This window comes from Sciurus carolinensis, chromosome 4, assembly GCF_902686445.1.
Source record: "Sciurus carolinensis chromosome 4, mSciCar1.2, whole genome shotgun sequence".
NCBI classification, from domain to species: Eukaryota; Metazoa; Chordata; class Mammalia; order Rodentia; family Sciuridae; genus Sciurus; species Sciurus carolinensis.
This window is the reverse complement of record NC_062216.1, coordinates 113,258,200-113,368,417: the sequence shown is the minus strand read 5'-3', so window position 1 is coordinate 113,368,417 and position 110,218 is coordinate 113,258,200. Positions and strand designations below refer to the sequence as shown.

Genomic DNA, 110,218 nt, shown 5'->3' with positions numbered 1-110,218 from the left:
CAATTTTTAATGACTACTAATAATTGAAATTCCCACTGGCTCCATTCTTCTTCCACCCCTCATTCTGAGGCCTATGGCCTCCTTCCTTTCTGCTGAAATTCAGCCCCTTTTCAGCTTCTCTCCTCTTTCCCCTTGTCATATCAGGCTTGGGCACAATGCCAAAGGCATGTCACTTCTTGCCCTGTATCTCACTACATCTCAAGGTTTGGTGGTTTGAGGAGAGAAGTAGAAGTCCGAGGCCTTGCCCCCACAGTGCTTTTTTTTTTTTTCACCTGGATTTTTTTTTTTATTGGTGCATTATACTTGTACATGTTGATGGGATTAACTGTCACATTTTCATACATGCACACAATATAACAATATAATTTGACCAATATCACTTACTCCCCAGCACTTGCACCCTCCCACCCCACCTCCAGCCCTTTGATTCCTTTCCTCTAAGGATCTCCCTTTGATTTTCATGAGATCCACCCCCACCTTTTTTTTCCTTTTTCTTCTCTAGCTTCTGTATATGAGAGAATATATAAGACCCTTAACCTTACGGTCTTGACTTAATTTCACTTAACATGAGAGACTCTAGTTCCATCCATTTTCCTGCAAATGCCATAATTTCATTTTTATTTATGGCTGGATAAAACTCCATTGTGTATATATTCCACATTTTCTGTGTCCCATTCATCCATTGATGGACACCTAGGCTGGTTCTGTTGTGAATTGTGAATTGTGCTGCTACTGTGAATTTTGCTGCTATAAACATGGGTATGTAGGTATCACTGTAGTAAGGTTCTTCAGAGTAAATATCAAAAAATAGCATAGCTGGGCTGGGGTTGTAGCTCAGTGGTAAAACACTTGCCTGGCATGTGTGAGACACTGGGTTCAATCCTTGGCATCACATAAAAATAAAACAAACAAATAAAGGCATACTGTCCATCTACAACAACAACAACGAAATAAAAAAAAATAGCATAACTGAGTTATATATTGTTTCCATACCTAGTCTGTCTTTCTTTCTTTCTTTCTTTCTTTTTTTTTCTTGGTACTGAGGATTGAACCCAGGGGTACTTAACCATTGAGTCACATTCCCAGCCCTTTTTTGTATTTTATTAATAGGGTCTTGCTGAGTTACTTAGAGCCTTGCTAAGTTGCTGAGGCTGGCTTTGAACTCCTGATCCTCTTGCCTCAGCCTCTGGAGCCACCCAGCCCATGCCTAGTCTTTTGAGGAGCCTTCAGTTGATTTCCATCAATAGTGTAGAAATGTTCCCTTTTCTCACATCCTCTCCAGCATTTATTATTATTATTATTTAATTAATTATTATTATTATTATTTTGGTACCAGGGATTGAACCCAGTGGGGCTTAGCCATGGAGCCACATTTCTAGCCTTTTTTATTTTGAGAGGGTCTTGCTAAGTTGCTTAGGGCCTCACTAAGTTGCTGAGGCTGACTTTGAATTCACGATCCTCCTGTCTCAGCCTCCCAAGCCACTGGGATTACAAGCATGCACCACCACACCCAGCCCTTATTATTTGTATTCTTTTTTTTATTAAAAATTTTTTTTTCATACATGGGTATATGGTAATGTCTGTCTCAATCTACCATCCTTCCCATCCCCACCTGCCCCACCCCTCCAAAAATTCCCCTCTGTACAATCCAAAGTTCCTTCATTTTTCCCTACCCTACTATGGATCAGCATCCACTTATCAGAGAAAACATTGGGCATTTGGTTTTTTGGGACTGACTTCTTTCACTTAGCATGATATTCTCCAGTTTCATCTATTTACCTGCAAATACCATACTTTCATTCTTCTTTAAAACTGAGTAGTATTCCATTGTGTATATGTACCACATTTTCTTCATCCATTCATCTGTTGAAGGGCATCTAGGTTGATTCCATAGTTTAGCTATTGTGAGTTGAGCTGCTATAAACATTGATGTGACTGCATCACTGTAGTATGCTGATTTTAAGTCTTTTGGGTATAAACTGAGGAGTGGGATAGCTGGGTCAAATGGTGGTTCCATTCCAAGTTTTCTTAGGAATCTCCATTCTGTTTTCCAAAGTGGTTGTACCAATCTGCAGTCCCACCAACAATGTATGAGTGTACCTTTTTCCCCACGTTCTCACCAACATTATTGTTGCTTGTATTTTTATAATTTCCATTCTGATTGGGGTGAGATGAAATCGTAGAGTCATTTTGATTTTCATTTCTCTAAATCTTAGTTTTCATTTTCATTTCATTTCTCTAGAGATGTTGAACATTTTTTTATATATTTGTTGATTGATTGTATATCTTCTGTGAAGTGTCTGTTCAGTTCCTTGCCCATTTATTAATTGGGTTTTTTTTTTTTTTTGGTGTTAAGTTTTTTTTTTTTTTTTTTTTTTTTTTTTTTTTTTTTTGCGGTGCTGGGGATCAAACCCAGGGCCTTGTGCTTGCAAGGCAAGCACGCTACCAACTGAGCTATCTCCCCAGCCCTTTTTTTTTTTTTTTTTTTTAACTTCTTTATATATCCTAGAGATTAATGCTTTATCTGAGGGGCATGTGGTAAAGATTTTCTCTCAGTTTGTAGGCTCTCTCTTCACATTATTGATTGCTTCTTTTGCTGAGAAGAAACTTTTTAATTTGAGTTCATCCCAATTATTCTTATATATATGTGTGTATATTTTAGTTGCAGATGGACACAATACCTTTATTTTATTTATATATTTTTATGTAGTGCTGAGGATCAAACTCAGTGCCTCACACATGCTAGGCCAGTGCTCTACCACTGAGTCACAACCCCAGCTCCCCCATTTATTCTTTCCAATTTCTATAGATTTCCAGAAAACAAGAAGTCAGGTCTTTCTTTTTTTTCATCTATCTTTATTACCTCTTGTTTTGTTTTTGTTCATTTGTTTTTTGAGATGGTAGACTTATTATATTGCCCAGGATAACCTTGAACTCCTGAGCTCACACAATTCTCCTGCTTTGTCCTCCAGAATTAGCTGGAGAGACTGGGAAGTTAGCTCAGTTGTGGAGTGCTTGCCTCATATGTGTGAGGTCCTGAGTTTAATCCCTACCACTACAAAAACAAAAAAAGCTGGAAGTACATGATGGGTCACTGCATCCATCTTATTTTTATTATCACTTACAATTCCTCTGTGTACGTTTGCTGGGATCGAATCCAGGGTCTCTCATGCACTAAGCACACACTCCATTGCTGAGCTATACAGTCTTTCACAAGTCTTTTTTTTTTTTTTCTTTTTTTCTTTTTTGGTACTGGGCAGTGAATCCAGGGGTGCTTACTTAATCACTGAGTCACATCCCCAGTCCTTTTTTGTATTATATTTAGAGACAGGGTCTTACTGACTTGCATAGGGCCTTGCTAAGTTGCTGAGGGTGGCTTTGAACTCACCAACCTCCTGAGCTGCTGCCATTACAGGTGGTGTGTGTCACCACACCTGGATGTCTTTCACAACTCTTAAAAGAAGCTCATAGCAGGTTTTCACTAAATGTGTGTTAATTTATAGAGAGAATCCAGATTATGCCATCATCCCATCTGGAAAGCTAGGTTTATTCTCTCTCTCTTTTTTTTTTTTTCCCTTCTGGAACTGGAGATTGAACTCAGAGGTGCTATACCACAGAGCTACATCTCAGCCCTTTTTACTTTTTATTTTGAGACAGGGTCTACCTATGTTGGTGAGGCTGGCCTCAAATTTGTGATCATGCTACCTAAGCCTCCCTAGTAGCTAGGATTACAAGCATGTGCCACCATGCCCAGCAAAGTTTATTTTTGTTGATGGTGAAGCAGGTGGTGTGCATCCATGTTCTTCAGAGTATATCTGCCTTACTCTTCCCTGCCCACCTTCTCCTTCCCCCACCTCATCTCCTGTACATCTCCTCCTCATCTTCCAAATTTCTTTCCTTTTTCCTTCCTTTCTTACTTTTTTGGCATGCAATTGAGCCCAGCAGCTCTTCACTGAGATACATCCCCAGCGTGCCCCTCCTTTTTTTTGGTGCCAGGGATTGAACTCAGGGGCATTTGACCACTGAGCCACATCCCCAGCCCTATTTTATATTTTATTGAGAGATAGCGTCTCACTAAGTTGCTTAGGACCTTGCTTTTGCTGAGATTGGCTTTGAACTGGTAATCTTCCTGCTTCAGCCTCCTGAGCCACTGGGATTACAGGTACCCACCACTAAGCACGACTCCCCAGCCCTTTTTTATTTTTGTATTTTGAGGCAGGATCTTGCTAAGTTCCTGAGGCTGTCCTCAAACTTATGATCTTCCAGCTTCAGACTCCCTAGTTGCTAGGTGTGCCTCCATACCTGTCTTCATCCTTCAAATTTTTATGCAGTGATAACTTTCTCTGGGTAGTCTCCTGAAGACTGAACTGGGTGTTGCTCCCTTGGCATTCAACATTTATAACTGTCATGTGGCAGGAGGTGAATTTTACTTATTTATTTTTATATATTGAATTTTTATGTGTCATCTTGTTAGCATTCTGTGAACCTAGGGAGGGGGGATTGGAATAGGAAAGACAGGAGAATGAATTAGGCATAACTTTCCTATGTTCATATATGAATACATGACCAGTGAAACTCCACATCATGTACAACCACAAGAATTCCTGGGTCCTAATTAAAATGTTGTATTCCATGTATGTATAATATGTCAAAATACACTCTACTGTCATGTATACATAAATAAATAAATAAATAAATAAATAAATAAATAAATAAATAAAGCCTAAGGAAGATTGCCCAACTAGCAAGTGGCAGAACATGAATTCGCACACTAGTCTATCTGACTTCCCAGGTGGTGTGCTTAACTGTCTCCCAGTGTCATACAAGCGTAATTGTTTACCAGGCTCTATTCCACAAAATTGCACTCTTCTGTTAAGTATAGTATGTTTCTAGCACATCCCTAGCTCCCAGTAGATGTGCAGGAAATTCTTTGGAAGGCAAGCAGGTAGGTGGAGCAGGAAATACACAGGCACTGCTGAATTCTGGCCTGAGAGTCAGGATACCTTTGGACCTCTGATAAATACTTTACCTTCTCTAGGCCAAGATTGTGGGAAGGCTAGAATCAGTACCATAACACAGAGACTTTACCTCACCCCAACCCTCTCCTCAGTCCTGACAGTTCTGCCATTGCCTAATGCAGAAAGGTGCCACTCTGGCACTAAGTCAGGCACCCCAGGGTCTTGAGTAGCTCACTGCTTCCACCTGCTGGTACTGAGAAGCATTGCTCATTCTTCTTCCTCCAAGTGGTGGATGTAGGGAATCTCTCTTTTGGAAACAGCTAGAAACTCTTTGCATACTGTCCTTACCCTGGAGGGTTTTCTTTCTATGGAATTCCTTCTCCTTCTTAGCAGACCCTGACATTCCTGCTATTTCAACACAGTGAGCTGAGTTGAGTGTAGATCATCAAAGATCCTAAATTCTTAAAAAACTGAAGGGGTGAGGGGGGTACCTAGCTCAGTGGTTAAAGCATTTGCACTGAATGTGGGAGGTCCGAGGTTCAATCCCCAACACCACAAAAAAAGAAAAGTTGTGGCACACACCTCTACCACAAGGGCTCTGGGGCAGAAACAATACTGTGAGCCAGTTGTGATGGCACATGCCTGTAATCCCAGATTCATTCAGGATCCTGAGATAGGAGGATCCCAAATTCAAAGTTGACCTGAGCAATTTAGGGAGAAACTGTCTTAAAATTAAAGAGTTTAGGAATGTAGCTCAGTGGTAGAGCACTTGCCTAGCATGTGGAAGCCCTGGTTCAATGCCCAGTGCTGGGGGGAAAAAAAAAATCAAAGTTTGTTTTAGTTTTTACTGAAAGTGAAGGGTTGGCTGGCTGTTGTCAGGATGCTGGGGAACCCATCTCTTCCTTATCATAGCTTTCCGGAGTGCCTAATGCTTGTGCCCCTACCTCTCTGCATCTTTAGTTTTCCTCTTAGCAAATCAGAATAGTTCTCCTTCTCACTCTAAGAAAACTTATTTCAGCTCCAAAGAAGGATCTCAAAATCGTAATCTCTATCATTTGTTGAATCCATTTTTTCAAATAGGTGTTAATAAGTGTAGCTATCTTTGCTGGACATGGTGGTACACACTTGAAATCCCCACTACCTTGGAGACTCAGACAGGAGGATTGCACGTTCCAGGCCAGCATAGGCAATTTAGTGAGAACTGGTCTCACAATTTACAAAAAAGGAAGGAAGGAAGGAAGGAAGGAAGAAAGAAAGAAAAAAGTAAAGAAAAGAAAAGTATAGGTGACCCTTTACTTCCCAGTGCCTTCATTTCTTCATTAGAAAATGAAGGAATTATGCTACATCTACTTAAGAACCACTGACCTTGGTGACTTCTAAGATCCCTTTTTGATTTACCTCAGGTTTACCTCAGGAATGCTAGAATGAGTCTTTAATAATGGACTTCACTAATAAAAAGCAGATTAATATGTTAAACAAGAAAATTCACAGCATCTAGTCAATAGATAATATGAAGACATTTAGTAAATTCAAGATAACTATTCTTGCTGAGTGTGGTAGTGCCCACCTGCACTTTGGTACTTAGATCCCCAGTACCCAAAAAAAAAAAAAAAAGAAAAAAGAAAAAAGAAAAGAAAAATGACTTTTTTATTTTTATTTTTTATTATTTATTTATTTATTTTTTTATTTCACCCAAGGAGCTAGTCAGTAAATGATATTGACTACTAAATGAATTAATAGGCTTTTATAGTGGAGCTAGAGCAAAACATTGCTGGCTAAAAGGAAGATGGAAGATGAAGGTAATACCAAATAAAGGACTTTTGGATAATTAGAAAGGTAAACCATTAAGCAGGTTAGTAAGGAGGGCTTGAGGTATCACTTCTCCAGGTGAGCTTGAGAAAGAACTGAGGGAAGAACACAATGATGTTTGAGCAACTGATTAGCTTTGATTCTTCTTATGATATTCCATATTCCCTCATCCCTGTATGGTGACCTGGTAGCCCAGATTTTTGGAACTTTCCAATTTCAAATATTTTCCTTAAGCCAGTGAGTGAGATGTTCCAGAAAAGACTGTGAATCTCCGTTATTGATTTTTCCCTAGATTTGCCCCATACTGTATCCATGAAAAAATCTGTACCCTTCCCAGCAAAAGACAAACGTGGGGTATAAAAATGAGGCTCCTGTACTAGAAAGGTGATAAGGGTTAAGAATGGGCTATGCTGGGTACACAATCCCAACCCTCTTCTCAATCACCATGTCTGAGCTAGAAGAGGTCAGGGGGAGCAGTGGGGAGGGGTGAGCTGTCATCAGTTCGGCCACAAGTCCCCATGTTCCCTGGCTCTCTGCCTCCCATGTTAGCTTGGTATTCTCATTCCTCCTCCAGGGTCCCAGAACTCCCTGCAGCTGCGTATTCTTGCTCTGTCTTTGTCCCTTGGTTGCCATGAGTGAATCCACTGGATACCTTATGCATACTTCTCCAAGAATTTGGAAGCAACTAGAAAGTGCTTTGAGTGTAGCACCCAAAGAGAAGCATCCTATACTTCCTTTACCCTGTTGCCTAGGATCCTGGAGAGAGGAGTCAGACCTGACAGTCAATCAGAAAAGGAACAGGGCAGTTGGTGTTGTGTGGTAGGGCACATTAGATGAAGTCTGTCCCTTCAGTTAAGGCCTCCTTAACAGAGGAAAGCCTGTCCTCTCTAAGGTCTCCTTTCTGTCCTACCCCAGTATTCTTGAATTCCTAAGGTTCCTTATCTAGGAAGGAAAGGCCAGAGCCCAAGGAGACTTTGAAGGGGGTAAGGTGTTGAGTGGTCAGAGTGTGATCATATCTATGAATATGATGACTCTGTCTCTCTTAAGAGACAAAGTCCTGGTCCTTGTGCTTCCTGTGTCCCCAAGAATGCCCATGGTTGTGTGACTGGCACGTGGTGTGTGCCTGTGTCAGCCTTTGTGTGACAGGGCAGGGGCTCCCTGTGGTGTGCATAAGTGTTGGGAGGGGGTGATGATGAGGGCCTGGCTCCCTCTCCTCCTCCCCCATCCTTGCTCCCATCTGGCCTTGATCAGTCTGTCCCTGGGGAGGGAGCCGCGGTTTCGGATACAGGAAAATGTTCCAGGAAGCGGCCACTGTGCTGAGCCTTGCTCCGGCTCCCCCAGCGGAAATTGTTCCAGGAGGGAGGGGGGAAGGGAGTGTTGAGATAGGATTAGGGGAGGAGGTGGGGTGGCTCTTGGCTCCCCCTCATCGCGGAATAAAGATGCATAAATTGATGGGAAGCTCAGGTCAGCCAGGAGCCTGGATGCTGCTAACTAAATCATTTAATGCAGGAGAACTGAGAGCCAGAAAAAGAGGGTTCCCTCCCTTATCCTCTTCTCTCTGTCTCTGTCTCTTTTCCAGACTGGCCTTGAACTCCTTTCGTGAGCTCAAGGGATCCTCCTGCCTCAGCCTCCCCAATGCTGGGGGCTACAGGCATGCCACCATATCACATTCTATCTTGTTCTTTTTTTGGTGAAGTTTAAAGATTGTGATCTGGGTGGTCCTTGAGTATTCCTTTTCTAGCTCTATTATGTACTCAAGCTAGGGACCAGGACACCTGGGTCTTGTCTGAAAGTGGTGTGGCTTGGGGGAGAACGACATTGGATTCAGACCCTTCTCCCCACTGAGGGGGCTTTGAAGCTTGGATCCAGGACTGGGAGGGCTGCCTAATTGGGATAATGGAGGTTAATGGGGCGCCTGGAGGGGGTGGCCATGCTCCTAGATCAAAGAGGCCAGCTCTTCCCAACCACCACAGCTGGAGGTCACAGCTGGAGGGGGAGGGGCAGGGGCTTGGGGCCAGCCAGCAGGGGGTGCTCTGGCCCGGGAATGCCGTCCTCTACGTCTCTGACCTCTTCTCCGCTTGGAGGTGCTTTTGACTAGAGAGCGCTTTTGGATAACGTGGGATAAAAGAACCGAGGAGCCCTGAGATTCAGACTCTGTGTGGGGTGATGGGGCAGAATAGGAACACAAGAGGCTGGCAACCTGAGGTCAAAAGAATGTCAGCACCTTCGGAACCTCGGGAACTGCAGAGCCCAAAGGCAGAAGCCTTAGATCCAGTCTTCAGAAAGCCAGGGCTGGGGAGGCAGGATCCTATCCTGGGTTCAGGTTCGTTAAGAAAGGATCGAGCTAGGCAGCTGGGGGCGCTGGCTGGGCGGAGGGAAAGGGGCACCGGAGCTCCCCCGCCGCCGCTTCCCCCTCCCCCCGGGTTGGCGCTCCCTCTCGGGCTCTAATCGGCGCGGCGGCCGCAGCGGGCAGAGTCAGCGCCGCCAGTCTCCGGGACGCGACTCCCAGCAATTGTGGTCGGGACCGCAGATATGCAGCTGCCTCCTGCCCGGGCGCCTGGCCCGGCCGGCCCCGCCCACGCCCCGCCCCCGGCCGGCCGGCCCCTGCGCTTGCCAGCTTCGCTGGGACACTGAGGCACTTAGGAGAGGTGGAGTCCCCGGTACTGGTCAGCACAACATCTGCAGCAAGAGGCCTCCGGCATCCCTCCACCTCGGGACCGGTCCATCTGAGGGCACCTATCTCGGAAACACTGTTGCTAGGGTCCCGTTTTTGCTTTATGCTCTTTGCCTCAAATCTCCACGCTGAAAAAGTCAAATAGTGCTTTGAGATCCAGAGGGGCATCCGACTGAGGATGTGTGGGGAGTAGATGGTAGCGGTGGTGTTCAAGTCCCAGGGACTTACTTATTAACCTAGGCAGTGGAAAAAGGAAGGGTGGGGATGGGTAGCCCAGGAAGGTTCCTTAGGAACTTTCCGGAGAGTTCCACGTGGGGGAGGAGAAGAGAAGGCAGTGGGAAAGGCCCGAATGGGTAACAAAGGGAAAGGGAAATATTTGGGGAGGGATTAGAGCAGAGTGCAGGGGGGTCCTCCTGGGAGACTGGGGGCCAGATCCTCAGATAATACACTTGCCCTCCACCTTGTTGACCAGATCAGTGACTGTCAAGCGCCATTCTCAGAATCAAATAGTTACCTCTAAAATGTCTACATGCAGACTCACCTCTCACATCTAGTCAGGCAACAAATCCTGTCTACATTTCTCCCTAAATTTTACCCCTCCATTTACTTCTCCTCATTCTCTGTTGCTGCAAGGCACATCTCACCTCTTGCTTGCATTGCTTCAACAGATTGGTCTCCTTGCCTCCAATTTTGTCCTCCTCCAAACCATGACAATACTAATGTTTCACCATTTATGAAACAATTACTAAATGGCAGATCTTGTGTTAAGAGTTCCACACACACCAGCTGCCCACAGTTGCACACACCTTTAATCCCAGCTACTGGGGAGGCTGAGGCAGGAGGATTGTAAGTTTGAGGACAGCCAGGGCAACTTTGTGAGGCCCTGTCTTAAGATTAAATAAATAAATAGATAAATAAATAAATAGGCCTGGGAATGTAGCTCAGTGGTAGAAACCCCCTGGGTTCAGTCCCTAGTACCAAAAACAAACAAAAAACTACACATTATTTCTAATCTTTGTAACAATACTGGGAGGTTACTGTGTTACATTTCCCCTTTCTATAGTACTACAGTGGAGGAATCATTTTAGGCATCAAAGGTTAACCAGCCTTGCAAGTTTACTAAATGCCAATTTATCCAGAACTGCCTGAATGTAAGCCCCTATTTCATTCTTTCATTCTCCTTTCTGCAGCCCGGTGATCTTTCTTTTTCTTTTTTTCTCCCCCCCCCCCCCGCCCCTTTGGTAAAAGAAAAAAATGAAACCAAACCAAGGTCACTTAACTACTGAGTCACATCCCCAAACCTTTTTTTTTTTTTTTTTTTTTTTTTTAATTTTAACACAGGGACTTGCTAAGTTGCTTAGGGCCTTGCTAAATTGCTGAGGCTGGCTTTGAACTCTCAATCCTCCTGCCTCAGCCTCCCTAGCCGCTGGGATTACAAGCATACACCACTGTACCCAGTGCCTAGCTCATCTTTCTAATATAAAGCGTTCCCATATGTTGCCCTTAGGATCAAGTTCAGACCACTTACATAGCTAATTAGACCTCCATCACCCTCCATTCTGTGCTGTAATCACACTCACTTATTAGCACCTCAAAAGTATTGTTAATCCCTCATACCTCTGGGACATTGCATATACTCTTCCCTCAGTCTATAACAGTCTTTACCTTGCTAATTCTTATTTGTCTTTCAGTTTCTTTATGTAGTTGACTACCCCTTTTTCCAGGAGATCTTCCTTGAATCTCCCAACACTATCTTAGATTCACACTGACTCTCATTAACACCAAGTACTTACTCTATCTAGACACTTCTCCCTCTTTTATGTTAGTTGCTAGTTAGTGAGGCAAAGGGCTGGATTTAGCTTGGTCATGGTTGCATGCTGCAGCCTAGCCCCAGGTACTTGACACAAAGTGAGTGCTTTCTGATCATTTTTTGAATGAAGGATGTTCTATAGATCATTTCACATCTCAAAATTCTTTGCTTCTAAGAATTGGAGCAGATCAGAGAGAGCTAGGAGAGATATGTATTTAAGGTTTTTTTGGAGGGGGAAGGATACTGGGTACTGAACCTAGGGAAGCTCTACTACTGACCTACATCCCCAACTCTTTTATTTTTATTTTGAGACATGATCTTGCAAAATTGCCCAGGCTGGCCTCCAACTTGCCACCCTCTTGTCTCTGCCTCTGCCTCCTGAGTCACTGAGATGACAGACATGTACAACTATACCTGACTGTATTTAGGATTTTTTTTTTTTTTTTTTTTTTTTTTGAGAAATTGAACCTCCATGGGCACTTAACCACTGAGCCACACCCCCAGCCCTTTTTATTTTTTAATTTATTTAAAAAATTTTTTTAGTTGTAGATGGACACAATACCTTTATTGTATTTATTTATTTTTAATATTGTGCTGAGGATCCAATACAGTATCTCACATGTACTAGGCAAGCACTCTACACTGAGCTACAACCAAGCCCCTTATTTTTTTATTTTGAGGCAGGATCTTGCTAAGTTGCTTAGGGCCTTGCTAAATTGCTGAGGCTGGCTTTGAATTTGTGATCCTCCTGAGGTGCTGGGATTACAGGCGTGCACCATTACACCTAGCTGTATTTAGGATTTTGAAAGACCATTCCCTTGGGTTGTTCATTCCCATTCCTAGGGCTAGAAGGTGTGATGAGGACTCCAACACCCCATGTTCTGTCTGTTTAAAGAGCCTAATGTATTTCAATATCAGATTCCAGGGTATCTTTTTAACAAAGGGACATTTCCTAGAGATGACCAGGATCTTGTTTTATTTTATTTTTTATGGTGAGGATTGAACCCAGGGCTTTGCACATGCTAGGCAAATGCTCTAACACTGAGCTAGTCTTTTTTTTTTTTTTTTTTGATACAGGGTCTTATGTTTTTCCTGTCTCACCCTTCCAAGTAACTGGGATTACAGGTATGCACCACTGTGCTCAGCTAACCAGTCTTAATTCAGTGCTGACCCATGTGAGCCACTCAGTCAGGGCAGATTCCCTTGTTCATGGATTAGACCACAATCTTCCTCTTCCTTCCAGGGTCCTTTCTGTCCCCAGCTGTCCTTGTTTCTTTTGCTTCCTTTCATAGCACTTCTCTTTCTGATTCTGATCTGCCTCCCCTGAGACTATTGTATCATCTCAGGGCTCAAATGTCAACCAAGGCTGAGTACAGTGTTGCAGGCCTGTAATCCCAGCAGCTCTGGAGGCTGAGGCAGGAGGGTCGCCAGTTCAAAGCCAGTCTCAGCAAAAGCGAGGTGCTAAGCAACTCAGTGAGATCCTGTCTCTAAATAAAATACAAAATAGGGCTGGGGATGTGGCTCAGTGGTTGAGTGCCCTTGAGTTCAATCCCTGGTACCAAAAAAAAAAAAAAAAAAGTCAACCAAGGACACTGAGGTTCAGGTAAGAGAGGAGCCATCAGGAGTCTTGCCTTGCAACCCTGGTGCTGGAAGAGGGGATGGCAAGATTTAGAGGGAGTGAGGGAGGGAGGTTGAGATATGCCTATTCATTCAAATGTGTATCCATATTTGTGAGGGTGGGGAACTCCCTTTCTAAGCTGTCATGTCTGGCAATTGTCAGCCTCCTCTTCTCTGAGTCCTCAGTTGTGCCTTTTACAAATTTGCCTGAGCTTAAGCTGAGAATACTGGGTCAGGAGCACTGAGTAGTCTCCATTTTCCCCCCACCTTGGGGATATAACTTAGGGGTGCTTTACCACTGAGCTGTACTCCTAGTTCTTTTTATTTTTTGAGACAGGGTCTCACTAGGTTGCTGAGGTTCTAAGTTGCCCAGAATGGCCTTGAATTTGTGATTCTCCTGCCTCAGGCTTTCAAGTTGCTGGCATTACAGGTCTGTGTCACCACACAGTCTCCATATCTTTGAGTCCATGAGTGGATCTTCCCTGGACCAAACAAGTTTCCCTGGTCACTAGGCCCATTGCTCTTGGAGAACCTTACCAGATCAGCAACTGCTCTCAGGTACCTTGTCTGTATCCCCATCACCTCTGTTTTCTCTTGTGTCTCCCCTTATGTTTCTGTTTCCCTGCACTCAGACTTCTTTCTCATCCCTCTATGTTCTCTGTCACTGGAGTCATCACTGGAGATGAGGGCTGGGCCTGGGTGCATGGGGGGGTAGTGGCCAGACCCAGGGCCCGGGACATGAGTGCAACTTTCCAAGCTTCTCTTCCAGGCCCCTGTGGTTGGGGAGCTCCACAGAGGGAGAGATGAGTCAGCAGGGCTGCAGAACCAGCCTGGGTGGGGGTGGCATGCTGGGGTTCCCCAGGGCCAAGGAGTTCGCTGGGGCCATCTGGGTCTCTGAACTCTGGTAGATGTGGGGAGTAAAGGTACCCAAAGGAACACAGAAGATTCCTATACTAGTAGGAGACAGAGGCAGCGATTCATAGGACTGGCAGTGGTTCCCCCATCACCCTCATCCCCAGGTTCTTGTAGGGAGAGGGGTTCCTAAATTAGGAGTTCATAGGACTGGGTATGATGGCACATGCCTCTAATCCCAGCTACTCAGGAGGCTGAGGCAGGAGGATCACAAGATGGAGTCTAACCTCAGTAACTTAGCAAGACCCTGTCTCAAAATAAAAAGGGCTTGGAATGAAGCACATCTGATTCCCCAGAACCACAAATGAAACAAAACAAAACATCTCAAAAAACAGTCCTCAGGGATTTCTCAAACTATAAAGTTATGGGATAGGCCTGTGTGTATGCAAGTGACATTTTTTTCTGTGGGTAGAGCTGTGTGTATTGATAAGAGTCTGTGTGGGTTCATGAAGCATATTATGTAACCATGAGTTTGTATGTGCTTGTACATACAATGGTGTGTACATTTTTATAACTAAGGGTTAAAGTGCTTGGGGTAGATATTATGTGTATAGCATATATATGTTCTAGAGTGTGTCAATGTGGGTGTCTGCATAGTTCATATACGTGAATGAGTTATATGTTACCCAGTATGTGTGCAAGTGTGAGCATCTGAATGCATGTCACCACTCTGGAGGGAAGCTCCCTCCTTCTTCACTCACTGTCCTCTGTCCACTCTTCTTGATTGAGCTCCTTTTGAGGTCCCTAATCCAAGGAGACCCATCCTTTCCCTTGATGCTTTATAAGTTTGTCTACCCTAGAGAGACTCACCAGTGAATAGTGAGCAGAACCCTTGAAAAAGAGATTGACACATACTCTAATACATACCCGATGAGTGACACATTCAGACAGCAGTGGATGAGGAAGGAGGGAGCTTCCCTCCAGGGTAGTGGGTAGAGGTCTCCCACTCTCCCAAGGTTTTGCTCTCTCTCTACCCCCACTGACCTTTCCAAAAAGATCCAAAATCATTAGCGAGAGCTAAAGTAGGTTCCAGATTCAACCCCTGTAGTCTAGAAAGCCCACCCTGATTCTCCCAGGGGAGGGAGAGAAGGGAGTAGTCCCTGCGGTTCAACCCAGTCCTGGCATTGGGAGATCAGAAAGGTACTATCCCACCCCTTCCTTCAGGGGCGTCCATCGCTGGGAGCTCAGTGTCTGGGTGGCCATGGGCGGAGGCTGAGGGGCCCCCAGGGTGGTGGGGGGTGGTGGATAGAAACCAGATGCCTGGGGGGTTTATACTGGAAGGACCAGAGCCGCAGCCTCTACCCGCCCCTGCCACATGGCGCCTCTGCCTGGGCTGCCCCACCCCCGGGAGGCTGGGCTGAGGGAGGCCTGAGAGGGTGGAAGTGGGTCCTTGGTAAGGGATTCCAGTTGCTGCCCCTAGCCCCTATGCACTGGGGAGAGGGGTGGGGAACAGGACCCAGGAATACCAGGACCTCAGCGGGGCTGTAGGACTATGTTTAAAAACGGGTGTGGAAGAAGTCAGAAGCCAGGGCCTAAGGGAAGCGGGACTGAGGGCTATGGGGTCTTAAGCAGTCTCTCTGCCAGTCTGGTGCAGAGCTTTGATGGGGGCCATGGCTCTGAGTTCAGGGGCTATCCTATTGAGGCTGAAACATTAGGGGGCTCTGCTTCACATTCCCCAGGACCCTGCTCCTTCTTTTTCCTTCCCTAGCACTCTTTGGACTTGAACACTTCTGCCATTTCCAGGTAGGATTAGGGGTTGTTAAAGCCCACAAGGGGGGTAAAGAAGGTTATTCTTCTCCCCATCTCCTCCCCAGTCCTGTCCTTCATTTCATCTTTTCATCCTTCTTCTTTTTTCCCTTTCAGTCTTCTTCTTCTCCAATCTACTTTGAGCACCAACATCCGCCTCACACCTGCTGTCTCTTCTTTAGAATATCAACTTTTCTCCCCTGCCTCAGTTTCCTGCCTGATCTAACTGGTCTGGAGCTCTTCTGTTGGCAATATGGAAATTGCTCTAATGACTGCCTTTCTTCTCCCCACTTCTGAATTAGGGACCCCACAACCCCACAAATACAACTGGCACCTCAAGCTCAGGCTTCCCCCACGGTCCCCACCCTGCAACCAAGGGGAGACAGCAAGGTCACAGGGACACCCCACCACGGGCACTTCCTCTAGGGCAGACGGGTGGGGTGGCCCATGTAATCATCGGACACAATTATGTTCTATTTATACTCCCTCCCCGCCCCCCCACCTGCTGGCTACTTAACCCTCCACCTCCTCTGGACCTGGCCATGCCTCTGGCTATTTCCTCTGTCCATATATATGTGTGTGTGTGTGTATATATATATATATATATATATATATATATATATATATTTTTAGTTGTAGGTGGACACAAAACTTTTATTTTATTTTTATGTGGTGCTGAGGATCAAACCCAGGGCCTCACACGAGTTAGGTGAGCGTGCCACCACTGAACCACAACCCCAGCCCCTCTTATGCCTTTTGATGTCTCTTCTGATTCTTGGGCTATTTCACTTGCTCATATGTCTCTTGGTCCTTCTCTGTTTCTCCTTTTGCTTCATTACCTTTGTCTGATAGCCACCTGGTTCCTAACCCTTTCCCATAAAGTTGGGCTCACCCTTTTCTGGGGAACCCTTTCTTGGGGGAAATAACATCTTGTGGCTGGAATCCAGAACTCCTGGGTCCTACTCTGAACTTGGTTTCTGTTTGCCACTTAAGCTGCTGAGTACCCTCCCTGAACCTCCATCTGCTCCTTTCACTTCCCAGCTTTTTCCTTGGAAAGCTGGGAATGCAAAGGAAGTAAGGAAGTTGGTGCTCAGAAAGAGGATGTCAGGGCTATTGGGGAGGAAGGAAAGTGGGGGAAAGACAGGGCTGGGAGTGGACCCAGAGGTGAGTTGGAGAAAAAATTTATGAAACAATCCCAGCAGGGTCCCTCTGTGGGACAGATGCTGGTTATACCACTTGGTGGCCTAGTCTTCTCTCTCCCATAAACTTATCCCAGAACCCAACTGTCAGTTAATAGGTCTCTCAGGTTCCCCTTTCCCAATTTGGTTCACCTTCCCTCTCTACTTTCCATGTGTGTGTGAGAGTGTATGTGTGTGTGTTGGTACTGGGGCTTGAACTCAGGGATGCTTTACCACTGAGCTATATCCCCAGGCCTTTTTATCTTTTCATTTTGAGACTGGGTCTCACTAAATTGCTGAGGTTGGCCTTGAACTTGGGATCCTCTGCCTCAGTTTCCAGAGTTGCTGGGATTATAGGTGTGTACACTATGCCCAGTTTTCTTCTACCCCATTTCAATGGGAAGTCAGAGTTAGAAAGTCCTGATTAAGCTTTAACTTCAATACTTTTTGTTGCTGAGGGAATTGGTGCAAGGCAATGAGTAGCAGAACCAGGTGCTCCCTCCCAGGGAAGTATGATCGCTTATGACAAGAACTATCTATCAAAGGATGGAAATTAGACTCCTGGTGAAGAAGGGCTCAAGAATGGTAACTGGGTAACTGGCAAGGAATGATAGAGGCTAGGGCACTTTTTTAGGGGTGGGTTAACCCAAAGGAGCTAAGCGTAGGCATGTATGATATGAGTTGACCCAGTGACCTCTGCCCTGATCCTCATTCCTACCTGCCTTAAACTTTCTCACAGTCAGATTCCAGGTTCTGCCATATAAACCAAGGTGAGCCTAAGTATCACTTCCTAGGAGTGAAACTGAGGCACTGGAAGGAGGAAGACAATGGAATCCTTAAGCATGTGCTCAGCCCTTCCCTACTCCACACTTCTTCATTTGACTCTGCAACCTTCCTCAGTGACCCTAAACGTTTGGGCAGCAGAAGCCTCCACCCCCGGCACATCTTCCCTCCTGGCCCACACAAAACACACACACACACACACACACACACACACACACACACACATACACACACACACACACACACACACACAGCTCTCCTGAGCTAGTGGTGGGTGAATGGGGAGGTAAGCATCTCTGTGGTGAGCTCAAGTGTGTGTGGCGTATGTGCCCCCAACATGTCCCCATTTTCATTTGTATGTGAGTTTGTCTGTGTTCATTCATGACAGTGACTGTACTTGTGTGGGGAGTGCTGCATGTGTACATGTGGTGTGCATGCATCATCGCGTGTTTGTCCATGAGTGTGTATGTCAGTGTGTTCCAGTCTCTGTGAGTGTCGTCCCCAGTCCCCCATCCCCCCCCTTGGATCTCTAATTAGTGGTTTGGGGTTTGTTCCTTTTCCCTCCTGTTCCTTCCCTCAGCAGCGGCGGGCGGCAGCAGCCTCGGCAGCAGCAGTAGCAGCAGCAGCAGAAGCCGCCGTCGCCGCTGAGCAACAGCAAGGACTCTGGAGTCAGAGTAGGATTGTAAGATCAGAGCCCAGTGGGAAAAGGAGTGGAGCTGGCCTGGGAGAGGAGTGGATCCCTCCCAGCACCCTCAGGCCACCCGCTGCCTGCACTCTCCCTGCCAGACCTACTTCGAGGAGAGACTTGGGACAGCCAGCCCCAGGTTCCCCCAGGTACATGATGCTAAAAGCTCTGGGAGGGCTGCCCACGGATGCTTATGGGGTTGCCGGGGTGTATAGGTCGTGGGTCCACCATCCTTTCACCCTTTCCCCAGGGCACCCCCAAGGAGGCCCTGACAACTTGTCCATGTTCCTATTCCCCCTTCCTGCTTCCCACCCCTTCCCTGGGTGCCCCTTTTCTCTTCTCCCTCCCAGATCCCTTCTTTGGGGAGCTCAGCAAATGGAGCAGGAAATTTGGACCCTCTGCCTCCCTCTCTCGCCCTCCTCATTGGATCCGGAGCCTTCTCCGCTGGGAAAGCTGTAATTAGAGGGTGGATCCCTACAGACAGAGAGCAGCCCCCCCACCCCCCACCCCCCAGTCCCTTCTAACTTTAGATCTCTTCTCTCCCATTCTCCCATTCTCCCTCCCTCTCCCCTCTCCCTCTCTCCGGCTCGGCTCTCTCCATCTGCCTGGCTCCTTGGGACCCGTTCCCCAGCCTCAGGATGGCGTCCTCCCTGCTTGAGGTAACTGTCCCCTCCTCCCCGCTAGGAAACCAACCACAACCCTAAAGTCCTAATCCCTGCCCACCCCACACCCTCAACTCACATAGACAGTAGCTGTGGTGCTTGTCACTTCCAGGGTCCTTCTGATGAGAAGAGAGGAGTGGGCTCCATGGAGGGGCCAGCAGGGGGCAGGAGAAAAGGCGGGGAGGATAGGGCCAGGGGTCAAAGGACAGTCAGAGAAGGGTAAGAGAGGATTAGGTCAGAAGGCATGGACCCCTAAGGTCAATAAGCCACTAACTGAGGAGTGGAAAAGCAATGATAATAGGAGGGAGAAGAGAGGGGTGGAAACAGATACAAATGGATACCAGCAGATGGGAGAGAGGGAAGGCAGAGAGGACTGGTTGAGTGGGCATGGAGTAGCAATAGTTCTTTGGGGGCTCTGGTGCCCTAGGACTCCTGGCCTATGCAGGATCTTGTCTGGTCTGTGTGGGGGAGGGGCTGGGCCTGTGAGCAGTGTGTGAAGGAGAGGAGGTAGGCTGAAAGGAGAGGAGGAGGGCAGCCCTGCGAGGGGGGTGTATGGGGGGGGGACTGACCAGGGGAACTGAGCCCAGGCCTGAGAAGGAACCAAGGAGGAGGGACAGGGTCTGAGGCCGCCTGCCCGGCTCACAAATATTTAGCTTTCAGCCAAAGACAAACTCAGCTCTATTTTGGGAGTGGGAGGCTCCAGGGCGGACTGGGCCACTTCCCCTCCAGGCTGGGACCCCGGTATCCCTTGCCTGTGGTGTTGGGGATGGATGGAACTAGGGTACTGTGGAGGTTTGGGTCTTGAGAAATCACTGACTTTTCCAGGGTTTCTGGGGGACCCAAAGCACAGAATCGGAGGACTCTCAACTGCTCAGAACCTGAGTTCTCTGGCTTCTGGCTCTCTGACTCTGTTTCTCTGTCACCATCTCTTTCCTGCTTTCTGGGTCTCTCTGCAGGAATTTGGGGCTAAAGAGCCCACTTGAAAGTCAATTCCTTTCAATAGCCTTGAAACTTCCCTATTCTTGGGGCCTACAAAAACTCTAATCTCTGTTTCTGGTGCCCTAACTCAGATCCCAGGGTGAGGAGCCAAACAGGAAGTCAACTCATTCAACCTGAAGGAGAGGTGTGTGTGAGATGGAACAGCTGTCCTTTGACACTTGTGTCTATTGGCTGCATGGAAGTGTTAGAGTGCAGTCAAGTGTGACTTCACACAGCTGGATTTGTGAGAGTACAGGTGTGTGTGTGGGTGGGTGTGTGTGCATGGGCAAGCCTCCTGGGCATCTGGGTGCTGTCAGTTCAAGTGAGGATTGGTATCTGTGTAAGGCAGGAAACAGTGAGTTTGTGGCAGAGTTTGAGGGAATGTCATGCATGCCAATGAGGCAGTTACCATGCTTCTTACTATTCTGTATCCACTGTGGGGTCCGAAGGTGCTGTTCTCTACCCTTAGGCAATGGGGGCATATTATCTTCCTGCCACCTCACCAGTAGACTCTATATCAAGCCACCATTACAACATTAGGAAGAATAAGGTACATGAAATCCTGAGTCCAGTCAGGGCAGGGGTAGTGTCAGTGGGCATAGGCATCATGCCAGTGTTGCCAGCGTGGCACTGGTGCGTGGGGGAAGGGCAGCCCAGAAGCTTGCTGGATAGACACAGGATTGGGGGTGCATGTGGAAAGAGGAGGAGTCTGTTGTGGAAGTTAGGCTTTCAAGTCCCCTCATTCCCTGTAAGCTGAAAATGCCCTCAACACAAAGGCACTCCAGTCTCTCCATCTCTTTCACCTAGTTTTTGGGTACCTGGACCTTCGATCTCTTCCCCATCTCTCTGGGAATCTTTTTGCCTGGTAGTGGGAAGAACCTGGGGTTCAGAAAGGGAAGCAGCTGCTGTGTGATTGGAGGTTCACCTGGATCAAGTGAAATGCAGGGGAATCTCTCGGGGAGGGAGAAACATGGGGCGGGGAGGTGGGAATGCAGAATTGGGCCATGGGCTGGGGATAGAGCTCAGTGGTATAGTACTTGCTTAACAGGCCCTAATATTGATCATCAGCACCCTACACACCATCACCTTCTGCCAAAAAAAAAAAAAAAAAAAAAAAAAAAAAAGAAAGAAAGAAAGAAAGAAAGAAAAGAAAAAAAAAAGAAGAAGAAGAAAGGAAAAGAAAAAGAATTGGGAAGCCAGGAGAACTAAGAAACTTGGAAAAAGGCTGAGAAAGTTAAAAACTAGGAATGGGGACATTGGGTGCTCAGAACCTGAGGCCAGCCAGCTGTTAGATGCGTAGTAGACTTTTCCACTGGGTGGTGGGGCTGGGCACTTCGCTGAAAGCTCCTTGGAAGGAGGGGGTCCTCTTGCCCACTCCATGTCTGAGTGAGAGAGCTGGGACAGCTTCTATCTTGTTCTTTCTCCAAAGACTCCCTGCTTCAGTACTTTAAAAGTGTGGATTTTTGGGGGGCGGGGGCATCGCTGTTTCTTTTTTTTTTAGGATGCTGGGTTCCGGGTGGTGGGTGGAAGACATCAGTAGGTTGAGAATCCTGGGTTCTGGAAGGCAAGACATTTGATCAGGTATGAGGCATACGCTGGAGCTCTTCAGGGGAACCTTCTCCCCTAGTTTTCAGGACAGGCCAATCATCCAGAGAAGGAAACTGAGGTTATGGTGAAACTCAGCCACGTGCACAGCTTTTGGCCCCCCAGGAGAGTCTGGCGGCTCTGGTGCCTTGCCTTTCTTTCCCTGCTCTCAGGGGCCCCAGGGCCTCTGCTCCCCAGGACTGGGGTCTCCTGTTGGCCTGGGGCCGGCTGCCTCCTTTCACCCCTCCTTCCCTCCCCACAGTTGGGTGGGGTCCCTGGGTTTGGCTGAGGCCCCTGTGGCCACAGTGTGAGGGCCGGGCGGGGGACGGCGTCGGCGTTTTTAAAAATAAACCGACCGCAGGGAAACCATCGGAGCCGGAGCTGGGCCGGGCTGGGCAGAGGGGGAGGGGGCGGTCAGGGGGGAGAAGGAGGGAGGAGTGGCCTGGTCTGGGGGTTTTCTGGGGCCCAGCACCATGGTAGTTTTCTCTTAGGTAGGAAGTCCCCTGCCTCACCCTCCAACCTCCCGCCTTTCTTCTTCCCCATGTGTCTTTTCCTCTGTTTTCCTTAACTTTTCTAGTCCAGGCTCATTTCCACCACCTCTCTTTCTTTGTTTATTCTGCTTTCCTCTCTCTCCCTCCTTTTTGTCTTTTCACCTTTCTGCTTTTTCAGGTCCCTGCCCATTTCTGCCTCTTAATTCTGGTTCCACCTCTTGTCCCCTGTCCTCTGGTGCTTTTATCGTACTTCCTTATCATTTGTAGTGGTCCTTTGAACCCTGTGTCTAGGTCTCTGGTCTCTCCTAACTTCAAGTTCCCACCTCTCCTGCCAATGGTGCAAGAGTCAGATCCTGCCTTAACTCACCCCTCTGGGGTATCAGAGACTCCAGGGAAGCCCCTGACTGGAAAACAAACCTGTTGGTGGCTCAAATTTGGGATCCCACAGAGTCAGTTGGTTGGCAGGGGGAACAGCTGGTTTGTACTTGGGGAGTAATGCAGGAATCATAAGTGTCCACTCCACTCACTGCAACCTTGAGACACCAGACCTCTCTAGTATCAGTATCACACACACTTACCACATGCTTGGAGCTGCTAGGTAGATCTGAAAATCCTGAATTCTTTTTCTTTCTTTCTTTCTTTTAACAGTACTGGGAATTGAACTTATGCATGCTAGGCAAGCATTCTACCACTGAAGTATATCTGCAGCCCCTTTGGGGTTCTTTTCTTAGCTTTACTAGAAAGATACCAGGTAATTAGCTTTTGAAAATCTCAATCAGGGAACTCTACAGGGCCAACTTTTTTTTTGAGGGGGGGGCACTGGGGATTGAACTCAAGGTCACTCAACCACTGAGCCACATTCCCAGGCCTATTTTGTATTTTATTTAGAGACAGGGTCTCACTGAGTTGCTTAGTGCCTCACCGTTGCTGAGATTGGCTTTGAACTCCAGATCCTCGTGACTCAGCCTCTGGAACCACTGGGATTACAGACATGTACCACTGTGTGCCACTGTGCCTGGCTTTATATATATAGTTGTAGATGGACACAATACCCTTATTTTATTTTCACGTGGTGCTGAGGATTGAACCCAGTTCTTCATGTGTGCTAGATGAGCGTGCTGTACCATTGAGTCACAACCCCAGCCCCCAGGGTTAGCTTTTGAATGCAGCTTTTTTGTCAGAGTCTTAGTAACAGAAACAAGTGTATTTTAGCCAGCGATGTTGGAGGGCATCTCCTTCTGGGAGGTCCTAAGTCTGACCTAGGGAGGGTTACCATGAGTTCCTGGGGTGGTCTTGAGGGTGGTGTGACTTGGTAGCAGCAACCTGGTGGGCATTAAGGATATATCTCTGCATTTCCGAAGACCCCCATGTTCTACATGCATGTCTTCCTTCACTCACTAGGCTGGAAAGGTGAAGAGAAACCAGTGACATAGGCTACATGTTGGGGGACACTGAGGCATGGAGGGGTGTGGCTGTGAGCCAGTATCTTAGCCACTCCAATTCCCTCCCTGAGGACTCTGGGCTCTTCCACCCACCCAAAGGTACCAGCTGGTACCACGAAGCAGGAGGTGCCCACTGCCTTCTTGAAAGACATTCTTGCCTCAGCCACAGTCCTGGCTTGGCGGCAGCCCTATTGCCTCTCAATGTCCCAGTGTCTCTGCTGTTGCTTCCTCTTGTTCCCCAGTTCCAGAGTGCCTGCCAAGAGATTCCTTACCAGGGACATTCGGACTGGAGACCTCAGGGAGATCAGGTCACTGGCTAAGTGAAGAGCTGAAGCAGAGGCAGGAAGTGGAATAAGGGGTGAAGCCAGGAAAATCTAGAATGGGCGCAGATATGATTTCCTAAGACTTCTTTTTTACCTTTTTATTTTTTTAAAACAAGGTCTTGTTATGTTGTCCTAAGTCAAGGCGGTCTTGAACTCAGGGACTCAAGGGTTCTCCTGTCTCAGCCTTTCAAGTAGCTGGCACATATAGGTGTTGGACATTGTGGTTTGCTCCATAGTGCTCTTTGAGTTGTATCTTTTTCTGAGTCCCTGACTGTGATTTCTTTCTGTTCTAAACCTACTTTCCAGGGTTGGGACCCTAATTCTCACCTTACTCAGCCGCTGCCTCCACTTCCTCCTCCTCTTCTTCTTTTTGGTACTAGGGATTGAATCCAAGGATACTTTGCCACTGAGCTACATTCTCAGCTCTTTTTATTTTTTTTTTATTTTGAGACAGGGTCTCATAAGTTGCTGAGGCTGGCCTTGGACTTTTTATCCTTCTGCCTCAGCCTCCTAAGTCACTGGAATTACAGGAATGTGCCACCATGCCCAGCATTAGTTGCTGCTTCTATCCCAACTCTTCTCAGTTAGTCTCCTGTTCCTCACAGGCCTTTGCACACCCTTAACAACTCCACAGGGGCTCTGCTTCCTGCCTGTTAGGCTGGGGTGTCAGGCTGAAGTCTTGGGCCTCCATTTTTCTTCCATGACTCCATTTACTTCTGCCTGGATGCCAGGCCTCAATGGCACACCTCTCTTCCCTCTAATCAATCCCCTATCCTCTTCAACTCTTCCCTGACCCCTCTGCTCTGTTCTTCATGTCTCTAGATCTCAGTCCCAGAATTTTGCCCTTTGTTCTGCCTTCTCCTCTCTCCCTAAGCAGTGCTTCCTTCTTTCCACAGGAGGAAGCTCACTATGGCTCCAGTCCCTTGGCCATGTTGACAGCTGCATGCAGCAAATTTGGTGGTTCCAGCCCTCTGCGAGACTCAACAACATTGGGCAAAGCAGGCACGAAGAAGCCATACTCTGACCTTTCAGCCCCCAAAACCATGGGGGATGCCTACCCAGCCCCCTTTTCAAGTACCAATGGGCTCCTCTCACCTGCAGGCAGTCCTCCAGCGCCCACCTCTGGCTATGCCAATGACTACCCACCTTTTTCCCATTCATTCCCTGGGCCCACAGGCACCCAGGACCCTGGGCTACTAATGCCCAAGGGGCACAGTTCTTCTGACTGCCTGCCCAGTGTCTACACCTCTCTGGATATGGCACACCCCTACGGCTCTTGGTACAAGGCGGGCATCCACGCAGGCATTTCTCCAGGCCCAGGCAACACTCCTGCTCCTTGGTGGGACATGCACCCCGGGGGCAACTGGCTAGGTGGTGGGCAGGGCCAGGGTGATGGGCTGCAAGGGACACTGCCCACAGGCCCTGCTCAGCCTCCACTGAACCCCCAGCTACCTACCTACCCATCTGACTTTGCCCCCCTTAATCCAGCCCCCTACCCAGCACCCCACCTCCTGCAACCAGGGCCCCAGCACGTCCTGCCCCAAGATGTCTATAAGCCCAAGGCTGTTGGCAATAGTGGGCAGCTGGAGGGGAGTGGTGGAGCCAAACCAACCCGGGGTGCAGGCACCGGGGGCAGTGGAGGATATGGGGGTAGTGGGGCAGGGCGCTCCTCCTGTGACTGCCCCAACTGTCAGGAGCTAGAGCGGCTAGGGGCAGCAGCAGCTGGGCTGCGGAAGAAGCCCATCCACAGCTGCCACATTCCTGGCTGTGGCAAAGTGTATGGCAAGGCCTCACACCTGAAGGCGCACCTGCGCTGGCACACAGGAGAGAGGCCTTTTGTCTGCAACTGGCTCTTCTGTGGCAAGAGGTTCACCCGTTCCGATGAGCTGGAGCGCCATGTGCGCACTCACACAAGGGAGAAGAAGTTCACCTGCCTGCTCTGCTCTAAGCGCTTTACCAGAAGTGACCACCTGAGCAAACACCAGCGCACCCACGGAGAGCCAGGCCCGGGCCCCCCTGCCAGTGGCCCCAAGGAGCTGGGGGAGGGCCGCAGCGTGGGAGAAGAAGAGACCAGTCAGACCTCCCGACCTTCAGCCTCGCCAGCACCCCCAGAGAAAGCCCCTGGAGGCAGCCCCGAGCAGAGCAACCTGCTGGAGATCTGAGCTGGGTGGAGGGTCTCCAGTGCCGGGGCCACCTTGCCAGCCTCTGTTGGCTCTGTGGACCACTGTTTGTCTTTCTTTTCCTTGCATGTTGTCATTTGAGGCTTTACCTTGGCCATTCTGGGTCTGGCTATCTCCTTGCACACCTGTTCAGCTCACCTCCTTCCTTTGCCATGAGCCTGGCTTTCGGCCAAACTCTCATCTCAGGCCCTCACCTTGTGCCCGATTCCTGTGCTCTTGGTTCCTAAGTTCTCCTCCAGCCCTTGCTCACAGCTTCTCTCTCCTTGGGCTTTTGCCACACTAACTCACTTTCTTTCCATTTGGCTCCCAACACTATTTTCCCTCTTACTAACCCCTTTCTACTTCCCAAGCTTATTTACTGCTATCACTCAGCTTCCAGGCTTGTATTCCCAACTTACTCCACGGCTTTCCATTCTGCAGAGCTTTTTTCCTTTTCACAAATGCGATGATGATGTTGATGATGATGATAATTTATTGCCCCCTGGTGGCCTCTTCCTTAGGGACCCCAGTTTATAGGGGGCTTGGGGTTAGTGATGTGGCCGGGAGCAGGGTGCCAAGAGGGGGGCAGACCAGTGGGGATCTGATCCCAAAGACAGGGTAACCCCTGGGTCAGGGAGGCTGCCCCCAGGCCTGTATATTTAACCCCATGCACCAGGAGTAATGAATAGTAGTAATAATAATTCTATTTATGTAAGTTATGATGACGGGTCCGGTAGAATGAGCTGGGGAGGGAAGGGGATCCACTTCTGCTAAGGAAATTCTAGCCAAATGTATCTCTGTATAGACAAAGTGGTAGTGGAGGTCTTGTTAATAGAATTTCTATCATCAGGGTCTCAGTGGGGTTTCTCTTTCAAATGGAATCTTAAACAAATTGGGTTGGTTAGCTAGATCTCTGTTAAAGAGTTGATGTATCTCTCAATTAGGAGATCCCTAGTATTCCCAGCCCCAGTCAGAAGCTGTGAAACCTCAAGTCCTATGGAGGGGAGAAGGACTGGAATGTATCCCAGCTCCCCCAGAGCAGGTTCTTCCACTGCCCCTCCTCTTAGACACCATGATCTCATCAGGCTAATTCCCTGTAGTCATGGTTATAGAGAGCTTACAGCTGCCATCTTAAACATGCTCTTTGGGGAAGCCCACCTAACAGGAGGACATTGATTTGGAGGTGTTTCTCCTGAACAATGGGTGGGGGAGTCTTTCTCTGGGATCAGACTTAAATAAATCAAGTATTTATTGAGTGCCTATCCTCTGCAAGGCACTGTGCTAGGCCTGGTGCCTAGAAGCCATGAGAAAGAATTCATAGAGCTTAGGAGGAAAGAGGTCCCCAAACTGATTTTGGGGTGCATTCACAGGCCCCCAACCTGGGACTTCCAACTCCACCTCCAATGACTTTTAAAGCCGCTTAGTGCCTTTGAATACTTTTCCTGAGACTTTGGATCCTCCTTTTCTGTACCCTGTTCCCTTAAGTCCCCAGGTTAAAGGGTAAAGCTGCTGGAACTTGGGGAGAGGGTAACATTGTGGAAGGCAAAGAATCATCCCCTTGTGGAGTCTTTTTTTTTTTTTTTTTTTTAATTTAATAAAATTTCGATTTGGAATTGTGTCCTGGTGAAAAAAGGGGAAGAGAAGGGCGAAGGGTAGGACACAGTTTTTCCTTAGCAAAGTCAGGGACTGTATGCGCGATATTCAATCATGCACATTTGCATTTTATGTTCGCAGTAACACACTTTGTCTGCCATGCACTCCAAGCGGAGTTGTTTTCAACCGCCCGGTAACTGTCCGCAGAGTGGGGAAGGCGGAGGTGGTTTCTTCCAGGGCCCTATTCTCACACTATGCCACCGACCTTGGACAGAGCGGTGACCCGGCCCGGGGACCCCAGTCGCAAAGCGGACTAGCACGCCGCCCCAGCCTCGCCAAGCTGAGGCTCCCGGCGGGCGGACCCCGCTGGCACGTAACCCGCCCCCTGCCCTGAGCCTGCAATCAGTCGTGCCCGCCACGGAGTTAGCGGAGAAACAAAAGCCACTCTGTGGCGGCCATCCCCAAGCCACAATAGGGCTTTGTGCGGCCCCCGCCCCCCAGAGCGTCCCCACTGGGCGCTCCCCCAGGCCGGGGCCTGCCTCCCGCCTGCGCCCTCCAACGGACTGACCACCCTGCCGGGTCCCGAGCCGCGCAGGAACCGGTGGGAGGGAGTCGGCTGTCCTAGGCGGCGAGCAGGGCGGGCTCGGGTTACGAGCCCCCTCCCCAGCCTGCCGCCGTTCCTGCCCCCGCCCAGGTGCGAAATCTCCTGCCCTCTGGCGGGGCGCGCAGCTTCAAAGTCGCTTTGAAGAAATCCGAGTTCCGAGGATTTCTTTAGTGGGCTGGGGGCTGTGGCGGAAGCGAGATCCGGGAGAGGAGGCTGGAGAGGATGAGGGGCGGGGGGCGCCTCGGAGCTGGTCTGAGCGAGCGGTCCGGAGCGGACCCCCAAGTCCCCACCCCCACCTCGGGAAGGCAGGCTCCTCAGGACCCCCCAGGGTCTGGCCCTCTCGCCTCCCGGTCTCCGCCTGTCCGGTGCCAGCTCCTGCCCGCCGCAGCCTCGCGGTCCTCCCCTCCCCGGCCCCTCGGCTCCTTTCATCTTCCCTAGACTCCGCTTGGGGTTTTGCTGGTTTCTGGGAGATAAAAACCGCCTCAAATAGCGGCGGCGCACTGCCAGGACAAACAGGGCCGGGCGGGCCATGTGCGCCTGGTTACCGGCCCCGGCTCCGGGCGCCCGGCTCCGGCGAGCCAAGCTCCAGGCAACCCAGGCTCCGGCGATGCCTCCCAAAGTGGGGGGCCCCATTTAGAAGTCTCGGGCAGCAGCTTCCGCGCTGCCTCGGTTTCCCGCCCAGATCGTTGGGAGGAGCGGCGGAGACCGCCCGCTAAGCCCTTAGAGAACTGGGGCGGCGGGTCACAGTCGCTGTGTCGCCGGGCCGTCGCGCCCCCTGGTGAAGATAGTAAGGGAGGACGCTAGACCCGGACTTTGACCTCCCTAGAACGCACAAATTGTGAAAAAAATTCAACAAATGTAAAATAAGCATTATACTGGAGGGGACGGTACTTGGACCAGACCCGGGCAGTGTCGGGGGGCAAAATATCACTGCTCCTTACCCCACTTCACATTGCAGGATAAGAGGCAGACATCTAACCGGTAATTATGACATAACCCGTTGGTCTTCATCGAAGGGTGGTGGAAATTGCAAGCGGGAGTAATTTCTTGGGGGTGTCTGGGGATAAATGGTGTTATGATCCAGATTCAAAAGAAACTTTGCCGGCAGGTCCTCAGCGCTCTCCACTAGTCTGTCAGCGTCATTGACTCCCTCTTTTCCTTCTAGCTGACTTGAAGAGAGATTTTCCAACCAGGCTCTCCAAGGGTACATATCCCCATTTTGTTCCTGATGTGCTTTAAATTCAGGGATTGAACCCAGGGATGCTTAAACACCGAGGCACATCCCCTGCCCGATTTTTATATTTTATCTAGAGACAGGGTCTCACTGAGTTGCTAAGGCTGGCTTTGAACTCATGATCCTCCGGCCTCAGGTCAGCCTACCCAACTGCTGCTGGGACCGCTGGAATTGCAGGCATGCGCCACCTTGCCCGGCTAGCCCTTTTGTTTTGTTTTCTATTTTGAGACAGGGTGTCCTAAGTTGCTTAAGGCCTCGCTAAATTTCTGAGGCTGGCTTCAAACTTGTGATCCTCCTGCCTCCGCCTCCCAAGCGACTGGGATTACAGGCCTGCGACCACGGCACCAGCACGCTTTAAGCTTTATGTGACTCCTCAGGTGATAGTGAACAAACCTAGATGTGCCTGGCGGTACATGCCTGTTATCTCAACTACTTGGAGGCTCAGACAAGAGGATCCCAAGTCAAGGCCAGCCTGGACAATTTAGAAAACCCTTGTCTCAAAATCAAATCAATAAACACATAAATAAATAAATAAACAAATAAATAAATAAATAAATAAATTCATTAACTAAGAAAAGATGGGGTGGGGGTGTAGCTCTGTGGTAATTCCCAGTACCCTCTCCATTTTTTTCCCCTTAATTTTTTTTTTTTTTTTTTTTTTTTTTTTTTTTTTCAGTGCTAGGGATTGAACCCAGGGCCTTGTGCTTACAAGGTAAGCACTCTACCAACTAAGCTACATCCCCATCCCTTTCCCCTTAATTTTAAAACAGGATCTTCCCAAATTACCTATGATGGTCTCAGATTTGTGATACTCCTACTTTAGCCTCCCAGTCCCTGGGATTACATGCATCTCAGAATAAAATTTCAAAAAGGGTTGAGAATGTAGTTCACTGGTAGAGTGCCTGTAGGTTCTGGGAAAGGTTTAGAATCTGGCCACTTAAAATGTGGTCTGTAAAGTATCACTTGGGGGTTTTGTGAACTACAACCTCTGAGTGCCACCCCAGAACCCATGATTTTAAAGAATTCCCAGGTGATTTCTATGTTCCTTAACATTTGAGAAGTACCAGTCATGCTTCATATATAGTGCGTGTCTGTAATCCCAGCTACTCAGGAAGCTGAAGCAAGATCGAAAATTCAAGTCCAGCCTGCGCAATTAAGCAAGACCCTGCCTTAAAAATAAATAAATAAATAAATAAAATAAATGGGCTGGGAATATAGGATATAGGTCAGTGGTAGATTGCCCCTGGGTTTAATCCCCAGTACCACAAAAAGGAAAATAAAACAAAACATTTGAGAAGTACTAGATTAGAGGTGAGTCACCTGCCTTTTCTCAGGTGAGGTGCCTTTTCAGGAACCTTCTGAAGCCTTTTTTTTTTTTTTTAATTGGAAAGAACTCTTTTGGAGAGAATTTTTCAGGTAGAAAGAAGAGAAGACACAGAATCCAAGAACGAAAGAACTAGAATGTCTCCTTGGTTCTTTAATGAGACTGACAGCTCTTGAGTGTGGGGACTAGGCTTCAAAGCAATTTGAATTTCTTTTTATCCCCCCACTCCAATATTGGGGATTGAGCCCAGGGATATTTTACCACTGAGCTAAATCCCTGACCCTTTAATTTTATTTTAAAAAATATTATTATGGATTTTGATACATCCCTGACTCTTTTAATTTCCTATTTTGAGACAAGATCTCACTAAAAGTTTGCCCAGGCTGGCCTCAAACTTGAAATCCTTCTGCCTCGGCCTCCTGAATAGCTGGAATTAAAGGCAAATGCCACCATATATGGCTACATCTCTGCATTTCTTAATATTTATTTTAGAGGATGGGGGTGTAGCTAAGTGATAGAGTTTGCACTTAGCCAGTGTTAGACCCTGAGTTCCATTCCCAGCACAGGGGTGGGGGGTTTGGGGAGGGTGTTAAATGAATGAATAAATGCCCAGGGTCACTAGCTGATGGCAGAGTTATGGCTAATAACCTGACATTTGTCTACCACTTTACAACTTACTAAATAGCTTTATTTCCATTGTGAAATAATTAGGACATGTAGAAACTGAGGCTCAAAAAATTCAATGATTCTATCAAAATCTACAAATGCATTCTACTGTCATGCACAACAAAGTAGAACATATAAAATATGCAATGACTTTTTCTGTCACTCAGCTGCAAGGTGAGGAGCTCCCATTCTACTTTAGAGTCCAGTTCTAGTTCCAGTTTTTTGAATTAGAATAAACTCAATCTCATTTTAATTTTTTTTAGTGCTGTGGTTGGAACCCTGCTTTTGGCACATGTTAGGCAAGTACTTTACTACTGATCTACACCTCTAGTCCCTCAATTTCATTTTATTTTTCATCTTTTTTTTTGGGGGGGGGTACTTGGGAGTGAACCCAGGGGTGCTCTACCACTGAGATTCAGCTTCAGCGTTTTGTTTTCTGTTTTGAGACATGGTCTCCCTAAATTGCAGAGTTTGCCCTTGAATTTGCTCTCCTGCCCCTGCCTCAGTCTCCCAAGTTGCTGGGATTACAGTCCTGCACCACCACAACCAACTGGCTCACCTTTTTTTTTTTTTTTTTTTTTTTGGTACTCTTGGTTGAACTCAGGGTGCTTTGCCACTGGGCTATATCACCGGCCCTTTTATTTTTGGTACCAGGGATTGAACCCAGGGGTGCTTAACCACTAAGCCACATCCCCAGCGCCATTTATTTTCATTTTGAGACAGGGTCTCACTAAATTTCTTAGGGCTTTGCTAAATTGCTAAGGCCGGCTTTGAATTTGCAATCCTCCTGCCTCAGCCTCCCGAGTCGCGGGGATTACAGGCATGCACTACCGTGCCTGGCTTCACTTTCATTCTTAAATCCGAGTGCCTGGTTTGTGTACATCTAGGTTCAATCTCTCTGTGGTTCACTTTTCTCTTGGTGGTATAAAAGCGCACCTCTTGAGGCTGTAAGGATTGTAAAAGTGCTTATGGTAATTTTTGTTATCCAGGTGTCCCCACCTACTTAACCCTCTGGATCCTGGGTTCCAGTGAGCACAGCACTGGGGGGCACAGCACTGTGCCTATCTCCTGAGGTCTTCCCTGACTTTTCTTCCATCTGGAGACTTTCCCTGATCTCTCTAGCCAGTTGCCTGTGACATGGTCTGTATTTGTGTCTGGACGATCCACAGGCCTGGGAGGGTTTAATTAGGTACTTCCCTGTACATGGCTTATTTTGGGCTTTCTCAGCGCTGAGTGAGTGGGTGGGAGACTTGGGGAATTCGGAGATGGAAAAAAACAGTAGACTAACGGGAAACAAAAAAATAACAAAACCACTTGGGTCCTTGAAGGTTCGCCCTACGAACTATGTGCGCGCTGCCACCCCTCCGGCCGCCAGGAGGCGCGCGAGAAAGCTCCGGAAGTCTGGCTGAGACCGCTAACTGGGCCTTCTCTATGTTACTCTTCACTACACTTCCGTTGAGCTTCGCGTCGTGGTTTGTCCTGTGCGACTATCCGTCCACATACGAATCTAACCCGGGAACTGACTCGGAGGACCGCGGTCTGTGCAGTTACTTGTCCAGAGCTTCCCTACTCTTGACGTCCTCCAGACTGGCAAGATGTGCTCCCTGGGATTGTTTCCCCCGCCGCCGCCTCGGGGTCAAGTCACCCAATATGAGCACAATAACGAGCTGGTGACAGGCAATGACTATGAGAGCCCGCCTTCCGACTTCCGGGGCCAGGTAGCCTAGGCGTAGAGGGACCTGACCCACAGGCTTGGGGGCGGAGCAGGGAGAAGTTGGGGACCCGAGGGCTTGTGGCGGGGGATCGGGTCAGGAAACAGCCTGGTCGCACCGGAGAGTTGTAGGACGGCAGTGTATTTTAGAGCTCATATTGGCTTATAAGAGATGCCAAGGAGTTGTGGGTGGCGTTAGAGGGGTTGGGGAAAAAGAGGATGGATCTAGGACGTGTGAGGGTGCAGAACTATTTTAAAAAAAATAGAGGATAGTGTCTGGGAGAACTGGGAAAGCTTACTCCGGAACTTTTTTTTTTTTTTTTTTTAAGCGGAGTTCCTTGGAAGGAAAAGAAAGGGAAACTGATGTTTATCGAGTGTTTGTTAAGTAAGACGGAGGTTTTGAGTCAGGTATTTTCTAAAATGAACCCTGTGAAAAAGTCTTATAGTTTTACAGATAAGGGAGCTAAGATTTGCTTCTCTCTCACAAATATTTACTTTGTGCAAATGGGAAGCAGATCTCTGGAGGCTCTCGTGCTTAGCTCAGCCATGGGTTGGAGATGACAGGGAGTTCAGCAAAGATCTGGGGAAGAGTCTGACTCACTGTCAAACCCCTCACTTCCGGGCTATAGTGGATCGATCTTCCTATCCTACAACCGAACAAGGAGCTACTAAAGACCCCTGGGAGGCTGGACCAAGGCACAAGAGCTGCCTTCATCCATCACCGGGAACAAGTGTGGAAGAGGTGTATCAACATTTGGTGAGGCATGGCAATGGGTTACTTGGACCATGGTCTAAAGATCCTGGAGAAACTGAGGTTACTACTCCTTTTCCTTGAGCTCCTCTTCAAAAGGCAGTTTTATTTAGACTCTCCATGAGAGCTGTCTATCAAAAAAAAATTTTTTTTGAGGGGGGTACTGGGGAATGAACCCAGGAGTGCTTTACCACTGAGCTACACCCTTAGCCCTTTTTATTTTCAATTTTTTAAGATGTTGATAGACCTTTATTTTATTCATTTATTTATATGTAGTGCTGAGAATCAAACCCAGGGCCTCACACATGCTAGGCAAGCCCTCTACCATTGAGCCACAACCGCAGCCCCTTTATTCTCAATTTCGAGACAGTGTCTTGGTAAGTTGCTGAGGCTGATCTCACACTTGTGATGCTCCTGGTTCAGCCTCCTGCCTCAGCTTCTGGAGTCACTTGGACTACAGGCATGTGCCACTGTGCCTGGTTTGTATATCAAATCATATCAAATTATTGGTCATTAATTGTGAAACACAAGGTTGTGTGACAGTGGTTCCATTTCACCTCTGTTGACTTGCTTTGCTTTATGGTTTATGTGAACCTGCTCTCTTCTTCCCCCTCATGTTATTGTCACTTTTGAGCTTTTATCTGAAGCTCAGCAAGGTTAGATATAAGGTTGTATTGATTCATTTTATACATAGGTCATTCATTTTGCATATGTAGGAGTGGAGCCACACAACCTGGGTTCAGTTTCTGACTGTGCTGTTGTTTAGCTGTGTGGCCTTGGGCAAGTTACTTCATTACTCTGTTCTTCATTTTCCTAATTTATGAAATGGAACTTGTCTTACCAAGGTTGTAGTGGTGATTAAATAAGTTAACAGATGTAAAGTACTTACAGAACAAGGCCTAATACATATTAATCCCTTTAAGGATTAGCTGTCATCATCATCATCATCGTTACTATTATCATCTGCAGGGAAAAATCCTAGAAATTAAGTTGCTGGGTTCCAGAGTTATAGTCATTTATTTATTTTGTAAGCTATTATCTACTGAATAGTCCTCTATCAAAATTGTATACAGGGCTGGGGAAATAACGCAGCTGGTAGAGTGCTTGCCTCACAAGCACAAGGCCTTGAGTTCGATCCCCAGTACCGCAAAAAAAAAAAAAAAAAAAAAAAAAAAAATGTATACATGTGTGGTTCTGGGAACAGCATATGAGTGCCTGATTCCCTACCTATGTGTTATTAAACTGTGATATTTGGTATTGCAGTTTAATTTGCATGTCTCTTTGTGTAAGTGAAGTTGAACATCAATTCACTGAGCCATTTGCTCCCAGGCTCTTTTTTGGCTTCTGCCTCTCTGGTTTTGCTTCTCATTCTTTTTTGTTTTCTTCACTTCCTGATGTCCCTTAAATGTTGATGTTGGACTGGGGATATAGCTCAGTTGGTAGAGTGCTTGCCTTGCAAGCACAAGGCCCTGGGTTCAATCCCCAGCACCGCCAAAAAAACCAAACAAACAAACAAAAAACACAAAAAATGTTGATGTTCCTGGGACTGGACTTCAAATTGATGAGCACAGCTGGGTGTTCACTTGTTTGCCAAATAGTCCCATTTAGATACTCCATAGATGTTGCATGTTTAAATTCAGGGTCTCCATTTTGCTCTTCAATCATGCTTCTTCCCTGGGGTTTTTATTTCAAGGAATGACCATATTACTTATTTAGGAGCAGAAGATTTGAAGATAGTTTCTGGGGTAAATAGACAGTTGAATCCTTATTCTTCCAATTCCCACTTATGTCACCTTGATCATTTGTCTCCCCCATCCCTTATAGTGGGATTGAACCCAGGGTCTCTCTACCACTGAGCTAGATCCCCAGCCCTTTTTGTTTTGAGTCAAGGTCTCCTAAATTGTTGAGGATGGCCTTGAACTTACGATCTTCTAGCCTCAGCCTCTCGAATGGCTGGGATTATAGGCATGTGTTGTTGTCTGCCACCTTGATCATATTAGTCTCTTTTACTAATTTTTTTGCTTGTCTAAAAGTTCAGTATTTACAATACCTATTTTGTAGGGTTCTGATAATGGCCAAAGGAGATCACATGAAGCACATTATAAATATATTAACTGTTGTAATTACTGCTTGGTATTGCTGTTGAGTTATCTTTCCCTTACTATGCCTAATGATTTCTCAGATTTTCTGTATTCTATTTTCTAAGTCTGTCAAATCTGTCCCCTTTTCTGCATCCCTACTGGTTCAGGCCACTTCATCTTTGTTTTGGAAAAGTCCTGAAGTAGCTTCATAAGAGATTCCTTTTTCTCCATTCTGGTTCCTTCTAATATCTTTCCACACTAATCTTTCTGAAATTGCTAATGGATCAGTTTATTCCTTAGCTTCAGACCCCTCCAGGGGTTCTCTTTCACTGTATGAGAGCAAATCCAGACTTCTTGACTTGCTTAGAAAGCCCCAAAGATCCCTGAACTTTAGCTGCCTCATCTGTATATGGGAAAAATACTATTTAGAAGATTAGTGTGATAGGTAAATGAAAGGACAAAACAAAGCACCTGGTACGTAGTTGGCACTCAATATGAGTGCCCTTCCTTTTTTTTTTAATATTATTTTTGTACTTGTAGATGGACACAATACCTTTATTTTATTTATTTTTATGTGGTACTGAGGATTGAACCCAGGGCCTCACACATGCCAGGCAAATTCTCTACCACTGAGCCACAAACCAGCCCCGGCCCTTCCTTTTAATACATGTTTAGTGAATGAACGAAACTCATGGAGGGGTCTTGGGATCAGAGTAATCTGATTCATGGTTTCCTTTCTCATCAGGCGTGATGTGGGCCTTTTTGGGGTGCTGAATGAAATTGCAAACTCAGAGGAAGAAGGTAAGTGTCCCTCCAGCTTCCTCTAGTTTTGTGGTTGGTATCTCCAATCAGCCTATCTCCTCATATTCTTCTTTTTTTTAAAGTTTTTTTTTTTTAAATTTTTTTGATAAAGTCAAGTTATTAATTTTATTAATTTTCCTTTTATGAATCATGTTTTTTTCTTTTTTAATTTTGTCCATTTTAGATATAGTTGACTGTAGAGTATATTTTGACATATTATACATACATGGAGTATAACTTATTCTAATTAGGTCCCATTCTTGTGGTTGAACATGATGTGAATCATGCCTTTTTTTTTTTGGGGGGGGGGGTGCTGGGGATCGAACCCAGGGCCTTGTGCTTGCAAGGCAAGCACTCTACCGACTGAGCTATCTCCCCAGCCCTCATATTCTTCTTGAACTCACCCCAGTACCCATTTGCCCAGCCTTTTTCCTGTTAGCCCCATTTTTCCTGTCATCTTTTCTCCTTACTACTACCCACATAACCCAGAATAGGTGTTCAGAGGGAGGTGTCTGGAGTACTGGGTAGATGGACCTGGGGTGTGCTTGTCCTTGCTTGTTCTCACCTAAGAGAGTACAGCCTAGTAAGTGCCCTGTGAATGTGTTATCAGAGTTGTTTCTCAACCCCACAGTTTTTGAATGGGTGAAGACTGCATCCAGCTGTGCCCTGGCACTCTGTCGATGGGCCTCCTCCCTCCATGGGTCCCTGTTCCCTCACCTGTCTGTAAGTTTGACTTCCTTCTGGCCCTCCCTGGGCACCATTCCTTCACCACCCCTTTCCTATTCTTTGGGTGGGATCACTTCAGAGGGAAGAAGCGGTTCATTTACCCTGTGGGATGACTCCTTTTGTCCCAGTCTCCTTTCGTCTCTCTGCTTTGTTCTTACAGCTCAGGAGTGAAGATTTGATTGCTGAATTTGCCCAGGTCACAAATTGGTGAGTACACAAGCTCTGGGCCCTTGTGAGAGGAGGTGCTGAACCTTGGAACTTCTTTTGGAGATAGGGAAGTCAAGGTGGAGACTCCTTCCATTCTTCTTGTGACTTCACCACATTTTTACTCTTTCTTCCTCCAAAAGAGGGAATAAAAAAAAAGTAAAGAACAACCATCTCTTCACATGGAAGGGAATCTGAGCTGCTGGGCTGGGGTGTGGGAAGAACAGATTTCAACTGTTCTCACTTCTACCCAGGTCCAACTGCTGCTTGAGGGTCTTTGCATGGCACCCTCACACCAACAAGTTTGCAGTGGCCCTGCAGGATGACACCATTCGTGTGTATAATGCCAACAGGTATATGTAGGTGTATGAGACTAGCTCTGACTTGTCACTCTCCCCTTCTTTCCAGCCTTGGTCCCAGGGGAGTCCTGCAGTTTTTGAGCCTGGTCCACAGGGTTCCTTCCAGAACTGGGTTCCAGGATGTTTCATAACTAGATGTGCCCTTTTTCTAGACCTAACTTTTATCTTATCCCTCTGTCCCACAATATCCCTAATACTTCTGGGTCCTGGATGGATTAGCTTTCCTCTGTGATTTTCCCTCCTAAACTGCACTCAGGTCTCCTGAGTATTAATGTCCCTGCTTTGATTCAATCCCCTACTTCTTCACTTCAGCACTATAATTCCCTCCCTGAAGCATCGACTACAACGAAATGTGGCAGCTCTGGCCTGGAAGCCCCTCAGTGCCTCTGTCTTGGCTGTGGCCTGTCAGAGCTGTATTCTCATATGGACTCTGGACCCCACTTCCTTGTCTACCCGGTGAGTCCTGGCAGCCTGCTTTGGCAATCTGTCTTAATTTGGCCATCCCAGGGCTGGTGGGTGGTGAGTTTTAGAAGTTCTTTGTCCTCAAAGTACTTCTCTGGGGTTTGATAGAAGAAGCAGATTTAAGGTCAGGGTATGCTAGGATTCTGTAATCTAGAGTAAGGGACAGAACTAGGGGTTCTGAGATTATATGAGAAGAATATATATATGGGTCATGGAATGGAAAGACCATCTCTTCCAAAGTACTGTTCAGATACATGTTTAAAGGAAAGTGGAAGAGAATGAGTACTGATAAGTATAGAAACCAGTCACATTTGGAACTAGAATCCTCATGAAAACTAACTAAAAATAAAACCAAAAAAATTTTTTTAAATAGTTTTTAATTGTCAATGCATCTTTTATTTCTTTTACTTATATGTGGCACTAAGTATCAAACCCAGGGCCTCACACATGCCAGGCAAGCAGTACCACTGACCACAACTCCAGCTCCCAAAAGCTTTTTTTTTTTTAAATTATGATTAAAGAAAAAAACCTTTGACCAGGTTAATTAATAAAAGAAAATCAAAGTACGCTATTTTCAAAATTGGTGTATACCTGTAGTCTCGGCTATTGAATAGGCTGAGGTGGGAGTCCAGAAGTTTGAAATTAGCTTGGGCAATATAACAAGACAAGACCCTGTCAAAAAAAAAAAAAAAAAAAAAAAAAAAAAAAGAGCGAACTGAGCAATATGGTGCATTCCTGTAATCCCAGCAACTTGGGAGTCTGAGGCAGGAGGATTGCAAGTTTAAAGTCAGCCTTAGCAATTCAGTGAGGCCCTGTCTCAAAATAGAATGGTCTGACTGGGGATGTAATTCAGTGGTTAAGCACCCCTGGGTTCATTTCCCAATACCAAATAAACAAATAAATAGACAAACAAAGAGGGAGAAAAAACAGATATGGAAGAAAAAATTTATGAAAATGTCTTGTACCTATTAAGACCAACATTGGAAAAATATAAGTGTTTTATTTCTAATAAAATATGTTACCAAAGTTAATTGTAGAAGAAAAGGATGAAATTTACCACTAAAAAAGATGCTATACTGAGATGGTTTTATGAAAGTTATATCGAATTGTCCCAAGAATAGATAATCTCTGTTATTTGAACTATTCTACATCAAAGAAAATTTTGGAAAATTTGATTGTATATGTGCATGTGGTACTGGGGATTGAACTCAGGGTACTTTACCATTGAGCTATGCACTTGGCCATTTAAAAAGTCTTTTTTATTTTGAGACAGCATCTCGCTAATTTGCTGAGGGTCTCACTAAATTGCTGAGGCTGGCCTGGAACTTGGAATCCTCCTGCCTGAGCCTCTAGAAACACTGGGATTACAGGCATGTACCAACAGTGTACCACCAGTGTACCACTGGTTCCAGTTTCATTGATAACATCTTATGTTATTATGTTACATTTGTCAAAACTAAGAAATTGGGACTGGGGTTGTGGCTCAGTGGTAGAACATTTGCCTTGCATGCATGGGGCACTGGGTTCAATCCTCAGCACCACATAAATAAATAAAGGTATTGTGTCCATCTACAACTAGAAAAAAAAATAAAACAAAAAAACCCTAAGAAACTTGTGTGTATTTATGAATATGTAACAAATCCCATCAGTGTATACAGCTATAATGCACCAATAAAAAATGTGGGAAGGAAAAAAAATCCCAGGCAACTGATATATGTACATTTTTTTTTTTTTTTTTTTTTTTTTTGTGGTGCTGGGGATCAAACCCACGGCCTTGTGCTTACAAGGCAAGCACGCTACTGACTGAGCTATCTCCCCAGCCCCTGTACATTGTTATTAACCAAAGTCCAGACATTATTTGATTCACCAGTTTTTCTGTTAATGCCATCTTTCTAATAAAGTTGCAGGATCCAGCCTATTTTTTTTTTAAAGTTCATCATATCTCAAGCACATCCAGTTTGCTGGTTTTTTTTTTTCCTTTTTATGTGGTGCTAAGGATCAAACCCAGTGCCTCACACGTGCTAGGCAAACAGTCTACCATTGAGTCACAACTCCAGCCCCCTGACTAATTTTTTTGAAACTAATGTGATTCTATTACCTACCTGACAACAGGTTGGATTTTTTTTTTTTTTTCTTTCAATGCTGGGTTTTGAACCCAGAGCCTTGCACATACTAGGCAAATGTTCTACCTCTGAGCTACATCCCCAGCCCACAACCTGACAATTGGTAATACAAGAGAGGTTGACACTTTTTTTTTTGGTACTGGGAATTGAACCCAGGGATACTTAACCATTGAGCTACATCCCAACCCTTTTTTTTTTTTTTTTGGTGGTGGTTCTGGGGATTGAACCCAGGGCCTTGTGCATACGAGGCAGGCACTCTATCAACTGAGCTATATCCCCAGCCCCCAACCCTTTTTTAAAAGGGTTTTATTTTTAGAGACAGGGTCTCTCTGAGTTGCTTAGTGTCTTGCTAAGTTTCTGAGGTTGGCTTTGAATTCGTGATCAAGAGAGAAATTTTTTTTTTTTTTTTTTTTTTGCAGTGCTGGGGATTGAACCCAGGGCCTTGGCAAGCACTCTACCAACTGAGCTATATCCCCAGCCCCGAGAGAAAATGTTTTAACATAATTTTTTGTTTGTTTGTTTTTTGTTTTTGTACTGGGAATTGAACCCAGAGGTGCTTTACCACTGAGCTACATCCCCAGTCCTTTTTATTTTTGAAAATTTTATTTTTACTATTTATTTATTTACTTTTATTTTTTGCAGTGCTGGTGATTGAATCCAGCACTTGCACATTCCAGGTAAGTGCTATACCATTGAGCTACATCCCTAGTCCTTATTTTTTATTTTGAGAAAGGGTCTTACTAAGTTGCTGAGGTTGGCTTCAAAGTTGAGATCCTTCTGCCTCAACCTCCTTCCATAATTATTGGGATTACTGGTGTATGCCCCTGTGCCTGGCATATTTAGTATACTTCCAATTAGAATTCTGCTGGATCTTTGTTTTTGTGAACTGGACAAAATGATAATTAGAGTTCTTAAAGAATAAATGTGAAAGGATTACCATGAAATTTTCAAAAAGTTAAAATAGTGAGGGCGACTCGCCATACCAGGTATTAAAGAGAAAGTTATTGGCATATAGAAAAACAAGGACTGGGAGTATAGCTCAGTGGTAGAGCACTTGCCTAGCATGCATGAAACTCTGGATTCAATCCCCAGTGCTCAAGAAGAAGAATAGATTGATGTAACAGAATAACATATAACATTCAGGAACAAATTTTAGGATATATGGAAATTTAATGCATGATAAAGTTGGCTTTTCATTGCAATAAAATTTTAAGATTTTAAAAAATGACCTGAACTGGCCACGGTGGCGCATGCCCGTAATCCCAGTGACTTGGAAGGCTGAGGCAGGAGGCTTTGCCCAGGGTAGGCTACTTAGTGAGACCCTGTCTCAATATTTTAAAAAAAGGGCTGGGATATGACTGAGTGTTAGATTGCCCCTGGGTTCAATCCCCAGTACCAATCAATCAGTTAATTAAAATACAATTAAGGGTTGAAGTTATAGCTCAGTGGTAGAGCACTTGCCTACCACGTATGAAGCACTGGGCTTGATCCTCAGCACCACATAAAAATAAATAAAGATCCATGGACAACTAAAAAATGTTTTTAAAACATATAATTAAGACGTTTATCCGGGTATGGTGGCACCCGCCTGTAATCCCAGTGGCTCAGGAGGCTGAGGCAGGAGGATCATGAGTTCAAAGCCAGCCTCAGCAATTTAGCAAGGCGCTAAGCAACTCAGTGAGACCCTGCCTCTAAATAAAGTACAAAATAGGACTGGGGATGTGGCTCAGTGATCCTGGTACCAAAAAAAAAAAAAAAAGGAAGTTTAACCCTGTCACAAATGCTTGCATGGCATGTGATTGCACTCAGGAGATTGAGGCAAGAGGATCTTGAGTTCAAGTCTAATCTGGGCAAAAAAAATTTTTTTTTTTTTTTCCTAATAATGCTGGGGATTGAACCCAGGGCCTCATGCATGCTAGGCAAATGTGCCACCATTGAGCTACATCCCCAGCCCTAACCTGGACAGTTTAGCAAGACTCAATCTCAAGAAAGAAAAGAAAAGAAAAAATAAGAATTTTTGATCATATCCAGTTCTAGCAAGACTAGGAAAATAGATACTCTTGTGTACAATTGGTGATAGCATATGTTGTATTACAAACTTTTCAGAAAATAATTGTTGGCATAATTATTTTTTAAAAGTTGTAACCTTTTTTTAATCCCCTGAATTCCAGTTTAATACTCAATTCTACACAAATGACATGAATACAAGAGATGTGGATGTAGAAAAAAATTTTTTTGTGGTACTGGTGATGGAACCCAGGCATGCTCTATCACTGAGTTACTACCCCTTCCCTTTTTATTTTTTATTTTGAGACAGGGTCTCACTAAGTTGCTGAGGCTGGCCTTGAATTTGCAATCCTCCTTGTCTCAGTCTCCCAAGTAGCTGAGATTACAGGTTTGCACCACTGCTGTAGGCTGGACTGAGAAAATATTTTATAGCATTGTTTATAATAATAAAAAGTTCCAAACAATGAAATGTCCATTTGTAGAAACACATCTAAACAAATTATAGTTGATGTATAAAGCAGAACCACTGCAAATAATGAGATAAAGCTCTATAAACTGATTAGAAAAGATAACTCTGAAATATTTATTTTTTTGTATTGGGGATTGAACTTGGGTTCTTTCACCACTGAGCTAAGTCCCCAGCAGCCCCCCCACCCCTTTTTTTTTTTCCAATTTCAAGACAGGGTGTTGTTAATTTGCTGAGGCTGGCCTTGAACTTGCAATCCTTCAGTGGTAAAATCCCAGCCTCCTGAATCGCTGGGATAATAGGCATGTGCCACTGTGCCTGGCTGTTGTGCCTTATTTTACGTCTTTGGTACAAGGAATTGAACCTACAGGGGCTTTACTACTGAGCCATATCCCCAGCCCTTTTTACTTTTGAGATATGTTCCTGCAAAGTGACTTAGGGCCAGACTAAATTGCTTAGGCTGGCCTCGAATTTGCAGTCCTCCTATAGCAGCCTCCCAAGCTGCTGGGATTATAAGTGTGCACTATCACACCCAGCTATGACTTATTTTAAAGTTGAAAATAATTGTACAGGGGCTGGGGAGATAGCTCAGTCGGTAGAGTGCTTGTCTCGCAAGCACAAGGCCCTGGGTTTGATCCCCAGCACCCAAAAAAAAAAAAAAAAAAGAAAATAATTGTACATCAGTGGACTATGACCTCATTGGGATTAAAGGTGGAAAGGGTGGTATTCAGGTAGTAGCCTGTACCTGTCAGGTTGAGTACATGGCTCTGGAAATACAAAGATGAATGATGGAAATCACGCCTGTAATCCCAGCAGCTAGGGAGACTAAGGCAAGAGAATTGCAAGTTTGAAGCTATCCTCAGCAACTTCGTGACACTATCTCAAATGAAAAATAAAAAAGAGCTGGGTATGTGGTTGAGTGATAGAGAGTCCTTGGGTTTAATTCATAGTACCAAAAAAAAAAAAAAAAAAAAAAAGGACAGCAGGTGCCCTCAGTTATTTTCCAGCAGAAATAATCATGGTGCACAGAGGTGGGAGACATCCTGGCAAGGATAGGCAGAAAGGCAGTTTGGGATCTTTGGAGATTGGGAGGTAATTCTAAGAGAAGTGTTGGGACCTTGAGATAATGTCATCAATGATCCTAACCCTGGGCTGGATGGCCTGTGGGGATAGGGCTGTCTTTTAGTGGGGAGCATGCCACTCCCTAGGGTAGCTCTATCTGACTTTAAGGTCAGAAGTTGTCTCCTGGAGGTTGGGAGTGAAAGCTTACTTCTTTTCACCCTGGCCTTGACATTGTGCATCACCTGTACTGGTGATGATTTCCTTCCTTCCTTTGCCTTTTTTTCCCTTTAACTTTCATGATGCTTTGTCCTTTTCCCAGCCTAGATTTGAGCTCAGAGGTTCTATTGAAATTGGTAGGTGTTAGAAAAATCAAGGAAATGGAATCATGGGACTTTCTTCCTATCTTCTGACTCCATACCTTCTGTTTTGGCAGGCCTTCTTCTGGATGTGCCCAGGTATTGTCTCATCCTGGACACACACCTGTCACCAGCTTGGCCTGGGCCCCCAGTGGGGGGCGTCTGCTCTCAGCCTCTCCTGTGGATGCTGCAATCCTGGTGAGTTGGCTCCTATTCTCCACCCAACCCCTGCTTTTTTTTTTTTTATCAGACTGAGGATGGAACCTAGGGCCTTACATATGCTAGGCAAATGCTGTACCACTGAGCCAAATCCCCAGCCTTTTACCGCTCATGCCATCTCAGCCTCCCTTCTGACTTGAGGCAAAAGGGTTCTTTTCCTGGTGTTGGAAAATATCATGTGGGAAGGAGTAGGGTCCTAGTCCAGTCTTCAACTTAGCCATGGAAGCAGCTTTACCACTGGCACCCCTCAGATCTAAAACTGCTTTCCATGTTCTCATGTTTAACAGTCCCTTTCCTGCTTCTTCCCCTTTCTGTTTTTTTGTACATTTAAGAGGCAGTCCACTGTAAGCTGATGGGGTACTTGAGTTTCTTTTGTCTCACTCTCCTGCTCCCTGACCTAGGTATGGGATGTTTCAACAGAGATCTGTGTTCCACTTCCATGGTTTCGAGGAGGTGGAGTTACCAACTTGTTGTGGTCCCCAGATGGCAGCAAAGTCCTGGCTACCACTCCTTCAGCTGTCTTTCGGTATGAGGCGGAAGGGAAGGGGAAGGGCAAGGACCTAGAGAAAGACACTTGGTACTTGGAATCTGACCCTGGGACTGCCAGAGGGAAGTTGGTCCAGGTGTTGGAACCTGGAGGCCCTAAGCTATAATTTATCTCTCTCTGGTTCAGAGTCTGGGAGGCCCAGATGTGGACTTGTGAGAGATGGCCCACTCTGTCAGGGCGCTGTCAGGTAAGGGGACTGTGATTCACAGAAGCTAGGGAGGTGGGATGTCCAGTAGGCCCCAGATTCCCCAAGCCTGGCTCCCTACTTCCACTACTTCTTTCCTTCCTGCATCACTCTATAGATCTCCCTTCCCCTGCCTTTTGCCTCCTGATCCTAGACTGGCTGCTGGAGCCCAGATGGAAAACGACTGCTGTTCACTGTACTGGGGGAACCACTGATTTACTCCTTGTTATTCCCAGAACGCTGTGGTGAGTCAGGGTAACACTTCAGAATACAGACTATCTGGGACAATCAGAGGGAGGAAGTAACCTGTAGAATGGTAGTGTGAGGGATAAAGGGAAGTATAGAAGCTTAGACTTCAGAAGTATTAATGAGCTGACTGGGGACCAATGGGAGGGGTGTTTTTTGTACTTCTCAGAACCTTTCCCATTGTCCACAGGTGAGGGAAAGGGGTGTGTTGGAGGTGCAAAGTCAGCAACAATTGTGGCAGATTTGTCTGAAACAACCATACAGACACCAGATGGTGAGGAGAGGTGAGCTGAGTGTGGGAGGAAGGTGGCAGGGGCCACACTGAACACTCCTAACTTCCTGTCCTGGCCTGTAGGCTTGGGGGAGAGGCTCACTCCATGGTCTGGGACCCCAGCGGGGAGCGTCTGGCTGTGCTTATGAAAGGTGAGAGGCCAGGAGGTAGGGCTTTGCTCAGGTCACAAAGTTTTCCCCACAAATCAAGTGTCTCCAAGCCTGGAGTTCTCTGCCCCTGCCCTGGAACTGAACTCCACTGTCTACTTAAGAGTTCCCCCTATCCATGGACCCACTTCTTTTTTTGTGGTCCTGGGAAACAAACCCAGCACCTCACACATGCTAGGCAAGCTCTGCTACTGAACTATACTCCAACAATGGACCCATTTCTTCTAGGAAACCCACGGGTACAGGATGGGAAACCAGTCATCCTCCTTTTTCGTACTCGAAATAGCCCTGTGTTTGAGCTGCTTCCCTGGTAAGTGCTTTAGGTCTGGGTTCCTGGCCACTTTCCCACACTAAACCCACATTCCACTATAGACACTTCCCCCGGTTGCCTCTCACCTGTTCCTCTACTTCCCCTAGTGGCATTATCCAGGGTGAGCCAGGAGCCCAGGCCCAGCTCATCACTTTCCATCCTTCCTTCAACAAAGGGGCCCTGCTAAGTGTGGTGAGTGGGTCAGGCTGCTGGGATTTTGGGGATTGGGATAGAGAGCTATGTGGCTCTGCCCTGAGGCTGCCTTGGGACCTAGGCCCTAATATTTTTTTCCTTACTCTTGCAGTGCTGGTCCACAGGCCGGATTGCCCATATCCCTCTGTACTTTGTCAATGCCCAGTTTCCACGTTTTAGTCCGGTGCTTGGCCGGACCCAAGAGCCCCCAGTTGGTGGAGGCTCTATTCATGATCTGCCACTATTTACAGAGACATCCCCAACCTCTGCCCCTTGGGACCCTCTCCCAGGGCCACCACCTCTTCAGCCCCACTCTCCTCATCCCCACCTCTAATTAAAATAGTTTGTTTTCCACTCAATTATCAGACTTTTTTTCTGGGGAATTGCAGTGGCACATACTTGGGGCAGGAGGCATGGATTTAGGAATAAAGTCCTGCTTTGTTGCTTTTTAGCTACTACTTATGAATTGTCACTACTTAACCCTAGGAACTGGATGGTTTTTCAAATGATTTGAAAAAGCAAAACTGAGAAGTCAGCATTGAGGAAAACATCTAGTATAAGGACTTGCACATATTAGATGTTTTGCTTTTGCTAGGTCTGAGCAAGTTCCCAGGATAGTGTAGGGTAATAATGAATCAAGGACTGAGTCAATAAGAGAAGCCGTTTTATTGGACTAGGGGATTTGAGGCAAGCATAGGTTTTAGGTGCTGGGCCAGAGTGGCACGGGCCATGCTCAAGGCACCCTCTCGAGTGCGGTGCCCACCAATGAAGCCACTGGCATGGACGAAGATGCAGCCAGGAATCCCACTGACCTGGTCTAGGGTGTCATCCCGAAGACCTCGCCATGGCTCTGGCAGGGGCAACCTACAAATGAGGAGAAAAGAGGAAGTCTGTGGGAGCAAACAGAAGCCTGAGGAACTGGGAGGGGAGAAGATCAGAAGCCAAGGCTGGCAACCTTCTCTAAGAGGGCTAAAATAGGCCTGAAGGCATGCAGGGTGGTTCCCTCACCGGCTTTGGAATGAGTGGGGCTCCTTCGGCACACACTGGACTCGCCACTGTCCAGCCTGGTCAGTGTAGATAACAAACATTATGGCCACAGGGGGAGACAGCCCAGATTCCAGGTGGTAGAGATGTTCCTTCCAGGGGCATCCACCTTTTGCCAGTTCCACTATCTCCCCACTTGGGTCCACCTGAAAGGGAAGTAAGGCTAGAAGATTTAGATAAAAGCAGGAGTCCCAGATGAGTAGCAGCCTGCTAGCCATCACTGATCCCCAGGGCAAAATGGCTTCTCCTAGGCCTGTACCTGGAATCGCTGGGCCAGGGCTTCTTCCACCAAGGCCCGGGCTGGCAGCCAGCTGTGTTGGTAGAAGTCAAGTCTCTGTAAAAACTCCTCTCGAACCAGATCCATTGCACGCTTGAACCCTGCCTGGGGAATGGTGGGAACTGGAACCATGGTGCTGGCCCAAACTTTACTTTGCTTGGGCTTAAGAGAAGCAAATGTTCTAATTTCCTCTGAGGTTTTTATACATCTCAGAGTCTTTCCCAGGGTCCCTCTTTACCTCGGTGTCTTGGTTAGGCTGGTTCCAGGTGGGATTAAGTCGAGAAACCCGGGCACTCAGAGTAGTGGTCAGTGCATATCGAGGCTCCCCCTCCTCCCACTGGGAGATCCCATTGTCCACTGCGTCCACCTCCTCCACGAAGTTCTCATACATCTATGGCAGCAGCATGGGAAATGCTCTTCAGGATACCTACCATTTGTGCAAAGTCATGTAGGTTTTAAAGTATGTCCATATACACTATTTCACTTAGTCCTCACAATACCCCTGTGAGGATGAAGGGGGAACAAGGCTTAGAGGCTTGCCCAAAGGTCAGAGAGCTAATAATGCTGGGACTGGGGTTCAGATCACTTGATGTCTAATCCAGGGCCTGCTCACTGTACCAAGCCCAAGCCATGGCCAGCATGTGTGGGGAGGGCACTGCTGGCTTTTGAATGAGAAGGATCCAGTTTCTAAAGGGGACTGTGGAAGTATATTCCTATGGCTGATGGAGGGTAGAGCTCCAGGTGGGCTGAGCAGTCTACTCAGTGGCACAGTTAATGAGTTACAAGAGGGTCTGTAAGCACAAGCTGAGTAGGGAAGAATGACACCTAGACTAGACACCAAGAGCCAGGATGTGAGGTTGGGTGCCAGGTAATCCCACAATGTGCCACGTGACAGCAGCAGTTGCAACCATTTCCTGAGTATGAAGAGATAGTGTGAGACAAAGTTTGGGCGCAGGATCCATGTGATTTTCATACAAAATAGGCCTCATCATACCTGTGGCAAGTACAAAAAAGTGCTAGAATAGTTAACTCCCCTAGGCTCAGCACCTCTTGGCATGGACCCCAACTTAATGCTTGGTTTAAACACAGGTTTGGCCCAGCACAGTGCATGACTGTAATCCAAGCCACTTGGGAGCTGAGGCAGCAGGATCACAAGTTTGAGGCCAGCCCCCACAACTTACTGAGGCCTTAAGCAATGTAGCAAGACCCTGTCTGAAAATAAAAAATAAAAGGGGCTGGGGATATATTTCAGTGGTAAAGCTACACCTCTTGGGTTCAAATACCATTACAAAAATAAACAGATAGATAAATAAGTAAATCACCAAACCAAAAATGCAAAACAAAACATTTAAATTAGTAAACTGCTTAGAAACTGCTCAGCAGCATTGGTAATTAAAATTGACCCTGGCAGGGATGGGGATATAGCTCAGTTAGTAGAGTGCTTGCCTTGCAAGCACAAGGCCCTGGGTTCAATTCCCAGCACTGCAAAGGGGAAAAAAAAAAAAAAAAAGTCCCTGTCAGTCTAAAAAGTTGGTACCTGCTGGATATAGCGCATGCCTGAAATCCCAGCAATTCAGGAGGCTGAGACGGGAGGACTGTCAAGTTTAAAGCCAGCCTCTGCAACTCTGCAAAACCCCGTCTCAAAAAATAAAAAGGCATAAGGATGTGATTCAGTGATTAAGTACCACTGGGTTCAATCTCTGGTACCGGAGGGAGGGAGGTAGGGAGGTAGGGAGGGATGGAGGGAGGGATGGAGGGAGAGATGGAGGGATGTAGGGAGAGAGGGATAAAATAAAAAGTTGGTATCCCCCCAAACTCAATCTGTTCATATTTCTTCACCTTTGGGGCATATTAACAATGTCAGGGGGTAAACTGGCAAGCTAAACCTAAAAAATGAACAGCCTGCCTGCAAACAGGGCTGAATGAATCTGAGATTTGACTTGCGAAATTCACAGGAACAGAGTCAAGTAGGTGTCAATATGGTTTGACCTGATGTACCAGCGTCATAAACTCTATTCCTTCCCCAAGAGCAGAAAGCTGCCTTCAGGGGACACTGGTGGAACCTGAAGATATTTTCATAATTAGTCGCTTCCTGACTCCCATGTCACAGTTGAGTTAGAGTGGTCCAGGTAATCCCAAGACATGTCCTCCTCAAACATTGGGGCAGGGAAAACAGCCTGATGCTTCCAAATACAAGCAACCTCCTCTGTGTACTCAGATTCTGAATAATTTTTTTTTGTGTATCAGGACTGGGAAATGCAGCTTTGTGGTACTAGGTATGATGGCATACACCTTTAGTCCTAGCTACTTGGGAAGGGTTTTGAGCCCAGAAATTCAAGGCTGGCCTGGGCAACATAGTGAAGTAAGACTGAAAAACAAACACCAAAGCCTTTTCCATGTAATATGTCACCTACTTCCCACAGACACCCCAGAATGCAGATGGAGAGAGATTATCCCTTTGTGAGATGAGACGGATGAGGGTGGGGTGGGGTGGGTGGTAGATAGTCCAGGGACCCTGATCTGAGTGAGGCCCAGCCCTCAGTATACATAGTGCCATTCCCAGCAGACCTGCTAGAGATGCATATGTGGGGCATCTCTGTCCTCAGATTCCCCACCTTGTCATAGAGGGTGCCCACCACGCTGTCTTCTTCACTAGTGCCCAGCAACTGGGCCAGCAGCTTGTGCCCGAAGTGCAGATAGATGAGCCCAGCACTGCTCAGCTTGGTCTGCCATGGCTTCCCAGGGCACAGTGAGCTCATGGTATCTGTGAAAGACCTGAAGAGTATAGAGAGGTAGGGCTGAGGTGAAGAAGCCAGCCCCAGTTAACCCTGTATGTGAGTGTGCATGTGCACAAGTGTTGCACCTGTGCAGATGTGGGAAGGTGGAGGATACTGCAGGAGCTGGGAGGAGAAAGCCCAGTTGGGAAGGGTTTGGCTTTTCCTCAGGGATTAACATGAACCTCAGCTTAGTCTCCATTCATGCACTCACAGATCAATGACTAAAACTCAATGCTTACTATATCCCGGTTTTGTGTTTTAGACATTCAAGAAAAAATATCTTTGCATTTCAAATTTATCTGCTGCAAGTGGACAAACACAAGCAACCAAACAAGTACAATTGTCCCTCAGTATTTATGCAAGACTGGCTCCAGGACACCCTATGGATATCAAATTCCACTGATGCTCAAGTACCTTATGTAACTAAACATATTGTCCTGTATACCTTAAATCACCTCTAGCTACCTATAATACCCAACACAATGTAAATGCCATGTAAATAGCTGTTCTGTATTGTTTAGGGAATAAGGACAAAAGATTCTATACTTGTTTGATAGTTTTTTTTTTTTTGTCTTGGTACTGGGGATTTAACCCAGGGGCTCTTTACTACTGAGCTACATCCTCAGCCCTTATTTTTTTGAGACAGGGTCTTGCTGAATTACTTAGGCTGTCCTCAAACCTGCAATCCTCTTGCCTCAGTCTTCTGAGTATCTGGGATTAAAGGCATGCACCACACCATGCCCAGCTACAGAGGTAATCAAAAAAGTTTTTTTTTGACCCATGGCTGGTTGACTCCTGGATGTGGAAGCCAGAGAATGAAGGGCCAACTGTACTTTTAGCTACTTTATAACAAGGAAAAGGAGGAAGGGGATGAGTAAAGGGTTCAGCAAAAAGACTTTACGTCAGTCCTGAAAGATGAATTAGTGGGTATTCACAGACAGATAAGGGATGAAGAAGAAAAGGCATTCAGGAAAACAGAACATATAACAGTAGCTAAGAGACATGTCTCTTAATGAAACTGCAAGAAAGGCAGCCTCAAATGTGAGGAGTAAGGGACAAAAGATAAAGATGTCCATAAAGGGTCCAACTATGGTAAGCCTTGTAAGTCATGCTTCAGAGTTTGGACTTATCTGTAGGTACAGGGGAGCCCTCAGAGGCATTTTAAGCAGGCAGGTGCATGTTAGAAAGAGCACTGCCCGCCAAGCAGAGTGCTGCATGCCTATAATCCCAATGACTCAGAAGGCCAAGGCAGGAGGACTGCCTGGACAACTTAACAAGACTGTTTCAAAAATTTTTTAAAAAGTCTAGGACCAGGCATGGTGGCTCATGACTATAATCCTGGCTAAGGCAGGAGGATTCTGAGTTCAAAGCCAGCCTCAGCAACTGAGTGAGGCCTTGTCTCAAAATAAAAAATAGTGGCTCAGTGGTTAAGCACCCCCTAGGTTCAATCCCTGGTATCAAAGCAAAACAAAATAAATAAAAAAAAGGAAGAGGGTCTAGGGATTTGGCTCAGTTGTAGAGTGCCCTGGGTTCATCTCAGGTACAGGAAGAAGAAAAAAAATCATTGTACCAGATGGCATGGAGACCAGACGTAGAGATAGATTATCTGAAGTGAACCAAGTGAATAAGAAAGGCAGAAATATAAACATCATTGGAACAGACAGTAGGGAAGAGATATAGGAAAGTAGAAACTATAGTCATGATTTCATTTCTTTTCTTTCTCTTTTCTTTTTTTTTTTGGGTACTACTGGGTAATGGACTCAGGGGTGCTTCACCACTAAACTACATCCCTAGCTCTTAAAAAAATATATTTCTTTTTGTACTGGGGATTAAATCCAAGAACTTTTTACCACTGAGTCACAGCCCCAGTCCTTTTTTATTTTTAATTTATTTTGAGACAAGGTCTTACTAAGTTGCTTAGGGCCTCACTGAAGGCCCTTACTGCTGAAGCTGATCTTGAACTAGGTGATCCTCCTGACTCAGCCTGCCAAATCACTGGGATTACAGGTGTGTGCCACTGCACCTGGCTACAGCCATGATTTCTACAACAGGAATATATGTACTTAGGGATTTAACCCAGGGCTCTGTGCATGCTAATTTCATGCTCTACCACTGAGCTATATCCCTAAATCTGTATGATTTATAAAGACTAGTCCATCTCACAATCACCTAGGGAATTCTTTTTTTTGGTATTGGGGACTGAACCAGTATTCAACCACTGAGCCACATCCCACACCCTTTTTTAATATTTTACTTAGAGACACGGTATTGTTAAGTTGCTAAGGGCCTCACTAAGTTGCTGACTCTGAACTTGCAGTCCTCCTGCCTCAGCCTCCCGAGCTGCTGGGATTATAGGCATGTGCTATCGTACCCAGCTGGGAGCTCACTTTTGTTTAATGACTTTTATTATCAAAAACTGAGTAAATACAAAAGAATATAAAATATTCACAAGATATAAAAGTAAACAATACAATAACCTCCAGATAAAGTTCAAAAGGAAACAAAACGAAATACAAAAATGAAATAGGCATGTGCTAAACTATTAAGAACAAAGGTATGATGAACACACAAAATTTATGATATTACTTCTGGCAGAAAGGGGAAAAGAGGATAGGGTAGAAGCATATAAATACAGATGTGGAGGTAATGTTAATGCTCTAGTTCTTAGGTTGGGAGACTGGTTCATGGGTGTTCATTCTATGTTGGATACTGTGAAAAGCAGCCAGGTGCAGTGGCATATGCTTATAATTTCAGATATTCAGGAGGCTGAGGCAGAAGGATCACAAGTTAGAGGCCAGTCTGTGAAACTTAGTGAGACCCCATCTCAAAATTAAAAAAATTAAAAAGGGCTGGGTATGCAGTGGTAGAGCACCCTGGATTTAATCCTCAGTACCATATACACACATACCCACAAAAAACTATTTGATATATAAAAGGATATAACTTTCACAATATCTATGTTGCTAAGTTTTCTTTTGTCTTTGTTTTTATATTACTAAGGATTGAACCCAAAGGTGCTGAACTACATCCCCAGATCGTTTATTTTTTATTGTGAGACAGGGTCTCACTAAATTGTTCAGGCTGGCCTCAAACTTGCTAGGATTACAGGTGTGTACCACTGCACCCAGCCAGAAATATATCATTTAAAAAATGTCTGTAAGCAAAACTTTTTAAAACAAAGTGTTCAATAATGCCAAGTATCAGAAAATGTAAGATCCTGTGCCAGCACCTGAGTTTGGTACTGAGGTCATTGGTGCCCTTTCACTAAGAAGTTTCAGTGGGTAGATAAAACTTGGCTGGAGGGGAAAAGGTAGAGCCAGCCTGTGGCACATGCCTCTAATTGCTGGCTCAGGAGGCTGAGGCAGGAGGATCACAAATTCAAAGTCAGCCCCTACAACTTAGTGATTCCCTGTCTCAAAATAAAAAGGGTGGGGCTGGGTTTGTGGCTCAGTGGTAGAGCTCTTGCCTAGCATGCGTGAAGTTCTCAAAGAGTTCGATTCTCAGCACCACATATAAATAAGTGAATAAAATAAAGGTCCATCAACAACTAAAAAACCAACAAAATACAAATATATAAATAGTTTAAAAAACAGATTAAAAAAAGGGCTGGGGATGTGGCTCAATGGTTAAGTGCCCCTAGGTTCAATTCTGATACCAAAAAAAAAAAAAAAAAAAATTGGTGGAGCCAGGGTCAGCTATTCTTTTTTTTTTTTTTTTTTTTTTAATATTTTTATTAATTGTTGAGGAACATTTATTTATTTGTATGCGGTACTGAGAATCAAACCCAGTGCCTCACACATGCGAGGCGAGCACTCTACCACTGAGTCATAATTCAGCCCCAGGGTCAACTATTCTTTGAAGAGTAGCTAAGAAGTGAGGATGAGGGATTTCTTTCTGACATCTTTTATAAAAACAATATGCACACAAACACATAAACGAGAGAAAAACAAGTCTTAAAACATCTTAGAGGTGGAGCGCTTGCCTAGCATGCTCAAGGACTAGGTTCCATCCCCAGCACCCAAACATCTTTATAATCCCTCAGCAATAACTACTTTTATAATTTAATGTCATTGGGAGAGTGTTTTGTTTTTCTTCATTTGTTTGTTTTCAAGATGGAAGATGCTTGAGCAGAGTTTTTACTTTGGTGAAGGAAAAATAGAAATGCTGGTGGCAGAACTGTGATGTGAAGTCCCAAATGAGAAAGTTACAGATTGGAAAAGGGGCAGAGAATTAACTTCCCAAAAGAAGGGAACGATGTTTCCTCAACTGAGAGGAGAAGTTGAGGATGTCTGGAGGTCAGAAACTGAGGAAATGCATGCAGGAAGAGCATGCATACACCTCCTTCGAGAGGAAGTGCAGACACTCACTGAGATGTGATAGGGGTTTGAGGTGAGGGGAAAGGACTGGAATGGTACTGTGGATAATGGGTTACCCTTGAGCAAGAGGATTTTCCAGTGGAAGAGTATAAGTGAAATAAAGACTACACATATTTGAACTGTTGTCAACTGCCCAAATCAAATAGGCCCAGCAGTCTGAGGTGGGGCAGCGAGGGCACATGACAGATTAATCCCAGATAGGGTATCAGCTAGGTTGATGACAGGGCCAGTGACGGTGGAGAAAAGCCCGATTAAGCCAAGTAAGGCGAGTTAGGAGGGCTGGAGGGAGTTATGAGGAGCCAAGGGAGGTCCAAGGCCAGAGAGATGGGTAAAAGGCAGGCAGAAAACAGGAGGGATAGAAGGTTGCAGTTCCAGTGGGCCTTAGAAGTTTGATTCCAGTGGTGAAGGTGTTCTCTTCTGTAACAGTGGAAGTTAGGGTGGTTAGCAGTGGAAGGCTGAACTGGAGCACAGGGGAAAGTTGAAGTAAATTAGGACTGAGGATGTAGATCAGCAGTAAAGCGCTCACCTTGCATGAGCAATGTCCGGTGTTCCACTCCTATCACCGCCAAAAGATAAAATAAAAAGAGTTAAAGTAATGCTATCTGGGGACTCACCTCTGGTGATGGTCATATCGGTGTCTCTGAGGGTCGTACTCGCCACCCACATCCACCACGATGTCACACGAAGCCAATTTCTCGGGGTCCCGGGTCCGCACAATCTCTGCATCCTGCAAGGGACACAGAGGCTATCAGGACGCGGTTGTGCCGGTAGGAGATGAATGCTGAGTTTCCAGGGAATCAGGCTTAGGGCAAAGCTCTGGCTGTTTGAGCCACTAGGGGGAACCCGTCAATCCGCAGGCAGTTCTAGGATCAGTTTTCTCGGACCATACCCGGTACTCTGGCAGCAAGCGAAGTAACGCGCAAGCCAGCGCTTCGTCGCAGTGGAAGGTGCCGTTGTGTGTCCCGATTCGGGGTGGTGCCATGTCGCCGCGGGATCTTTTGGGGGGCGGGACGGACTCTGGGCTTAGCATGTACTGCCGGTTTTGGAGGGTCGATCGCGGCAGTAAGAGAGTTAAAAAACACCGTAGGAAGCGGCTTCTCATGCAGCTCCCCAGCCCCTGGTGGGAGTCAGAAGTGCTGACCCGGAAGGGGAAGGGCCCACGTAGCACCACTTCCGCTTGCGTGCTGTTCCTACGGCAACCGGCCAGCAAGGAGCATGCTATTCAGCAGTTTCTTGCGGCACTTCATCACCCTTCGTTATCAGGCTCTGGGCAATGGCTCACACTCTTGATCACCCTCTCCCATCTCATCACCAGGCCCTTGCTTAATGCAAGAACAGACCAACACTCTACCCAGCTGGCACATTTATTAGCATTAAACACAAGATTCTTTCCCTCCCGGGACACCGGAGGTCACTCCCACAAAGTCCCAATCCCCTGAAGCAGGGTCCCTCTGCTCCATTTCTGCAACATACTCTCAGGCCTTGGCTGTAGCCTGAGCTGCCCCTAGGGCTGTGAGCTGCTGAATCTTCTGGCTCATCATTTCCATGACAGCTATGAGGAAAAAAGGAAGAGTCACATCCTTATCAGGTGCTAAAGAAAAGAAACAGGTGAACAACCAACTACAGTTGTTTCGTGCTGGGGACTGACCCAGAGGGGCTTATCATTAAGCTACATCCCCAGCCCTTTTTATTTATTTATTTTTGAGACAGGGTCTCATAAACTTGCTTAGGACCTCACTAAATTGCTGAGGCTGGCCTCACACTTGCCATCTTCCTGCCTCAGTCTCCCAAATCATGAGGATTACAGGCACATGCCACTGTGCCTGGCTCAGTTTGTTGATTAAACTTTTAATAAGCAATCTACTGTTAGGGACACACACTAACATGAATTTAGAGTCTACCATATGTCAGTCAATATGCTAAAAGTTGAGACATATAAATGAACACAGTATAGTATTAAATTAGTCAGACATAGCCAGAAAACTGTAATATGGAAAAGACTTTAAAGGACTGGGAGCATAGCTCAGTGGTAGAGCACAGGCCTAGATGGGTAGGGCCCTGGGTTTGACCCCACCACTGCAAAAAAAATAAATAAATAAATAAAATAAAATTGTTTTTGCCTTTAGAACAGTGGTCCTCAATTCTGCCTAACATAATCACCTAGTGAGCTTTTAAAAAAACATTGACCCGGGGCTGGGGAGATAGCTCAGTCGGTAGTGTGCTTGCAAGCACAAGGCCCTGGGTTCAATCCCCAGCACCCCCCAAAAACAAAACAAAACACTGACCCCCTGGGACAACTATGCCTGCCTCTACCTTCAGGTTGATTTAGTAGTTGATCTGGAGTGGGCCCAGGCTGTTTTTTTTTTTTTTTTTTTGGTACTAGTGATTGAACCCAGGGGTGCTTAACCACTGCGTCACATCCCCATCCCTATTTTTATTTTTTGAGACAGGATCTTACTAAGTTGCCCAGGTTGGCCTCAAACTTGCGATCCTCCTGCCTCAGCCTCCTGAGAAGCTGGGATTACAGGCATGTGCCACCATGCCCAGCTCTCCAAGTACTTTTACTATGCAGGAAGAAAAGGTCAAGAGGTGCTCTAGGCAGCACTCACCTTGTTTCATGGCATGCTTCTCCTGCAGAGCTGGCTGGATCTTCTCCATCTGCTTTGTGAGGAAGTCTATCTTCCTCTTGAAGAAATCCTTGGCATCCTCAGCTGTCTATAAGATCAGAGGTGAAGGGGTAAAAGGAGACCCCATCCTACACTGTAGATTTTCCCTTAAACTCCCCTTCTCTGTTCAGAGGGATATCCACATGCTTCCCACAACTCACCTTCTCCACATAGTAGCCAGTTCCCACATCAATGAGCACATGTTCCACATCATGTAGCTTCCCAGGGACATACATCTGAGAAGCCAGGATTAAGGGTAAAACTAGCCCAGCATGAGCCATTATTCCCTGTTAACCAGTATGATAGCCCTAAGACCCTCCTTTTCTAAAAAACTATAAAGCATGAAGATTGCTGAAAGTCTTAAGAGTTATACTTGTAACTTCAAAGAGGGAGAGACAGATTGGTTCTTATGCAGAAAATTATATATGCTGGGACACTCTCTTGTGTTGAGCCCATGTTGCACTCTGCAAGCAGTTCTTACAATTCTTCCCATTAACCTCTCCACAAAGACCAAGTACAATGTTTTCCTACTGCTCTAGAGTAGTACAAGTGAAAGACCAGCTTCACTTCTCTCAATACCCTCAACCATGAAGTAGCTAACTCCTGATGGATTTAACCTCTATTACTTAACCATTCCCCACTATACTGCTATTCCCGTGTGGTTTTTTTGTTTTATTTTTCAGTACTGGAGATCTAACCCAGGACCTTTTCCATGTGAAGCAAATGCTCTATTACTAAGCTACAACTCCAGTACTTTAAAATTTTTTGAGACAGGGTCTCCCTAAATTGCCCAGGATGGCCCATGAGCTTATGATCCTCCTGCTGTAGCTTCTAGAATAGCTGGAATTACAATTATGTGCCACTGGTCTGGGCCTGTACTTCCTTTTAACCTGTCAGTACTCCGAACACAGATTGTAGGTGACCTACTGCCATAACTTGCTCACTCAAAACACATGGCCACAATCCAGGTTTCTGAAAGTATTTTAGGAATGCAGGACAATAAAGTTGAAACTGACAATTAGTAAACAGGGCCAACTTCTGTTTCTACATCTTTCCATTCTTCTATTGCTCTAAGTTATTAGCAGAAATATTAATGCGCATATTAGATTATCCTCATACAACAAAATATATCCTTATACAACAAAGGGAAATATCACTTCAACTCTTCATACTCTTTGGTACTCACATTAGCCTGATGTTCATCTAAGTTTAGATAAGAGCTATGAAGTGTGTATAGTAAGTTATTTTCAAAATCATGGGGTAATTATAATCTAAACTACCCCCACCCCCATGAGAGAGGGAAGACAGATTTCCTATGCAAAGGATACAGAACTCGTCAGTGGAACGAGTAATTCTTTCCCTGTGAAAGCAATGAAGATAAACACCTGGGAGAAAGTTGGCAGCTCCAACAGGGCACAGCGCCCACAGTTCGTGTGAAAGAACGGAAAAGGGGCCACAAGAGAAAAATGCCCTGTACATTTCAATTCTCCGCAGACAACATGCAATGGGCTTGTGGAAGGGTAATGGATTTTTTTCTCTAAGAAAAACTGGATTAGAAAGTGGGTCTAGAGGAGCGGACTCACCACGTTCCCCGGTTGCCCTCACCCGCCTACCCCATACCCTCGTTGCTCTTGTTCAGCACGTTCAGACAGTCCTTGGCTTCCACATATTTAGTCTGTACCACCTTGAGCTGGGCAATGGACGTGGACAAGAACTCCACTTCCTATAAAGGACGGGAAAGAGGGTCAGTGTGGCGGGTGGGGGAAGAGGGGCAGCCAGTGAGGGGGCGGGTCCTGGGACCTGATAGGGCTTTCGCCTGGGAAAGGAAGCCTCCTAAACTGGGAAGGAGTGGGGGGCCAGCGAGTACGCGGGCAGCGGGCATGTGAAGCAGGAGAAAGGTGACTTTGGGGCCCGTCCCCACCTGGTCCAGCTGGTTCTTGAGCATTTCTAGCTGTGGCAGATTCAGCTCCGTGATGTTAATTGACTGCGCCATGTTGAAAAGGAGGACTACCAACGAGGAAGCCGGCTGGGCGAACAACCTTCTAGCCGTCCTCTGAGCCTCTCTATGGCTGCGCCAGAGGCCTCTCTGCGCCAGACATCTCTATGACCCTCGGTCTGGTAAGGGAGGGAGTGAGTGCTGGAACCTCAATGAGGTTGGGTGTAGGCCTATTCTTTCCACAAAATATCCAAAGCCTAGCGCAGTAAAGTTGTAGCAGACAGTACTGCCATTAAGGAAGTTAAAAAAAAAATTAAATATTATATTTAGAGACAGTATCGCAGTAAGTTGCATGGAAAGATTACAGGTATGTGCCACTGTGCCTGGCATGGAACTTAAAAATCTTGAAAGAACTCAGGACACAGCTGAATGTGATGCTGTAGGCCCATAATCCCAGCTACCCCAGAAGCTGAGGCAGGAGGATCACAAGTTAGAGGCCAGTCTCAGCAATTTATCAAGACCCTGTCTCAAAAATTTAAACAGGGATGGAGATCTAGCTCTGTGTAGAGCTGGGTTCTCAATTCCTAGTAGAACACAAAACCACAATATTGCAAAGTAGTGTGTGCTACTCCAACATGGTTGGTACAAGCCTAGTGACTGCTGGGCCAGGAAGAAGCCTGTGAAGTTTGAAGTTCTTTGGATTTTGAGTAGCATCATCATTGTGAAAACAGTACTTGGGCAAATGAAGCAGAAGAAAGTTTGAGGTGGAGGGAATACTGAGGAGGCACCATAGTCAATCGACAGGTAGAGCATTAGATTTATTAATAAAACATGTTACTATATGCTGTGAGGGATACATGAATGTGTAAAATGTGTTTTCCAGAAATTTAACAATTTAAATGGGAGACAAAAGCCACATAAGTCATAGAACACCCCCAGAGTCTGTTGCTAAAGTACTGGTACGACAAGTGTAGCAGCTACAGAGAGGAGCCCCCCCTAACATCACATATGAGGAAGGCAGAGCAACTGAAGCATTGAAGAGACTCTCAACAGGCCTGTATCACTGTCTTTCCAAAATTCACTTCCAGCATTTTCCAGCTGAGGTGCAGACAGGCCCAGCTTTGTTCTGTGGCTTTGATTTTCTTCCCAAGGCTCTCAAATTTGAACTCAAGTCAGTGCTGCATTGCATACCCATTATTCCTGCTGCTTAGGAAGCTGAGGCTGGGGATCACAAATTCAAGCCACACTTGGGCAATTTAGCAAAACCTCATTTGGGAATGTAGCTCAGTGGTAGAGTGCTTGCCTAGCATGCAGGGAGGCACTGGGTTTAATGCTCAGTACCACAAAAAACAAAACCCCTGAACTCCTATATGTTATTTCTGTCTAGTTATGGTACCTACCACACAGTGGAAGGGAACCTAGTCTTTAGATGTTCTCAGACACACTATACGAAATGGGGTTTAAATGAAATATCTTTATTAAATTAAAAGGAGATATTTTACATAAAACACTGGGGAAAATCACTAAGGGTTACATTTAAGTTTGGAGGTAGAACAATCACATGGCTTCTACCAAGGTGTTACCGCAGGAAGACAGGCAAGCCGTAGGTTACAGGTGCAGCTCCAATGAGATACTTGAGTCGCGGAGCCTGGCGGGCCTGGTTGACATAGTAGAGAAGGGGAGCTCCTGGGCCTGCTCCAAGCCAGCCCTGTAGCAGAGCCTCCGTGTAGCGGTCAATGTCACGGTCAGTCACATCCCAGAGATTACCCAGAAATAAGGGGCTGGGAAAAGAGAATAATACAAAGTAAGGGTTCTATAACAGAGTGCACTGGGAAGTATGATTGATGGTGGTGGATGGAGAGGATTGAGCCAATGAAGAACTTCCTTGGTCCATCATTCTAGAAGGATAGAAGAGGGTTAAAACATGCCAGGCAACTAGGATGGTGGGCAAGTAGGGCACAAAACAAGAGTGATTCAGATGTGGGTAAGAACCTGGGTGGGGGCAGGAGTCTTAATGCCCTGGGACAGGTTTCACCCCTGGAGCCTCACCAGCCAGCCATGATGTACTTGAGCACAATGCCAGCTCCTTCCAGGTTTCCATGCACAGCCAGGGCTGCACTGCTGCAGCCAAACAGCAGAGCCACTGCCCGGCAGTTCAGCCGCAGGACGGCCTGCCCATCAAGGAAACGGGCACCAGCCCCATGCCCTGCATAGCTAAGGCAGAAAGGAAGTGAGGTAAGTACTGATCTACAGGCCTCTGTCTATGGTTCCAGAGGCTGTAAAGTGCCAGAGCAACCCGTGATGATACCATCCATGGACTCCCCCCTCCATGCTCTAAGCACTCACATATATAAGTCATGCTCTGTCAGGGCTGCCTGCACTTGTTCGGGGCTTGGCACTTCCCCAACCACCCCTCTCCAGCCAGCTTCGCTGCAAGGAATAAATAGGAGTAAGAATAGAGAACTACACAGCAGGGGTCATGTGGCAAAGAGGGAGAGGAAACAGTAGAGAGAAGGTGGGCTGCAACCACGGAAAAGGCACATTGTCCCTGTATTTTATCTCTACCATTCCCCATACCCCCTTATGCCTTCACCCCTGACCTGCTAAAGTTGGCTCGGAATTGCTCCTCTGTGCTTGACAGGTTATTGTGAGGGTTCAGGATGTAAAAGGTGCTTTGAGGATCCACCCCATGGCTCAGCACTGATGAAGCCCCAGCCTGGAGAAGATACTGGTGATTAGGACTCTGGTTTCCCCAGAAGGCCCAACCTCCAGCATACTTCAAGTCCCTCTTCCTGTCTGACCCATTTCTAAGACCCTCTTCTATCTTCCCAGGTCCCTTCCAATCATCCCCAGACCCCCACCCACCAAACCCTACCTCTTTGATGATGGAGTAGCTGAGCAGAAAACGGAAGGAGGGCAGCCGGGTTACAGGCAGTACACGGAGGCTGGGCATGCTTTCCCACGGCAGCTTCTGTAGGTCCTGGACAAAAAGCACTCTGAGGTTACTCCCTTGAGCCAGATATAAGCAGGAGCCTGGGGTTAGCTGGTAACCATTACCCACTAGACACTACCCCTCTGTCCTGCTCCTTACCTTGTCTAGCACCAAGACAAGGTGCCTATTTCTTGGTGCCATCTGGCCCTGTAAACGCCCTACTGCCTCACTTAGGAGCTCCTGGGCTCGTTCTGGCTTGGTGGGGCACAGCCCAAAGGCAAGGGCTTGAACATCCTGGGCAGTGAGGATACTGGCACCACTGAGAATGACCTGTATGGGAAGAGCAGTTAGCAGGTACCTTATCTTCCAACCGCCTTCACTCACTGTGACTGGTGTGAAAGAACCAAATACCCTGGCTTCCCTCTCCCTGCTGCCTGAACTCACTTTCAGCAGAGTGGGGTCAGGATATTTCCAGCCACATTCCTTCAGTAACTCTTGTAGGCGGGAGGCCTCCTGGGCAGGGCCAGGCTCCTCACTAGATGGCAGCAGCAGCCCCCTCCAGCAACCCAACACGTGCTTCTCCAAGGAAGTGATGAGATCCTAGGAGAGGGACAGAGACTTCAGAGAGGAAGTCAGATTTTTTTTCCCATATGCATCAACATCCTGGAGGTGAGGAAAGGGTTTTTCTAATGTGTTTGTCTCATCCTTAAACTTCACTGTCATATGCCCTTCAAGTCTGGAGCTCTTATTTAAAGCCCTCTCCAAGTGACATAATTTTTATTGAAGCCTACACTTTCAGAAAGAACTTGAAGAAGTTCAGCATTGACCTAGAACCTCTGCCAGGGAAGGCACTGGCACCCCCTGGGTGGTTTCTGAGGCAGGCCTGAGTGCCACCCCCTGCCAGCACACACCTCCATCCTGCGGTCCAGTGCCAGCCGCCCTGTCCACCACGCTCGCTTGTCAGTACAGCTGCTATTCTCTTTCTGGTCCTTTTGAATGGCATCAAACTCTCTCAGGGCCAAACTCAGCGGGAACTGTAGGTGATGGGGTTGAAAGATCTTGGCTTACCCAGGGATCACCACTTCTCTATCCCCCCACCACAGGATGTGCACAGCTTGAACAGAGGTCACTGGGAACCCTACCTTGTTCTGAGCAGTAGGGATCTGCACAGTGACTGGGGGATTGTCCTTTTCCAGTCGGGTCAGCAGGAGGGTGTTACCTACATTTCCAGGCTGGAGAGTAGCCAGGGCCAACACACAGACAGTCACCCCTGACACACAGGACACACCCAGAATCATGTCAGTGGTTATGAAAATTCCTGTCCCTATCTTCTGTATGCAGTGTCCCTTCTTGCTCTGATCCCATCTCTCAAGACAATTTTTTTTTTCTTTTTTTCTTTTTTTGCGGTACTGGGGATCGAACTCAGGGCCTTAGTGCTTGTGAGGCAAGCACTCTACCAGCTGAGCTATCTCCCCAGCCCTCTCAAGACAATTTTGAAGAAGTCTTCCCTGATCACTGGATGTTCAGGTGCTCTTTCCTGCCCTAACTAACAGTTCCCTAACAGACAGAGACAGGGAACTTGTACTTCTTTGTGTCCCCCACAGCAAAGTCCCTGCAAAGAGTGAGGCACTCAAATCACCTGTCCACGTGTTTTATGTAAGTGTAGGAAGACCCCAGACAACTGAACTCATATCTGAATAAAGACACTGAATTTTCTGGTAAATTAAAGTTAAGGTTAAAAATAAAGCAAAACAACAGACTTCCTGATTTAGGGGATGTCTGTTTGATGAGAGCAACAAATGGCTAACAGATAAAAGCTATGACATAAAGAGTACAAATCTACAGAAACTAATTCTTTAAGCTCCTCCACCCAACTCAGTAAGATGTGGAAGAGAACAGAACAGTTCTCCTGCCACCATACCACTGGGGATCAGAGTCAGGAGCTCCTGGAAACTCTCCTTCTCAGGCTTGGGGAAGTGATGAGATTCTGAAGTCCTGAAGGAAAAGAGGCGCTGGATGTAGGCCAGGGGCACATCTCCAGGTCTTTCCTGGAGGCTCAGCCCCTGCAGCTGGTCTGCCAGTTCTAGTGATCCATGGTGTTTCTGGGCCTTGCTGTAGACAACACAAGTAGGATAAGCCCCTCTCCTTCAAAGTCTGGGCCCTCCCTGCAGTTTGCCCAGCATGAACCTCAGTGATGGTGAGCACTCACCTGAGCTGTCTGTGGAGGTGGGTGAGCAGCTGGTGGCGGCAGGTGATGGATACAGACTCGGCAACGAGGAAAGCAGTAGCATAGGGATCCCGGTGGCCCAGGCACAAGGCTAGGAAGCGGCAGAGGTGAGCATAGAGGCCACTAGGAGGGCAGTGACTGACCCCACGGAAAGCAACACTCAGTGAGTCACAGATGGAATCCAAGGTTGAAAGACCTAGAGGAAGGTTGAGACCCTTGTTAAAGATGAATTCCCTATTTCAGAAAGAGAAACTTCCAAGAAGGGGTCCTTATCTCATCTCCCACATGGAAAAGAGCAGCTATCATTTACGAAGGGTGATATACCAAGTGGGGCACTGTGCAATGAGCAGGCATCAACTCATTCAGTCCTCCCTGAGACCCATTTGACAATAAAGGAAATAAATACTCAGAGAGATTAAGTTACCACACAGAATACTAAGATTCAACCAGGTTCATAAACCACTGGATTCAGGTGGGGATCCAAAGCCAGAACCACAGACAGAATAGAAAGACATAGGGAACAAGGGACCAAGAAGCTCAGCTCTCTCCAAGTAACCAAACTTGAGTGGTCAATATACTCACCAATGGCTACAGGTGCTGAAGTGTGCTGGAGCCAAGGACCGAAGTCCCTGTTGGTCCCCTTATCTGGGCCTGGGATGGGCAACTCCTCCTTGTTAGAATCCCTTCTTAACACCTCACATTCTCCTATGGCTGCATCAGGGCCAGGAGCTGGTGCCTTCCCACCTGGAAAGAAAGCATGACTTTTTTATGGAATCCTCCTCCTGCCATCCTCTTTGCACCCCTGAGAGCCAACAAAATAATTTTCTTCCTGGATTCCATGGGACATCCCAGGTACATCTCCCCTACCACTGCCCCCCCACCTCCCCCCAAAAAAAACCCAAACCCACACACATTCTACCTTTCATGCCTTGTCATCCTACCTGAGGCTGCATCTTCCCCATCTGAGCCCCTAAGAATCTCAAAGCTCATTTCCATCCTGTTGTCATCCAGCTCCTCCTCAGGGATGGTCCTCATAACCTCAGGACCCTGCCTAGCCTGGCCATAACAGGCCATGTGGAGATCCTGTTCTTCACGTCTTGATGCCACCTTCTTGGCCCTCAGACTCCTACTGTTCAGACCAGGGTGTCCAGGAGCACTATCTGGGGCAACCACTGCATCTGTCTTCAAGCTTGGGCCCTTCCTAGCCCGGCCCCGGCCCCGAGAAGCGGTGCCCCGTCTTTTAGGTTCCTCCACAAGCCTTGCTTCAGTTGAAACAGGGTCTTCCAAGTCACTGTCATCACTGAAGTTTACCTGGATCAGGGAAAGGGAGACAGGCCAAGGGACGTTCAGTGACATCTTTTAACAGCAGGTGGCACTGTTGAGTGCCAACAGGCACCATCACCCAGGACTTTGGAAGACTTTCCATATTACACTTGCCTCTCAATCTGAGCAATGACTTCCAGGGTCCAAGGTGGAAGTGGAAGGAACAGAAGACAAGGAGGAAGGATGAGAGGGAGAGGGAAGCATAAAGTTGGAAGGGTCCTACTAGGCCCTGGGGACCTATGCTATAGGGACATTGCTCTGCAGAACCCTCTTCCACCACTGCTCCCCACAAAAAAACCAACACCACCTGATTACAGTTTTACTTCACCTTGAGGCGCGTCTGGACCCTGTGATGTACCCTGGGAGCCTGGGGAACCTCAGGTTTTTTCTTTGTAGGGTAGACTTCTTCAAACACAGTGAAGGGGACACGAGGGCCCGCTGGCCTGACCCGGCCTGCAGGCTTAGGTGTACAGGGTGGTCCTCCACCTTCCAAACCTTTCTGAGAGGTATTATGGAGGGACAGGGAAAGGAGAGCACAAGATATCTTCTGGCGCCCTCGTCCTGAACATTTCTGGCTCCGAGTCTTTGAGGGCTGTGGACCTGGAGGGCTTTTTATTAATGGTGGCTGCCAGCCCCAAGAGCTTGCAAAAAGTTGGGTAGTGCAGCAGCTGAGGCCAGCCAGCTTTGCAAGGGCCTGAATCAAGAGCAGGTTCGCTTTCCAGGGCTCTAGGTGGTGTATCCGCGCTGCCACGAACTTCAGCCCTGACTCTAGGACCTTCCCCAGGCTCTTGTTTGATGGCTGGCTCAAGCCCTCCAGTGCCAGTTGTGTGTATGCCTGAGCCAAGATCTCATCCAAGAGGCTTGGGACAGAAGTGGGGGGTTCTTTTTGACTCAGGAAAGCTTGGAGAGCTTGAGTAAGACGCTTGGCAGCCGCAGGGCAACCCTTCAGCACAACCTGCAGCAGATCTAGACCCTGGGCCTCATGGCCCATGGCCAGCTTCAGTCCTGCTGTGACCAACACCCAGCGTAGACAGACCACAGAGAGGACAGGGTTGGCACACAGTGAGCAGTCACAGGTGGGTGAGTGGGACAGGAAGCCAGGGTTGGGCTGGGGCTTGATTTTCAGGACTGGAGACGAATTTGTAGAAGGCACAATGGGGCCAGGCTCCTTAGTCACAGTGGCCACAAGCTCCAAAGCAGGGCCTCTGAGGAAGGGCTCCTCCTCTGGGAGCTGTGGGGGACATGGGACCTGGGTCTGTTGTTTTCCCTTCTGCAGGTGTACCTTCTTCATGGAGTCCGGGTGCTGGGCCACCCCACCAAACTCTAGGGAGAGAACCGAACAAGAATTACAAAACTGGGGGAAAAAGCCAGGTGCAGTAGCACATGCCTGTAATCCCAGTGACCAGGCAGCTGTGGCAGGAGGATCATAGGTTCAAAGCCAGCCTCAGTACCTTAACAAGACCCTCAGGTCCTCAGCAACTTAGCAAGACCCTGTTTCAAAATAAAAAAAGGGCTGAGGATGTAACTCAGTGGTAAAGCACCCCTGGGTTTAATTCCTAGTACAAAAAAAAAAAAAAAAGGTGTTGGGGGGAACCAAACCTTTATGCATGAGGACATGTTACTGCTTGTGTGCTACCCATCACCCATAGGCAGGCCATACAGCTGCTCACCTGTGCAAGACTCAAGCAGGAACAGAACCTGCTGCAGGTCAGACTGACAGAGGTCAATGTCATTGCGGGCCAGCTCTAGCTCACCCTTCAGCACCAGAAACAGGGCACACCTTGTTGGGAGAGGAGATAGAACCCACAATTGGAAGTCTTAGTTTCCTGGAGTCTTGCTCCTTTGCAAAGTAGAGCCATCAGTCCTTCCCTCCCTCTATGAGGCCTTCTTCATTCCCTATAGCTGACTTATAGGTTCCCTGGGGAAAACTCTATACTTCTATCTTATCCCAACTCATCCATCCTTGTGCATTAGGACAGAATTTCCCAACTGCATTCCTAAAAAAAAAAAAAAAAAAAAAATCCCATGGGCAAATAAACTTAAGGAAACACAACATATTAGATCTCCTTTGGAGATTTACAAGGCATATTAGCATCCTGAAGGACATGCAGAGTCTTGAAGGAAATAAAACATCTAGCCTTGATTAATTCAGCATTTCCCACTTAGCCACGAAACGCCTTCTTCCACCAACCCCTCTAAAAATGTCATGTAATTTTTGTAGTCTGGGAATTCATGGTCAAGAATGCATGGCACTGAGGTAGAGGGGCAGAATCAGCATTCTCTCCCGACCCCCACTCACTGGCGAGGTAGCTGCAGCTTCGTTGTAAGTTTCAGGGCCTCCAAACAAAAGGCCTTGGCTTCGCTCACACTCTCTAGGTGGCCCAGGCGACAGACCAGCTTCTCTGAGCAGCTCAGCACCTCTGTAAGAACCTGCCATTTTTGTACCAGATTTTCACCTGTAGTAAAGGGAAGAGACAAGACCTCATTTCTCAGCCACAATCTGGATCTGAAGGAGACAAAACTGCCAGCCCCACTATCTGGCCCATCCATTTCCACAGGGCCCTGCTCTCCTCCTCACCATAGTCCAGAAATGATGTCTCCACAGATGTTTTCTGAATGGAGAGTATGTCACTGCCCATGAGCAGGAGGATGATGCTTCGAAGGAGCTTATGTGAGTCTATGAGTGCTGTCTCAGGTGTCTGCCAGCCTGTGGTAGGTGGGGTGGAGAAAGGAGGAAGGTATTGTGGCCAGTACTTCCACCACCTTCAACTACTAAAATAGCAAATGCAAAACATGCTACTGCTCTTTTCCTTCTTCACCTGAGGAAGACAGAGCTAGTCAATCATACAACGCTTTCCCTCTGAGATCACATGGGATCACAGAATTCTCTTTAGTTTAGTATTCTAAGTAATCCCTACTTAATAAGTAAGAGTCACCAGGTGAAGTGAAACCCATTTGCTATTCCAGGTCTATTCTCTGCAGATCCAAGGTAGGCTGCTGCATATGGTTGGATAGCAGAGGAAACAAGGGCAGAGAAAAGCTAGCAGCAGACAAACCATGCCCATCCAAGAAAGGCCATCTGCTCTACTCTTTTACCTTGCGCCCAGAGCTGCTCCCGCAGGGCATCTGAGAGGCTGTTCGATGAGAGGCTAAGGTAGACAGCTACCAGTTGCAGGGCATGGACGCGCAGCAAGTACCAGGCCTTGGATGACTTCTGGAGGGCAGGATTCCGAAGGACAGAAAGCAATAGAGAGACACCCTCATCCACCTGAGTGAGACAAAAAGCCAAAGGAGAGCAGTCAGATATGGATTTCAGAGCTTGGGATGCCTCTGCAGGTCATGTGGCCCAATCCCCTGCTTTTTTTCCCCCCACCTCTTTGGAACTAGGGATTGCCCAGGGACACTCTACCACTAAGTTACATCCCTAATCCTTTTCATTTTTTACTCTTAGAGAGGGTCTTGCTAAGTAGCTGAGGCTGGCCTTGATATTGCAGTCCTTCTGCCTTGGACTCCCAAGTTGCTGAGATTATTATGACCATGCCCAGCCAATCCACTTTTTAAAAAAACTATAAAGACTAGAGCCCAAGAGGATACAAGACTTGGCAAACACATAGCTAGTTTGAGAGAAAATTCAGGTGTTTTGGATTCTACTGGATTTCTAGTCTAGGGCTCTGGTGTCTTCCCAGGATCACTGATTTCTAGTTTCTAGTCTTCCTCATCACTGCAGAACTGCAAATCAATGAAAAAGATATTTCTACTAGAGGAGACTGACAAGGGCAAGGCTAAGAAACTTCTACTGCTTCTCAGCATCAGCAGCATATTGCCTAGCTCCAGGGAAATCTCAGAACCCAAATATCCTAAAAATCCTAAATTCTTTCTAATACTCAGGACCTTTGGGGATTAAGAAAGTGAGAAATAGGGCTACTGGCAGATTGCTTGCTTAGCATGTACAAAGCCCTGGTTCTGATCTCCACAACCAGAAAAAAGAGAATATACCTTCTGGTGAGTCCAGTAGAGGTGACTTTGAAGTAGATCACAGGTGAGAGAAAGGAGCACATATGTGTCAGTGGTCTGATCGAGATGCTTCAGGCTCGATTCTGCCTCTTCCAGGTGTAACTAAGGAAGCAGCCAGAGTATGTGAACATGCTAATGAGGAAGGCAACTAGATTCTTCAAATTAAAGTGGAGTAAAGCGTTCACAAGCAAAATGCTAAACAAAGCCAACTAAAGATAACATTATTTCAAATGTTAGTCTTCTTAAAAATTGTTTGCTCATTGAAATGTTCATCTAATAATTACCATGCTAGAAAATTCTTTCTAAAGGAGCAAATAAAGCAAGGTTTTGCTTTCTCCTATTAGATGGAAAGAGTGTACAGAAACTTCTGATAGCTTTTCTCCCCATCTATTAGCTTGAAAGGAGTGGGGAAAGAGGCATATGTAAGTATTCTTGAAATAATGCCATGAGTGCTATTCACTGGCAGGAGGACCAAGAAAAATAGTTGATTCTGCCCTTGAAGAAGTAGATGTATAAAATGCTTTATCTGTGATCTGAACTACTAGTTGGGGGCTGAGGCGGGAGGATCATAAGTTTGTGACCAGTCTCAGCAACTTTGGGAAATGCTGCCTCAAAATAAAATACAAGAAGGGTTGGAGATATAGCTCAGTGATAAAACACCCCTGGGTTCAATTCCCAGTACCAAAAAAAGAAAAGAAAAAAAAGTTTTATGAAGAAGGTGACAACTGACCTAGAACTTAAAAAAGTTGAGGGAGACTGAGGAAAAAGGTGCACTTCAGGTAGAGGAACTAATATAACTGAAGACAGGGGGACAAACAAGAAACAAAGTAACCAGTAAAAAATTAAAAATAAATAAATAAAGTAACCAGTAAGTATTGGCAAAAGGTTCATGGGAGGGGGTGGCAGAAAAAGCATGAACTAGAATAGGAAAGACTGTAATAGAGGCGGATTACAACTGTAATCCCAGTTATTGAGAAGGCTGAGACTGGAGGATCACAAGTTTGAGGTCAGCCTCAACAATCTAGTGAGACCGTCTCAAAAAAATAAAAAGGGCTGGGTGCAGTGGCATACCCCTATAATCCCAGCAGCTTGGGAGGTTGAGACAGGATTGTGAGTTCAAAGCCAGCCTCAGAAAGAGCAAGGTACTAAGCAACTCAGTGAGACCCTGTCTCTAAATAAAATATAAAACAGGGCTGGGGATATGGCTCAGTGGTCACGTGCCCCTGAGTTCAATCCCCAGTACCAAAAAAGTCTTTAATAAATAGGTAAATAAATAAATAAGTAAAATAAAATAAAATAAAAAGGGCTGGGGGTATAGCTTGATGGTGGAGCACTGGGTTCAATCCCTAGTACCTGTTCCCCAAAAAAGATTAGCAATAGAGTCCGGATAGTATTCTTTAGGTAACAGAAAAGCCATGAAAATCTTTTCAGCAAGAAAGAGACAAGATCAAATCCATTCCTATTAGTCATAGAAGATGAAGTTGCAAAGGGAGGAACAGGCTGGGGATGTAACTCAGTGGGAGAGCTCTTGCCTAACATGTGTAAAGCCCTGGGTTCCATCCCTAGCACCACACACACACACACACACACACACACACACACACAGAGAGAGAGAGGAGAGAGAGAGAGAGAGAGAGAGAGAGAAAGGAAGAAACTGAAGGCAAGGAAGACCAAATAGGAGACATTGTGACAGCTGAACAGGATGGATGAAGCACCAACTAGGGCAATGTTAACAGTTGGGAAATGCAGGATGGGCAGCTGATTCCTGGAGTCAAATCTGTTAGACCTATGAACAATTAGTCCTTGCACTAAGAAATAAACAATTGCTTCTCCCCAGTCACTTCCCATCACTCCATAGTCTGCAGCAGTCCAACAATGTGGTAGAAGGGGAAGAAGCTGCTCCTTCAGTATCCTATCTTCTTAGGGAAAAGATGGGCTTGTAAAGCCATTTGCCCACACAGCCTCTAGACTTGGAATGGCTGGCACTCACCTGGGCATAGTTGGGACAGCCGAGGCTCAGAAGAAGCTGGGTGAGGTGGCAGGAAGAGCCAGCTGCCTTTGCATGGTCCTCCAGTCTCTCAGAGACAATCCGAAGAAGCAGGAGGGCCTCCAGAGCTTGCAGGGGCTAGGTGGCCAGAAATAGCAAGTTGACCCTGCTGCAATGCAAGCCTCCATTTCTACTCTCCATCCCCCAACCCACTAGTACCTTGGGCAGCAGTCTGGATAGAATGTGGCCACAGAGAACCATCAGTCACCCTTGGGAAGCCTGCAAACCACCCTACTTCTTTTGATTTAAAGCCTCAGTGCCAATCACCAGCAATAGCCAGGACTTACTGAGTGCTTACTATGTGCCAGGCCAAGAAGTTTACATGCATCAACTCATTTAATCTTCATAGTAACTTCTAATCCCAATGTTACATCACAGGAAACTAAGGTTAAGTTGCTTGTCTAATTTAACATATGTAAGAAATATGTAGTAGACCCTAGACTCAAATCTAGGGCTGAATTAGCCTTCCTTATGCTATAAATAGTGCCTACTAAAGTTCACAGTAACAAAGCTCCTTTATGTGCAATGCTTTGGGTTTTCATTTAAAGTTTTGTAATGTGGGATCAAGGAAGAGCTTAAGGGAGGAGCCTGTGAAACCCCCTGAAACTGCAGGTAAAAATATATGTGTCTACAGGCATCTATGTTTTTTCCTAAGTATATAGGTCTCAAATTATCTAGTAGTTATTAGTAATTAAAGCTAACATGTGAGTCTTCCATTTAGAAAAAACATCTTCTAGGCATTATTCCACTGAATGTTAATAATGCCATGAGGTAGTAGTATTATTGCCCTCTTTTAGAGGTAAGAAAACTTGAACTTCAAAGGTTGTTACTCACCTGAGCCCTTATACTAAAAAATGATGGAATCTGGACTTAAAACTCAGGGCTTCTGGTGATAGAGCCCAGGATCTTAATCACTGGGTATACAGCTTCTCAGCAGGTTCATAGGCCAAAGAGGCTCAGTTTCTGACTTACACTTGTTATAAGGGCTTCCATCAATGTCCTGTCCCATTACCTTTGCCACTAGCTGATAGAGGGCCACTAAGATCTGCAGTGAGGCTGCTGTTTGCTGGAGACACCGCACAGCTGGGGCCTTCCCCTGCATAAGCACCTCCTTCCACAAGGACAGGGCTTGGTCCAGGCATTTGGACTGAGCTGTAATTCAGAAGAAAAGTGACCACCTTCTCTGCATGGGCCATCTAGAAAGAATTTGGCTTTCTCTATAACATCCCCTGCCCTTTTCCTTTATCCTCTACCTTTACCCTCTGCCTCCCTACCCCCACCACCTGTCTCCCAACAGCCTCTCCCATACTGGGGAGTCCTTGTTCTGCTTTTAAGAAGCCACAGAGGGACTGGGGATATAGCTCAGTGGATAGAGTGCTTGCCTTGCAAGCATAAAGCCCTGGGTTCAATCCCCAGCACCGCAAAAAAAAAAAAAAAAGAAGCCACAGAGGAGATGCCCATGCCACATTGTGTTGACTGCATTCACCTGTATCTGCAGCCAGGTTGAAGGCAATGTTACTGTACAGGAATCGATCTTCCTGGAGTTTATCTTCATAGTTCAGGTCATTGACTTCAAATTCTTCCAAATTACTAGGAGCCTGGGCTCTTCTATCCCGCTCAATACCCTGGATGAGAAGATCAAGGTAAAAACATAGGGCTGATACTAGCTTACGGGGAGCCCACAGCAAATGATTCCTACACACAGTTCTGTTCAGCCTCACTTACTTCCCGCATTTTGGCCTCCAAGGTACAGATGTAGAGCCACAGCAAGGCCTGTGCTTTATCATCCAGAAGCTGATCTTTGGCAAGCACCTTGGGCCTCACAGACTCTAGAAGCTGCAGGGCTTCCTGGATAGCATCCAGGGCAGAGCTGTAAGAAGATGTACTTAGGCTAAGCTCAGAACAGTACTGACCACAGCAGCCTGCGAAGGGCCTGTTCTGCAATAGCAATATAGCTGGCCTCATTTGAATGAGCTTCCAAGGTCACAAAATGAGTGGACACTCAGCAACACAGAGAGGGAAACTGACCCTAAATAGAATAAGAAGAGCAGGACAAGGAGCAAGAGTGGTCTCCCCAGTTATTCCTCCTCACCAGTCAGTCTGCTGGGCAAAGTCATGGTAACACAGCACCTGAGCCAGTTCTATCAGGTGGGTGGCTCGTGCCCACGCCCCGGTGGTTGTCTCCTCAGGACTCAAATCCAGCAAGTCACAGATGACATTGAAGCGTTCCTGTCCTGTGTCAGCCCGCACCGCCTTATAGGCCTGCAGCTCCTCCCTCAGTAGGAAGGCCAGGGTCTCTGGGTCCCAGCCATTCAGGCTGTCTCGCAAAGTCCTGAGAGAGGTCAGGTTAAGCGTTAGGGAAGATTCTGGAAAGCATGAAACCTCTCACCAATAGCAAGGAAACCCAGTCTTGGCTTAGACTTCTCTAAGCTTATTTGTGACTTTAAAACTCTAAATCAGATGGTATTTCCCCTTTATTTAATACACTGCAGTAGGCTGCAACTAAGAATCACATCCAAATCCTTACCCATGACCTATAAAACCCTATGTGTTCCTGCCTCTGTCCATCTTGACCACTTCATTCCCTACTGCTCCTACCCTACACCCCATCCCACAATCTTCCAACATGCTGGCTTTCGCAAGCTGTTCCCAAGCTTGTGCCCACCTTGGAGCGTTGGTATTTACTATCTCTTGGCAAGGATTTCTCTTCCCTGAGACTTTTTTTTGGTACCTGTGATTGAATCCAAGGGAGCTTAAACACTAAGCCACATCCCCTCTTTTTATTTATTATTTTTATTTTGACAAAGGGTCATGCTAAATTGCTAAGGGCCTTTCTGAGTTATTGAGGCTGGTCTCAAACTTGTGATCTTCCTGACTCAGCCTCCCAAGTCACTGGGATTACAGATCTTCGCTACTATACCCGGTCCGAGATCTTTAAATGGTAGATTCCTCCACATTCTCAGATCTCATTTATCACTTCTTCAAAAAGGGCTTGTCTAAATAACTCATCTACAGTTGTCCCCTCGCCAGGCATAGTAGAGTATGCTATAACCCCAGAGATTTGGGAGGCTGAGGTAGGATTGTTAAGTTCAAGGCCAGCCTCAGTGACTTAGCAAGACCCTGTCTCAAATAAAGAATAAAGGGGTGGGGATGTGTCCCAGTGGTTAAGAACATCTGGGTTCAATCCCTGGTACCAAAAAAAAAAAAAAAAAAAAAAAAAAAAAAAAAAAAAATTGCTCCCTCTTTTAGCAAATCAGTTTTTCTTCATGAAACATATGAAATGTACTTGCTTTTTATATTTTCCCAAGGAGAATATAAACTCCACAAATGTACCACTATACCCCCCAAGTACCTAGGGCAGTAGCTGGCACACAGTAGGCACTCAATGAATAACTGATGAAGGAATCACTGCCTTTCTCAGAGATAAGGATTAAGGAACATGACCATGAGTCACAAAAAGCCACCCTATCCATGGAACAACTCACTTCAGTTGTAGTTCCTTGTCTCCAGCCCTGGCCGCATCCATCTTGACTCGAACCCAGAAAGTGACTGGCTCAGTCATGTGTTCTGGGCTGTAGGACTGCAGAGCTGCCAGCCATAAGGTCACCATCTTGCAGCCCTGGGCTTGTTTGCCCACTTTCTTCAAACTCTCTACATGCAGCCGGAAGCACCTATGCAACTAACCAAAGACAGGGAACAGACCAAGCTGAAGGGAGGAACCAGTGAATGTGTACAGTGGGAGGATGTGTTTATAAGCACATGCACCACGTGGTGGGGGATTGGCAGGTGGTCCTCCTGCTCTACTCCCACCTGAGACACAGGAGATACCTGAGAACTAAACACCTGGGTGTTCTCAAACTGATAGGTTTCCATCCCAACCTGCCCCATAGTCATCACCCACACCCTTGAAGACCTGTTCTTCCTCCTGTAATCCTCCCTCAGCAACTGGCACTGCCTTGTGCTGAGTCAGAATGCAAGGCCATCCTACCTCTTCCTTCTCTTTCCTCCTTCCCTGTCAGTCACTTACCAGGTTAAGCCTTGGTTTTTTAAACCCATCTGCTTCTTTTCATCCCTTGCATAGCTGGTTCAGCTCAGGTCACCCTTTCCTGCTTAGGCTGCTCTAGCAGCCTGATTACCCAGTTTGGTCTCTTGCAGTCCATTTGCCACAGTGATGCCAGAGCAATTAAATGACAGTCTAATGCAGTGCTTCCACTTAAATCCTTTAGACACTCATTGCCTCACTTGACATGAAACCCAAGGTCCTCTATCACCCATCTCACTTGCCTATTCAGCCAACCTACCATTTCCACAGGTATTCTTGTTTAAGAAATTGGTTCTCACTGTGGTGGTGCAAAGAACCATGTTGGGGAAAACTTTTAAAATATATAGATGCCTGAGCTCCAGTGCTAGAAATTCTGATACAATTAACTTGGGGCAGGATTTTTTTTTTTTTTTTTCCAATGCTGAAGATTGAACCCAGGTGTGCTCTATCACTGAGCTACATCTTCAGCCATTTTTGTTTTTTTATTTTGAGACTGGGCCTCACTAAGTTGCCAATTCTGGCCTCAAACTTGTGGTCCTCTTGCCTTAGCCTCCTGAGTCACTGGGATTACAGTCATGCACCACCTTGCCCAGAAGGAGCGAGAAATTAAGTTCACTCAGAGCTGAGTGCAGTGGTGCACACCTGTAATCCCAGTCAGTGACTCCGGAGACTGAGGCAAAAGGATCACAAATTTGAGGTCAACCTCAGCAACTCAGCAAGACCCTATCTTAAAAAAAAATAAATAAAAAGGGCTGGGGATGTAGTTCAGTGGTACAACACTCCTGGGTTCAATCCCCAGTACCACACACACACAAAAAAAGATGATTTAATGCACAGCCAGGTTATGAACCACTGGCCACTGGCTTAGGACAAGACTAAATACAAAAAGTCAGTTAATCTATGGGCTGGATTGTGGTTCAGTGGTAGAGCACTTGCCTAGCACATGTGAGGCATTAGATTTGATCCTCAGCACCACATAAAAATAAAATAAATAAAGATATTGTGTACATCTACAATGAAAAATATTTTTTTTAAAAAAAGTCAATCTAAAGAAAAAAATGAAGTAATGGAACAGGTGAGGTTTGGGAAATACTGCCCCATGCTACCAACATGTAGCTCCTAAACCCCTACTTTAAGGCAGGGTCCCAACCGACCCCTTTGACATGCCTCAAGCCCCTACCACATAACCTCCCTTCCAGCCCTTCTCATTCCCGCTTACCTTCTCAGGAGGTATCTCAGGATAAGTGCCTGGTTTTGCCAAGCCCAGCTGCTGACAGAATGGCTCAGAGATGACACAGGCCTCGGCATAGAGCTTGTGACTATAGAAGCTGTAGGCCAAGTTACTAGTGTAGGAGGCTGCAGGAGAAAATTGACCATAGGAATGAGTCCCACTGCCCTGTCTTGCTATTAATAGGGAATACAGGAGGGGCAGCCCCCCGCCCTGCTCCAAGTTAGCCTCTGCCCTCCATTGAAGTGAACTCACACCACCAGCCCTTTCACTCTTATTTTACAAGGGCTGAGTCCTCATTTCCACAGAAGGTCAATCTTTCCTCACATGCCAGTCTCTCTCCATGCTCCAAGGTCAGCATTTAAGGGGAAACATTCTGGTCTGTCTCTTGCCTCTTCCTCCCTCTCTCACTCCACCAAAGCCACATAAGATTCCTTAATATTCTTCAAATATAAGAATATTATATTCTTCTGCCTCAGGGACTTGGTACTGCTTCCTCTGCCAGGGATGTTCTTTCCCAGCTATTGACATGGCTAACTCCCTTCCATCCTCCAAGTCTTTGCTCACATGGCCCTCTGTATGAGGACTACCTGACTTCGGATGGTAACTTGCCCCCTCACCCACCCTGAACTCCTAAATCCCCTTCTAATCCTGCTTTACTTCCCCTACGCCACCCCTCCCCCTTTTTAAAAATGAAGTACTAGGGATTGAGTCCAGGGTCTTATGCATGCTAGACAAGTGCTCTTCCATTAAGCTACATCACCAGCCCCTTTAAAAAAATATTTTGAGACAGAATCTCACCAAGTTGCCCAAGGTGGGCTCAAACTAGTGAGCCTCCAGCCTTAGTGTCCCAGGTAGCTGAGATATATACATTATTATTTTTTTTAAAGGTGGGGGCGGGTTCTAGGGATTGAACCTTGAACCCAGGGGCACTTTACTACTGAACTACATCCCCAGCCCTTTTTATTTTATTTTTTAAATTTTGAGACAGGGTCTCGCTAAGTTACTTAGAGCCTTGCTAAGTTGCTGAGCTGTCCTTGAACTCACAATCCTCCTGCCTCAGCCTCCCAAGTAGCTGGGATTATAGGCATGCACCACTGCACCCAGCCACCCTTACTACTCTCTAACATGTTGATAGTTCAATTATTATTTTGGTACTGGGTATTAAACTTAGGGACACTTTACTACTGAGATACATCCTCAATCCTTTTTATTTATTTATTTTTTTGTTTGGTGCTCTACCACTGAGATACAACCCCAGATTTTTTTATTTTTAATTCTGAGATGGGGTTTTGCCAAGTTGCTGAGACTGGTCTTGAACTTGCAATCTCCTGCATTAGCCTCCGGAGTTGCTGGGTTTACAGGTGTGAGTCATTACACCAACAGTTATGAATGTTTTTAAAATTTAAATACAGCTGGGCTTGGTGGCACATGCTTATAATTCCAGTGGCTCCGGAGGCTGAGGCAGGAGGATTGAGAGTTCAAAGCCAGCCTCAGCAAAGTAAGGTGCTAAGCAATTCAGTGAGACCCTGTCTCCAAATAAAATACAAAATAAGGCTGGGGATGGATGTGGCTCAGTGCTCAAGTGCCCTGAGTTTAATCCCTGGTACCCACCCCCCAAAAAATTTAAATACAAAGGTCATAAAGTTGCATATCAGGCACACAATTTTTTTGTTTTTGTTTTTTGTACCAGGGACTAAACCCATGGGTGCTTAAATCACTGAGCAACATTCCCAGTCATTTTTATTTTTTATTTTGAGACAGGGTCTCACTAAGCTGCTGAGGCTGGCATTGAACTTGCAATCCCCCTGCCTCAGCCTCAGCATGTTTTCACAAAATAAATACCAAATTAAATTTCAAAGTCAATGGGGGCGGGGGGAAACATATATAACTCTTGTAATAAGTTAGCATTCTCACTAGTATAAAGAGCAAATGATCCTTATAAACACCTCTTTTATTGCCTACTTAAGCCATAAAGAGCCCCCTCAGTGGTCAGAATGATCCATCAAGTACTATTCACCTGCCTAAGGAGTGATGACCCTCCCCAAAACCCTCTATCTGGGCCCAGAGCACTAACCGGTCATCCCCAGGTAGTCAGTCAGCTCTCGGCCTGACAGGCCTTCTAAGGCCTCCAGCATCCAGACTACAGTAGATCTGCAACTCTCCACTAGATGGGCTAGGTCAGCCAAATCAGCTACCTAAAGTGACAAGAAGGGCTTGAGGGTGAGAGGAGTCATGCCAGGTCCAAGAACTTCATCCCAGAGCTCTCCCGAAGAGCAACCCAAGACCCTAAGCCCCTGTTCAGGTTCCTTGATTCCCAGATGGTACCTGACATCCTTGAGCAAAGTCATAAACCACCACAGTGTAGAGGTGAATACCCTGAAAGTGCATTTGAAGCAAAGACTGCTGCTGCTTGGTAGAGTCCCTGTGGACCTAAGGAAGGAAGGGGAAGGTTGGTTTAAAGAGCAGAGATGGAGTTAAGTTCCAAGCTGAAGACTCCCCAGAGTCCTGGAGAGCTGACATAGCTTAGGGAGGAGGAAGGACATTGGGAGGGGCCACTGGCCTCTTAGGATAGATTAGGCTGCTTGCCAGGGGTAATCCAGAGAGCAGCTTAACAAAGAGGAACCAGATCTTGCCAGACTCTAGACTGGTAGTAAATTCACAGAATCATACCCGGCCTCCCAGGACCTTAACTCACGCCATCATCCTGCAGTTGCAGTTGCCGAATAAGAGAGCAATAACCTCTAAGAAAATCAAAGAGTCTTAGAACAGCATCCAGTTCATAGTGCCTCTTGATGCCTCGCTCCAGGCCTGAAAGGAAGAACTGGCAGCTGTCATACAATGCCCGAAGAGGAGGTGGCGATGTCCCTATACTGTTGTTCAGGACAGTTGATGCCTTTATCAGAAGCGGGGCCAGTGCCTGGGATTCTTCCTCCCCAATCTGCAGCAGTTCAATCCCCAACTGGCATAGCTGGAGGCTGGGGGCTAGATTGGTGTTCCTAAGGTAACCATGTGCCTTCTCCACTGCGTCAATGGCCTTTTCATGGTGGTGGCTCCAGCAGAGGCGACGGCAGTGTTCCAAGGTGAGCTCCAAAAGGCAGAGGGCCTTCTTGGGAGAAAGAGAGCCAGGAGAGCCACTTTTTTCATTGACCAAGGCTCCAATGACATGTCTGGAGAGCATGTCATCTAGGAAATCAGCATCTGCTTCATTTAGACCACGCCCACTGGCATCAAATAGCTGATGGGCGGCTACCACTCGACAAGCTGTTGGAGAAGCAAAGTGAGGAATCTCACAGGGAGTACTTTCATCCTCCAAGAGTACTAAGAAGCTCAAGGCCCTCAGCCGAACGGAGAGTGCAGCTCGCTGCTCTACCAGTGCTTCTGCTCCCTTCCAAAGCAGAGAAAAGCTGCCCCGTGTCACAGCCTCATAATCCTGGGGGGCAGCTTGTGGAGAACACTGCATCAAGCAAACATGGAGGGGCTGGGCAAGGTGCAGCATGGCCTCTGGGCTTCTCTGAGAAGCAACATTCCGCAGTAAGATGAAGAGAATGCGTTCCAGATAGAGGGGAGGACGCTGGGGGGTGGACACCAAGTAGCCATCACAGGCCAGCTTTGCCAGCTCCAGCAGGCTGTCCAGGTGCCCAGAGCAAGCTAGCTTGGCAGTCAGCTGCTGGTTGCAAGCCCTCAGGATAGCATCACAAATTTGTCTCTTCTCAGCATCATATCGGTTACTAGGAAAATCAGCTCGGGGTTTGGACAGGAACTCCTAGGAGAAAAGAAAGATGCATGGGGCTAGGAAAGGTAAGAAATAAGTAGGGAAAAGAACTAAGACTGTGGTTGCTCAGGAGAGGGTCCCCTACTTATTCATCTCCTCAAAATAAGGCAAAACACAAAACAGCTGAGCTTGGGAAGTCAGGTGTGTCCTGAGTCAGACAGCACCCCCACCTTCAAGTCAGGCAGCAACTCTTCAGCCTCCTTCTGGTTGCTTAGCAGAGCCCCAAAGTTGACTCCTTTGAAGTTCCTCATGGTGTGGAAAGCTACAGAAAAGAAAACTGATTAGACACGGCAGAAAAGATTTGGAATGGAGCTAACAGATGAGAGGACTTAGGGCAGTAGCAGATGTTAGGCAAAGAATCCCATCAGAAATCCTAGCAGGAAAACCGGGCGTGGTGGCACGCCTGTAATCCCAGCTACTCGGGAAGCTGATGCAGGAGATTCGCAAGTTCAAAGCCAGGCTGCACAACTTAGGGACACCCTGTCCCAAACTAAAATATAAAGAGCTGGGGGTGTAGCTCAGTGGTGGAGTACTTACCTAGCATGCGCGAGGCACTGGGCTCAATCCCCAGAATAGAAAAGAAAAAAAAAAAAAAAAAAAATCCTACCCGGAAAAAACAATGCCAAGACACCGGGCTCCCTCTCTCCCTTCCTCCAGGCCGATCCGCGTTCTTACTACCCCACAACTCCACCCGGTAGGCCTCCACCAAATTCTATGGCGCCCACCAGGCCGTCCCAAACTCTCGAAGAACTGCCCCCCGCCTCTCCCCTAAGTCAGTGCAGGGAAGCCCGTACACCTCGGTGCGAACACACGCTCACAAGCCCCTCCAGACCTTACCGCACCCAAAGTGACTCTCCTTCCCAGGGGCAGGACTCACTTCCAGACTAGTACTCCGCAAGGACCTCTAAAATAATCTTCGCTTTCCGCGCCAGCCCCTCCTTTCAAATATCTCCAGCGGCCAATCAGCAAGAGGACCTAACGTCGGCGCGCGCGGCGTTCTGGGAGTTGTAGTTTACCGGCCCCGCTGCCCGTCACGTGACCCCAGCCAGGGGCGAGGACCTCAGCTGTGAGAAGGAAGGCCTCTTGGGGGCGCGGGTTCCCCCTTTTTTCCCCAGTCAGGGCTGAGTTCCTCAGTTACCTTCTCTTCATCACTATCGGGAAGACCAGAGGGACCCTTGCCTCAGAAGCTGAGCTGCAGCAGGAGTTTGAATTTTAAGAGAAGGGAATTAGACTAGTCAACAACAAAACACTTGCTTGGAAACTCACGCGGTTTAGGTTACTAGGAAAAAAAAAAAAAGAATGTAATCTATGGAATTCTTTATAAATAGTTTCAGGAGATCAAAGAAATGAGTATTGTGAAGACCTCCAGCGCTGGTGCTCCTTCTCGCTGCCTTCCAGCCTTACTCCTTCTGTTGGCCTGTATGAGGAATACAGGATCTAGTGCTCTTTGATATAGGATAAAGGGTAGGGCTGGGAAGAAGTTGTGACTGAGATGAAGAACTAGGACAGTTCATTTACCGCAATCTTTCAACCCAGTTGTTTTGTTTTTCCCTGTACTTGGAATTGAACCCAGTGATACTCTACCACTAACCTACATCACCACTTCCTCCACCCAGCCCGGCGCTGCCCCTTTTATTTTCGAGACAGGGTCTCACTAAATTTTGCAGAGTGGGCTGGAATTGCCACCCTCTTGCCTCAATCTGGGATTACAGGCGTGCACCACTGCTGTCAGCTCTTTCACAGTCTTTAATAGTACTAATCATTCCCTAAGTATACAGATTCAGCAGGAGCTGCTTCTCTTTCCTTTCTCCTCCAAGTCTTTCAGTTAGCTTTTCCTTGATGTACATTGTTGGATAAATCATCCTTCTCTATCATCATGAAACTCTTTTAGGAGCTGAGAATCTGGCAAGGAAGACTATTTTTAACAAGAGAGAGAAAAAAAAAAAAAAAAAACAACGAACGAACAATAATATCTCCATGTTAGTATTGGGCTGGTACTATTATGCAGGTGCTAAATGTGTATTACAAACATTTCAGGTATATATCCTGTAGTACAAGGGACCCAGCAGAGAGGACGTATTCATAAAGTTTGTTTTTGTTGTACATAAAATTTTTAAAAAGTTTTTTTAGTTGTCAATGGACCTTTATTTATTTATATGCAAGCTGAGAATTGAATCCAGTGCCTCACACATGCTAGGCAAGCGCCCTGAACCATAACCACAGTCCCATGTTGTTCATAAATTTTTGATCAATGAATACATCATTTTTGTCAGTACATCATTCTTGTTTACATATTCTTTATTGAGTGTTCTAGGTCCCTTTCTGATGTATTTATTATACCTATTTGATTCTAAATTGAAGTTCTGGGCAGGATAGTGTGCAACTTTAGTCTTGGCTGCTGTTTTTCTTTTTCTTTCTTTATTTTTTGGTACCAGGGATTGAACCTAGGGGTGCTCAACCCCTGAGCCACATCCTCAGCCCCCCACCTTTTTTTTTTCTTGAGACAGGATCTTGCTAAGTTACCTAGGGTCTCATTAAGTTGCTGAGGCTGGCTTTGAACTTGCAATCCTTCTACCTTAGCCTCTAGAGCCCTGGGATTACAGATGTGGGCCACCATGCTGATTAGTCCCTGCTTTACTCTGTAGGTAGAGGCAAGAGGATTGCTAGAACCCAAAAATTCAAAAACAGCCTGGGCACCATAACAAGACCTTATCTCAAAAAGAAAAATAATCTCAAGGGCAGAGAACCTATGCTTTTTTTATTCCTCTTCCACTTATGAGAAATAGAAAGTTATCAAGAGAACAGGCTGGAAGTGGTAGCTCAGTGGGAGTGCTTGTCCAGTATGTGTGAGGCCTTGGGTTCCATCCCCAGTACAGAGAGAGAGAGAGAGAGAGAGAGAGAGAGAGAGAGAGAGAGAGAGAGAGAGATAACATTGTCTGGTATGAACTGGAGTCGCATAATTCAATCCTTCATCTGAATCCAAAATTTATAGACAGCACAGAGTTGTGTGTGGTGGTGTATGCCTATAATCCCAACTATGTGGGAGGATGAAGCAAGAAAGATCATAAGTTCAAAGCCAGCTTGGGCAACTTAGCAAGACTCTGTCTCAAAATTTTAAAAAATGAAATAAAAAGGACTGGGGATGTAGCTCAGTAGTAAAGCATTCCTGGGTTCAATCCAATACCCTAATATAAAAAAAAAAAGGCAACACAGAAATACTTATTAAGTTAATATATTAAAATGTATATATCTATATTGATATATGAATATAGTATAAATATAAACATATCTAAATGACAGTAATATGTTACTTAACAGTGGAAAATGTTCTTCAGTATCAGTGCAGATGTGTTGGTAGCCGATCTCATCATTGTGTGTGTGAACATCACAAAACTTAAAGCAAAGTTTAAAAAAAAAGAATAAAAGGATCTGGGGATATATTTCAGTGGTTAAATTGCCCCCGGGTTCAATCTTGAGTACTAGAAGAAAAAGGAAGGAAGGAAGGAAGGAAGGAAGGAAGGAAGGAAGGAAGGAAGGGAGAGAGGGAGGGAGGAAGGGAGGGAGGGAGGGAGGAAGGACAAAAGGGACAGGGAGGACAACAGGACTGAGGTTACAGGGAGAAAATCTGGGAATGGATGGATCCTAGATTCAGCTTATTACTAGCTGGAAATTACTCCTCCCCTCCCAGACCAGGGACTGAATTTCCAGGAAGAGACTGACCCCTGCTTCCCATTCATTGGCTCCTAGTTTCTTGGGATGTTTCTCTTCCTTCCTCAGGACTAATTAAAAGCTACAGATCAAATAATGAGTCTAGCTGGATGGGAATTCAGAAAATCATGAGCCTCAAAATGAAAGACGGTGATATGTATCAAGTCTGACCCCAAACTGACCTTCCCACTTGAAGAGGAAATGAGTTCAAGTGGAACATACTGACACCCAACTCAGCTACTCACATACATCCAAAATAGAAGGCCTCTTAGATAGCCTGATACTTCCACGTGGGTCAGGACCAAAGAAAAACACTGTTGGGAATCCCCCAACCACTGGTATGAGTTGGAAAGCCCTATACCCCATTAAAGCCCCATCCACTCACCCTCACACCCAATCCAGATAGACTCAGCTGAATTGAAAAAGTTAGAAAATACAATATAGCAGGGTATAGTGGAACATGCCTGTAATCCCAGTGATTTAGGAGGCTAAGGCAGGAGGATCTCAAGTTTGAGGCCAGGCTCAGCAACTTAGTGAGACCCTGTCTCAAAATAAAAAATAAGGACTGGGATGTGGCTCAGTGGTTAAACACCCCTGGGTTCAATTCCTAGGACCAAAAAATGAATGAATAAGGAAAGAAAGAAAATGTAATGGCAAATACTGGGGCTAGGAGTGTAGCTGGGTTAGGGCACATGCTTAGTATGCATGAGGTCCTGGGTTCAACCTTCAGGAAAAACTAAAACAAAAACAAAAACAAAAACGTAAAACTACTTGTGTAGTGCTTGATACTGTGGGTCAAGTACTGTTTGTTTGTTGAGATAGGGTCTCACTAAATTGCCCAGGCTGCACTTGAACTCCTGGGATCAAGTTACCCTCCCACCTCTGCTTCCAGAGCACCTCGGACTACAGGTACATGTTATTGCACCTGGTCAAGTCTGTTCTGAACACTTAAATAGAGTAATATATTTAAACCTCACAAGAATCCTATAGAATAGAAACTATGCTGTCCTCCCCACTTTGCAGATAAGGAAACTGAGACACAGAGTAGGTAGAGCTGGATTCGAACCAGACAGTTAGATCTGGATCCACACTCCCCTCACCCCCCAATGCCATTGGTGCTGGAGATAGAACCCAGGGCCTCAAGCACATTAGGCAAGTGTTCCATCACTGAGCAGTACCCCCAACCCTGAGTCCATGCTGTTAACCACTTTCCTATGTTGCCTCAGGTGGAGCATCACAAGCAACATTTGTGAGTGGTGAGCACCTAGTGAACCAATCCCTCATGTGTACCATATGGACAGATATCCATAAGTGAATTAGTTGGCCAAAGTTCAATGTTCCCATTCCTTTACTCATCTCCAGGGACAGAGCTTGGGATGAGAGAGCAGGGCTAGAAGCTAAAGGCAGGTAGGTAAAGGCCCATAGAACAAAGGCAACACATGTCATAGATGGGGCACTAGGCTGGCAGCAAGAAGCAAGGTTCAGTCTGTTTTTGCTACTCATTTACTATATACCCTTAGGCAAGTCGCTTCCTTTACTAAAGTGGATTTTCCTCTTGGGGCTGCAGGGAAGCACCAGCACCTAACAACACAATGTAGGACATATAGTAATTGCTTAATAAAAAATATGCTTAAGGGCCAGGGTTGTAGCTCAGTGGTAGAGAACTTGCCTAGCATATGTGAGGCACTGGGTTTGATTCTCAGCACTGCATATAAATAAATAAATAAAATAAAGGTCTATGAACAACTAAAAATATTTTTTAAAAATATGCTTAAGCCTGAATGGACAATCCCTACACTGTCTTCGAGCTCTCAGCTCACAGGAGTCTGACAGGAAAGACCCCTCCACGCTCTGCCACCAGCCCCTATGAAGCAAGCTTAGCAGGGACAAAACTAAACTAATCTCATTAGTCTGTCTCACCTATTCCCCCTATTTCTTTATCACTTAGGAATGTGAGGCCCCCTCATATTTCCAACAGTAAATAATTATTATCATCCAAAACAACAAATCATTAACTAGGCCCTAGATTCTAGTCAAATAGACTTCCCACATGGGTAGCTATGAAGTCAGGCATGAGCTAGCATCTCTCCTCTTTAGACATGTACTAAGCACAGGCATGGGCAAAGCATACATATATGATACATACACACACACACACATATATATGTTAGTTGAAGGTGAATAAGAGTTTCCATCTACCTTTGAGATCACAGTATGATATCAGAGATGGAAAGTCTACAAATAACTAACTATAAAATATATCTAGGTCTAGCTCAACAGGGCAGAAAGAGGAAGTGGAGTTATCGCAAGTAGTCTCAAGATGATGGGGGCAGGAAAAGATACCTGTTTTTTTGTTCTTAACCCCAGCTCTGTAGCTTGAACAGGGGAATGTGTGATTTTTCTGGACCTGAGACCACCATCCATTCCTTCCCCAGCCTCACCCTGCATTCCTCCAGCACCAGCCGATGTTATCTCTCCACACAGGTTGGGACCTGCAGGGTTTGGAACATCTCAAATCTTCCTTCTAGGAAGTAGTCTGAGACCTAAGAAAGGCCCTCAACCCCTTTCCAGAACAGGTGGGTCCCCCATGCCCATCTCAAACACATTCCAGGACACACCCTTGAGCCACTCTCCCTCCATCTCCACCCTTTTAAAAGGTGGCACTGCTTCTCCTGAGAAGCCCAGGTATTGGTGTGAGAAGGAAGGGCAGATACAATCAAAGGTGAGGCAGGGAGGGACCCACTGAACTGGTGTTCCCACTGGTACTATTTCCTGCCCTGGTGCTTCCTCACCCTCAGTCAAGCTGGGTGGGGAAAAGTCAGGTACAGACAAGATGTCTTAGTCCTTTAGTCCTTCATTTAGTTTTCATGTGGGGACACAGAACCTGATGGGTTCAGATGATGCTAAACAAATGGTACATTTATAGCCAGAGGCAGAGGTTGGCAGCATGCACTCGCTGAGCTGCAAGCTTACTCCTGCAGGAATGACTTTGGGTTTGCACTTAAGGGTGGTTGCAGCAGCAGACCAAGCCCCTGGACTCTTTGTCAGTGGCCTGGCATACTGGGCATTTACCCCATGTGCTCCAGAGATTGTCTGATGCAAGATTCAGGGCAGGGTTTTGACAACTGGGGAGGGTGCCTGTCCCAGAGAGATGTGGAAGACACAGGAGCCTCAGGTCCTTTCTACCCAGTTCCATTAAAAAGCAATCTTCTTCTTCTTTTTTTTTTTTTTTTTTTTAATTTTGATTCATTGTACACAAATGGGGTACAACTTTCGTTTCTCTGATTGTACAAAAAGTAATCTTAATAGCTCTCAGTTTAAGGTGCAGGCTTGAAGAATTTAGAAATACAACCTTTTGCTGGTAATTCCACCTTTACCTCAAAACCTCCAGCTGCCCACGCACCAGAAACAAATGAGGTGGGTACAAGTGAGGATGAGTAAATCAAATCAATAATCCATTAAAAGTGTTTATTTTTAATGGCAAGGGGAAAGGGAATAACAAATCAACTTTTGGCACCTTTCCAGTCCATCAGCCCCGTGTCCTTTCCAACACAAAGATGTCAGGAGGGGTTGCAGGACAGAGTCACAGTGAGATCTGTACAACCCTGGAGAGGTGGGATTCAGAGTCCATCCCAGACGCTTTGTCCTAGAACAGGGTTAGAGCTCAGGAGCATAGGGCTCCCCCGTAGGTGAGGGTACCCGAAGTTCAGCATCATGCCTTACCACGGTGAAGAGTCCCACCACTGCTAGCAGAGCCATCACCATGACAGCAGAGCAGATGCTGAACATGTTCCGAGTACCTGTCTTTCGATCACTGTCATGGAGGACAAGGAGCCCTAGACAGGCCAGTAAGTGCAGGGGCACCCGGAACCAGTTGAGTACCCCAGCCTGCTCTGTTTCAGGGATCACCTTTCTCCGCAGGAAGCTCATGCTGGGAAAGTACAGCCCACAGGCCAACTCAATAAGTAGGAAGGCGATGAAGGACTCCACTGGACTCTCCTGGCTTGGGCTGGTGGAGAAAGTCAACATGAAGAGAGAGAAGACGACGATGAGGACAGCAAGGGAGAGTAGGTGCATGGGCTGAAGGTGGTACCTCTTGGAGGTAGCAATACGGTACAGGGAAGAGCCCAGCAGGCTAGCTGCCATGAAGCTGGAGAAGACAATGCCCAGTGGGGCCCCATGTGGGTCCAGAACAGGAGTCCAGAGGAAGACAAAGATAAAGATGACACTCTCAAACAGGGCTTGTATGGTGCCCAAAAGCAGCACACGACGATCCGACAGGAGGCAGCGCAGGCCTCCAGCACAAGTCCTTGAGAAGGCACGCTGTCGGTCATAGTTCTCTCCCCAGTTGCGAAGGGCCAAGACCCCAGCCAGAGCCAGGAGAGGGATGGCGGCCACAAAGGGTGCTACAGGCCCCAACCCCATCCAGCTAGCCACAGCCTCAGCCGCCACACCTGCCACTACAGCCAGTGCATGGTTCCAGAAGGCAGCTCGGGCAAAAGTAGCTGGGATCCACTCAGCGGGGAAATCATGCCGCTCCACATGCTCATGGATGTACCAGGCCTCGAAGGCTGAGAAGAGGAGGGCAGTGGACAACCCACCAAGTGCTCGGCCCACCAGCAGCACAAAGTAGTCCTGAGAAAGTTTGGTTAAGCAGCACAGAGAGTAAATGAGGGAGAAGAGGACACAAGACTTCTTGCGACCCAGCCAATCCACAAGGGAGGAGGCCACTAAACCAAAGAGGACTGTGGAGGCAAGGCCACAGACGTAAAGGATGGCAATTTGACCCTCCAGGAAGTGGTAATGCTGGTAGAGTTTATAGAGGTAGGGGGCCTGGAGCCAGTCAGCTGCCAGGGCCAGGAAGTAGACCTGATAGAAGTCTAGTTGAAACTGAAGGAAGGAGGGATTGCTGCAGGCCCTTCCAGGGGGTTTGGCCCGGCATCTTGACAGCTCCAACCCCAGGCAAGAGGCCAGGAGGCCTACAAAAGCCAGGTAGGCAGTCACCAGCATGGTGGGCCCCCGGACGACCTGAGGAGAAAAAGGGGGGCTCAGAATCACATCCGGGTAGCACAGTCAGGGGGCTGGGTGTCTAAGCAAAGGGTAGCGACACCCAACCCCCCTGACAACTCCACCCTACCCCCAGAGCTCAGACTGGAGGGACCAGTTGGGTGGGTGGGAGGAGTGGCCCGCAAAAGCTGTCTCCTAGGACACTGTGGGGCAGGGAGAGGTAGGAGGGGAGGGAGAGGCCTGAGCATTTGCCCCACCCTTGCCTGGCATAGCAAAGAGGGAGTCCCTACGGTAATCCCGGTCCCGCAAGTTCTAGAGGGGCTACTGCTCTCTTCCACAACAGCTTCATCACAGTTCCTTCTGTTACCTCCCATCCCCTCTGAGAAGCCCGTTTTTGCCCACAGTAGCTCGACATCAGTCTCATGCATCCCTCCCGCCCGCGCGAGCCTCTCGAATTGCTTCACGGTCACGCGCGTGCATCTTAGATTCCCCCTCCTCCAGGTCATGGGCACCTCCCTGCGCCCCCTAGCCCCCGCCCAGCGCCGCCACACCTGCTCGCGCCTTGCCCGGCCCGGGTCTCACCTGCTGTCCCGGTCTGCGGGGACACTCCGGACACGTCCGGCTCCAGGCCGCCGGGCCGCCCTCCCAGCTCTGGCTCCGGCTCCACTCGGGTTCCAGCAGCGTGCCCGCCCCTCACAGCCTGCTTCCGGGAGCCGGGCAAGCCTCCGGCCGCCGCCATGATGGCTTCGTCACGTGACGGGGGCGCGCCGCGGAAGCCCCGCCCCGTCACGCCTCCCTGCTGACTCCCGGTCACCGCACTCCGGAGGTAGGGTGTGAGGTAGGAATAGGGAGGCGGGTGATCCAAGGAGGTAGCTGTTCCTACTCCTGATTCGGTCTCACCCGCTGTCTTCCCGTGACACTCGTTCCGAGTTGTAGATACCTGCGGGGCCACCTCGACCCCGTTTTCTCTCTTTTCCTCTGCGCAGAGTGCCTGGGAAAGAAGCCTGCAGTGTCTCAGATCCAGGAGCTGCCGCCTCCGAAGGAACTTAGCTTCCCAAGCCAAGACGGCTTCTGGTTTTGCCTCTTCTTACACGTAGTAACCTCGAGAAAAGAAAGTAGTTGTTGTCCAGACACCTGAGGGAGGCGGTATGGGGTAGGGAACTTGGACTCAATCCGCAGACAGACCAAGGTTCCAATCCAGCTGGTAAACTGTCACTTACCAGCTGTGTGGCCTTAGGCAAGCCACATAACTTCTCAGCGTTTCTCTGTATGAAGTCATAGGAGAACAGTGCCCAAATAGAGAAGGCTAAAGTTAAGTGACAGCATAGGGTTAACCCATTAAATCCCAGATTTTCAATTCTGCGAATATTTCAACGAAATCGACAAAGGTGCATTAAAATAGGCTGGAAATCATAATCTAGAGCTTACATAACTTATTAAGAAGGAAAATACAGCTGGCGCCTGCCTTATATCCCAGCTACTGGGACAATTGAGGCAGGAGGATTGCAAGTTCAAGGCAATTTAGCAAGACCCTGTCTCAAAAAATAATAAAGCGGGTAGAGGGGTAGCTTGGTAGTAGAATACCCTTGAGTTCAATTCCCAGTAACAAAAAAAAAAAAAAAAAGAAATACTATTTTGCACCGTTTAGAGGTCATTGCCCTGTATAGTATCTTTTACATATATAAGTCAATCTATAAATAGGACATTGGGCAAATACGATATCCTTTCATAGGTTACACAATATACAAAGAAGTTACTTTCATGACCTATTCAATTTTGGTGGGACGGCCTGGTTCAGTAGTGCATTCCTATAATCCCAGCCCACTCTGGAGGCTGAGGCAGGAGGATGGTGAGTTCAAAGCCAACCTCAGCAACTTAGTGCCTAAGCAATTTAGCAAGACCTTGTCTCAAAAAATACAAAGGGCTAAAGCTGTGGCTCAGTAGTTAAGCATGCCTCTGGGTTCAATCCCTGGTACCCACTACCAAAAATATTTGTTTTGGTGGAGAGGAGCCAAACTCTTCAAAGAGTTACTTTTTTGACAATATGTTTTCTGTTTCCCAAGACACGACTTGTTTTGACATTCTTCTTGTTTGAGAGTAATTTAACCTCTTGACATTCTTCTTGTTTGAGAGTAATTTAACCTCCATTTCCAATCTGATATCTTGGACAGTAGTAGGTCTGGATCTTCCTCCTGATGGTTTCTCATTGCATTGTTTTAGATATGCTAAGCAGATGTCCTTCTTGCACCCTAGTAGGGATATTAAACCAGGGATACTCTACCATTGAGCTAAAGTCCCAACCCTTTACATTTTCTTGTTTTGAGACAGGGTCTTGCTAAATTGCTCAGGCTGGCCTCTTGCAATTTTCCTACCCTAACCTCCAAAGCTGCTGGGATTATAGACAGGATCATTGCACCTTGCTCAGATGTCTCTTGAAATCCAGCAGATTTATGATATCTTTCTTGTCTTTGTTCCCAAATTTGTGAATAATTCATGCATTTACAATGCACTTCAATTATTGAGTGCCTGAAGGCCAGTATCATTTTTTACCTCTAATAGAAGTGGAATATTTGGAAACCAACTAATAGTGTTTATCTATATTGTTTTTGAAAATTGTTTAAGGTATCTACTACCTTTGGTAGAGGTACATTGGCTTTACTCTTTCTTTCTTCCATAGCTGAACTTTGCCAAGTGATTACACTGTATGATAGGTTCAGTTCAACAATGGCACATTTATTATCTAACCATTTTACAATGAGAATTTCATTATTTGACTCTATAATTATAGGACCCTCTTGCTTGTTTTTTTCATCCACTGATGTAGGTTTCAGAAGACACTTGTTAAGTCTGTTTTCCCTTAAGGTACCTATAGATTGGAATCCAGTATTAAAGATATACCAATAAGTCATAACCAGCAAATAGATGTTGAGGGAGTATGATTGTGGATTCTCTACCACTTCAAGCATTTGTAGAACTACCTTACTCCTACCCAAAAGATCTTTGTCAGATCCTTCTCCAGCACTTCTTCCACAATATAAGTCAAAGTTGCAGCAATATCCTGATACTCCATACAGTGCCCAGAATTTATAACCAAATCTTTTGGTTTTACATCTTATAATTTGGCAAATTGTATCTGTAATAGGTGATAATCATTTCATCCACTATTAAAGATTCTTCAAAGATACCAAATTTCATGCATGACTTTTGAATCATATTTATTAGAGGATAAATTTTAAAGTGTTTATCTTCACTATTCTCTTGCCATTCATTATGGACCATACTTTTCAGTTTCTAGAAAACAATTTATCTTTCTTTTTTTGTACTGGGGATTGAACCTAAGGGTGCTTTACCACTGAGCCACATCCCCAGCACTTTTTATCTTTTATTTATTTTATTATTATTATTTTTTTGGGTGCTGGGGATTGAACCCAGGGCCTTGTGCTTGCACGGCAAGCACTCTGCCAACTGAGCTATCTCCCCAGCCCCTATCTTTTATTTTGAGATAGAATTTTATTAAGTTGCTCAGGCTCAAACTTGAGATCCTCCTTGTCTCAGTTCCTTAGTCACTGGAATTATAGGTGTATATGCTTGGTTCAACCATTAATCATTTGAAATACGGTGCATTCCTCGAAACAACACTAACCTATATCTAGAAAATAGAATGCATATCTTATGTTACATATCAGGTACTTAATATTTTGTTCAGTTGAGCTTTAATAAGAACTTGTGCAGTAAAGTTTATGCCATTTTCACAATGAACTTAAAAAATATTTTCAAGCTGGATACGGTGGTACACACCTGTCATCCCAGCTACTCAAGAGACTGAGGCAGGCCAGGTGCAATGGCCTATGCCTGTAATCCCAACAGTTTGGGAGGCTGAGGCAGGAGAATTGAGACTTCAAAACCAGCCTCAGCAATTTTGCAAGGCCCTAAGCAACTCAGCGAGACCCTGTCTTAAAATAAAAAAATAAATAGAACTGAGGATGTGGCTCAGTAGTTGAGTGCCCCGGGTTCAATCCCTTGTGAAAAAAAAAGAAAAGAAAGAGAGAGAGAGAGAGAGAGAGAGAGAGAGAGAGAGAGAGAGAGAGAGAGAGAGAGAGAGACTGGGGCATTAGGATCACAAATTCAAGGCCAACCTCAGCAATTTAGGGAGGCACTGTCTCAAAAAAATAAGAAGTTCTGGGGATGTAGCTCACTGGTAAAGTGCCCTGGGATTCAATCCCCAGTACTACTAATAAAATAAAATAAAATAAAATAAAAATTTAAAAATAAATAATAAAAACCGGGCATGGTGGTGCACACCTATAATCCCAATGACTCAGGAGGCTGAGGCAAGAAGATTGTGAGTTCAAACCCAGCCTCAGCAACTTAGCGAGGACCTATGCAACTCAGTGAAACGCTGTCTCTCATTTTTATGGGTTGGGGATGTGGCTCAGTGGTTAAGTGCCCCTGGGTTCAATCCCTGGTACAGTCTGCCCCCCCCATAATAAATAAATAATAAAAAGGGCTGAGGATGTAGCTCAGTGGTAAAGCACTCTTGGGTTCTAACCCCAGTGAGGGAAAGGCAGGTGCAGCCCTGAAGCTGAAGTTCCACCTTTTTCCACTTAGGAGCTGTTCTGCCTTGAAAAAGTTATTTAACTTCCCTCTAGGCTGAAATACATCCTCAAGACGCTCTAATGGCTCCCCTTCTCACTAAGGGTAAAACCAAAATCTTTTCCCCCTAATATTTCCCCTTTCCCTTCAACAAAAATATAAAACCCCCTGTCCTCTGGCCTTCTGCTGCTTCTCTCACCTCATCCTCTATTACCCTCTTTCCTTTCCCATCTACACTGGCTACCACCCTGGCCTTTTTTTTTTTTTTTTTTTTTTTTTTTGCAGGTGGGGGCAGTACTAGGGTTTGAACTCAGGGGCACTCAACCACTGAGCCACATACCCAGCCCAATTTTGTTGGTTTTTGTTTTATTTTGTTTTTTGTTTTCATTTAGAGACAGGGTCTCACTGAGTTGCATAGCACATCGCTTTTGCTGAGGCTGACTTTGAACTCTTGACTCTCCTGCTTCAGCCTCTGGAGCCTCTGGGATTACAGGTGTGCCCCACTGCACCCAACTCCACCCTGGCCTTTCCATACTGTTAACTGCAAGGGTTTTTCTCCAAAATACACCTTGTTCCCTCCTTCACCTCTTGTAGTTCTCTGTTCAAATGTCAACTTAGCAGAGCCATCCTTGACCATGCCGTTTAAAACAGCAGCATGACCATCTCTACCCCAGTAATCTATCTGCTCTCCTTCCAACTCTCTATTCTCCTTTGCTGCTTTTTCTCCATAGCACTTAACACCATCTGGAATACTATATGTTTTACTTGTTTATTTACTATTTCTTCTCCTACAGATTTTTTTAAAATCTATTTTTATTGTAAACAAATGGGATACATGTTGTTTCTGTTTGTACATGGAGTAACAGCATACCATTTGCGTAATCATACATTTACATAGGGTAATGATGTTTGATTCATCTGTTATTTTTTCCTTCCCCCCACCCCTCCCACCCATCTTTTCCCTCTATACAGTCCCTCCTTTCTCTCCTTCCTCCACTCTTGCCCCCCTCCCACCCCCCATTATGTGTTATCATCTGCTTATCAGTGAGATCATTTGCCCTTTGGATTTTTGAGATTGGCTTATCTCACTTAGCATGATATTGTCCAATTTCATCCATTTGCCTGCAAATGCCATAATTTTATTATTCTTTATAGCTGAGTAATATTCCATTGTGTGTGTGTGTATGTGTGTGTGTATATATATATATATATATATATATATATATATATATATCTCAATCTCACAGTTTCTTTATCCATTCATCAATTGAAGGACATCTAGGTTGGTTCCACATTCTGGCTATTGTGAATTGAGCAGCTATGAACATTGATGTGGCTGTATCTCTGTAGTATGCTGATTTTAAGTCCTTTGGGTATAGGCCGAGGAGTGGGATAGCTGGGTCAAATGGTGGTTCCATTCCAAGTTTTCTAAGGAATCTCCACACTGCTTTCCAGAGTGGCTGCACTAATTTGCAGCCCCACCAGCAATGTATGAGTGTACCTTTTTCCCCACATCCTCTCCAACACCTATTGTTGCTTGTATTCTTGATAATCACCATTCTAATTGGGGTGAGATGGAATCTTAGTGTAGTTTTGATTTGCATTTCTCTTATTACTAAAGATGGTGAACATTTTTTCATATGTTTGTTGATTGCTTGTAGATCATCTTCTGTGAAGCGTCCGTTCATATCCTTAGTCCATTTGTTGATTGGGTTATTTGAATTCTTCGTGTAGAGTTTTTTGAGTTCTTTATACGTTCTGGAAATTAGTGCTCTATCTGAAGTATGAGTGGCAAAGATATTCTCCCACTCTGTAGGCTCTCTCTTCGCATTGCTGATAGTTTCCTTTGCTGAGAGAAAGCTGTTTAGTTTGAATCTATCCCAGTTATTGATTCTTGCTTTTATTTCTTGTGCTATGGGAGTCCTGTTAAGGAAGTCTGATCCTGAGCCAACAAGTTGAAGATTTGGACCTACTTTTTCTTCTATAAGATGCAGGGTCTCTGGTCTGATTTCAAGGTCCTTGATCCATTGTGAGTTGATTTTTGTGCAGGGTGAGAGATAGGGGTTTATTTTCATTCTGTTGCATATGGATTCCCAGTTTTCCCAGCACCATTTGTTGAAGAGGCTATCTTTTCTCCAGTGCATATTTTTGGCACCTTTGTCTAGTATGAGAAAATTGTATTTATTTGGGTTTGTGTCTATGTCCTCTCTTCTGTACCACTGATCTACCTGTCTATTTTGGTGCCAATACCATGCCGTTTTTGTTATTATTGCTTTGTAGTATAGTTGAAGTTCTGGTATTGTAATACGCCCTGTTTCATTCTTCCTGCTAAGGATTGCTTTAGCTATTCTGGGTTTCTTATTTTTCCAGATGAATTTCATGATTGCTTGCTCTATTTCTGTAAGGTACATCATTGGGATTTTAATTGGAGTTGCTTTGAATCTGTATAGCACTTTTGGTAGTATGGCCATTTTGACAATATTAATTCTGCCTATCCAAGAACATGGGAGAGCTTTCCATCTTCTAAGGTCTTCCTCAATTTCTTTCTTCAATGTTTTGTAGTTTTCATTGTAGAGATCTTTTACCTCTTTGGTTAGATTGATTCCCAAGTATTTTATTTTTTTTGAGGCTATTGCAAATGGAGTTGTTTTCCTCATTTCCCTTTCAGCTGTTTCGTCACTTGTGTATAAAAATGCTTTATATTTATGCGTGTTGATTTTATAGCCTGCTATTTTGCTGAATTCATTGCTGAGGTCTAGAAGTTTTCTGGAGGAGGTTTTTGGATCCTCTAAATATACAATCATGTCATCAACCTCCCTACAGATTTTTATCTGTTTTGTTTACCTGTGTTTCTAATGCTTAAAGCATTATGTAATAAATATTCCATAAATATTCTATGAATAAATGAATGCATAAATTAATCCATGAAATTATTGACCCATCCTAACTGTTAACATTTACTAGTTATTATGTACCTAAGCTCTTTTTTTTTTTTTTTTTTTTTTTTGGGTGCTGGGGATCGAACCCAGGGCCTTGTGCTTACAAGGCAAGAACTCTACCAACTGAGCTATCTCCCCAGCCCCTACCTAAGCTCTTTTTAAGAAGTCCTGGTTGCTGTGCACCATCGTGCACACTTGTAATCCCACCGGCTTGGGAGCCTGAGGCAGAAGGATTGTGAGTTCAGTGCCAGCTTCAGCAACTTAGTGAGGCACTGAGCAACTCAGTGAGACCTTGTCTCTAGATTTTTAAAAAATGTATTTTAAAAAGGGCTGGGGATGTGACTCAGTGATTAAGTACCCCTGGGTTCAATCCCAGTACCCCAAAAAAAAAAGTCTGGACTGAGTGATGTGGGTCAGTGGTAGAGCACTTGCCTGGAATGTGTGGGGCACTGGGTTTGATCCTCAGCACCACATAAATAAATAAAATAAAGGTATTGTGTCTGTCTACAACTAAAATTTAAAAATAAATTAAAACCCTGGGTTCCATCCCAGCACTGAAAGAAAAAAAAAATACTGGGCCAACTGCTATAGATGAAATATCTCATTTAATTTTCCCAATAACCTATAAGATGGATACTACATTATCTCCCAGAGTTGGACAGGTTAGTTCACATCTCCAGAGTCCCATGGTAAGAGGTAAAGTAGGAACTGGAACCCAGATCTTTCTAATTCTGTGCTCACTTGGTTTCTGAGAAAATTAAACGAGCCTAGCTACCTGCATAGTGATCAGTAAATGTTGGTTTTGTTAATACTAATGCTTGGAGATTGTAGTATGCAAGGGTCAGGGATGACATCCTGAGAAAAACTTTCTTAGGATAAACATCTGATTAATATCTTACAAATCCCAAAGTATCTTCACTACTAGCTGTCAAACTACTGACAGAAAGCGTAGAAAGGGGTTATTATTCCCAGGCTCTCATCCAGAAATATTAATATAAACTCATGACTTCTCCAAGGTCACTCAGTTACTGGGGGAATTGGGAACTGAGTGCCCTCCATCCTATTGCTGAGAATCAGCCTTTTGAACTCATGACATGTTTCTAATTTCTAGATGGTCTTTTCTTTGGATATGGAGATTGTCCCGGATAAAGATAATGAATATAATAGGATGACTTTTCATTTTTTGCTTTCTGTTTCACAGGGCAGAGACCAATTTTCTACCATTATCATATTGCATTTTGCTTAGAAGCATTTAACAGAGACCAAAAGCAAGATTATATTATTCTGGATTATCTTAGTTTACTGTAATACATAATCAAAATATTTGTGGAATATTTAAGGTTGTCCTGGCCCCTCAGAGCTGTGAGGCATAGTTGGGAAAAATCCTAATGGGAAATTGTGTGTGGAGGACTGAAAGGGTATGGTGCTGGGGATTGAACCCAGGGCCTTCTACTTGCAAAGCAAGAACTCTACCAACTGAGCTATATCCCCAGCCCTACAGTCCATCTCTAGGACATACTTCTGATGGTGGGAAGGGAGGGCTAGGACCTGTATGTAAGGAACCATGGGGGGAGTCCTGGATCTCAGGATATTTGGGAAGGACACTCTGGGAGTTATTGGAAACCAGGCTTACAGAGGAACTTCATTTAAAACTTTTATTATGAAAATGTTTGAAACACATACAAAGATAGCATTGTTCTGTGAACCCACATATACTTAATTCAACAGTTACGAATTTTGTCACTTTTTATTCCTTCCACTCTTTTCTTTCTGTCCTTAATTCTCTTCTGAAATATTTAAAATTAAAGAAGTTGCTTTACTCCATACATCAGCATCTGTCTCTAGGAAATAAGGACCTTTTCTTATATAACTTCAGGGCCATTTTTTTTCAGGACCGTTTTTACAACTAGCAAAATTAGCACTGACTCCTTGGCATCATAAATACCCAGTCCACAAGTAAATGTTTCCAACTGTCTGAAAATGTATTTTTTTAAAAAAATTTTTAGTTGTTGATGGACCTTTATTTTATTCATTTATTTATATGTGGTACTGAGAATCAAACCCAGTGCCTCACACATGGTAGGCTAGGCAGGTGCTCTACTACTGAGCAATATCCCCAGCCCTGAAAATGTATTTTTATAGTTGGCTTTACAAATCATGAACTGAAAGAAATTCATATGTTCTGTGTGTTCTGTGTAAGTAGCGAGTCTTTTGTGTGTGTGTGTGTGTGTGTGGTGCTAGGGATTAACCCAGGGCCTCACACACATACTAAGCAAGGCCTCTACCACTACAAGCTACACTTCAGCCCTATAGTTGTCTTTTTAAGTCCCTTCTCACTCTCCCGGCATAAGCCATTGACTACTTAAGGAAACTGGGTCAGATTTCCTTTAGAATGTCCCACATTTTGGGTGTGTCTGCTTACTTCCTCATGTGTCATTTCTCATGGACTTCCATCTCCTGAATTTCCCATTAAATGGAAGTTAGCTCTGGAAGTTTAATCAGATTCATCTTCATTCTTGTCTTGGTTTTCTCCTTGTTTGGGAAGAACCCTTCCTCAGTGCCGAGTGCTTCAGACTATCACATCAGGAGGTCCCCAGCATCGGGTTGTGTCGCTTTTTAGCGATGCTAAGACTCATCAGCGGACTCAGATGGTGGCACCTTGGTTCTTCCATTGCAGAGTTCTCCACCCGTCATCATCTTTGATTCATCCATACATGATTCTTGCTTTAATTCACTGGGAATTGCAAAATGGTGACTTTTTCCTCATAATCCTTCTACATTAGCTGGATTTCTTCTTTAAATAAGAGGCTTTCTCCACCAATTAGAGCTATTTGGCTATCCTGAAACATAGTTTATATAGAACAGGCAGCATAAATCATAAATGCTTAATTCAATTTTTTTCCTATAGTATATATATATATATATACTTTGTGCTTGCAAGGCAAGTACTCTACTGACTGAGCTATCTCCCCAGTCCCTCGAGCTTAGGATTTTGAGCATGCTAAGCTACACCCATGGGCCACTTTTTCTTTTTAATTGCCAACTTTCAGAATAAGAAGTTCAGGGGCTGGGGAGATAGCTCAGTCGGTAGAGTGCTTGCCATATAAGCACAAGGCCCTGGGTTCGATCCCCAGCACCCAAAAAAAAAAAAAAAAAAAAAAAAAAAGAAGTTCAAAGAGGCATCATTTCTATTTTTTTTTTTTTTTTTTTTTGTGGTGCTGAGATAGAACCCAGGACCTTGATCATTACTAGGCAAGTGTTCTTCCACTAAGTTATATCTCCTTTCCTGAAATATCTTTTTTTTTTCTTTCAGTACTAGGAATTGTACCTGGGGGTGCTCTACCACTGAGCTACATCCTGAGGCATTTTATTTTTATTTTGAGACAAGGTCTTCCTAAGTTGCCAAGGCTGGTCTGCAGCTTATGATCCTCCTGCCTTAGCCTCCTGAATTGCTGGGATTACAGGCTTGTGCCACCTTGCTGAAATATTATTTCAAAAAATGGTTGGGCTTAGCTGGGCACGGTGGTGCATGCCTATAATCCCAGTGACTTGGGCAACCTGAGGTAGGAGGATTGCAAGTTCAAGGCCAGTCTCAGCAAAGTGGTGAGACCCTCAAAATTAAAAAAAAAAAAAAAAAGTCTGAGGATATGGTTAAGTGGGTTCAATTTCCTGGTACAAAATAAAAAATAAAAATAATGATGATGATGATGATGATGATGATGTTTGGGCTTAGAGCTGAACAGGAATGGGTGGCCTGGGTAGAACCTGGGGAAGGCGGTGGGGGGCAACTTTGATGGTTGGGCCCGCCCCTCGCTCACTCCAGTGCATGGTATGTAATACAGACACTGGAGAGTCAGTGTCCTGGCCCTTGGACAGCGATGATATAGACAGGGCACAGATCTGGTTTGCTTTGTTGTGCAGACAGCTGAAGGACCCAGGAAGGAGACACAAGGGCAGAGAGAGGGAGAGTAGGTGAGAGGGAGAGAGGAGAGGAGAAAGAGAGATAGGAGGGGCTGGGACTGTAGCTCAGTGGTAGAGTGCTTGCCTAGCATGTGTGAGGTACTGGGTTCAAACCTTAGCACCACGTAAAAATAAAAGAAAGTATCGTGTCCATCTACAACTTAAAAAAAAAAAATAAAGAAAAGAAAGAGAGATAGGAAATGATAAAATAGCAAGCACAGAAAACCGGAAGAGAGACAAATTCAGAAAGGGAAATAGAAACAGAAGAGATCAAGAATGAAATGGCACCCAGAAGCAGAATAAACAGAAGAGCAGAGAGATGTGAAGTGAAGAGAAGACCAAGGAAGAAAATAGTCATGAAGGCAGGGATTGAGACAGGGAAGGGGGAAAGAAAAAGACATATATGTTTTTAAATCAGGAGAAATAGAGAATGGGGAAGACAGATGTAGATAGACACAAGTTTGATGACGTTAAAATGTCCCAGTGGAAACAGGTATGGAGAGAGTGCAGTATAAATGTAGGGAAAAAATAAACAGAGACAGAAAGAAAAGAACATATTGGCTAAATTATATTGCTATATTGTGTGCATGTGTGAATGTTAAACAACAAATTCCATCATTAGGTACAATTCTGCACCAATAAAAAAAAAAAAGTGAAAAAAAGAACAAGATAAAAAAAAGTGGTGGGGGAGAGTCCTAGAATAGGAGTGAAGAAAAAAGAAGACTGAAATAGGAACCAGAGAATATGAGAAACATGGAGAGGGCTTAGGGTTTTTGGCCTAGAAGCAGGCCCAATAGATACCTGAGTTTCTGACTACCAGATGTCTCTTGGTGACTTCTCCTGTCTCCCAGCCCCTACCCCAGGGACAGGGGACTTACTTGACCCTGAGTCAAGGGTCCCCAGTTTCCTTCATCCCCATGCTAGATGAGATGGTTATCATAGATGGGATTACTGCTACAAGATTGAGGTCATAAGGCTGAGAGCTCTGAGAGATTTAAAAAACAAGATATCCAGGCAGAGGGTTCCTGGCGAAAAGTGAAGGACCAGGGAAGGATGGCAAAGCTATTCAAGGAGGGAGGATCCAGGGGCCCTATCTGCTCAGGTACCACTTCTGGGCCAAGGGCTGCTGACCTCTTTACCTGATTCAAAATGGTCAAAGGTTCAGAAACTGTTGGGGCAAGTAGGGGTATGGATAAGGTCCAAAGGACCAGAGTGGCCTCCAAACAAAGGCTCAATCTTTTTTTTTTTTTTTTTTTTTTTTTTTGCGGTGCTGGGGATTGAACCCAGGGCCTTGTGCTTGCAAGGCAAGCACTCTACCAACTGAGCCATATCCCCAGCCCCAAAGGCTCAATCTTAACCGTATGAATTACAGAGGAGACAGTTTCCACTGAAGGCTTCCACTGGAGGGTGGAGGGAAGAAATAGCCAATTTGCTTACCTTCAGGGGCTGTCAGGGCGCTTCACTTTCCATTCCAGAAGTTGCAGAGGAGGAGGTTCTGGAACCAGCATGAGCACGCCCAGAAACTATCTTCAAAGCAGACTCTCCCTGTCCCCCAGGCCTGGGGGAGAGGGGTTCTGTGTAGCCTGCTGCCTTTCCTTGCCTGGGTAGGGGTCCAGCTGATCCCTCTCCCGACTCTTCTTAGAGCTCCTATCTGAGAAAGCAACTTCAGAAGTGCTCCACCGTCTCTCAGAGGGCAGCAGTTCACCTAGACAATCAGACATCGCCCCTGAGATGGGCGCTGTCTCCTTAGGCAGAAGTTACAGCAACCAATGGAGCCTGGAAGCCCCCATGTGGTCCCTTGGCTACATCCACAGCTATCACTACAGCCCAGGTGGGAACTCCGGGAACTTCGACAGGCAGCTTGGCCCTTGGAACAAGGGTAAATGGGGCAAGAGGAGGGGTGGCAGCAGGTCAGGGGTGGACCGGAGCAGGGGACACAGGAGGTATGGGGACAAGTCAAGGGAGGACAGGCAGGGCAAGGAGGGCAAGGGCAGGTGCAGGGTGGCCCAGGGAGGCTGGGACAGGATGGGCAGGTAGCTGCGTAAGAGGGACAGGCAGTGCAGGAGTAGGAGGGAAGGGGACAGCCAGGGCAGGAGCAGGTACAGGAAGAGGGGGGACAGGGCAGGCAGGGAGAGGCAGCTGGTGCACCGTGACCAGAGTGGGTAGGGGGCTCTTGGTAGGAAACCTTCTTTTTCCTAGGCCCCAAGCGTAGGCCCACAGAGAAGTCCATCCAGCTGTAGGAACAGGCAGGCTGGGACCTGGGTTGAAGGGAGGGCAGTGGGGAGTAGGAGGGATGGACTGGGGGGGGGGCAGGATTAAATCTAAGACACGTTGAGCCTTGCAGATCCTGCAGGGAGTTCAACCCTCCCCTTCCAGATCTGCCCAGCAAAGCTCCCCTGCCACCCTCCCTGCCATTGACAATCCTCTAACTGCACCAGACCAGAACATGTTCTTCAAACAGGACGTGCACTTTCATGCCCCCAGTCCTTTGTTCACACTGTTCCTTCAGCTTGGAATGTCCTTCCTCTCTTCTTCACCTGGCCAGGTCCTATATCTCTGAAGCCTTCCCCTCTATTTAATCATAAAGAATTTCTTATACTCTAGGCCCTGACACCTGCCTGAGTTTCTCCAACCCTGGTGGCCAGAGCTACTGCTTCAGAGCCCCAAACAGCTCCCAGAGGGGGCTCAGGGAGGCAGTAACATCAGTAGAAGCACTCTGAGAGACTTGAGTCAGGGATGATGTTGGGGTATTAGGATGCCTGTGTTCTGGGAGTTTCCAGAGAGAGCAAGTCCTAGGTGTGGGCGTGGGGGTGCCTGACTGTCTCTGGGAAACTGACAGCTGATCTGGAAAACTATTATTTGCTATAATAGTTATTATGGGTCAATCACTAGCCTTGGTAGCGAAAAAGATAACCGAGTTTCGTCTCTTATGGAGCTCCCAAAAGAAGGGAGGGGTGGAGGCTTGTGAGGACAAAAAACAAACAGGTAAACAAATTAGCTTATTTTAGAGCATGAGAATGACTATTCTCACTATCACTGGGTGATGTGATAAAAAGTGCCTCAGAGGTGAACCAATCAGAGGGGCAGCTAGACAACCCCCAACAGGTAAGGTAAGGCCCATGGCTCTTGTAATCCCAGTGACTTGGAAGGATAAGACAGGAGGATTGCAAATTCAAGGCCAACCTGGCAACTTAGAGAGACACTGTCTCAAAATAAAAAATGAAAAGGATTGGGCATGTGGTTTAGTGGTAGAGCACCCCTGGCTTCAATTTCCAATACCACAGAAATAGTCAGGTATGATGACCCGTGAGGAATGAGGGGAGCTACACTCTGACGAGCCCTGGCAGAGGACAGAAAGCTGCCTGAGGTTGATGGAACCAAGGGAATCAAGATGATTGGGTTATGGAAAAACAAAACAAAACAAAAAACTGAGAAAAGGATAAGAAAGGCTCTGGGTTTGATCCCCAGCACCAAAAGAAAAAAGAAAAACAAACAAACAAACAAACAAACAAAAAACACAAGGACAAGGATGAAGAATGCTAGAGGTTACAGTCTCAAATTCAGTGGTCAGGGAAAGACTAAAGGGAGTAAGGGAGCAAGCCATGGAAATGTCTAGTGGAAGAATATTCCAGAGAGTGCCACAAGCAAAGGGAAGATTCATAATGGCACAGCTCAGAGTGTAAGGCAGAGTTCTCATCATACAGGGCTTTGTGAGCCAAGGTAGGGACTTAGATCTTATTCCAAGTGAAAAGGGAAAATCACTGACAGTTTTAGGCAACTGAGTGGGTGGGTCTTTTTAGTCCTACACCTGCCCTGGATTAGAATGTTCTGTTACCTATGTAATTGGTACAATAATTTTGGAAAACAGTTGGTATCTGATAAAATTGACCTGTGTATAGTTTGACTCTTAGTTCTATATCCTAAAAAAAACTTGTATGTATGTATGTATGGGAAATTTGTTCAAGAATAGGAATATTTATAGCCGTGTCATTTATGATAGCTCAAACTGAAACACAAGTTTACCAATAGTAGAACAAAAAAATGAATTGGGTATATTCATGCAGTGAATATCATGCAACAACAAAAGACAGCTCTGTGCAACAACTTGGATATATCTCACAAACAAGAAGTTGAGGGCTTGGGGTGTGACTTAGTGGTAGAGCCCTGCCTGGCATGCATGAGACACTGGGTTCTATCCCTAGTGTGTGTGTGCGCACACACACACAAATAATCAGGTAAAATAAGCTCCTTGTTTATAATTACAAAAGTTTGGATGATGGCTACTTTTTGAGGGGAGGGAGGGAATTGTGGAAGAGACAAAGTGGGGAACTTCCAGAGTGCAGGAAATTCTCCATTTCTTGACAAGGATAGCAGTTAAATAGGTGTTCAATTTATTCCAGCTTATTCTATACAGTGTTCACAATATACTAGTATACTTGGTACAGAAAAAAGAAAAGTACCTCTCATTTTTGTGTGCCATGATAATTTTCTCAAATTATGCTGAAGTTAAGACACTCTTTTTAAAATATGTTTTTTTAGTTGTAGGTGGACATAGTACCTTTATTTCATTTTTTTTTTTTTTGTGGTGTTGAGGATCAAACCCAGGGCCTCATGTGTGCTAGGCGAGTACTCTACCACTGAGCCACAACCCCAGCCCAAGCTACTTCTTAATCCATTATACCCATCTTTTCCACCAGACCTTGAGAACAGTGACCTTCTCTTTATTTCTATCATCTATCTGTGCCTGGAATATACTGGATGCTCAATAAGTATTTGCAGAATTGTACTGAATTGAATTTCCCAAGTCTGTCATTCCATGAAGAGATAGGCAGCAACAGGAAAAGGGTCAGAAGCTGTATGGTGAAGAGAGCACAGGACCACCAAGACCTGGGTTCCCATCTTAACTCTTCCACTTCCTAGCTGTGTGATAATTAACCAGTCCCTTGACCTCTCCAGTTCTCAGTTCCCTCCTTTGTGAAATGAGGATGGTAACTGGAGCTTTCTGGGCTGCCTTGCCCTGCAGATTAAATGAGATACTGTACATGCCTAGCACAATGTATGGTACTCAACAAAGGATAGCTTTCCCAAAACCTCTCCTCTCAGCCCCATATCATTTCTTTAAATGAGCACATCATATGGGGGACAGCCAGATATCAAAGGCAGCCCCAAAGGGGCTAGACTTCCTTGGCACCCCTTAGTGTTGGCACAGAAATATAGTTTGGCAGCAGAGAGATCTGACTGAAGGTGAACTGAACCTAAGTAGTTGGTGGGAGTTGGCAGGGCAAGCAGGACGCCTGGGTCCTGGGAGTTTCCATCCAGGGGAAGTCCCAGGTGTGTGTATGCGGGGGTGCCAAGTTGGCCCCACCCAACACCCTGGCCCCAGGGGATGTGGGCACAGGGAGGAAAGTGGGTCAGAGCAGGGCTGCAACTTAACCCCGTTGGTCCCATGACCTCTTTGCCAGCTCCAAAGGAGGCAGAACCACAAAGAGGCCTGTTCCTTCCTCTAAAGGGCCTTCAATTCCTTTTCTTCAGGAAAAACTTAAGCCAGGTGTGGTGGCGCACACCTATAATCTCAGCCAGTTGGGAGGCTGAGGCAGGAGGATCAAAATTGCTAGGCCAGCCTCAGCAACTTAGCACGGCATTGTCTCAAAATAAAAAATAAAAAGGACTGGGGGTGTAGCTCAGGGGTAAAAGGTGATGTGCCCCTGAGTTCAATCCCAAGTACCAAAAGAAGAAAAGAAAGAAAAACCCTATTGAAGGGGCTAGGGCTGGGGCTGGGAGCTGGGGATATAGCTCAGTGACAAAGTGCTTGCCAGCATACATGAGGCCCTGGGGTAGATCCCCAGCGCCATGCAAAATGAGAGAGGAGTCAGGAGTAGTAGCACATGCCTCTAATCCTAGCAGCTGGAGAGGCTGAGGCAGGAGGATTGTGAGTTCAAATCCAGTCTCAGCAATTTAGCAAGATCCTAAAGCAACTCAGAGAGACCCTATCTCTAAATAAAATTTTAAAAAGGGGCATGGATGTGACTCATGGATTAGGCACCACTGGGTTCTATCTTAGTTACCAAAAGAAAAAAAAAAAAAAAAAGGAAAAGAAAGAGATGAGAAGAAAGGAAGGTGCCTAGGCAGGAGGAACTGGAAGCTCCCAATAAAGAGAGGAGAAAGACCCCCTGCCCCCTAGAACCCTGCACAGAGGTTATGTGCAAACAGACAGCTCCATCCACCCACACGCTCGCTGGCAGACACCTGGAGCACTTGCTTCACACACTCCAGGCAACTGTGGAGGCAGACAAGCTAGCTCCAGGGCGTGGGACAGGTTGGGGCTGGACCGGTGGCAGGAGGGTGCAGGGTAGAGCAGGCAAGGAGAGAGAAGGCTTTCTGCTAGAGGAGGCTCTAGCTGGCCAAATGCAGGAATCTTCATCCTGGAGGATTTGCCAGCATGAGGCCTTGAGCTCTGTACTATACTCTCAAACCTAAGTCTATAATTCCTCTTCACTCTGTCTCGATTTCCCTCTTTGGAGCAAGAGATGAAACTGTGAGTGGAATCATTTCAGAACAGAATTATCAGGTGTTGCATATCCTGCTTTAGCCATGAGGAATTGCTTACCATCCCTCCCTTGTGGAATATTGGATCCAGGTAGGCTACAGGAACGGAGGTCCCTTCTTTCTGGGATAGTAGGCTGATTGACAGCCAGGACCTCAATTCCAGGGCCTTGGCACATACTCTTGTCATAGCTTTCTCTCCACTCTCCTCTCACTGTTTATCAGAAGGCTGTCCAGAGGGCCGGGGACAGATGCTCCTTTGCTTAATTTTCCTAGTACCTCATGCCTCTCCATACCTATTATCCTATGGACTGTTTGATTAACATCTTACTCCTCCATCAGACTGAGTCTGCAAGGACTAGATATTCCCAGAGCCTAGCAAGGGTGCTTGGCACATAGAGGATGTTTAATACAAATTTGCCAAATTAATGAATGGTGCATGTTCAGGGAAAAAATTCCTATAATTGTATAGGGTAGTCCTAAAAGCACATGTTTTAAAACTAAGGCCTTATTCTTTATGGGGATCTGGGAAACCCCGGGGCTGGTAAGGACCTTCCACACACAAACTTGCTCAGTAGGAGTCAATAAGCTGGCAAGCAGCAGGATAGGCTCAGTACGAGGAGTGAAATTGAGCAAGCACTGGGGGCAGGGCTGGCACTGGTCTTGGCACAGACTGGGAGACTGGGAGAGGAGGGGAGGGAGTAGGGACATGGAGAGGCCACGTGCTGTACAAAACATGTTTTCATCACACTCTCCCTGAGTGCCTTAGTCTCCAAGCCCCTGTAGCACTTCTGTGCCTTAATGATGTCCTTGGAGGTTGTAACATAGCTCCCCCCACCCCCCAGACATCTGCCAGCCACCTCTAAGCATGGCATGGGACATCTTGTAGGACCAGATTGGGCATGGGAAAATGACCTAGTCAGCGTCCTGATGGGAAAGGGGCAAGGGTGAAAACCAGGGGTGGGGCAATAGGGCAGAGGCAGGGCAGTGGGACAGACACTGCGTCCTGTCCCTCTCCTACAGTCTCTCCTTTTGCTCTTTATTCTGTGATGAGGGAAGCAAAGGAAGCCTGGTCCTAGGATGCCCAAGATATCATTTCTCCAAGTTACCAGAGTGACAGAGTGGAGCAGCCACCAACAGAGCAAAGCCTAGAAGTAGGCATAACCCTGGGGAAAGAGAAATGCGGGGAGACCCCTTCACCAGTTTCCAGAGTGAGAAGCCCTCTTCCCAAACCTCCTCCCCGAATCCCTGGACAGAGAGCTGGCTCTACTGCAAGACAGGGGTGAAAAAATTGGAAGGGAAAAAATTTGAACCCTTCTTCCCTGCTTCCCAATTTGTGGCTGTTTGACTGTCAAACTGCCAGTACGAATGGACCCAAGTGGTGGGGTCCTGGGGAGGGAGAGCAGGGCTGTCAGGGCAGAGGCATTGCAATCCTGAGGGATGGGGCCGGTATAGGGCGGGTCTTCCTGGGCATCGCCCCCTGGCTGCTGTCGTTGGCTGGGGACAAGGAGGACGCCAGAAGGGAGGAGCTACAGCTACCAAGACGGATGGATGGACAAACGCCCATCAGAGACAAAGACAGAGGCAGACGAACGGACAAACTAAGACAAAGGGGAAGCAAGAGACAAATGGAATTCTCCAGCTCACCCTCCCCTTGGAATCTACACCAAGTGTTTTTTTTTTTTTTTTTTGCCCTGTTTTAGATTCTCTGTCCCCATCTTTTACCCCAGCCACATAGTCTCAGTTCTAGTTCTTAGTATCTAGGACCAGTCTCTTACTCCCTCTAAAGAAGAGGAAAAGAAGAGTGGAGAGAGGTGACACCCAGCAGGGACAGTGTCATGGGGCTGGTGCCTGGATCTGTGTCAGAATGCCTGTCCATGGAGGGAGTGGTGCCCTTGCCTGGTTCATGAGGACAGGAGACTCATTCACTGTAAACCAAGTTCAGATGTGCTGGGCAGGGGTGGGGATGTGGGGGTGGGGGGATTAGGGCCACATTCCCAAACCACAACTGGGCCCGCCCTCCCTGCCCCAGCCACCACCAGGACTAGGCAGGAGGGGTTAACTTTACAGCCTCCTGGCAGGATCCCTGCCATACAGGCAGGGCGCCATCCCACCCCAGCCTGGACGCCAGGGTCTAACTCCCTGACAGCCGCCGCTCCCACATTGCTAAGAGCTGCTCCCAGGGTAACCAGCAAAGTCAACAGCAGGCAGGCCACCTGGGGACGGGACCCTGGAGTACCTATTCCCAGCTTTCCTCAGCTCTGGAGTGAAAGGGAGGGCTTGTCTTCACCCCCACTGACATCTCTGGTCTCCTGAGATAGACACAG

The 110,218-nt window shown here is 46.2% G+C and overlaps 7 protein-coding genes across 12 annotated transcripts; 2 read left to right on the top strand and 5 right to left on the bottom strand.

The window, feature by feature from the left end:
• The first annotated feature begins 18,810 nt into the window (after window positions 1-18,810).
• Window positions 18,811-25,814, top strand: Sp7 (Sp7 transcription factor). Its single transcript, XM_047551820.1, has 2 exons — window positions 18,811-18,831; window positions 24,549-25,814. The coding sequence occupies exons 1-2, from the start codon at window positions 18,811-18,813 to the stop codon at window positions 25,812-25,814; spliced, it is 1,287 nt and encodes a 428-aa protein (XP_047407776.1).
• Window positions 25,815-32,699: 6,885 nt separating this feature from the next.
• Aaas (aladin WD repeat nucleoporin) lies at window positions 32,700-46,830 on the top strand. 2 transcript variants are annotated; one of them, XM_047549958.1, is made up of 16 exons: window positions 32,700-32,950; window positions 33,573-33,700; window positions 36,521-36,576; window positions 37,208-37,299; window positions 37,463-37,509; window positions 37,761-37,859; window positions 38,178-38,321; window positions 44,419-44,539; window positions 44,962-45,086; window positions 45,234-45,294; window positions 45,446-45,536; window positions 45,728-45,821; window positions 45,893-45,960; window positions 46,204-46,285; window positions 46,393-46,477; window positions 46,590-46,830. In XM_047549958.1, exons 1-16 carry the CDS (start codon window positions 32,828-32,830, stop codon window positions 46,809-46,811), a joined length of 1,638 nt encoding a protein of 545 aa, XP_047405914.1. In that variant the 5' UTR covers window positions 32,700-32,827; the 3' UTR covers window positions 46,812-46,830. The 2 variants fall into 2 exon arrangements, with proteins under 2 accessions (XP_047405914.1, XP_047405915.1); XM_047549959.1 differs by lacking the exon at window positions 37,761-37,859.
• Window positions 46,831-47,124: 294 nt separating this feature from the next.
• Window positions 47,125-56,203, bottom strand: Myg1 (MYG1 exonuclease). Of its 2 annotated transcripts, XM_047551448.1 has the most exons (7): window positions 55,841-56,203; window positions 55,566-55,678; window positions 50,414-50,573; window positions 48,037-48,189; window positions 47,781-47,903; window positions 47,486-47,667; window positions 47,125-47,341 (listed from the first exon to the last, which is right to left on the bottom strand). In XM_047551448.1, exons 1-7 carry the CDS (start codon window positions 56,051-56,053, stop codon window positions 47,143-47,145), a joined length of 1,143 nt encoding a protein of 380 aa, XP_047407404.1. In that variant the 5' UTR covers window positions 56,054-56,203; the 3' UTR covers window positions 47,125-47,142. The 2 variants fall into 2 exon arrangements, with proteins under 2 accessions (XP_047407404.1, XP_047407405.1); XM_047551449.1 differs by lacking the exon at window positions 48,037-48,189.
• A 96-nt stretch (window positions 56,204-56,299) lies between these two features.
• On the bottom strand, window positions 56,300-59,660 carry Pfdn5 (prefoldin subunit 5). Its single transcript, XM_047551450.1, has 6 exons — window positions 59,539-59,660; window positions 59,238-59,340; window positions 58,946-58,977; window positions 57,779-57,853; window positions 57,561-57,666; window positions 56,300-56,503 (listed from the first exon to the last, which is right to left on the bottom strand). Exons 1-6 carry the CDS (start codon window positions 59,608-59,610, stop codon window positions 56,427-56,429), a joined length of 465 nt encoding a protein of 154 aa, XP_047407406.1. The 5' UTR covers window positions 59,611-59,660; the 3' UTR covers window positions 56,300-56,426.
• A 1,373-nt stretch (window positions 59,661-61,033) lies between these two features.
• Window positions 61,034-82,220, bottom strand: Espl1 (extra spindle pole bodies like 1, separase). Of its 4 annotated transcripts, none has more exons than XM_047549869.1 (31): window positions 81,979-82,220; window positions 81,312-81,403; window positions 80,065-81,132; window positions 79,695-79,799; window positions 79,444-79,564; window positions 77,358-77,494; window positions 75,582-75,775; window positions 74,189-74,428; window positions 73,822-73,966; window positions 73,583-73,721; window positions 73,109-73,248; window positions 72,040-72,174; window positions 70,032-70,151; window positions 69,132-69,303; window positions 68,614-68,742; window positions 68,335-68,491; window positions 67,706-67,815; window positions 66,364-67,358; window positions 65,654-66,023; window positions 65,295-65,456; window positions 64,695-64,908; window positions 64,407-64,597; window positions 63,628-63,755; window positions 63,397-63,519; window positions 62,930-63,085; window positions 62,645-62,815; window positions 62,429-62,533; window positions 62,154-62,269; window positions 61,900-61,983; window positions 61,603-61,767; window positions 61,034-61,334 (listed from the first exon to the last, which is right to left on the bottom strand). In XM_047549869.1, the coding sequence occupies exons 2-31, from the start codon at window positions 81,390-81,392 to the stop codon at window positions 61,133-61,135; spliced, it is 6,375 nt and encodes a 2,124-aa protein (XP_047405825.1). In that variant the 5' UTR covers window positions 81,393-81,403; window positions 81,979-82,220; the 3' UTR covers window positions 61,034-61,132. The 4 variants fall into 4 exon arrangements, with proteins under 4 accessions (XP_047405825.1, XP_047405827.1, XP_047405826.1 ...); XM_047549871.1 differs by having other exon boundaries at window positions 82,019-82,220; XM_047549870.1 differs by having other exon boundaries at window positions 81,984-82,029.
• Window positions 82,221-88,302: 6,082 nt separating this feature from the next.
• Mfsd5 (major facilitator superfamily domain containing 5) lies at window positions 88,303-90,957 on the bottom strand. Its single transcript, XM_047548773.1, has 2 exons — window positions 90,439-90,957; window positions 88,303-89,877 (listed from the first exon to the last, which is right to left on the bottom strand). Exon 2 carries the CDS (start codon window positions 89,857-89,859, stop codon window positions 88,507-88,509), a length of 1,353 nt encoding a protein of 450 aa, XP_047404729.1. The 5' UTR covers window positions 89,860-89,877; window positions 90,439-90,957; the 3' UTR covers window positions 88,303-88,506.
• A 7,118-nt stretch (window positions 90,958-98,075) lies between these two features.
• Window positions 98,076-103,588, bottom strand: LOC124982331 (sperm mitochondrial-associated cysteine-rich protein). Its single transcript, XM_047548774.1, has 2 exons — window positions 102,786-103,588; window positions 98,076-100,228 (listed from the first exon to the last, which is right to left on the bottom strand). Exon 1 carries the CDS (start codon window positions 103,576-103,578, stop codon window positions 103,054-103,056), a length of 525 nt encoding a protein of 174 aa, XP_047404730.1. The 5' UTR covers window positions 103,579-103,588; the 3' UTR covers window positions 98,076-100,228; window positions 102,786-103,053.
• Window positions 103,589-110,218: the final 6,630 nt, after the last annotated feature.

Bases quoted from the DNA above. Each gene is read 5' to 3' on its own strand.
- Sp7 (XM_047551820.1), top strand. From the start codon at position 18,811: ATGGCGTCCTCCCTGCTTGAG. The intron at 18,832-24,548 runs GTAACTGTCCCC...TTCTTTCCACAG, and splicing joins TGGCGTCCTCCCTGCTTGAG to GAGGAAGCTCACTATGGCTC.
- Aaas (XM_047549958.1), top strand. From the start codon at position 32,828: ATGTGCTCCCTGGGATTGTTTCCCCCGCCGCCGCCTCGGGGTCAAGTC. The intron at 38,322-44,418 runs GTGAGTCCTGGC...CTGTTTTGGCAG, and splicing joins CCCACTTCCTTGTCTACCCG to GCCTTCTTCTGGATGTGCCC. The intron at 45,822-45,892 runs GTGAGCTGAGTG...CCTGGCCTGTAG, and splicing joins ACACCAGATGGTGAGGAGAG to GCTTGGGGGAGAGGCTCACT.
- Myg1 (XM_047551448.1), bottom strand. From the start codon at position 56,053: ATGAGAAGCCGCTTCCTACGGTGTTTTTTAACTCTCTTACTGCCGCGA. The intron at 50,574-55,565 runs GTGAGTCCCCAG...TATACTCTTCAG, and splicing joins CGATATGACCATCACCAGAG to GTCTTTCACAGATACCATGA. The intron at 47,342-47,485 runs GTGAGGGAACCA...CCTCATTTGTAG, and splicing joins CCCCACTCATTCCAAAGCCG to GTTGCCCCTGCCAGAGCCAT.
- Pfdn5 (XM_047551450.1), bottom strand. From the start codon at position 59,610: ATGGCGCAGTCAATTAACATCACGGAGCTGAATCTGCCACAGCTAGAA. The intron at 57,667-57,778 runs GTGAGTTGTGGG...CTGATCTTATAG, and splicing joins CTGGCTACTATGTGGAGAAG to ACAGCTGAGGATGCCAAGGA. The intron at 56,504-57,560 runs GTGAGTGCTGCC...TTTTCCTCATAG, and splicing joins GAAGCATGCCATGAAACAAG to CTGTCATGGAAATGATGAGC.
- Espl1 (XM_047549869.1), bottom strand. From the start codon at position 81,392: ATGAGGAACTTCAAAGGAGTCAACTTTGGGGCTCTGCTAAGCAACCAG. The intron at 73,967-74,188 runs GTGAGGAGGAAT...ATCTTCTTACAG, and splicing joins TTTGCCCAGCAGACTGACTG to CTCTGCCCTGGATGCTATCC. The intron at 73,722-73,821 runs GTAAGTGAGGCT...CTTCTCATCCAG, and splicing joins TGGAGGCCAAAATGCGGGAA to GGTATTGAGCGGGATAGAAG.
- Mfsd5 (XM_047548773.1), bottom strand. From the start codon at position 89,859: ATGCTGGTGACTGCCTACCTGGCTTTTGTAGGCCTCCTGGCCTCTTGC.
- LOC124982331 (XM_047548774.1), bottom strand. From the start codon at position 103,578: ATGGACTTCTCTGTGGGCCTACGCTTGGGGCCTAGGAAAAAGAAGGTT.